Source organism: Phodopus roborovskii, unplaced genomic scaffold (genome assembly GCF_943737965.1).
Source record: "Phodopus roborovskii unplaced genomic scaffold, PHOROB, whole genome shotgun sequence".
Taxonomy (NCBI): domain Eukaryota; kingdom Metazoa; phylum Chordata; class Mammalia; order Rodentia; family Cricetidae; genus Phodopus; species Phodopus roborovskii.
This window is the reverse complement of record NW_026126516.1, coordinates 6,286,108-6,430,286: the sequence shown is the minus strand read 5'-3', so window position 1 is coordinate 6,430,286 and position 144,179 is coordinate 6,286,108. Positions and strand designations below refer to the sequence as shown.

General features: G+C 45.5%; 1 protein-coding gene and 1 non-coding gene across 9 annotated transcripts; one reads left to right on the top strand and one right to left on the bottom strand.

Annotated features, from left to right (window-relative positions):
* Positions 1-70,565: 70,565 nt before the first annotated feature.
* On the bottom strand, positions 70,566-139,208 carry Vrk1 (VRK serine/threonine kinase 1). Of its 8 annotated transcripts, none has more exons than XM_051196564.1 (15): positions 139,105-139,208; positions 112,137-112,301; positions 107,093-107,148; positions 100,591-100,660; positions 99,671-99,758; positions 95,831-95,939; positions 95,623-95,715; positions 93,468-93,600; positions 92,741-92,861; positions 92,348-92,406; positions 88,549-88,727; positions 83,243-83,296; positions 75,163-75,253; positions 74,253-74,324; positions 70,566-70,724 (listed from the first exon to the last, which is right to left on the bottom strand). In XM_051196564.1, the coding sequence occupies exons 2-15, from the start codon at positions 112,294-112,296 to the stop codon at positions 70,693-70,695; spliced, it is 1,317 nt and encodes a 438-aa protein (XP_051052521.1). In that variant the 5' UTR covers positions 112,297-112,301; positions 139,105-139,208; the 3' UTR covers positions 70,566-70,692. The 8 variants fall into 8 exon arrangements, with proteins under 8 accessions (XP_051052521.1, XP_051052522.1, XP_051052526.1 ...); XM_051196565.1 differs by having other exon boundaries at positions 75,163-75,250; XM_051196569.1 differs by lacking the exon at positions 74,253-74,324.
* LOC127231209 (U6 spliceosomal RNA) lies at positions 117,082-117,185 on the top strand. Its single transcript, XR_007835256.1, has one exon. It is a non-coding gene; the product is annotated as a U6 spliceosomal RNA (small nuclear RNA).
* Positions 139,209-144,179: the final 4,971 nt, after the last annotated feature.

Genomic DNA, 144,179 nt, shown 5'->3' with positions numbered 1-144,179 from the left:
AAGCCACCAGGAGCGTCTGCACCTGTCTACGCCCTCAGATGCATATAGATTCATACCTACACAGCACACAATGCACTTATATAGCTTGCAAAAATAATCTACTTCTTCTATGCTATACTGGAGGAAAGAAAACATCAAATCTAAGCACGGAGGAAGCGCAAAAAGCCCATGTATCATTCACCTGATTTCAATTGTGCCTCCCTTTGAACCTCAGCCAAATCATTTTGTACATTAAAAATTGGTCAGGGATGATAAGATTCCATTTTCATGGTTGGCAATGCAGAACCGGGGAAAGAATACAATTACAGACCCCTGAGTAAACTCTGCGAATGTCAACTTGATGTAAGTGATCAAGTGTCGACAAAGGGGCCTGGGGATGGAGGGGGCTGGGAGAGGGGCAGAGAGCCGAACTCCAAAGGAGAGAAAAGAGACAGACAGACAGACAGACAGACAGACAGACAGACAGACAGACAGACAGACAGACAGACAGACAGAGGGAAAAGGACAAGAGGTAGGAAATGAGCATCCCCGTAAGACCATTGCTGGGTGAGATGAAAGCATGTTGCTCCAGGGGACCAGGGATGGATGTTTAAAGTCCCTGTTCACGGCCCATTCTCAGAAGGTTTTGCAGCTAAATGTTCATTCCCCAGGCATTTGCAAAGAACCCACTTGAGCCAGTCAATGCCCAGCAACGGGAGGGAAACAGGATGGCTCCTTGCCGCTCTGGTGAGTTCCACTGCTGCTCCACAAGGACGTGTGCAGCCAAGGCTCAGAGAGGGACTGTGCTGCCAGCCAGCAGGCGTGAGCTGCCTAGACAAAGGTCCTTCCCCAGAGTAGAAACCCAGCAGGCCCAGGCAACTCCTCCTACCTTCACCCAGGCCATCCGGTACCCATGCCACTCTGAGGGTTCCTCTGGTAGGATATCAAGATTCAGGGTAAATGGGAGGTGGTCCTGAGGTGAAACACTCCTAGATCACAATACATCCCAAAATGGGATGGAAGACTACTGCCTGGGCTGCTAAAGCACTAGCCTCACAAACGTGAGGACCTGAGTTTGGATCCCCAGCACCCATGCTGTGGTGATTTGAATAAGACTGGCTCCCATAGGCTCATATATTTGATTGCTTAGTCACTGGAGAGTGTGACTGTTTGAAAGACTTAAAAGGATTAGGTCTTGTTGGGGGAGGTGTGGTCTTGTTGGAGGAGGTGTGGTCTTGTTGGAGGAAGTGTGTCACCAGGGTGGGCTCTGAGGCTTCAAACGCCTATGCCAGACCCAGTCTCTCTCTCTCTCTCTCTCTCTCTCTCTCTCTCTCTCTCTCTCTCTCTGCAGATCAGGATCTAGCTCTCAGGATGTAGAACTCAATTACTTTTCCAGCACCACGCCTGCCACCATCCACCAGCCTCCCTCCATGATGATAATGAAATAAACCTCTGAAACTGTGAGCAAGCCCCAGTTAAATGCTTTCTTTTACAAGAGTTGCCATGTTCACGGTGTCTCTTCACAGCAATAGAACAGTGACTAAGACTCATGGGAGAAGGAAGAGGAGGACAACAACAATAATAACCAAAAAAAAAAAAAAAAAAAAAAAAAAACAACCAGAAACAAGAAGAAGCTGGGATAGGATGTGCACTCATGGCAGACAGGTAGAGTCCCAGAACTTGTTGACCAGCTATCTAACCAAATAGGTGAACTCAGATTCAGCGAAGGACCCTGTCTTAGCAAACAAAATGGAGAGTGAGTGGGGAAGACACTGGAGAAAGAACTGGAGTGTTTTGAGACACAAAAACTATCAGGAATGACGCTGTCATCAGAAACGTAAAAGGCCATTGAGAGCTGAGAGTTGGCTGAGGCACACTGAGCTCCTTGAGGGATTTGCAGGTCAGACTCCAGGCCAGGTGACAGAAGTAGCTGGAGCTACTCCTGGGCCTCCCACAGAGGTGTAGCTAATGCCAGACCCAGCTGCTTTGGGAGGCAATGAGCTCCCTGCCACAGCAGGCATGGCAGAGGCCAGCTGTGGCTCACAGACCATGGGATGGTGAACCCTGCAATGGCTGAGAGCATTTGCTAGAATCCAGGTGAGTACAGCTTTGGGGACAGAGGAGACAGACAGGAGTATGGTCCCAGAGCCACCTTTGGGCTGCTGAGATGGCTCCACCTGTAAGTTGCCAGCTGCATAATCATGAGGACTTGAACAGTGTCCCAGAACCCAGGTGAAGGCCAGGCATGGTGACATATGCCTGCCTGGAAGGCAGAGACAGGAGAATCCCTGGATCTGGCTAGCCAGCCTAGCCTCCTCTGTGAGCTCCCAGCCTGTGAGAGACCCTGTCACAAAAACACAAAGTGGATGCTATAGATCAACCTCTGGACTCCACGCGCACACAGACATGCATGCACACCTGCACAGACATGCGTGCACACCTGCACAGACATGTGCACACCTACACAGACATGCATGCACACCTACACAGACATGCATGCACACCTACACAGACATGCACACAACACCTACCATCCTACTTCACAGGGCCACACAGAGAAGCCAGAGGAGCCTCCCTAGTCTTGGATGGTCCCGCCCTTCCCGTTGTTGGTACCGGCATGCATTCTCCCCAGTACGGGCAGCATGTACTGGGCACTTCTCTAGGCTCTGAAGCTGCACAGCTGCAAAGGACACGAGGCATCTCTGGGATGGATCTCATCCATGATGGCTGGACACCTGGGGACCACTCACTGTGACACAAGTGAGGTCATGACACAAGAAGACCCCCCCCACCCGCGACACCCGGAAGTCAACAGTGCTCCTCCCGCAGGATGCTCGGAGCGCGTGACCTCTGGAAATGAGCTCCACCAAAGCGAGGCAAAGGCAGTGTCTTCTTCCCTCAGGCCCTCCTGCTGTGGATGCTGGTTGTTATGGTGATGGGGTAGCAGAATGAAGTCCCTGGCAACAGGCCAATGAGGCTTCACCTTCGGGAAGGCCTCGCCTGCATTTGTTCTTTGGAGGCAGGCTTGGAAGTGTTGCTGCCCCTGGGACATCAGACTGTCAATCTCGGGTGCTGAGCTTCCAGATGCCATGCTGGTCAGTTACTCACCGTTGATGTGGGAGAGGCAAGGGAGCCAGAGAGATCTGGAGGTGGGACTCTCTCTCTCCCTCTCTCTCTGTGTGTGTGCACGCGCGCGCGTGTGTGTGCGTGCGTGTGTGTGTGTGTGTGTGTGCGTGAGCGCGTGTGTGCGCGTGCGTGTGTGCGTGTGTGTGTGGGGGGGTCAGGTCCTGTTCCTACTCCTAATGGCCCACTCCTCTCTCCGCCTTGTCTCCTCCTACTTGGATATCGCTACGGCGTGTGCAGGCCTCGTGTCACAGCCGCAGTGTGGTCATGGCTGCAACAGTCACGGCCCACCAGAGGACAGCTTTCCATTGGCATTCCACCCCAGCTGCCTGCTTTTCACATCTCTTGTGTCTCTCTTCCACCATGTACCCTGGGCCCTTGGCCTCTTCTAAAAGGAGTCAGTGGGCTCCCTTGATGCCAGGAGGATCCCTAGGCAGAATGGGCTGGGGAATAAGGGAGAGCAAGCGGCACTCCCAGAAAAGGACCAAAGGGACTGCCTGGAGACTGCAGTGTGCTGAAAAAGTCACTTGGAGATCCCACCTTATGAAAGGGACCTGATGTGACATCCAGCGCGCTCCTCAAGGGCAAGATCCAGCTCTTATCTTCTGCTTTCTTGACCCCTAGTGAGGTTGGCTTGCATGGGGAAGAATCTGCAGAACCAAATTGTGTAGCCTTTCGTGTTCCCATTGAGACTTCTGGTCCATCTCACAGTACTGACCTGGGAGGTGAGAGCCTGCTGAAGGAGAGAGACCTGTAGGCTCGTGCATCGGGTTGAGTTAGTGATAACTCAGGACAACTCCAACCGCAGGTTGGAGATTGAGTAGGCAAAGAGCGCCTGGGGTTGGGAGGAAGGCAACTGACCAGAGATGGGATCCAGTGCGGGCCAACAGCTAACAGTGTCCTTGGGGGGAGCCAGCCAGAACAAACATCTTCCAAGAGAAAGAATCCTCATCCCATCACCACTCAAACTCTGAAAGCAAGACTGGTTTTTCCAATTTATTTCAGAATTATCCTCGGCACTGATTAAGGCAGCCGCCAGCCTCGGTTGCTCTCCGAGTGCCCTCCTCACTCCACATTTCCAGTCGCTTCACATTTCCAGTGGGGGCTTTTCCGCATGCATAAATTATTGAAACATTATTTTATTTCTCCATCCCCCTGTGACAGAAATAGGTTTTCTGAAAGCAGATCTTTCCCTAATCAGTTTTGTTTTTCTTGATTTCGCGTCCAAATAGCTCCCGTGAATGTGGGGCTGACAGATGTGCAGCACTGGCTTGCTCCCTTAGAGTGAACCGAGTCACCGTGGGGAGATAAAGAGAGACTCTACTATCAAGGGTCCCTGGAAATGTGTTATTGGTGCCTGGGAAATAAGAGACTTCCAGCATGGGTCTCTAGGTACAAGGCAGAGAAAGGTGGCACCGTGAAGTCCTGTGCTCCGAACAATAGCCCCGCCTACTCAGGCTTCTCTATAAGAGCCCTGGGAGCAGGGTCTGTGCCTTCCTTTCGGTAAGGACCTCCACTTCAAGACAGCTGCTCTTGCTGGTGAGAGTCCAGGAAGCTGGGTAAGTGTCGCACCACACTAAGTCCCCTAAGAAGGACCACTCTGATGGTGACACACACTTGAGGTGTAAAGGCCATTTGACTGGTGCAGTAAGTGCTCCTAGCACGCAAGTGTGAGGCCCTGCGTTCAGATCCGCAGGACTCGTGTTTAGATGCAGGATCGCACACTTTGGTAACGCAGGAGTTCCTCTGAAGAGATGAGCGTTCGAAGGCAGTAGAATCCCAGGAAGTCCTCTGGCCAGCTAGCCTGGCATGAGCTGTGACAACCAACAAGAGACCTGACTCAACAGTGGAAGGTGAGGACCAAGCCCCCGAAGCTGTCCTTAGACCTCTGCAATGCTGTCTGCCTACACTCACATATAGATGCCCCACCACCACCACCACACGTGCATCACATACTCATACACTAAGATAAGAATTAAATAGAAAGAAATTCCAGCTGGGTGGCGATGGTGGTGCACACCTTTAATCCCAGCACTAGGGAGGCAGAGGCAGGCGGATCTCTATGAGAGAGAGAGAAAGAGAGAGAGAGAGAGCCCTTCACAGGCATGCAAGCATGCCCAGAGCCTTGCCTTGTGACTTTGGATGCTGTCAAGTTGATAGTCAGAATGAACCAGCACAAGGGCCTGGTTCTAAGTGAGAAAGTAGTGACACTATGTACATGATGTACATGGGGGGGGTCTATGGTGGGAGAGAACAAATCATTCACATTTTAAAGCAAGGCTGATGCTGGGGAATGGAGCCATGAGGCAGTGTGCATGCCAGCTGCAGATCTGGAGGGGGCTAGAATTCCAGAGTCTTACAGATCATCTTAAAGAATGGGGCCTTGGATTATACATTCGTTCATTTGTTCGTTCGTTCGTTCGTTCGTTCGTTTGCTTGTGAGGCACGGTCTCACTATACATCCCTGGCTGGCCTAGAACTACGTAAAGCAGCTGGCCTCAAACTCACAGAGATCCTCCTGCCTCTGCCTCTCAAGTGTTGCTTTTGGAGTCAGTCTTCAGATCTCTCTTCGCTAACAGTCTTGTAACTCAGGTAGGTCACGGGACTTCTCTCAGCCTAACGCAATACAGTACTAAGCGGTTTTATCATCTCCCAGGGCCCCCCTTTTTTGGCATGATCTTAGTCTATAGACCAAGGTAATTTCCATGATGATACAAAGCAGTGGGATCTACTGGAGAGACAGTGGTCATCGCCATCCATTACCATCTGACACCATTTCCCAACTCCACCAACTAATACAAAAATCAATTTAGTTCATCCTCGTCAAACCAAAGGAGAAAAGGAAATCTCTTAATCGGAAGCTGGATCTATTGGCTCAGACCAACCAAAGCATGCATGAAATGGGTTTTGTGTCTCGCAACTCATTTCTATAATTATTTTTAATTTGGAGCCCACAGAATTGCAATTTTTTAAGACACACCCTTGCATGACTCGTGAGAGCTGAACAGAGCTCAGCACCTGAGGTTTGCCACACCTGATGGAGTACAAGCATCCCCAGTTCAAAGCCGGGGATTATTTTGTTTTGACTTATTCGTATGTGTTTGCCACTGCATCTTATTTACCCCTGTTCCACAATGCCGTGGGCCACTCAGTTGCACTGCAGCGTCCTTCAGTGACTTCAGAATTTCAAGAGCCACCTGAGGCCACTTGCCACACACAAAAGGATCATCATTCACAAAGAGGCACTCAGTTCTTTCAGAGCTAAGTGCATAAAAGGCCATCATCACTCTCTCAAAGCCCAGAGCTTTGTCTCTGGGTTCTGGTTATAGGAGGGCTGAAGGCAGGGTGGGACTGGGGTAACAGGACACCTAGGCACATGTGTGGCACTGGGAGGCATGTGGCTTTTCCTCTTAGGTCACGACACAACATTCAGGACTTTACCTGAAACCTGTCCCAAGCCATCCATGCCCCTGGTCACTGTCATCTACACAGCAATAGATTAATGCTAGAACTCGACGATCAAACTCACAAACCAAACTTTGTGAATGAGGCCAGAGTCCTCGGGGGCTGTGATGAAGCCACAGCCTGTGCAGAGCCTGGTGACATTCACAGCCTTCACTCAGCATGCACAGACAGCCTGCAGAGCACAGGCAGGGCTCATCATCACACTGCCTCTGTCTATCTGGTCCTCGGTTTCTCCACAGGGGCATTCGGGAAAATGGAATGGAGTACAGAATTGTTGAATGGCCCCATAGGAATGAGCAGTGACAGTCAAGGCACGAGGCTTAGCATGTAGAAGCATCAGCATCAAAAGATCTGTTTTCAAACAACAGCAAAAGGAATCCCAGGCTCTTGGCTCTTGCTTCTAATTTACAAATAACCGATAGCCATTTTTTCAGCTAAGAAGTCCTGAGGGTGAAGGGGTATCGGAAACAGTAAAAATCTCAGGGTTGCTACACTAAGACTTATGGTCAAACTCCCCAGAATAGAAAGTGCCCTCCGAATCCCTAGAGTCCTTCATCTCAAATGAAAAGGGAACACACAGAGGAACAAGGTGGGTCATTAGCATTGACACACCTTCTGCAGCCAGAACGAGATGTGCAAGAACTTTGGAGGTGGAGGAAGTTCCCAAAAACCAATGTATGTGGGTGACTTTGGAAGTCAGGAAAGCAAGGGAATACATTCTTTCCTAGGTCAAACACATAAAATAACTATTGCTTTAACAAAGGCTTCTACTTTGTCACTCTACAGCACATCCAATTCAAAAATATGATTTTTGTTTTTTTTTTTTTGTTTTGTTTTGTTTTTTTTTTAAGACAGGCTGTCATATACCCCAGGCTGGTCTTGAACTCCTTATGTAGAGGGAGATGGCCCTTGAACCCGATTCTCCTGCCTCAACCTCCACCTCCCAATCACAGGATTGGGTGTGCCCCAGAATGCTCAGTTAAAAACTGTGATTTCTTATGAAGAAAAGAAAAGAATAATCTTCCTTTTCTTGTTTTCACCACACATCAAGGTAGAAGACATTATTGCATTCTGCCTAAAATATGCTAAAATGTAGTGAGTCTGACTTACTAGGAACAAAAATAACGAATAGTTACATGGAAAGTTCAGCCAGAGCACTTCAGGGAATTTATAAGTGGTGTTCTCTTGACACAATGGCTGTGGTCACAGGGAACCCAGAGTAAATAAGTGAACAAATGGGGAAACCAAAGCGCATGCGGTATGTTCTTGCAGAAATAAAGAAACAACACAGAACAGATGAGAGCAGCCTATGAGCAGTCTTTCTTACAAGCACCAGACCGAAAACCTTCCAGGGAGATAGGAAGGAGGCAGGACCCTATCTGTTTACTTACTCATCCATCCATTCATCCACCCACCCACCCACTCATCCACCCATCCATCCACCCATCCACCCATCCACCCATTCATCCACACACCCATACACCCATCCATACACCCATCCATCCATCCATACATACACCCATCCACACACCCATCCACCCATCAATCCATACATACATACATACACCCATCCATCCACACACCCACACACCCATCCATCAATACATACATACATACACACACCCATCCATCCACACACCCATCCATCCACACACCCATCCACATACCCATCCACACACCCATACACCCATCCATACACCCATCCATCCATCCACACACCCATCCATCCACACACCCATCTATCCACACACCCATCCATCCATCAATACATACATACATCCACACACCCATCCATCCACACACCCATCCACATACCCATCCACACACCCATACACCCATCCACACACCATCCACCCATCCATCCACACACCCACACACCCATCCATCCATCAATACATACATACATACATACACACATACATACACACACCCATCCATCCATCCACACACCCATCCACATACCCATCCACACACATCCATACACCCATCCATCCATCCATCCATCCATCCACACACCCTCCATTTAGAAAAGTCCCCAGTTTCCATATTGTGATGTGAGAGGTATCCCGTTGACAGGGCTTTCCCAAGACTTTTTCTTTTCCTGAATGTTCTAGAATGAGCTTCCTTGGGCTCCAAGTGAAAAGGGCATTTGATAAGAACAATCAAAGTGAGGCTTGAATGGCTATTTTATTCTGTATCACTGGGAGAAAGAGAAAAAAGAGAGGAGAGAGGGAGGGAGAGAGGGGGATCATAGAGGCCCAGGCCAGAGATTGCTAATAAATATTCTAAATCAGTTTCAAAACTATCTTTCCTTTCCTCCTCAGTTGAAAGATCTCTGCATTTTGGCAAGTGACAATTTGTCAATTAAACAAAAAAGGTTCCAATTTCCCATTGGAAATTGATTGGTTGGAGCAGTATACAACATAACAGTGACAAGTGTTGAAATGGGTTTTCTGGAAAGTTCTCTAAAGGAAACTGGCTTAGCTGGAGAGGTATAGTGTGCTCTTTAAGCCTTGTGTCTAATAACAGATCTCAAAGCTTGGTATGGAGCAGCCACATTGGCAACATGAGGTAGAATTACAGAACACAGTTATCCCAGCATCCTTCAGCGACTGAGCCCATGCTCCTAACTCCCTCCCTCTAAAAGTTCTTGTAATATAAAAGTAAATAAAACCTTACTTGTTTAAACCACAGTGGTCTGGCTTCTGTTGCCTGGAACTCCTAAGTGGCTCAAGATTCTTAGTTTTCTGGTTTTTTCTCCATGGAGAGTGGTGAGTTGCCTGATAAACCTAATCCAGGGTAATCATAAAGCTCCGGCACACAGGTTTCTCAGTCTCAGCATGGGACCCATGTCATTTAGTCACATTCAAAGACCTTGATGGGAGGATCACCTCCCACGTGCATAGTGCAAAGGGGCTCTCAGAGCTCTAGAATATCCACAAAACAACACAGAGCAAAGTGATCACCAAGAGCCTGGGGACACCGTGAAATGCCAGCGCTGAGAAGGCCAGCCAGGCAGATCACAGGTTCAAAGCCAACCTGACAGCCTGCCTCAAGCAAACCAGACAGTTAGCATCATGACTTAGGCTTCATCCATGTCTTTCCTTCCATTCATCATTCTTTTACCCTACTCTAAAGTTACCTTTTGTCTACACTGAGTGTTCGTCATTTCTTCTCAGTTTATACCCTCCAAGCACATACAATATCTTATTTTTTTTTCAAGCTCTGGCTACAACTTCATAAGTTCAAATCCTGGCTCTAACACGCAGGAGCTGAATGCCCTTAAAAAGTTACTTAACCTCTCTGTGCTCAGTTTCCTGGTTGTAAAATGAGGGTGACACCATATTACGTGGCTTGCAAAGCTATAGGAAGGATTAGACAGATTTACGTATCTAAGATCTGCCATGAGAATGGAAGCTGGATATACAGTTGTGGTGACCCACAGGATGCCATATTCCCAGTTGTGTGTGAGTGGCAGTAACAGATGGGTTTATGGTAAGAGCAAGAGGCCATGAACATTCCCCCTAGAAGGTACTGACCTGAGATCAAGCTCCCTCTACCCCAGCTGTACGTGGAGGAGTATACAAAGGGAAGAAAGCTAACAGGGGTGGGGCTCTGGGGCACAGCTTTCGTGAATCGTCACCCACACTGGCCTGGACACTTCAGTGATCTGGCTGTTTGTGAGTCATCCATGCTCCCGTAAGAGACCCTAATACACTCATTGGTTCACTGGGCTGGACTTGGAAGAACACTTTTCTTTGGTCTGTAATTTGTGAAAAGTCACATGGCTTTTGCTATCATTTCTGGAAATGGCTTCATGAAGTTTTTATAGTAGCAAAACAAAGAAACTCAGAAATGGCTGGGCGTTGATGGTGCACTCCTTAAATCCCAGCATTGGGAGGCAGAAGCAAGAGGATCTCTGTGAGTTCAAAGCCAGCTTGGTCTATAGATCAAATTCCTGAACAGGTTCAGAAGCTACAGAGAAACCCTGTCTTGAAAAACAAAAACAAAAACAAACAAGTCATAAATGAGAGAACTTTTCAAATAACTTGGTAGTAACCTCAGTAAGCAAGTTATATCAAAGCTGGGAAGTCCTTGCTTCAGAAGTCATCTGAGGCCCTCTTGGCTCTTGGGTTAGTGGAAGCCAAGGTCTTCTAAATTAATACATTTCAAAGGTTTACCTGACAGTCGAAGGGATGTTGAGCCAGACACAGGAAATGGCTATGAAGGACTAAAGACAGTATGGGATAAAGTAACTCTGAGCTGTAACATTCTAACTCTGAGATCACAAAGTTCTTGCCCATCAATCCAACTTCTGGAATCTTTAACATGGATGTGGCTTTGTTTATGGAAATATTAGCTCACAGTCTGCATACAAAGTTTAGTTAGCAGTCTGCCCCAACCCAACTGTGGTTTTGCTTTCAAAGATTTTGTTTACCTATGCCCAACAGAGGTCTGAAGTAATAAATGGATACTTAGAGAAACAAACAATAAGTTATAATAATGTTGCTTCTAGCACTCTGTGATTGTTTGGTTTTATTATCTGGTGTTGTTACTCTTACTTTGCCTGATTTATAAATTAAATTGGGTCACAGTTATGTGTACATAGAAACATGTGCATGGAGTCCGGTAACTTCCTCTATCTCGGACATCCGTGAGGATCCGTGGGTATGGGATCACCATCTAACACAAAGCTTACTGCATTTACAATGAACTAGGATGCATGCGTTCACACCTGACATCACATAGGATAATACAGATTTTCACAAGTAGTGCTTCCCTTAACTGCACCTGTCTCCAACCTCAGTGGGTGACACCATGTCCACTCAGGTGCCAGAACCCCAAATCCATGACACCTGCATGCACCTTATTTTCCCCTCAGAATCCCTCTCTCAGAATGTCCTTTGATCAGGTGTACTAGCAGCTCAGCATCATCTCCTGCCTGAGACATCAAGTAGCCTGGTCCCCAGATTGACTCCTCCCCTATTTCTAATCCAGTCTCCACCATGCAACTACAATGTTCCTTCCATGGAAAATAAGCTGTGGGATGGTGTCCCTGCAGGCAGCCTTCCTAATCTCCCAGCTGCCCAATGGGACGGAGAGATTTCAGGTTCCTTCCTACCCCCACCACCCCACACTTTCTCAGGCTTCACTGGTCCAAAACATCCATTCCAGCCTCCCTGGGCATCCTCCATCCTTCCGTGTGTCCCATCACCCTTCCTCATCTCGGCCATCTGGCTTGCACCTTGTTCCTTTGATTACCACTGAGCTGTACCCAGGGGGACCTGGAGCCAGCCCCTCACTGTTTACTCCAGTCTGGCCACATGGTCCTGACTGTTTCTGTGACACCCCTGGAATGCATGTATGTGTGAAGTGGGGGAACCAACAGACAAAAGCCCAGGCTGTGGGATGACTGAGGCACGGCAGTTCCTCCCCTGCAGCCTGGGGTCACATTTGTTTCCTTGTTTTTGTTCCAGAAGCTCCATGGATCTTCTGAGCTCTTTACCTGACAGACCTTCTCCCTCAGAGTGATGAGAAAGACACCGAGAGGTGGAGGAATCCCGTTACAGATGAGAGGAGCATGTGCTCTCGGAGAGCGTTAGCGCAGCTCCTAACTACAGCTTTGGAGGAATGTAAATGAAATCATATCCCACCAAACTGCACACTTGAGAACACCTTGACCCCCAGACTCAGCTCCCTCCTTAGTCCTCAAGCGTCATTTGGAGTTGAGCCTGACCACATCCAAACAGGAACACTGCACAGTCAGGCTAGAAGGAGCCACGGCTGCCAAAGGTGAGTCATAGTTGCTCACTCAGTGACCCCAGCTCATAGGGTGTCTGGTGCTAGCTGTATTAGAGCCATCTGGAGAGCGGCAACCAGCAGAGGCCACACACACACACACACACACACACACACACACACACACACACACACACAGTTCAACAGATCGATCACTGGGCTTTCCAAGTCAGAAGCCCAACTATCTGGGCTTACCATCAGGAGGCCCCAGATTTAACTGTTTTCCTTCATGTGAGGGTATTTCCCTCCAGAGGGACCAAGGTGTGGCTTTATGTGGCTTCAAACACATTCAGACTGATTTACCGTTCTCTTGAAACCCTGGTCATATCCAACAGGAAGTCTCTGCTGTTTGCTAGTTAACTCCATCTCCTTCGCATTCTCTCTATGAGCAGGATTGTGCACCATATTTCTGTGGGGGAACTTTGGACCTTCTAATTGGGGGCTGAAATGATGCCTGAACATTTAAGAACCTATTCAGCAACCTGGAACTCCAGTTCCAGGAGATCCGATGCCCTCTTCAGGCTTCTCTTGGCACTGCATACACATGGCGCCCTTACAAACATGCAGGCAAACACTTGTACACATAAAACACAATTAAAAGATCTTTAGACCCTCCATTTGTGACATAGGGATCTCAATTTGGCATTTATAATGATTTCTTCTAAAATAAATAATACTAAGTTTTAAATTAAGCAAAAGTATTGACTAAAAGCACAGACCAGTGCATAACCTTGGTGAAAACTAGCCATGCTATGATAAACACAAAAAGTCCACAAAACAGCTAAATTAAGCAAAAGGAAAGAAAGTAGCAAGAAGGAGGGTAAGGGCGTTCGTGGTGTACCCACCATGTGCTTGGGCATCAAGTTAGAACTTGTTCACACCACGTTTGGCCCATCAAACTCACACTTGCTGTCTCTCCTAGAGGAGGTAGTGACGGCCATGGTTTTTACTTTCATTTCCAGGGGACTGTGATGGGCACATTTTTTCACAGACCTGGTGGCATCTTGACACCCTTCTTAGAGAACTCTCTATTTTGGCCATTCACCCCCCCACCCCCCCCCCCCCCCCCCGGTTTTACGACCTATTGCTCTTTGTTTCCTTTTCCTCCTGTCAAGCTGTTGGTGCCCTTTGTTTTGGTGTTGCTGAGTTCTGTCAAGTACCTGGCTTCTCTGTCTGTGGCAGCCTTCCGGCCCTTCATTGTGCCGTTCCTTTACTGTAACTCCACTCCTTTGCTTTTGCTTTTCAGCTGAATTTTTAGTTTAATATTTAAATTTTAAAAACCACAGTCCACACTAAAGGCAAGGGGCCTCTGGCTCCTACGTTTCCTTCTGGAAGTTTTATAGCTTTGGGTCTTATCCTGAGACCTTTTGTTTTGGTTTTGACTTGATTTCTGTGTGTGTAAATAAGAAGCAAAATGAGATACTCATGACCCAATTTGGACTAAACCCGGAAGACTTTGCACGCAGGAGCGTGTGCAACTGTTAGGACCAATACGTAAAATCAGAAAGCTGCAGGACACAGACAGACATACTTAAATCAGTTGTGTTGTGCATAAAAACGGTGGCTACTTAAAAAGAGTATAAAGCAATCCCATTTACACTATCATTAAAAGTACAAAGTGTAGGCCAGAGAGAGAGCTCGTGAGTAAAAGGTGCTTGCAGCCAAGCCTGAATCCCTGAGTTCAAGTCCCAGAACTCACAGGTGAAAAGAGAAAACCAATGCCTGCAAGTTGTCTATTGTCCTCTGACCTCCACAAGCACACACACATCACAAACAAACACACACGTCATCATCATCATAATAAATGAAATTCGAAATAATTAAAAATACTAATTTCATTTTAAACTATATGCAATTATATAGTGTATGAAATCCACATTACAACACAAATTTTAAATTAAAATTTTAAAAATTAAAAAATATAAGACGAACTTAACCAGAGAGATAGACGATAAGTACATTTATCGGAAGCAGCTGAAGATGACACAATGAACGAAGAGACACTCAACCTGTGCTCTAGAGTGGAAGGGTTAGCAAGGTAAATTCCAAGTTGCAAGGCACCCTTCATAGAAATAGAAAAGATATTCTGAGATTCTGGGACCATGAAGACCCCACTAACCAAAGCAATTCTGAGAAAACAAGCGAGCTGGAGGAACCCTCCTTTAACTAATATCACAAGGCCAAGGCGCACAGCCCAGTGGCTAAGGTCACACTTGACATGTGTGTGGCTCTGGATTCCATCTTGAGTCCTGTGAAAACCATGTGGTGTGGGCATAAAAACAGAGACATTTACCCAATGGAATAGGCTACAAGAAAAGCCCTGGCACGTGCCATTAACTAATTTTTGACAAGGGACCCAAAAAACACAACAGAGAAAGGACAATGTCTTTTTGAAAAATGTAGGGGATAGTTTCCTCCCCACTTGGGGCTGCCTGGGCCCCCAAAGAAGCGAAGAGTCTGGCCCAAACCCACACTCACAGACGGCTTTACACCAGAGTCGGAACACGTCTGCCCAATGCGTTCATATTTCTTTTAATTTTTTTTTTTTTTTTTTTTTTTTCACCATTATAAGACACTGTCTGGAAAGGCAGGAAGGCACACAGCCTGCTGCCTGTCTCTACACAGCTTAGCAGGCCTGGCTTGGAAAAGGAGCCATCAGTCCTCACCAGCCATACTGGAACCTCCTAACTACCCTCTGGGACTGGATTCTACCTGGACCTGGGCCACCAGCCAAGCACCTCATATTCCTCTTAGGCTTATGGCTCCCATGCCTGGAGAGAGGCTGCCTGGGTATGTCTCAGACAGACAGGCCTTTTATGATGCCTGTGATGTGTTTTGAAATTAGAAGCAGAAAGAGATTGGATAATTAACTGACCAGGAGGAGAAACAGACTCGAACCATCTTCCCTTGGACATGTGAGCCTGCACCCTTCTACTCCTGCCTGCTCCAACACCAAGCACATCTCCATCACCCAAACTTCCAGAGACTTGACCAGTGTACTGAACCCTCTAGATGGCCAGGCAGGGTGAGGAGGGCCAGCCCAAGGCCTGAATCTCTTGTCAACTTTGATGCATGGAGAGCCACACATCCTGCAAATGCAAACGGAGGCTTTTTTACTCCAAAGAGAAAACACATGGAAAACACACACACACACACACACACACACACACACACACACACACACACACCTTGTTTATAAACAACAAAGAAAAGAACATAAAATACCTGGAAAGTATATATTTACGTCCACCACCCCCCAAATCCAACCATCCTGGTGATTCTCTTTAATTGGGTTGGAAGGGGTTACTTCATTATGCAGCAAATTAGAAAATTCATAATTTATCATTGCACCCAGTCGAAATGCCACCCAACTGCGTCGCACCCCTGTGAAAACCATCACATGGTAGCAAACTGTCAAGCCTGCTGCAGCCGACGGGCAAAATTAATATGCAAATGTATGCAAGAAATTAAAAAGCAGAATTACCCAGGCAAATGAGGTAGCTATACTTGAATTGTTAGAATTATGAATAATTACTGCGAATTTTCTGCTCCTAATATAACTTGTTTTTTGATAAACAAAGACTTAATTATCGAGATGCGCTGGAGAATTTCCGTGGCGCTCATTAATCTTGCAAAAAAAACAAGTCCCCGGTGCCCAAGCCGTAATGAAGAGCACGTGCCCTGAATCTTCAGAAAGATCACAGGCACCAGGGTGCCAGGGCTGGAGAAAAAAATGACAGTGCCAATGTCCCCTCCTGTACCCTGGGGTATCATAACGTCTTCCACTAACTATCAAAGGGACTTATTTATGCCAGCAGCTGAGCTATAAGCCCAATTTACGAGGCCTTGAGCAGTGGTGGGATGATGTGTAGATGTGCTCTGGAAAATGCCATCTTGCAGTGGCACATTGGTCCCGATGATACCAACACTACAAGGACCCTGCGCTCCTGCACTAATGGATGCCGAATGACAGACCATAATCCGCAAGAGGGACCATCTTTTAGGACCGGTCTCCACGGTTCTCCATTAATCTTGGTTGTGTGGCTCACTGGTGTCCATGGGAACAATGACATTAGCACAAACGTTGCCTTCAATTTTTCCAGTAAGAGTGGCAACTCAGAGGAACAGGGTGGGCCCCTAACTATCAAGGGCAGAAGAAGCCAGGCCAGCATTCACTGTCTCTGATGTTGTGTCCAGCCCGATGGGTTGACCGGGGAAGTGGACCAGTAGACAGAGAGGAGTTGGGCAGTGTCTCTGGGGCAGCCAGAGGGGCTGTTTGCACAACCCCAGGAGCTGCAGCCTGGTGGGAGCTGGGCTCATTTACCAGCTCCATGGAGGGGCAGGCCTTCCAGGTCCTGCTGAGAGTGAGTTATTACTTAAAACCTGGCATCTGAATGGGGATGACAAAGAGCCCATCGTCATTAGGTCGATTAGCGCCATGATAAACCCGTACAGATCATAAGGCAAAATTACAAACCATCACTTCTGGAGCTCCAGCAAATGAAGGCGCTCGTGGCTGCTCACATTTCCAGGCTTCTGCTTTCTGAATCCAAGTCTCCGAGTACCCTGACACCTTGACAGAACCATTGCACTGTGTAGGCAAATTGTCACCTTTTACAGCAGGGCGCTTGTCATTTTAATACTCAGAGCTGCCTCTCCCTCCTGCCTCCTCGGCCCCTCCTCTCTCCCTTTCCCCTCTCCCTTTCTCCCCTCCCCCTTGAGCCCACACCCCTGAGGAGCCCAGCACCCTATCTAGGACCAGGCTCCTCCAGCTCCCTCATCACACTTCCACAAAAGGAAGACCAGTCTGAAGAGCGAGGGACCTCGCCCATCCCCAGGCTGTATCTTTCGCGCAGAACTCAGAGCTTGGCTGTCACATCAGTTCTCACCATGGCCTGTGACAGGATGCAAGGCAAGGGGTAGGAAGTGGGGGAGAAAGGACACAGCCCAGACGCCTCCGCTTCTACCTCTCAGAGGGTTCCAGAACAGCCTCTTGTTCAGGCGGAACGAAAAGACCCCGAGGGAGCAGCACACGGGACCCATGTCCCTCCTTCCTTGGCGGGGCATTCCCCTACGAAACTGAAACAGAGCAGCAAAGTGCCTGGCACAGGAGGGACACCAGGGGAGGAAGGTCACCGGAGAGACGGCCCCACCCATTTTCATATCACATCTGACCAGGGATGGGTGAGTTTGGGCAGTCGCTTAGCATCCCTTGGTCTGGGGAGACCGGCAATGGAGTCATAGCAAGAAGGACCCTGCACCTGCCAGGCGAAGGATGGTGCCAGGCAAACACTGGTGATCCTACTACGGAGGCTTGAGAGGCCTGAGGCCTGACGGGCTGCTTCACACAGTCTGCCCATGCTAGACGAAGAAGCAGGCCAGGAATCTGACTCTGCTCTGACACACAAGCCCTCCCCTTGCGAGCTCAACCCCCCGGAGGGGGGGTTCCTGTTTGTCTGGGAGCTTGGGCAGAACTCCAGAGTAGCCCAGGACAACCAGAAGCATGGAGAGGAACCGAAGGTGAGGGCTGGGAAGTTTCCTGTGACGGTGGCTGTGGGGACATATGGAAGCAGACCTGGTAACTGGGAGAGACAGAGAGCCCAGAGCTAGGCATGCAGGCCTGCCAAAAGTCCTGAGCCAGGCAGGCACTTTCGGGTTATTTTCTGTCCCTATTCATTATTTATTTAGGAATGTGTTTTTCCCCAGGCTCCTTCAGTGAGGAAGGCAGACAGCATCATGGGGTGAACCAGAGGAAGCAGGAGCCACAGCCTTGGACCAGCTTTGGGGACTGCAATGGACAGAGGGCTCCATGGTGGCTCGCAAGCCAGTCCTCTTCCCCAGCGCTGAGGCCAACCATCATCTGGCCACGCCCCCTCCCCACCCCAGTCAGCTTCTATCCCTACACAGCCACAGCATCAGGTTCTGTGCTGCACACACTTGGAAGATGAGGAAACTGAGGCACAAAGATTAGGCAATGCATGACTCTCGAAAGCAGGCGGTAAAGCTGGGTTGAAAACCCATGCCAGCTACCTTCCTTTGTCCGAGGTCACGGAAGTTGAAATCTCCCTAGATGCCCTCCCTCCCCAGGGAGAGTCCTTCAAGGAGCAAGGTCTGTACAGTGGGCTGAGCACTGAAGCCAGCCCTCCCCCACCCAGGCAAGTCCAGACTCTTGCTCTCATCTTCTGGGAGCAACACAGGCCTCAGCTTACCCATTAAAGCAGAGGCCACACCTGGCGCAAGCTGTACACAGCTCTAGGCTTGGGGACAAACAGTTTCAGGGACTACAGAAGACATTTGGAGCAGTACCCACTAAGAGTGACCCTACAGATGAGCGACTACAGCATTTATCAGCTTTTGTCATTGTCAAACACACACTTACATCCATACCCCCACCTCTAGGGAGTAGAAACATCAGCAGTGGGAGATGGGTAGAGTCCAGAGGGCCTGGTACTCACATACATGCTTTCACACCCAGATGCTGGCTCAGGACAGGTGCTTGACCTCTGTGTGAGCCATCCCCTCTCCATATCTTCACACCTAACTAGTAGGAGCAAGAAGTGCTCCCCACCCACCCACAGTGCTGAAGGCATTAAATGAGATAGTACCTGCCCAATCAACGAAAGTGCTTGCTGAACAAGCAGGATGACCCGTGCCTCCAGCACCCCTGTAAAGGTCTGGGTGTGATGGCACACATCTGGAGTACAGGAAAACTGGAGACAGGAGGATCCCTGAGGTTTGCTGGCCACCAAGCCCAGTCTAAGCATTAGGCTGCAGGTGCCATAGACCCTGTCTCAAAAGACAAGGTAAGGGTGACAGGTATAACTTGAGTTTGTCGGACCTATACACACACACATACATGTGCACACATATTTGCACACACACATGCATGCACCCACACATGCACGTGGGCACACACATGCACATGCAGATACACACACACACACACACACACACACACACACACTCCATGTGTTCAGATCAATCAGCCCAGGGAATGGTCCTACACATGCTTCCTAGCCATTCATGTCCCCTATTTCTGGATCCCACAATTTATTACAAGGATCAATTTAGGTCAAACCTCCATTTCTGGTGGCTGCATTTGGCCCCAAGCCAAGCACATGGAACCACAGCATTATCCGCAATTCCAGAACCTTGGGGGTCCATGGGGACAAACTTAACCCCATCCGGGTCTTCTGCAAGGCTATGAACTGAGCTACAGCTGCCAGATGCCAGGATGTCTCAGCACCAATCAACACACAGAGAAAGGGCTTGAAGTAGGATGTCAGAGGACAGACAGCAGAGAGGGATACTATGAGTAGGGGGTTGTTTAGACACAGTCTGGACACTGGATACTCACAGATCACTTCTATACTTGCAAGGTGCCTCAGCAAAGGGCGTGGCCTGGTGAGTGAACACTGGGAAGGGCCACATGCCCACTCAACCCTGGCCTGGGGCTCTTGCACAGCGCACAGCTACCCTACCATATGCAGCAACCCCAACTGTCCAAGGAAAGGAAAAGTCATTCATCTGCTCCGATGTGAGTCTGTAGGGAGCTGGACACGGTGAGACATCAAGTCTGTATGGACAGGCAGGCTGCCTCCTAGGGCAGGGGAGAGAATTGGCAGACATGGAAAACCATCTCTACTCTGGCAGGACTGTCTACTATGGTAGGGATAGAGCACAGGGAAGACTGTCACAGAGATTCCTTGAAAGAGAGCTGGGATCGATTATTAATGTCTGCCAGGGGCACAAGAGGGGAGGGTGCTCTTCTCTCTCCCTCCCTTCACAGGGCTCCAGGCCCCCAAGGATGTGCAAGATGGAGTAATTCTGAAAACTAATTTTATCCCTGCCATGCCACAGGAAGTAGCAAAGTATCAGAAGGGGCTGGTAGAAAAAGGTTCCAGATCTACCTGAATTCCTCAAACCCACCCATTCCCAACCCCATTGGTTAATACCCACTCAACCTGCAGTGTCAAATAGCAATGACAGACAAGTAAGGCCTACCCGAATTAATGGAGCTATTACTCATTCATTCATTTACCAGTAAAGTCAGAGGTCAACTTTTCAAAGGTGAGTTCTCACCTTCCCCCGTGTCAAGCCAGGCCCCCACCCCCATTGTTTATGAAACCATACATCTTACTCCAGCCTCACTGGCCTGTGAGCTCCCAGTGACCTCCCTGTCCCCACCCCCCATTTCCCTAAAGGAATTCTGGGATTACAGACACCTGCCAACCCATTCAGCTCTTTACATGGTTTTCAGAGTAAATGAGTGGATTTAAATACCAGGTTTGGGGCCTTGGAGAAATGGCACTTACTGCTCCTGCAGAGGACTCTAGGGCTGTCTCTAGCATCCTGTGACAACTCATAGCTGTGTAACTAATGCTTGCGACTCCAGCTCCAGGGGATCTGGTGCCCTCTTCTGAGCACTACAGACAACTCATGCATGTGCATACACCCATACACAGACACATAGAAAAATAAAATAAATAAATAACTTGGTTTTGGAAATGAAAACATGGTGTGAACAAAAGAATACAAAATATCTTTTCCATGTGAATTACATGTTGAAAGGCCCTTGCTTTGGATAACTGAGGTGCACAGCATACATAGTTAAAATGTACCTGTTTCTGCTTGCTTTAATGCACTGCTAGATGAATGATGGCACTCCAGGCTCCCTTTTCCCAGGGCACATTGCTTTTATGCGCCGAACACCGTCCTTCCCAATGCTGGGCAGGGGCTGGGGGTACAGCCGGGCCACAAACATGTAATGGCAGGTGATGACCTAGCCCACAATAGGGCTCTTCATGAATGTAGTCAGAACCCACAGGTGAAGAGGGCCTAGGCTTTCCAAATGGAATTGCTACCACCATTTAGCTGAACAATTATGGTGCCAAAATGGCTTATTAATATTTATATGTAAGCCCACAGACAAATGCTACCCTCAGCCTTAATCAGAAGTACGTCTTTTGGCAATGAATAGCAATGGATGCAGGGACACGTGGGTGCTCAAGACCCTGAGAGTAAAGGATGGTTGAGAGCTTAGCCCTAAGCAACACATTTATACCACCCCTCTTAGGCTCAGGGCTCACCTAAGAAGGGTGAACGGGAGGAATGCAAGAGTTGGAAGACAGGGAGGAGCGTTATGAAGTGTTGGCAGGTGGGCGTGGCAGACAGGGCAGCCATGACGTCAGAGCAGCTGGAGCTACCTGCAGAGGGCCTCCAGGAGACTGGGTCTATCAATAGCAAATCGTGAATCAAAGAGGTGCTCGGGGCCTCACCCTCCATGCTGAGCTATAGGCCACTGATGACTGGGAGGAAGGGAAATCGTTGTCCTAGTTGTTGTATGCCCACTGAGGAGTCCACCAGGCACCAATGGACAGTTCCAAACCCGGACTAACTCAGTGGGTCTCAAAAACAGAAACGCAACAAAAAGATACAACTGGGAGGAAGAGGCTTGTAGGGAGTAAGGTGAGATCAGAGGGTTGGGAGGGATTAGAGGAGGGGGGAGATTAGGAAGGGAGGGGGGCAGGGGGGAGATGTGGGAGGGAGGAGGAGGTTTCAGGGGGAGGGGTTGAGGGGGGAGTTGCAGTAGTCAAAATGCACTTTATACTTGTATGAAACGATCAAAGAACAAACGTGATAAAAGTTTTAAACATAGTTATATTAGCTGGGTGGTGGTAGGTGCACACCTCTAATCCCAGCACTCTGGAAGTAGAGGCAGGTGAATCTCTGTGTGTTTGAGGCCAGCCTGGTCTACAAAGCGAGTTCCAGGGCCCTGTCTCGAATATGTTTGTGTGTGTGTGTGTGTGTGTGTGTACAACAAAATTGAAAAGATCTTAAAAATCCAAAACAAAAGCCCATATAGATGACGTCCTAAAGGAATGACATTGGGAACGACCTCTGACCTCCACATTTGCACACCCGCACCCACACTTGCCCCTGCGCTCTGGCACAGAACCAGGACTCTCACTCAGGTGTGTGATCCGCCCATGTCAGGCATCACTCTTCCCTTTCCTGTCCCCTCCGCACCCTCCCATCCTTCTCTGAACACAGCAGAGTGACCCCTGGCACACTCCACAGACACACTCACTGCTCAGCCAATTACTAACTGCTCTCCTGCGTCTCTCTTCCCCGCCCCCCCCGCCCCAGTTCTGTGCACCCACTGGACGAGGTGCACCCGGTGAGATTCAGATCCATATTCATAAATGCACCAGGCTCCGAGCGTTGGTGACGGAGAACTCCAGGCACCTCAAGCCTGGCAGCTGGAGGTTCAGCAACGGATGAGAACGCGTTGTCCTCGAGGCAGAGTATTTACAAAACTCCTTTAAGAGAATTGTGTGCCATTAATCACGAGTTCTTACAAAGTGGTCTTCTCTTATTTTCCCTAATCTAGCTAAATGGCCCTGGAAATACAACTCTCGGTTTGCTCGATAAATCCAAGCAGAAAATCACAACGTCGTCATTCAATTTTCAACTCATACATCGCGTTATGGATTTTTTTCCCCCTGTGCTAGCGTTTCTCCAGTCCACTAAATATTCCAGACATACCAGAGTCTTCATCTGATTCATTCTAATAACTTTTTTCATCAATATGACTTTTGAGATTGCACGGCTATAGCAAATTAAATATTATTTATGACTTTAATTTGTGTCCTATTTGGGTTTTCCATTCTCGGGGCCAACTTGGCTATCATCATAATCATATTGTTTTAGACTACTCCTAAAATTAAAACCCACTCCCGGTTTTTCATTGCTTTATTGTGCTTGTCGCTCTTGTTTTGTGCCCCGCCGCCCGTGATTAATTCTGTTAGCCCAGTGCATATGGCCTCCCTGGCCACCGTCCATTACCCTCATGGCGGCTGCCTGCAAATGAGCACTTTATTATCACGTTTTTCATCTTTTCAATTACCAGATGTGCCTCCCTGTTCTCGGGCCTTCTGCACTGTCCATATCGGGCCTCAGCTGTGACTTCAGAGGTCAGTGTGCTCTGGCCCCTGTAGCTTCCTCGGGCTGTGTCTCTGTTCTCCACATGCCGGCTGCCCAGTGGCTTCTGGATCACACCGAGCCCTTCCCTAGGCATCCCTATGGGCCTGCCCCTCTACCTACAATGTTCTTTCCTTACATATCCCCAAGACCACCTCTTCTCATCCTTCAACGGTCCCCCTCCATCAGCACCTCCCACCTTTCTGTCTCCTGCTCCTGCCTTAGCCCTCAGCCCCATTTTTGCATGGACCTACTCATCACTTGGGTGTTGGTGTATCGCTCTGCAGCAGAACAAAAGCTGTGTTTGGCCTCATTCACTGCTAAGTACCAGTGGCCCCAACAATCCAGACACTTCGGGTGGAAAGGTAGATGGAGGAAGGGAGGGAATGGGTCATTGTCAGCCAACTATCCCAAGGCAGGGGATGTCAGGGCCTCCTATCAGCTGGACATTCTTAGGAACCCTCTCCATTCCCTCCCCTTCTGGAATGTCTAGGATCCCACAGGGCAGAGAATATGGGATCTCTACCCAACCACCTGGCAAGCTTTTACTGTGGGAGGTGTCAAGAGGCTTAAGAGGGAGATTCACCCCACCATGGTAGAATCAAATTAACGTTGCACAGACGGTTGTCAGGACCAGTAAGGACAGAGCCTCTTCTTCCCATGCTGGGCTCAGAAATGGGCAGAGAGCCTGGGCATCTGGCATGTGTACCCCAGGGTTCAGCTTCCCCTCACCCATCACCCAATCTGGGCTGGCCAGGGGCAGCACAAAGAGCAAGTGCAGGAGGGTAGTGGTGAGCCTGCAGTTCTCCCTAATCAAGGACATGCTCAGGGGAACACAGGCAGACAGGAGAAAAATCACGGCGTCGGCTTAGGAAGACGCTTGTCAATCAGGAAAGGTAAGTGGGCGTGTACAGAGCAGATCGATGCTTGGAGAAGGAGAGGGCCGCCATCTTCCCAACTGAGAAATGGAATGGCAAGCCACCTAGTCTCTGTGTGGTCCCTTCTGCTCTCTCTCTCTCTCTCTCTCTCTCTCTCTCTCTCTCTCTCTCTCTCGTGTGAGTGTGTGTGTGTGTGTGTGTGTGTGTGTGTGTTCTCAGTTGATAGCCTACAGTTCCCATTAGAGACCGGCATGCCATTCCTCTCTGTTCTCTCGTGTCTGGAACATCTCCTCCTCCATGGAAGGGTAAGAAAAGAACTCTGGAAGCTAAGAGCCACCAGGGCCACTGTCTCACACCAGCCCCTGTGCTGCACCCATAGCTCTGACTGAGAGCCCTGGGTATGGAAGGTCCCCCTTCAGTCTCCGCTGATGAGCACAGCAGGTGGTGTTTCCATACAGATCTGCGGCTCTGAATGTTTGTGCCAAGATCACATGCTGAAAGCAGGTGACAATTACAGGGCACAGAACTTTTGGGGGTGAGATGTGTCTTCCTCAATCGCCCTCCATGTGATTTTTTTTTTTTTGAGACAGGGTCTCTCACTGATCCTAACCATCACCTGAGGCAAGCCTCAGGGACCCTCTCATCTCTGCATCCCTGACATTGGGATAATGGACACTCCGCAGAACCTGATCTCTTTACATGGTGTTGAGGACCAAACTCGGATTCCCACACTTACATGGCGACCACTTTCCCAGCTGTGCCGTCTCCCCAGCCCACTTCGATGACTTGATCCTTCAACATACCCATTGTGTCACTGCCCAGACCCTTCTGACAGCTGCTGGTCCCCAAGGCCACACTCAAGTGTGCTGAGCGCAGCTGTTGGAATACTGGCTTTGAAGTCTCCACAGCCAGACCCCAGCCTGCCACTTCCTGTGCTTCAAGAAGAGGGGAAGTGGACTGAAGAGAAAAGAACACGCTGGGCTCCTCTCAAGCTTGCAGCCAGGTGATGGTCCACTCCAAACTCAGTAACAGCCACCGCAAAGCACCACGGGAACGCCACTCAAATACACCTCAGCAGACGACCCATTTGATTATTTGTTTGTTTGCTTTGCTTTTAATACAGAGTCTTTTTATGTAGCCCTGGCTGGCCCAAAGCCCTCTATATAGACCAGGCTGGCCTGGAAACTTGCAATGATCCTTGTCTCTACCTCCTGAGTGCCAGGGTTATAGGCATGTATCAACCACACCAACTAAGGAAAATTACTTAGAAACAAATATATTTACTTTTGTAAGAACGTTTTTTTCTTTTCTTTTTAAGGCTTCCCCCATGAAACATGCTCTGAGCAGGCACGTGGACCCTAGGCCTTCATGCTTTGCACAGAAAGGGTTAGGGAGCAAGCTGTGGGAGCAGATGTATGACTCAGAGCCATCCTTTACATGACAAGTTCTCCAGGGGACAGAGGACGCCTGGGTGTCTTCCCCTGCCTCAGAGCTTCTGAAAGGCTAGGGGACAAGGTAAAATGGAGGAAATCCATGGCTGGGATGGCCCTCCTGGAGACCTAGCCAGTGAATGCCACAAACACGCCAAGTCAGAGAAGCCGGTCAAGGTCACACCATATACAGACTGCAGCTCTTGAGAGCAAGCCAACGAGCTACGGGAAGCTCTGGGAGAGCCTGAGACAGAGCCTCTCACGGTCCTCAGGGCAAGCATGGCCTGGCACACCTGGCTCTCAGACCTGGGGACCCTCAAAGCCACACACAGCTGTCTCAGACTCTCTGTAGTACTGCTAGCCTAGTGCACTTACACAATAAGAGATGTTCTTTGTCTTCCTTTCACATATATGTAAACAGAGGCAGAAAGAAAAAGAGTCCCTCAGGGTCTCACTGGAGGCTGGGAAGACATGGTGGAGCTTGAATTCCCTCGGGCTGGCCTAAGGCCCAGGATCTGGGTAGTTGGAACAGCTTGTTTGTGTTGTGTTGTGTTGTGTTTTTTCTGAACTTCACAAAGGGCTTTCCAGGCAAGAGCCAAAGATTCCCTGCAGGTAGCTCACACGGGGGGGGGGGGGGGGGGGGACCAGGCCTGGGTGTGTGCAGTTAGCTGATAATTACATCCCCTCATGGTTATTGACCTTCCCCACACCGTGCTCAGTGTTATGATCTGTCTTCAACTTCCTACTGAAAGCATAACCCAAGTCAGGGAAATTCTCACCTTGGCAGAGCGGTTTTCTGGTCACCAACCAGCCAGTCCCTGCAGTCCCACAAGAGAGTAGCAAGACCCAAGGGTGTTCTGATTGGAGATGTTTCTCCCTGTGGGCCTGCAGCTCAGGCCTTGTGGGACCATGGACCTCAATCCAGGAGAGAGGGAGACAGGAGAGCCTACTCCACCCGCCAATATCCTCTTTGGACACCAGCCCCTGCCTGTCTTTACAAGAGCCATCCTTCCTGTCACCATCCACCTTAACTGTGTGAGAGACAGGCAAATGTCCCAGCGCCCCCTGTCCCTCATAGATCAACACTGCCACCCACCCATACGTCAAATACCTCTTTCTCCACAGCAGCTCCAAGCTAGGCCAAGTCACGAGACAAGAAAGGACAGCCTCGGCCTCCTCAGAAGGATGATGCTCTTTGGTGGGACAGAGCAACGCTGGGAGCCAAGACTGGATGCATTCTGTCCCCACGCCTATAGACAGTTTCAACCTGACCGTGCCCCTGTACAGCACTGCTAAAACAATGCCATCAGTCGAAACTGGACTTCACAGACTGGTGACCTGTGGGCAATCCTCTCGGTGGGTGCTAGGCCCTGCAGCACCTCTCTACCTCCTCCCCCAGCCAGGAGGAGACTACCTGACCCTCTATCATGTACTTCATGGTGTGTAGTGTGGTAGCTTTCCCGAGTGTTGTGACAGAAATACCCTAAAGGCCAGCTCAAGGAAGAAAGACTTTGTCAAGGCAGGAAAAGTCATGACAGAAGAAACTAGAGGCTTCTGGTCACACTCAAGAAGTAGAAGTAAGTGCTGGTGCCCAGTCTGGGACCCCCTAGCAAATCGGACTGTGTTGTTCACAGCTAGGGTGGGTCTTCGCCCTAATCAAGAAGGCTCCTTCACAAGGCTTGTCTCCTGGGTGAGTCTAGATCCCAGCAAGCTGACAGTGGACATGATTCTTCCCACATAGTGTAAGTATGTTAAACACATTTCCACCATCTTCACCTCACAAAGGGGCCTCTCAGAGCCCCATCTCAAGAGTGCAAGCGTCTGAGTTGGTTCTGTAAGCCTTGTCACCCTAACCTCTTCTTCTGACCAAAACCTAACCCTCCTTTATGATTTATCCCTGATGTCATTGTCCTTCCAAAGCCCTCACTACCATGCACAGCCGTGAAGCACCATCTGCTCACTTACCCTTGGATTGTAATGAGTGGTTAGTACAGTTTGTTGACCAGACTCGGGGTTGCTGAGCTGAATATGTCAGGAATGGCCTCCGTGTGCTGGCCCCATTAGAAAGGCCTGCAGATGAGCAGCAGACCTGCATGGCAGTCTGAACCGGTCTCTAGTCCCTTGGTCCCCATATGGAGAGGGTCTTCTCAGCTTCTGTTTAATGACCATATGGAATCTTGAACGTGCCGTTCAAATTCTGTGCCTCAGTTTCCTCATCCATAACATGACTTCTGCCAACATTACACGGCTGAAATTCACATGAAGACCAAACAAGGCCTTGCATAGAACAAGGCAAGGCAGTGACGCTCGCCCCTTCCCAGGCCTCTCTATCCCCCACTTCCTACCCTCTCTTTGCTACTCCCTTGCTCCAGATGCCACCACTGTGTCACTTATGGCATATGGTTTTACTCTGCAAACAAGCCTGCTTACTATAGGATGAGGGGATTCAGTAAACAGCCCCCAGGATCTTTCTCCCATTGCACATCTCCCAATGCCACAGTGTATTTCAGAGTGCACTCAAAATTCTTTCTCCTCACAGGACTGTCCCAAGTCTCTTTGTTCCATGGTTATTTTTCTCCAGATTGAAACATCCCCACTTAGAGGGAGGAGGAAGGCGCATAGACAAGGAAGTAAGCATACAAGGCTCATTAAGTAAATGAAATTCACAAGGCCCAGAAAGCTCCTAAAATTTACAACATTCACAAAGCCTCCCATACCACCCCCAAAGATCATATAAGTCACAACAATTGCAGAAGAGGGGAGACTCGGATCTGCTGAACGGTCTGCAAGGCCAACAGGAAGCTTCCAGGTACACATTTTATGAGTATAGCCCATGGAGGGGTGGGCTTTCCAGTCACACAGAAACCCATGTTCCTGTAAAGTAACTCCACTAAGCTAAGCTACAAGTAGGTGATTATGTCTTTGGTAGGCCGAGAATATCCTACCTGGGAAAAGTAGACTCTAATGGGCAAATCACACAAATCATTTCCAGTGCCAAGTAACAAACACATCAGCATGCAGAAACCCAGGAAGCCACAGTAAGACAAAGATGCCTCTCTCAGTGGGCAAGCAGAGTGGTTTGTACAAATTTGCAGCTCTTCTTAGAATGCTCTGGCTGGGCTGTTTTTGGGGGGTTTTGTTTTGTTTTTTACCACATCCAGGAAAATATTTTTGCACAGAAAGCTGAGGATGGCGATTAGGATCCAGCTGTAATGATGCCCTCTCCAACGGGTTGTGTCCCACACTCCCTGCTCGTCAGGGTGAAAACTCTTGCTTTGCAAGTTGGGGCAGAAAATCAACGGGATCAGGTACATGGTGCCTGTATGTGTCTATAGTTCACTTCTTCCTTAGGCAGCCAGCTCCTCCCTTCCACCTCGCTCACACTAGGATTAGTCTCTTCCCTGGGCAGGTGAGGCAAACGCTTATCCACTGTCTAATTGTTGAAAGGGATAATATGCTGGATTTCAAAATAATTAGGCTGCCGGTAATGAGGGTTTGATGGCTTCTGTGCAATTAGATGGATGGACACAAACACTTTGTTTTTAACCTATGCCGGGGCTAATGACCTCAGGAGGGAATATGACAACACTGCCTTCTGAAAAAAAGGGAAAAAAATATCCTGGGAACGGTAGAGAAAATAAATCACAGGGTGGGCTCCCTCCCGCAGGCCTGTTGCTCTGGATACCCGGCCAGATGTTCCCTAGACATCAATAATGAAGGATCTCAGGCGCCAGAGGAGCCGGCTCACTGCGGGCTGGAATCATCTTTGCTGCATTGTATGGACTCCAGGCTGGAGCATGCCACTTGCCTCGCTGGACCCCAGATGTCTAACTGTAAAATGGGGATGGTGGTATTTCCCTCACAGGGCTGCTAGGATTTCCTGGCACCCGGGGCGCGTGGAATAAAGATGTGGTGAGGCCAAGAAGGCTGTGTGGATGAATCAAGAAGCCAGGGTATAGAAGAAAGAACGGGGCAGGGGCGTGGGCATAGTGTCTCGTGTTTTTCATCCCAGCGCTCAGGAGGCACAGCTGGGTTCTCTTTGAGCTCAAGGCGGATGTGAGTTTCAGGCCAGCCAGGGCTACGCAGCAGGATCTTTTCTCAAGAATAAAGTAGAAAGTCCTCTCCAATGAGCAAGAGAGAACCTCAAAGTCCAGCTATGGTGGCCACTTAGAAAATCCCCCACAGTGGAAGAGAAAGTTGTCACTACAGGGCCATAAGCCCTAACTCATGCCCCCCTCTTTCATGAGCCTCGGTTTCCCCATGGTATCTGGAAAAACACGGCTTGTTCTCCACATCTGACAGCATTTAGGAAACAAGATGCACGAGGTCAGACTTGGTGACTGGAACCCTGAAAGCAGAGGAATTGGCAGGGGACAGGTGGTGTGGTGGCTGCTGGGAATCCTCTCAGAGACTCCTACTGTCCTCAAGAATGGTGCCAGAGCAGGTTGGCAAGTGACGAGCCAGGGTCTGCACAGGGGGACAGCACTGGGGAGGAGTTACCTATCAAGTGCTTGTCTTCTGAGTCATTGCTCTCTCAGAGCCCAGGGCTTGGGGCCAAAAAGGAAGAATTGGCACCCAGCCCCTGCCATGAGCTGTCACCACACAGACAGGCATTGTACATAGCACATGAAGCAGACAAGGGGAAGAACGATGAGCTCGGGGTAAAGTCGGGCTAGCCCTTGAAGTATGAATCTGTGTGACTGGGGGTGGGAGGTGAAGGAGAGGAGGAAGAAGAGGAAGAGGAAAGAGACGGAGATGAAAAGATTCTCTTGGCGATGGGAGAAAACCGATTTTCTGTCTCCTAATCCTTTATGAATCTGACAGCCCCTACACAGTTGTTTATTTAACATCATTTATCACTGCCTCGCCACCAATAGGCTAAAAACTCCTGGGAAAGTTGGGCCTGGACTCACCAAGGAGGAGGGCATGAGAGGGTAAGGGGTGAACACACAATGGATTCAAATGTTTTTTAATTCAGCCGAGAAGTGGTGGGACTGGACAGCATGAAGGCTGTGGCCAGGCAGTCCCGTGTGATAGAAATCACCCAGAATTCTGTAGCTGACACAACAGAGCTGAAGCAAAGACTCCAGGCAGTGGCCAGTCAGCACCATGGACAGAGCCAGGGCGCTCTGTCCCTGGCCTTGGTGCTTGTCTTCCTGCCCAAGTTCTGGTTCATTTCCTTAGTACATTCTCTCTCACGGCAGTGAACCTGTTTTGCTGGGGCCCATTCACATTCACAGGACCACACTGGGAAAACTTTCCTGGCTACCATCTGATCCTAATTGCAGAGTCTCTAATTAGATGGAAGGGTATCCCAACACCCTCTGTGAGTGGTAGGGGTGGAGGCCAGAGCCCACCAGGATTGAGTGTGAGGCCAAGGGGAGGTACAGAGCAGACCTCTAATTGATGACAAGGATCCCATGGCTCTCCTGGGGCCTAGTGAATCCCTGTCTGGCGCTGCCTATAATCCCCCCATTATACAACAGAAGCCCATGGGGCCTTGCACTGGTGGGCTCTGGCTCTTTCTAGCCTTGGGGAACTGTGTCCCCCAAAGGAAGACTGGGGTGGCTTTAGAGGAACTCTTGAGAAGGAGCCATGCCCCAGTTAACTAATGAAAAAACAGAAGTTAAGGAGCCTAGAAGGAGGAGGAGGAGGAGGAGACAGGCAGTGGTGGCACATGCCTTTAATCCCAACACCTGGGAAGCACAGGAAGGCAGATCTCTGTAAGTCTGAGGCCATCCGGATCTACAGAGTTAATTTGAGGACAGCCAGGATCACACAGAGAAACCCTGTCTCTGGAAAAATAAAACTAAGAAAGAGCCTAGGATGCCCCACCCATCCACACACCTCCATCAATGCCTGAGGCAGGTAAGAACTGGCCCTGAGGGCATAAGAGCCCCTCATCAGCTGCAGCACTTGGGAGAGTGGTCCCTACACCTTGCCTGGGCAACACAGTAGAGCTGGCCCTGAAGGTGTAGATGTGGGAGAGCTGACCCTGAGGAAAGCAAGAGAACTGGCCCCGCCCCTTGCCCATCACTGCAAGAGGTGAACTAGCCAGGGAGCGCTGGAGAGCTCACCCTGGTGGCAAAGACAGGAGAGAGCTGGCAGCTGACCAATCTCACGACTACCTTTGTTTTAACTTGGGGTGTGCAACTACTTAGGAAATCTTCACAGCTGTCATTTTAGTCAGAGCACTGTCATGTACTAAGCACAGAATCCCACATGGTCAGCTGTCCATGTAACCAGAGACCTTTCCATCCCCACCCAGGGTCAGTGGCTCTCCATGTTGACTCCACAGCATACCAGATGGCTAACACGCAACAGGACAGGAGCTTCATCGGGGACATTAACTTGAGAATTGAAACTGTTTTAGCACCACTGAATTCCCATGATGCCTTTCCAAGGTGCAGAAGCTAGAAGAGACAAGCTAAAGATGGAGGCTGGCTTCAGCAAGGGAAAACAGAGTCTTACCTCCCTGAGCCGTAGAGAGCTGTAGGCACTGGAGGAGAAAGGGTGTTTGCAGCTGGGGTTGGGGGTTCACAGAGGAAAGGGTCTACCAGCCTGGAGATGGTGAGATTGGTAGAAAGTTGTAGCCTAGGAAGGAAGGAATGAACCATAAAGAACTCTTGGGTTTGGCCAGATTGCCATGTCAGGTCACACTACCTCTGCAGCGGAGTGTCTCAGGCTCACCCAGGACCAGCATCTATAAAGGAGCTCAGGGATCTCCCTTTGGATGCAGAAGCAAACCTCTAATGGACCCACAAGTCCATGAAAGGGTGTGGGTGGGAGTCACGACAGAGGGAGCCACCGAACACTCCAGAGGCAATGCTGTGCTCATGGGGGAAATCCGAATCTGGGGAGAGGAGAAGTTGGAGTTCAGAAGTCAGTAGCTACTGCAATAGTCCTGGCATACAGTAACAGTGGTCCAAACCACAGCAAAGGCAGGATGGAAGCAAGGGGCAGACTTTACAGAATGGAATCATCAGGACTCAACAATCGAGGGAAGGAACAAGGGCGGCCAGAGACATCTTATTCAAGATGCCTTTAGCTGTTTTTAATTTAGAAGGTAAATATAAACACACGATTCTATTCCTTGGGACTTCTCTGAGTTGAAGAGACAGTCTCCTATCTCTTGGTGCCCAAAGACTCTCAATGGCTAAAGACGACATTAATAATGATGTTCTTTACAGTATCTGAACTTGGCCTTCAGTGGTGCAGGCATCCAAAAGTCGATGTGAGTAAATTGGCAAGCTTGTCAATGAATGAAATTAATTTTCCTTTTCTGCTGCATCACTAAACAACATTTCGGGATGCCATGGTAATATTCACTGGCCATTATCATGGCCATGTGGGAGAGAAAGTTGAGACACAAAGAGGAACAACTATCTTCTCCCAGTAAACACTCTGCTTAACAGGCATTAGTTCCAGTGGGCATGCACACAGCCCCCAGGATCTTGTCTCTGAATTTGTCACATTTGTAGCCGAGAAACCTTTGTCCCTTGAACGTGAGGAAATAGATTTTAACACATCTCCCAGTTTTAACCTAGACCCGAGTTCTATCTAATAGAACAGATGGTCTGGCCTGCAGCAAGACCTTAGGGTTCAGAGAGCTCTGTCTCCTTGTCTGAAAACCAGAAAGAGGCTGGAGGATGCCACATAGTGGGGACCAGATCCGAAACCTGCAGCTTTCTCAAGCAAATCCGGCCAGGATGAGTGTGTCCTGCTGGCCGATGGGATGAGAGATGCAGGTGGCCATTGTAGGGTGGGAAGAAACAGTGCACTCCTGGCATGTGTGTGGGTGCACACATGCATGTGCAAGCACTGAGCACCTATGCTATGCAAGAGTTTAACAGTGTCACTGTCCTTTTCTGTAGATGGGCGCAGAGCTCCTCAGAACAGTTGACCTAGCTATCCATGCACGTGAGAGTCAAAGTCAGAAACCAGCCTGGGGTTGTGGGTACACTCTGCAGCTCAGACAGAGTCACCTCTGCCCTCACCAGACACACCCCAAGCCCTCTGTCAGGTCTCTAGCTACTCCCGGTGGGCAGAAGCTGTAGGTTCCTGGGTGCCTGGGTGCTGGGGGCAAGGGGGTCCTGAGGTTCTGGGGCAATGAAGAGCAAGGGTATGGCGAAGCCCTCATTCCAAAACCAGCTCTTGACTACACCTAACCTTTTTCTTTCCTTGTCTACTGAAAACACTGCCTTGTTTTTCTCTTCAATGTTTTTCTCTCTAGGATTCTTTAGTTTTCTGGTTGATAATGTAGAGGACAAAGTTGGACTTGCAAGGAAGTGTTTGTGTGCTTGGACGCAGGGCTATGCAGCAGGAAGCAGGCAGCTGGATAATGGGGCCCCTGTGGGAGAAAAGCCAGGGTCTTGTTTTTCTGCACCTTGGTCCTTTTGGGCCATACCACTAATTGGAACTTGCAGTCCCATTAATGAGCATTCTCTCCAGAGATCCCTATGACCATTTTGCTTCTAAGTCCCCTGCCTAATGGACTATTGAACAACAGAGAACCTCATGACTTTTGTCCCTATTGGACACGCAACAGTCCCCAATTAGCCCAGGGCTTAAAATCAAGGCAGTACAGCCACCCCAGGCCAGCCCTGGGGAAAGGGATGCTGTCATTCCTTTCCATCCTGGGAAAAGGCCAGTGTGGCTACCATCTGAGCAGTGGACACCAGGCTCCTTGGTGACCAAGAACCAATTCCCACCCGCACAATGCTGTAGCTCCATTTGAAGTCATTAGGAGTATGGCCCTGACCCTAGTGGGTTAGGCCCTTGGGACCCACTCTTCCCCTTGACTGACTGAAAAAATGCGGTCCATCATAAAAGTCCAATCCACAGAAAAGGTCAGCCCTTGAGGAGACGAAGGGAAAGGCAAGAAAGGATGGTTCCTATCTGGATTATAGCCACCAAGATTTGGAACTTGTGGCAGTCTAATCAAAGGCAGATAAAATGACAGGTCACCCCTGCTCGTAATCCTTCAATATTGCCCTGGAGTAAAATATAAGCTCCTGGAGTGGAATATAAGGTCTCGGTGTACATCTGGGTCCCTCTCCGCACACATCTTCTCAAATGATAGCTCTGAAAATCCCATCACTTACGGTGTCCAGACACTCTTGTCTTTTCATACACAGGGCCTTGTCTCCCACTGAGTCTACTCCCTTGCACCTTGATCAGCCCTGTCTTTCTTCCAAGTCTCACTGCAGGGGTTCTGGAGGAAGCTTCACTCCACCCTCCCTCCCCCATCTCTCTCCAAACCCTGCTATGCCTCAGAAAGCCTGCCCCTTGATGACCCCGCCCCCCCCCCAGAGATGCTCAAGACCACTCTCACAAGGAATTTAAACTGACTCCCCAGAAGACAGAGACCAGTTTTCTGGTCTCTGCTTCCTGTCTCCTCTCTGGGGGGGGGGGGGACTGGAAGGCCAAATGGGAGTGTTGTATCTATTAAACATGGGCTTTTTCTAATTTGGTCTGATTTGGATTGCTGCATCGGCAGAGAGGCTTATTGGGGTGCAGAAACTTTTCCGCAGGTTTGTTCCCTTGAGGAAAATGCCAGTTGAGGCCTCCCTCACCCAACTCACACTCCTTAGCTCTGTCTCTCACTTTCTGTTCCCACCAAACTACAGGCACCAGATTCACTGCTGACTCCCAAACCTAGGGCTGTAGTGTTCCTCTCTGACTAAACCAGCTCTCCCCAAATCAGTTCTAGTGACATCTGGGGGCCTGTGAACTACTGTGCCTCATCACAATGACGGACATCTCCAGGTATCACCAAGTCACATCTGGGACAGACCAGAAGCTTTAGGGATACAGAGAGTGACAGGTATGGAGGGAAGTGTCCCCTCCCCCTGGGTGGGGACAAGGACACTCAGCTTGGAGGCTACAGAGATGAAGTGCACCCCACCACGAGGGTGGATGCAGGCAAGTAACACACGTGTCTCCCTCTTGCTTGTCTTCAAGCACAGAAAGAAGTCGGGGCAGCCTGAGAGTTGCCTGACCATACTGTTTGCCAATCAGAAAGACACCCTCACACATGCCACCCGCTGTGGTCCCACCTTGACTACCATTTAGGGTGGTCTTACCCAAGATCTGAGCCTTTACCTTGCTGATGTACCATTGGAGCCGCCCTCTGCCTCTGGGTCAGCTGGTAGTTCTTTCTAGATGTCCTCCCACTACGTCCTGTCCTCAATGCCCAGTTCATGCCAGTGTCTTGGCACCCATGTTTCCCATTATTGGCTCCATCCCACAACCGCAGTGAGCTAGAAACTCCAGGAGGGCCGAGAGGAACAAAAAGGGTAACCTCTTTCTCCAGTGCCTGGCTTAGCACTGACATTCATCCTGTGGTGGAAGGCAGGGTGAATAGATGGATAGATGGACGGACAGACGGATGGATGTACAGATGGATGGATGAATGGATGGACGGATGGACGGAAGGATGGATGACGGGATGGATGGATGGATGGATGGACAGACGGATGGACTGATGAATGGATGGATGGACGGATGGATGTATAGGATGAACGAATGAATGGACGGAGGGACAGACGGATGGACGGACCAATGGATGGATGAATGGATGGATGCATGGACAGATGGATGAATGGATGGATGGACAGATGGATGGACAGATGACAGAGGTGTGCTAGGTGCTCAGTATGTGTAGGAAGAAAAAGGAAGGAACACCCTTTGCAGCAGGGCTTGTGTTGAAATGTCCTGACACTGAGTCTGAGAACCGGCTACTGACTTTTTCTAAGTCCCCATGTGTGGCTCTATAGTCATCCAGCAGCCTCTGAGTATAGCTCAGCATCTCTCCTGAGTTCCCCCAGAGAGAGGACTACCCCCAGGAATTCTGAGCAGCTTGTGCAGGTGCAATCCTCTCTGCCAAGTCAACACAGATTCCAGCTCCAATCACACCCAGCACCTGCAGGGCACTCCCTGGCAGAGGTGGGTGCCCCAAACCATCCTTTCTCCCAGGACAAATGCAGGACCAGTTATCCCCTTGTCTCCTCCCATCCCCAGGAGAGGCAGGGAGGAGGGAAGAGTGAGTGGGCCCAAGGGAACCTTGGACCTTGCATTGCGGGCTCATCTTTACAAAAGAAACTGTGTTTGCTGGGAAATATTTATACAGAAGGATGCCTTTCCACAGGCAGAAAAAAAATGTGATCATCTCTTTAATGGGGAAAAAAATGCAGTTCCTTAAAAACACAGCCATCGCCTGCATATGGCCTGTTTAAATGCATTTTATTAAGATTTATACCACTTAATGGTGGCTCAAACAACGGCTACATAAACAATATCATTTCGGTGTGGGAGGGCTGGAAATAACTCCTCAATGGAGCCAGTAAAACTCAGAACTTGAGCATGTTGGTGTGGTAGTGTTCAATTAATGTCAGGCCTTATGGGTTTCAATCTGGCTGGAAATATATTTAAACAAATGAATAGATACAAATGTTGGCTCTTCGGCCAGCCAGAGCTTTAAAAAAAAAATCCATTTTCCATTCCATTTATAATAAGAACTAATTTGAATGTAATTTATCTAAAGCACGACATTCCCTAATTTTTACACACAACCATTACTTACAGCTTAAGTAATAGTTATATCCGTGGATCTCAGTGCACTTAATTGAAAATAGATGCTATTAAAATGCAAGACTTAATCCGTCAAAAATAAAAAGCATTATCCTAAAGAATAATTGAATACTTAGGCTCAGACCAAGATGGAAGAGGGGGGAAAGGGGCTTTTTTTTTTTAAGAGAAAAAAATACCTCCCCTTTAAATACAGTACTTCTCTCTCTTTACATGGTATTAGAATTATGTCAGAGCGAAATTAGCCACTCTCGACCCGCTATTTCAATTCTGATTACCGTTGCCTCTCATCCGAGTGTCAGACTTGGCACAGGAGTCAAATCCGTCTGCCGAGGAGTGACATGTCAAGGGTGACAGTGACAAATTGTCACTAAGTGAGGAATAACACATGACAGGGCATGTGTCCGTAATGAGGCATATGCATGCCAGCCAGCCTCAGGACGCGCGAGGCTGAGGGCGGAATGCTGGAAGCACTCCGGGTGCCGCGGGTTCTCATTAGGGCTCTGTGCCTCCCTGGATGGGGGGCTTCCGTCGTTAAAATAAATAAATAATAAATGTGCGCCTAAATGAACAACACACAGACAAAAGCCCAACTCTGCATTGTTAGTGAATTTTGTTTTGGAGGGAAAAGCTGATGTGTAAAATGAAGGCGTTCTTGGAGACCTCTCCCTCCAGCCTCATGATGGGTTTCTTCATTCCCCTCTTCCGCATCACCAAGATCAAGGAAATGGGAATGGCGGGAAGACGTGCCCCTTCCTGCGTTCACAATATCCCTGTGTGCACATTGAGGGATATCCAGTTTGCCACAAGGATCTGTTTCACAGAGGCAAAAGGGGGGTTTCTGACTGTCCTCTGGTGTAAATAACTTTGTTTCCACCCCAAGCAATATGCAAACAGGGAAGGAACAGCAAAGGCAGGTACAAAATGTCATCATAAAAAATTAACTCGAGACTACAGAATTAGGAAAAATTAAGAATGGTTGCTGGGTCCCTGCTGCTTTGTTTCATTTCATTCTGTTGTCTTTAATTTCCCACAGGAGCTCTCTGAGTCTGTGGGCTCTTCCCGTAAACAGCATTTTTATATCCTAGCCACTTGGACGTATAAAGTTCTGCTAGATTTTTATTGGATGGATGGATGAATGGATGGATGGATGGATGGGTAGATGAAGGATGGATGAGTAGATGATGGATGGGTGATAGTTAGATGCCTGGAGAGATAGAAAGGGAATAGGCAGTTGGGTGAAAGAAGGAAATGAGGATGGATACAGAATGGATGGCTTGTTGGATGGGTAATGGACAGGCAGATGGTCAAGGAATGGATAAAGGATAGATGGGTGGATGATGGATGTATAGATGGAAGGGTGGGAGATGGATAGGTGTTTAGATAAGGGATGAACATGTTGATGGCTAAGAGGTAGCTGGATGGAAAGGAGATGGACAGGTGGATGGCTGGGGAAGGGTAAGTGGGTAGGTAAGGGATGGATAGGTAGGTGGATGGACGATGAATTGATAAAGGATGGGTAAGTAGATGGATGAAGATAAGTGGTGAATGGAAGATGGATAGGTGCGTGGATGGGAGAAAGGTAAGCATGAAATGGATAGGGTGGATGAGTGCAGAGTAGATAGGGGGCAGATGAAGGATGGATAGTTGGATGGAAAGGATATGGATAAGTGGATGGGTGGGGAATATATTAGAAGGTAGATGGTAGTTTAAGGCTTGTTTGGAAAGATGAATAAACTTGGGGATATGTCAAGAAATGACTCACATGTATGGCTGAGGCAGATCCTTAGGGAACAAACTATCACATCCAGAGCTTAGACTTAGGGGTTTGAAGTCAAAAGTGGTATAATCCAACCTGTGTGCAGAAAGATGGCCTAGCTTCGGTGTGGTTGAGTGGACAGATGAGGTAGAATCTGGGTGGCCAGAAGGAACTCTGCGGCCAGTGTTACACATAAAATAACCAGGCTTGAGACAAAGTGCTGAGGGGTGCAGATGTAGGGTGACAGGGCAACCAGTGGCAGCTGGTTAGCTGGCTATCAAGGGCGAAGGCTCTGCTTTGTCTCAGGTCTCTTGGCCAACAGTTAGGGCAGCAGAGCAGATAGACTCGAGTAACATGGAACAATACACTGACCACGGGACAGTGTTGAAGTCCTAGGGGGACTCCTCTGGATTTGGGAGTGCTTGTGTAGAATTGAACCCAAAGGGCAGAAGTAGACTCTGAAGAGCATGACTGTAGTGGATTCAAGGGTATATGTCTGTCCATCACACAGTACCCAGGTCCTGTCTGTCCACCTCTGGTGTGTGTGTGGGGGGGGGGGCTCATGCTTTAAGCATCACTTTATATAGCTTAATAAAAATATCATGGGCTTTCTTTTGCCCTTTCCCCCCCCATGGTATCATTTTAACAGCTATTCTAAATTCTAAAGATTGGAGACACCCTCAATTTCCACTGATGGGAACTTAATAATACCATGCCCACCAATAGGGCACATTTTAATCAAGAAATGATACTGAATATTAAGAGGACCCAGCTTCATATTCTGGTGCCCCCTGACATGCTTACCTAGCCAAAACCTTTGGACTGATGAAGATGGCTCAGTGGATCAGGCACCAAGCCTGATCCTAAAGGGTAGAGGGAGGAAAATGCCTCCCAAAAGTTGTCTTCTGACTCATTCATACATGCTGTGGAGCACACCACATCACTCACACATACACACACACACACACACACACACACACACACACACACACACACCAATACTCCGGAAGCACACCCCAGCGTGTCTACCGGGTACCATGTTAAAACACCATCACTCCTGGTGCCACCAGGAGCCTGAAAAGGTCCCTGCAAGGAGTTTTTCTAAAGATGTCCCCTGCTCACACTGCTTGCCACTGCTTGGGTTCCAGTGTGAAAAGCAAAAGAGTGGCTTTAGGATAATGTGCTATGCTTCAGCAAGGTTCCAGTATAACGCAGTGCTTAGCCAACTCCTGCCAGACTCTGGAATCCTGGAAGCCATGGATCCTACAGAAGACTACCTGAACCTCTCACCCCAGACCACATAGTCCCAGCTGGGGAAGCATATCCAAGGCCAAGCCCACTGTCCTGGGAGCCCAGAGAGCTGTGAAGTTAATGGGAGAGGAGGCTTCCCTGACAGGACTTCCTGCCTTCCTGCAGTATGGTGTGGGCAGAGGCACTTACTGCCCACCCCCTCACTGTAACCTTGCCCTCCGGTCCCAGAAAGTCAGGAGCTCCAGAATGGCTGCTTCAGCGTTGGACCATGCTGGGTGTGCAAGGTCATAAAAATGTCTAGTGTGCCAGCAAACTCCATGAAAGGGCCAGGGTGGGAGGGAGATCCCGTGCCAAGCTCAGTGTTGGCAGGGGTGGGCCTCCAGCAGAGAGGGAGGCGCAGGAAGGCTTCGGTCCACCTAATTAATTTCAAGTGTTTGGGGAAATCAGAGAAAATTTGCTGAAGACAAATCCCAGGCCTGCAATTGGACTATGGCTCCCCTTGCTCATTCCCCCCTCAAGTCTAGTTCTCATGCAAATGTGTCCCTAGTCAACCCCTCTTCTCCTGTCATGGCCCCTCCCTACCAGCAGACTACATGGGGGATTGCCCCTCCCTCACCGGGGTCCTCAGACTTCAAAATCCTGGCAATCATCTAGGCTGTGGCAACCTAGGCCGCCAGTCTTCCTCCAGGCAACAAGTGAGACCCTTGTGCTTACAGATTTGGGTCTGTGTCTGGTCACTGGCTGTAGGGGTCCCCCACCTGAGGATGCCCACTCCAGGGATGCAGGCAAACACTCACTCCACCCTATATGTTGTTCTGGATGGTCTGTGTCTTGGAACTACAGAAGACACACCTTATGAAGCAGACAAACTCACACATGACACAAAGCACCAGAGGGAGGCTTTTGGAGCTGGGTGAGAGGAGTGGGAACACTCTCCTGAGACAATGGTGGAGAGCAGAGAGCAGGAGGGGAGGATGAGTGCCGAGGGGGGTGGTAACATCTGGGCCAAGACAGCAGCGTGGTTTACATGAGCCACACAGCAAAGGAAGCTAGCCGCGTTCCAGAAACCGGAAAAAGGTAGACTGCCAGCAAAAGAGAGGAATCCACAAAGGAAGGGGGCTGACCCAAAGCCCAGTGGCGGTCGGGGAAACCATGGGAGGGGTCTCTCAGGGTGGAGAGAAGGGGCACAGGGGCATTTAGATCTGCTGCTGCCCATCCTCAAACAGAAGGGACAAACCGCAGGGCTCAGCAGGTCTCCCCACCTGCAGGCTCCAGGTGGGTGGGTTCACTTTGCTGAGGGTGGGAAACACTGCACAAAACCCGGTTTTCTTCTATCATGATCCCTTAGACGATGCAAGACTTTTAGTCAACGTTGACCTCGTAGTTACTATAGCTCTGGAGGTGACTTAGGGTGCAGACAGATGTGAATAGGTGACATGCAAACACATACACCCTTTTACTAAGGTCCTGGGACCAGCATTCACTGGACAGTGTGGGGTGGCTACATGCTTCTTTTTAAGAGAGAGAGAGTTTATTTAATTTGTATGAATGTTTTGCTTGGATACATACATGCATACACATACACACACACACACACACACTCACACACACATATATATATTCCGTGTGCCTGCAGTTTCAACAGCCAACGTTGCTGCTGAAAGAATGACCCACTGTCCTCTTATTTCAGTCTCTAGGCCTTCGACTGATTAGTGGAACAGATCTGTAGCTCGGGTGCTACAGGGATGTGCATAGGAGTGCAAGTGTCCGTGGAGGGTGGGGGCATCAGATTCCTCCAGAGACGGAGGTTAAGGCAGCTGTGAGCTGAGAAACCAAACTCAGGTCCTCTGAAGGAGCAGTGTATGCTCTTAACCATAGAGTCGTCTCTTCAGCCCCCACAGTAGCCCCGTATGTAACTGTTGCAAAGGAAAACCAGTACACAGGAAAGCATCATGAAGCAATGAGTAGGAGACAAGAGGCAGTCAGCAGGGCAGACAGGAAAGACGTCCATTAGGCTTTTAGCAGAAGAAACACCAATAAGCCCGCAAGTACAAAAAGATATCATGAGAAAATGATCGGGAAGGCTGGAGATACAGCTCAGTGGTAAAATGCATGCTTAGCATGTGCAAAGCCTTTGGTAAACCCCTAACACACATATACGCGCGCGCGCGCACACACACACACACACACACACACACACACACACACACACACATACACACACTGGGAGATACAAATTTGTGTCTTGTGGGTTTTAGACAGTGTAGAGGCTCAATAGTGGCCCTCATTCCACTAGGAACCCATTGTGGCTACTGGGAATAAAATGAAATCGGTAGACACTATTCTAGAGAGAATTGTCATGCAAGGCCCTGCTGGATTGAGCATAGGCCTGGCCCATGACCGTGGGCTTTCTGGAAAGGTGGGAAGTGGAGATTTGAGAATAGGACCAAGGAAAAGACTTTGAGGAGAAGACAGGAACACAGAGTTGCTACTGTCAGCAGGGACTGGACCCTGTCAGAATTCGGTATACAGCTGCCCCTGCTGGGCGCTGAAAGCCAAACAAAGTGACTTTTGCCACCAGCTGGGACCTCGAGATAACAGCATCCTGATGAGAGATCAGCAACTTCTCCAAGACTAGAGGTTCATCTGAGGGAAGAAACAGACATGCGTGACCTTTAGTGGGGAAGGACAAAGAGACAGGAGAGACAGCTGGCTCTGGCTCCTCTGCTTTAACTATGTGGTTTAGGGTCTGTCGTTTCCCTCTCCGAGAAGCCAGGGCGCATGAGCCAGTGGCCTTGTTGAAAAATGTATTAGCAGTTGGACCTTAGGAGCCATCAGTGTAGGGCCCTGTAGTGAGTGTGTCTGCTGGCCGGAGATGGCCAGAGCCAGTTAGCACAGTGCTGTCATTTCCTCCTTGTTGGGGGCTTGTGGCTTCCAGGATGCACTGGGAAGATTGGATGTGGTAACAAATAGTGCAGTAAAAACAACTCAAATTCATGCTTTCCCAGCTCTGGAGCTGGCGGAATGAAACCAAGATTTCAGATGGGCGGGTTTCTTTTGGAGGTTGGTGTTATGATAAAGCTCGAGGGGGTCCTTGCGTGGGGGACCCTGGAGGATTCCTTAGCAGGTGAGATTGACCTAGGCGGAGGACAAACATGCCAGGCAGCAGAGCTTAAGTGAGAGGTTTTATTAGAAAGAGAAGTGGGGGTGGGGGAGGTAAAGAGGCAGAGAGGACAGAAGAGGGACACGGGAAAAGTCATGTCTGCCCCAGGGGAACAGCAGGAAAGAGAGAGTGGGAAGGAAAGAACGGAAAAGAGCAAGTGAGTGGAAAGAGGTCTTACGTGGGCGGGGTCTTTCTTTTAAAGGGCCCTTGGCACCTGCGTGCAGACTGTGCATTCATGGAACCCTGGGCTGACCAGGGTGCTGCCTGAGTGCATTCCGCCAGGCGGCAGGGGCAGGCCAGCATAATGCCTGAATCCTTACAGATGGAGGCCCCCTGTGGGCCCCCATCTCTCCATGCCTCCACATCACACCCCTTCTGATCACCCACTTCCTCTAAGGACTGCAGTCCTGTTAGATGAGCCCCTCTTTGTGTCCTCATTTTATCACCGTACCCCCATGAAGACCCATCTCTAAACCAAAGTCATGTTCCCAGGAATTGGGGGATCTGACCGTATCTTCGGGGGGGAGGGTGCCTGTAATGTAACACATAAAACTGGGACCCCAAACACGTGACCATCAGCTTTCGTTATACCTTACCCAGTGGAGTGCCTAAACCTTTCTAGAACTCCGATTTACTGGGGAGGCGAGTAAAAAGACAAGGGAGACCTCCGTGGAGACAGCACAGTGGGGGGGGGGGCAGGGCCCAGGACAATGCTGTGCAGTTCAGATCCCAGCTTTGTACTTCAGTGGGTTGTTCTGGTTTTGTTTTTAAACCAAATAAGCCTCGGTTTTCTTTTCTGGAGACGGAGAGTAAAATACTGTACTGTCCCTGATGTCATGAGGGTTCCATGTGAGCATGCCTGAGATGGCCAGGCCAGTACCAGCACTCGGTGATCTTCAATAAACTGATCGCCAGTGCCTGGCACACTGCATGCTCCACTCACACGTGGTGAGTGAGAGGAGAGGGTGTGGAAGGCAGACGTAGAAGCCCGTGAGAGGACATACCATTCACAAGCTCCAAAAGACACCTTGTCCAGGTTTGAATGTAAAATGCCCCCGCTCATTTGTTTTAACACTTGATTCCTGGTTGGTGGTGCTGTTCTAGAAAGTCATGGAAGTAGGGAACTGATGAAAGAGACGGGCCCTGGGGTGGGTCACGAGGACCATTCCATGGCCTGGTCCCACTCGCAGTCATCTCCCTGCTTCCTGGCTGCAGGGGCAGGGCTCCTACTGGCATGCCTTCTCCTCCAGGGTGGATGCTGTCCCCTGGACCTGTGACCCAGGATAAAGCCTCCTTCCCTTAACTGACTCGTCAGGCCTCTGGTCACCGCCATGAGCAATGGCTACCACACCTTCACTGCAGTTGATCCTAGGAAACAGATGCCCCTGGTGATTTGGAAAGTCTGCCAGTGCTGTAGTTGGTTCCCATCAGCAAATCCTCCATGGAAAAAGGTGGGTTCTCGGCTGCCCCCGCTGCCGACTGGCAAACGTTTTATACTTATTTACAAGGCAGCGCAATTATGTTTAATTATTCCATAATGCAAACACATTACGAATACTTACAGCACCATTTCCCCCTCCTCCTAAGGAATCTGGCTGAACTCGGGGTTAAAGATATTTTGTGTAATTGAAATTTGGAGCAGGTGTGAGAAGGGAAAGAACCTTCCTGACTGGGGTTAAGGAAATTGCAGTGAGTGTTCTTCAAACCGGAAAGCTATTCCAAAAGAAAACTCTTCACGGATAAACACAGTACACGGATAAACCAGGAACTCTACCAGTGACCCCTCCCTCCAGCGTCACTCCTTTCCATTTTTATAAGTGTGTGTGCGTGCGCGTGTGCGTGCGTGTGCGTGTGTGTGTGTGTCTCGCATGAGGGAGTCACAGGATAACTGGTGGGAGTAGATTTTCTCCTTCCACCGTGTGGGTGCCAGCCATGGAACTCAGGGCTCCAGCCCTGGTGGCAAGCACCTTTAGCTGGTTAGTAGGTTCTCTCGCTCGCATCACCACTAACCCCACCACATCCCTGGTGCCTACTGCTCCTGACGTTTTTAGTGCCCGGCCTCCCTGACTCAAGGAGAGACACACCAGTTCATTTCATCAACTGGCCTCACCTCCGAGGACACAGTGGGCACGCGATGAATGCCCATTAATAAGCAAGTGTGGGCCAGAGGGACAGCACAGTGGGTGGAAGCATTTGCTGGGCAAGCTTGGCGATCTGAGTTCAATCCCCCAGACCCATGTTTAGAAAGTCAGATATGGCACCTTTCATTTTGCTCCTACTGGGAGACGAGAGGACACGGGCTCAGCGGAAGTTCATACATGCAGCACAGCATAAGGGACTAGAAGAGAGACCCTGCCTCAAAAACAACGTAGACACAGAAAACACATGGAGGGTTATCCTCTGACCTTACAATGCCTGCTGTGTCATACACACATATACTGTGTTACATGTGTGCCCATGTGTGTGCACACGCATAAATAAGCTTTAAAAATAAGCAAGTATATAAATGTTGGAGTCATTCCCTGAGAAGGGGGGGGGGTAAAGGATCAGCAGTGTGTGAGCCCTTGCTGATCTAGGCAAGTCACACAATTTTGTGTCATCCTTGAACACTCTCCCGGGGTGTGCAGTCTCATCCCTTTGCACGGGCGAGGAACTGGAGGTTCAGAAATGTTATGTTACTTGCCCAAGATCACAGAGGCCCAAAACTACAGTGGTAAGTGTTTCCCCTGAGCCCGAGCCCTCTCACCCTACAAACATTCTGTACCCAACCTGAAGTGCCCTCAAAGCATGGCTTTGTTCCTGCATCCTGTCATGGTCCTCATTAATCACACAGCTGAGCCGTCACCAAGAGCCATCAGGCACCAGCGGTGTTTGCAAGGAGGATGGAGTGGCAGAGAGAGGCTATTGTTGGGGAACTCGTTTTCCCCGGCATCTGGATGGAAACTTCAACGACAGTCTCCCAGTCTGAACTTGCCCTTGGCCCGATTCCATATCAAGTCACAGCAGACAGACAGCCATCTGCCCTGGGCCAAGCCCTCTGAGGGCCCCCAAGATCCGATCTCCCCGGCTTGGCCTCAGCACATGCCTTACTGCTCTTCTTACTTGAGGAACAGTAACTCCCTGTGTTCTGCTGCCCTTACAGACAGCTGGACAGTGACCTTCCCTCACTGTCACTCTGCCTGAGGAAGGCAGGGGCTGGGTGACACCGGACGCTCAAGATAAAGCTGACAGGTCTTCATAGGTAGAATACTTTCCTCGGGGTGGGACAGTTGACACCTAATTGTCTATGCCCTCAGTGATCACCTGCTGGGACACAAGACTTGGGGGGACCCAGGCTGTAGTTAGAGCCTGGCTACATATTTTTACTAAACCAGCTTCCTAGAATACATCCAGAAGGTTCCACACAGAGGCTGAGAGACCTAAAAAATGAAAGGGAAGAGGAGGCCAAAACCAAAGTGGAGCCCCAAACCCTGAGGCTTTCCTCCTGAGTTCCCCATTGTTAAACATGCTGTATCAGTTACTACCACTGCTTAACAAATTCAACTCCGATGAGCAATGGCTTGAGACCTGGGGAGATAGCTTAGCTGGTAAAGTGCTTGCCTTGCAAGCATGAGAACTTAATTCACTACCCAGAACCCACATAAAAAAAGCCAAGCATGTTAGCGCATGCTTGCAATCCCCACCACCCCAGCCCTGCCCTGCCCACCACCCCTGCCCTGCCCACCACCCCTGCCCTGCTTACCTTCCTGTCTCACTATGTGATCTCTAACCACTACTGTGACACCATCCACAGTAGGCCTTATAGAAGTCCTTCAATGGGACTCCCACTCACTTAATACTCAACTTCCAAAACTGAACAAAATAAACTTCTTCTCTGTAAGTTATCCAGCCTCATGTACTTCTTTGTAGTAGTAGAAAATGGATATATCCTCACCTCTTAGTCCACTCCACAAAGATGGAAGCTGCCAGTGGTAAAGGAGACACTATCGGTGCAGAATCAGGGACAGGGACAATGTCTTACTGACTGCTGACCTTAGGAACCCCAGTGAGCTTTGGGGTGCCTCAATGAGCCTATGACTTCCCTCCTACCTGCAAAGTTCTGCCCCTGCTGTCTTCTTCAAGAAGCCCTGTGCCTCGAGTGGCTCTCTGTTGCTTCCTCACAAGAAGCATGTGTTGGTCACCAGTGTGTGGCTCTGTGTGCTTTTGCCATGCGTGGGCTCCCCCCATTTACTCAAAGCTTAATGTCTCTTCCGAGCTTAGAGGCTACTAACCAGCATGACGGAGGCCCCAGACAACAGCACAACTCCAAGTTAAACAGCTCTGACCTCCAGGTCAGCAACTGTGAGTTAAAATCAGGTCCCTGTACAGCGTGAGCCTCCTCCATACACATCTCTGCAAAGGACTTTAAAGGAAGGTGAGGGATGCTGTGGGGCCAGGCCATGGCACACAGACTGCCAGGCAATGCTAAACTCTGCCATGTCTCTGTCACACCGAGACATTAAATTAACAAGCTAAGAGGCATGTGGCAAGCACACAGCCAGGGGACAGGACTCCAGAGGACAGGAAACAGAGTTGAAACATCTATAGCCCTGTGATAGTCTAGTCAGTAAATGCTTGCCATGAAATCCAGAGGACCCAAGTTCAATGCCCACGGAAGAGAGCCAGGTGTGACAGGGCATGCTTGTGACCCCAGCACCAGAAGGCAGAGACAAGGAGATCCCTGGAGCTTGTTGGCTAACCAGCTGAGCCTAACTGATGAGTTCTAAAAAAGTGACGGCCCAGCCTCAAGAAAAGGAACTGGATGGCGCCTGATACCTGAATGCAAGCTCATCCTCTAACCGACATTCACTCTCTCTGTCTCTCTGAGCCAGCAACAGATTACTATCTAGAATGTTCAAGAAACTACCACAAGTAGACAAGAAAAAGAGACCAGACCTAATAGGAAAAAAAAAGTACAGATAACTTTCAGAATGAAAACAGAAGAACTAAGAGCCACAATTGTCACTAATGGTGGAGGAGGGGGGGCATCATGAAGCAATGACTGGCAAAAATAAGCAGAGTATCAGAACCACCTGAGAAGGGTGTCTCAGCGAAGGACTGTCTACACTGGTTCAGACTGTAGTCATGTTTGTACCAGATTGTCTTAGTTGGTGTGAGAAGACCCAGCCCACTGTGGGTGGCACCATTCCCTAGGCAGGGGCTCTGAACGATATAGGAGTGGAGAAACCAAGCTAAGCACAAGCAAGTTAAGGCCACATGCATTCATTTCTCTCTGCTCTTGACTGTGGGTGTCATGTGACCAGCTACTTGACATCGCTGCCTCAGCTTCCCCACAATGATGCAGTGTAACCTGGAATCGCAAGCCAAATAAACCCTTTCTCTCCTAAGATGCTTTTAGTCGGGGTGTTTGATCACAGGAGTGTCAATGAAACTAAAACATAGCACTAGAACAACGCTGTGCTGGCGACCACTTGGTGGTCACTGTAGAACCTTCTGCTATGAGCATGTTCACGAGTGGATTCATAGCCAAAAGAATTCTCACACCTGCCCAGAAGGAAGATGTGTGTACATACTATACATATAATGCTATAGAATATAGCATTACTATATTCTATTGACACCGCAGCTCACTCCACAGTAAGTCCTGCCTGTATTTTATAATTTACTAAGAAAGGAGGGGATACGTCTAATTAAGGGCCCAAAGCATCACATCACTTTGAGTTTCTATCTTCATTAAAAGGCTCTCTCATCCTGGTTTAATCTTTAGATCTACCCTTGAGCAGATATAAAGGCAGACACTAGTACTAGACATCCCCCCCCCCAATCATCACCACCTCAGAGTTTTCTGAGCCAACTTCTTACTCACAGAGTTGTGTTTTGAACACTTAAAGTCACAGAGCAGCAGATAATCTGGTGTCCCCTTTTTAATGCATGGCTTATTGTTCACACAGCACACTTCCGGGGAAGGGAAACACAGCAAATGGGTCTAACAACTTAAAAAGGTAGCTCTAAGCGATGCCACTGATATCTGGAGGCAGGCTCCACTCATGGACAGTGGGCAGGGCTGGCACAAGGCGCACAGCAAGCCATCGTGTCCACATTCACTGTTGGGGGTGGGGGCAGTGAAAAGAAAGATTGCCCTCTCCGCAGCAATTGCTGCTTGGGAGGGAGGGATGCTCCTTGTGGGTGACAGACGCTAGCTGGCCATGGTCTCAGCTGTACTTAGCCAGGTCACCAAAGTCAGAGCCAGGCAGAGACAGGGGATTGGGGCTAGAGATGTGGTCACTGGAAAGGTATGTGGCTCCCATGTTTGAGGAATGTTGGAGACCAGCCTGGGATTGTATGACCCTTCAGAGTCCTTCAAAGGTTTATCTTGGTCTCGAAGACTTTTTGATTCCTGCTCTTCATGGATGCAGGGGGCCGACTCCCAGGGCTTTCCTGGTTACACCCACGGGCTCACTTCTGATGTCAGCACGTTCTGGTGTAAAAGCATTGAGCAGGACTACCTCCATCTTTGTTCTTGCTTTCAATTCTGTGTTCTAAGTGTTCACCTACAAGTTGTCAATGCCATCTTGTTCCACACAGCTGTGTTATAAGCATGAATCATGAAGAGTGTGGGGAAACACCTAGCAATCCCAGCTCCTTAGGTGGACATATGGGTACATGTGTCTCATCAGGAGCTGGGCAGATGGCTCAGTGGGTGAGAAAACTGACTACTCAAGCATAAGAACCTGAGTTCAAGTCCCCAGCACTCAGTTAAAAGCTGGGAATGGCTGTGTGTGCCTAGGATTCCATCCCTGAGGGACAGAGACAGGAGGGTTTTTGGAGTCTCTGGCTAGCCAGCCTAAGAGAAATTGTAGCACAATAAATAAAAGCAGAAAAGCAAAGCAGCTAGTCACTAGCTTCTTATCTCTACCTCAGGCTGAAAGGGCTGAACTTGTCCTCATGAGCTCTTACCAAGCCTGACTGCTACCTCTCCTCAGCGTGGCTGAAGACTCCTAAGCTTGAATGCCAGCTCTGAGACTTTGTTCCTGTCTTCTCTACCTCTCTATTGCTGGGATTAAAGGCGTGTGATCCCAGGGGCTGGGATCTGTCACTCTTCACTCTTTTGTAGGCCATGGTAGCCTTGAACTAACAGAAATCCATCTACCTCTTAACTCTGAGTCCTGGCTTTAAAGATGTGTGCCACCACTGCCTGATCTCTATAATTTGATAAATCCTTGGGCAAGCTTTAAAAAGAAATCATAAATAATATATCACCACAGGAAATGGTGAGCTTTAGGTTTGGTGACTGAAGGTCAAGAGAATAAGGCAGAGATAAAGGAAAACAACCAGCACGTACGTCATACAAACACACAAACAAATCAACAAAAACAAACAAACAAAAGGGGAGGCTGATCCTTAGCTACTTGGTATAGTCAACTCTGGAGAGAATGACAAAGTATTCTCTATCAAAAATACTCCCAGAATCATTTCTAACAGGGAAACACAATTTGGGAACCAGACAGGTGACAGCGACTAAGAGTCCATTTCTAAGCCAGCTAGTCATGGGCTTCTCATTCCATGCATGAGGCCCCTGTCCTGGTGAATAAGGGAACCAGGCACCCTGCCACCCCCACCTGCCCAGAGGCATCACCCAAGGAGGAAACTAGTTCTCAGAATTACATGCTGTGAACTATTGAGAGGAAAGCCATGGAGCCACCCAGGGCATCCGAGAGGCGCCCTGGCATTTCTGGGCTGGGAACCGAAGATTGAGTTGCCTTGGTGAGGTCCAGGGCCCCTGCTCCCAAGGGCACCTGGGGCAGCAGGAGCTGGCGAACAGTGTGACACTGTCACTCACTGGGAAAAGTCACTTCCCAAAATACCACATGCTGCAGGTAAAGGGAAAAAAGGTCAGAGCGGTGTGGGTGTGCATGTTGTCAGCCATCTCGTACATAAGAATTGCCTAATTACTGGAAAGATAGTGAAAAGCATAGAATACTCCTCTGAGTGGCTCACCTTCAAGGCTGGCTACACCAGAGCAAATCTCCGAGCACGCTAAGCTCCTCAGGGCCCAGGCTGCCCCCAGCCTTGCCCACGCTTACATATAAACCAGTCTTAAGAATCAGCAGGAACAGGCCATAAGTATCTAAACCTTTGTGTTCATTTCAGACTTAACTGATGGAACTAATCATGGGTTTTTGTTTCCCTTGCCCTTGAATTTTCATGACGGAAACTTAAAAGGTATAAATTCTAAACCCATTAGGTTCGGAGGCATATATCATGAACTATTTGGGTAATTAAATTTTTTGACTTCTCATTCGTCAGTCAGATTTTGAAATATGATGGAATAGTACTGTGTCCTCCATCCATACTTAAAAGATTAAACCCATTTTGAAGCAATACAATTCTTTTAAAAATCATTTGGAAATTTCTTTATCCAGTTCTATTGTGTTCTAGGCATTGGCCATCAAGGATGAAGTTGGAATACCATGCTTTCCAGTTTTTCTATGGACTTGTTGAAAAGGCAGATGCATCATTCCAAAAAGGAGCTGTTTGTACAAGCAAAGCAGGAAATACTGGATTGGCGAGATCGGGTAAGGCTTCTCAGAAGAATGAGGCCTTACAGAACAGGAGAAACCTGGTGGGAATCGAAGAAAGGCTCTGGGGTCATAAGGAGGCATCTCCAGGACAGGGCAATTTGTTGGGGTGCCTAAGAGTGGCAAGCCCTCTGTTTCTCACTGGGTGTTTCTGCAAAGAGGAAGGAGCTCCTTCAATCATCCTTTTCCAGAACCTTCAGGGATACAATTGTGAATGAGGCCATTGAGTGTCCCCACCTACCCTAGGAACAGGCAATAGTGGGGGGAAATGCAGCCAAGGTGACAAGTTTCTAAACTTAAAACTCCTGAGGGAGTGGGGAGGCTCTTGGATAAAGAGGAGGATTCCCTCTAGAGGATAGAGGTCACAGGGAGCAACTCTGATCATCACAAGAAAAGGTTGTGCTGGTTTCCAGCTCAGGCAGCATCTTCAATGTGTCAACAGAGTTTTACCTTTGAGATCCCAGACATGGGATGCTTGGGCTCAAGCACAAACTCACGGTCCCGCTGAGGAATGGAGAATGCACAGAAAAAGAAATGTACAACACAAATGGCCAGGATGCTGAGGGACACATGCTGGTGATCCAGGGATTACCAGGCGTCCCTAGGTAGCAGGACAATAGGCACACCAGAGAGAGATAAGAGCAAAGGATTTGTTGTGGATGAAGAGGGGGCAGTGGGGTGACTGTGAAGGACCAGAGCTCCCTGGAGTTTCAGAGAATGGGGACTAGAAGAAGATGACCGCCATGTGGGCTTCAGGGAGTGGATCCTTCCATCCAGATCAAGAGGGACACAGAGGAACTGCACATACCCCCAGGTCTCAGGGACAAATCCAGGAATCGCACCAGGCCCCCATCTAGACACCAGAGACCTCCCTGGCAGACAAGGCACACCTGTGTGTTACGAGCAGTTTTCCCGACAGCCTGGTCCCAGAGCCCTGTCAGCCCCAAATAGCACACAGAGACGCTGTATTAGATATAAAGCTGTTGGCCTGTTACTAGTGTTTCTTATTGGCTAGCTCTGTCTTAAATATTAAGCCATCTCTATTAATCTAAGTGTTACCACGTGGTCTTGGCTTACCAGAGAGAGGGTCTGGACTGCTGCTCTCTCAAGTCTCTACATCTTGAATCTTCTCCCTCTCCCAGAATCCTCCTTGTCTCCTAGTCCCGCCTATCTTGCTTTCCTATTTGCCAACAGTGCTTTATTCAGTAAATAAAAAAGCAAATTTACAGAATGACATATCCCATCATCTCCTCTTTTCTGTCTAAAATAAGAAGGGTTTTGACTTTAATATAGTAAAATATGTAACAAAACAGTTATCAAATAAGAACTATAGTTAACAATATTTAGTCCGTTAACATTTAGCAAGATTTAAAGAAAATATTTTATCATCTATTCAATCATTGTGAGTCTAAAGTCTTATATGTAACTTATCTTTAATCCTAACTAAGGAAAACTATAACCATAACTATCTGTCTTCAACTCCATCAAAGACCACAGAAGGATAGGATATAAACTCTAGAAATGACAGAGACATCTTGCTACCTGGTCAGTCACCCGAAGTTCTTCTGTAATGTTCCATTTTCAGCTTATAGGCCATAGTGTGTCTGGCAGACTCCTCAGCAAAGCAGGAAACTTTAAACTATCCACCTGTATCGGCAGTTTGTCAGTCACCTTTCTCTGTGTTCTGTAGACTGTCTGGCAGACTCTTCCATGAAGCAGGAACCCTGTAGCACTGTCCATCTTGAATCAGCAATCGCTTTTCTGTGGGTCCTGCATGTCCAGTTTATACAGCATAAAGTCAAACAGTCCAGACAAGAGCAGTTTCTTGCCCAAATGGCTAGTCTTACCATATTGGAAGTAAACTCCATAACAAGTTTCTTCGATGTCCATCTTCCTTTCTAACACAGGTGGTGTTTCCAGGAGCACTTATGTCTCACTGTCAAGAAAAACACTAAACCATTTTAAATGCCATATTCTGTAGGTCTTTGAAAGGTTTGATGAATATTTATCCATCTCAAATATATCTCTGTATATCTAGAAAACCTAACTTAACTGTAAGTTTTGACTATTATAGGTAACTATTTATATCTGTACTTAATTATATATTACATTTTTAAATGAGCTATATAAACATAATTCCTAAACAAGAGGAGAAATGTACATATCACAAAATTGACCTTAAATTTGTATCAATAAATGAAAATCTATTCCAAAACAAAGTATTTCTATACCACAATCCCCTTTTTACCTTTAAAAAGAGATTGGTTGTGATCATTAACCATTTATAAACAACCACATTTAAGTGAAAACAAGCATTTATAAACAATATTTGGGCGTTGTTCTTTCCAAACTACTTCCTGCTGGTAGGGAGTGCTGTCATGGGGGATCCTAAGAAGATGCAGAAATCCTGGCTGTAGTCTGCAAGGCTGCCTTGTCCCAACTGTTTTGAATGTTGGATAGCCTGGGACACTGTTTTAGGGGGTCTTTCTTGATCAAACCATGTTAGTCTGGAAGGAATCCACGGCTTTTTATTTTCTGTGGAAACAAAAATAGAAATCCTTTTCCCTACTGACCTGTCCTTAGACTTCAATTTTGAAGTCAAAGCATTTTTAAAATATATAAATTGGATTAATCCAGCAGCATTTCTTTTAACCGTTGTTGCTATTTCCTCAGCAGTCAAACAATCACCTCAGCCACACCTGTGAACCTACAGATGCTGCCTGTGGTAAGGACAGCCCTGGGCTGGCTGAAGTGTCAGGACCCAGACGATGCGAACCTTCCGGAAGCTCCGGCTGTTGGGTGTCTAGGCACCCATTGCAGAGTGGCTCTCTGAGATCTTCCCTGAGGGAAGAGAGCTGACTAACCTGGGACAGGACCACAAGAGTTCCCCATATGCCTCAGTTTAGGACTAAGCTGAAGAGCCATCTCCACCCCTGTGACTCAGGGATTGGCTGAGGCCTCCGTTGTGATACAGCAGAGTGGAACTTGCCTTGTGGCCCTACTGGCTGGTGGGAGTGACCGTGTATGCAGACTGACATAGAGGTCATGATGGGGTACTGCATCAGAGCAAAGGAAAAACTCTACACACCAAGACCCCACACCTACCCCGCGGAGTCGCTAAGCACTGGCCAGCACACTCATCTGCAGCAGTCCATCCAAGGGCCTCACCAGCCACTTCCTGACTGCAAGACACCGTTTCAAGTCAGGGGCAGGGAGAATCCCAGGGACCTATCTGAAAAGTGCAGGTGACATTAGGTGGTCCTTTTGCAAACAACATCCACTGTGACCCTGGTCATTTCACTTCCACTCGTCCCATTTCCTCATGTCAAAGTGTGAGTGATCTGGTATGGATGGGCTGTTACATGGGGTGATGGAGGGCATGGGGTGCCCTTAACATCATGAGAATGCCCAATACCCCAGTGCCCTAAGATCAAAGAACTAGAGGCCTTATTTATAAGATGGGGAGGGTCTCTCAAGTGATAAAATTAAAAATCCAACATACAAAGAACTCCTATGCTAGTACTCAACCTAAGAAAGCCTCTGCAAATCCATGTAGGCCAGCCAACAGCGGGATCCTGGTGAGTGGTTCAAGGAAGACAGGACTCATTGCTCTTCTGGGGGCTCAGACTCCTATCAAATGGTGACCAGGACCATAACAATACAGCAACCCGGACAGCAACCATCAGCAACCCATTCATGCACAAGATGCTTGCTCCTGACCAGGGAGATAGCAGTGTGGAAGGTGCTTGTCCAAGCGCGAGGACCCAGACTGGAATAAAGCTGGCTGAGGCAGCACATGCCGGGGATTACAGAACTCTCATGGAGAGATGGGAGGTCTTGGAAGCTCATGGACCAGCTAGCCTAGTATACGAAGTTCGAACAACAAAGGCCACATCTCAAACAATATGGAAAATGAGTAAAGGTAGTCTTCTGACCTCTGCAAGAGTGTTGTGGCATGTGTCTATATCCCTACCCCCACCACCACGCTACACATACAAAAATAAAAATTTTAAAAATGTTCACACCCTTATCTTGTTCACTGACAGCACACACAGGAGAGAACGGGAAACATCCATGGCAAGTTGCTGCCCACCAGTAGGCTATCAGGGCCTGCCTTGGGTTCGGGCATCACTTTTGCTTCACGGAGTACTTCTGGCCCCGCCTCCCTTTGTCCAGCCCCAGCTGGGCTAATGGATACCATGGAGTGTGTGCTGCTCAGTGGAGGGCAGGGAGAGGATCTGAGACCAAAGGCCATGCCTTCCCTGAAGTTGATGAGAGCATATTAGCATTCTGCCATGCGCCTTAATGACTCCCCAAGTATGTGTTTGGGGTTACAATCTGAGAAAGCAGTGTGGCGTCGTGTTTGGTACTGCGCTTTTCCAAGCCCAGTGCTACAGGACGTGAAAATCAGTAGCTGTCATGTGTGAGGTAGGAGAGTAACTCTAAACACAGCTGACTCTAGCTTTCATCGGAAGTAACAGGCTTCAGAAGAAGCAGGTCCTCACAAGTCAGGCCATGTTTGTGACTGAAAAAGAAACTATCTGATGTTTTTCAGCAATTGGGATTTAACTGGACATAAACTTCACTTCTAATGCTGTAAGAATGCAGACATTGGGCCTTTGGGGAAACAAAGTCCCAAGGGCTCCACTCTTGGGGTGGGACTAAATGCTAATCGAACTGGTCTTTCTGCCACATGAGGACACCGTTATCCCTTCTGTCACCTGAAGAAGCAGTGAGCATGGGTATAGAACACTGACTTTCCCGGCTTCCTGATCTTGTTCATAGTGCCAGCTTCTAGAACTATTGAGAAATGCATTTCTACGGTGTTTTGTTACAGAAGAAAGGGACTAGGGCTACATACTGCCATTTTATCTCACAACACTGCCCAAAGTGTGAGAGAACTTTGTGAGAGTGATAGCACTGGCCAGTCCTATTTGACATTTGGGGATGTACACCCTTATAAGTCATCTCACTGTGTCAAACCCAGCCCTTCCCATGGAGTGCCTAGTGAAGGCTCAGCTACTATTAGACAGTTCATTAACTCTGTGGCATTGGGGAAAGGACTCAAGAGTCCTGGGAAATCACCGCACTCTTGTTCAGGAATCTATTATGTCTGAATGAGACCCACTACATGAATTGCTAGAAAGAAGATGGAGAGGTGGCCATTTAAAAAACTGGAGAGTTATTTGCACCCTATATACCCAGCTAAGCTTCTACATGTAAAGACAGATTAAAAACATTTTCAAACAATATATAAATATCTTGCTGTGTATCTTTTAAAAGAAGCTCTTGAGAACATGTTAGTGAAGAGCAGGAGAGAGAGACTGATTTAGTGACTGAGATAGAAAACAGAAGATACGCAGATGCAGCAGAGCTGGAAACAAGTCCAGAAGCACCCAAGGAGAAGTACCAGGTGGGACACTGGGGCCCTTGACATGAAAAACAGGCCTCCAGTTAAGGGAGCAGAGGGAATGCTGAAAGACCCTGGTGTTATAATAGACACAGTGAAGAAGCCATAAGCAACCAGACATGCAGAGAACTTATTATAATAAAAATTAGTAAGTCAACTTTTAGTTCAGGAAGGGGAAAGGGGGTCATTTTATTTTTAAAATGGGAAACAGTATCAGTTCACCAAAGTAGCAGTGGTACCTGGTGGAAACACAGAATCCATTCATGTAAAGACACACTGTTGCCTGAGAAATGGAAAGTGCAAGTGAAAATATCACTGATCACAAGAACTCAACATCTAAGTTTACAAAGCAACAGACACCATCAGTATCATAGGATGCAAGATTAACACAGGGACACATACATACACACACACATTAACACACAGAGACACACACATATAGACACAAACACATACAAGCATACATTTAGACACAACATACACACACCTCAGGTTTTGGGGTTTTTTTTTGGGGGGGGAGGGTCCAGACAGAATTTCTCTGTATTGTTTTGGAGGCTGTCCAGGAACTCGCTCTGTAGACCAGGTTGGCCTCAAACTCACAGAGATCTGCCTGCTTCTGCCTCCAGAGTGCTGGGATTAAAGGTATGCACCACCAACACCCAGCTAACCCCTCAGGTTTTATTTTGATTCATAGAAATGTATAGTATTGCCAGGCTGGCCTTGACCTCATGATCTTCCTGCCTCAGCCTCCAGAATGCTAGGCCTACAGGCATGAGCCACCACACTCAGCTGCAATTATACATATATATTATTTATACTTTATACTGACGGCAATCTGTGGAAGTTGAATTTTTTAAAATACTACTTATAGTAATTAAGAAAATGAAATAGATAAGTGTATACTTAATAAAGTAAATACAAGATTGGTTACTTAAATTAAAAGAAAAATACAAATGAGAGTCAACATGTAGAGACTTGAGAGAACAGAGGTCTCTCTGAAAATGAAAAGCTGTGGATTCCTTCCAGACTAACATGGTTTGATCAAGCAAGGCCCCCTGAAGCAGTGTCCCTTGGACAAGACACCCTTGCAGACCACTACAGCCAAGATTTCTGCATCTTCTTAGGATCCCCCATGACAGCATCCCCTACCAGCAGGAAGCAGTTTGGAAAGAACGACAACCAAATTCCCAAATATTGATCACAACCAATCTCTTTTCAAAGGTAAAAAGGGGATTATGGTATAGAAATAAATACTTTGTTTTGGAATACATTTTCATTTATTGATACAATTTAAGGTCAATTTTTTGATATGTATATTTCTCCTCTTGTTTAGGTATTATGTTTATATAGCTCATTTAGAAATGTAATGTATAATTAAGTACAGATTAAGAGTTAAGTTAGTTAGGTTTTTCAGGATGTATTTGAGATGGATAGGCATTCTTCAAACCTTTCAAAGACCTACAGAATATGGCATTTAAAATGGTTTAGGGTTTTTCTTGACAGACATAACTGCACCTGGCTATAATGCCTACATCAAAGGAAGATGGACATAGAAGAAACTCATTATGGAGTTTGCTTTCAATATGGCAAGTCTAGCCATTTGGGTAAGATACTGCTCTTGTCTGAACTGTTTGACTTTATGCTGTATAATGCAGGGCCCACAGGAAAGTGATTGCTGATAGAAATGGACATTGCATTATATCAAAAAAAAAACCAATGAAAGAAAGCAAAGAAACTATAAATAAATGGACAGATTATTATGTGGTCAGTCATTTATGAGAAGATCAACCCCTCCTTAATGGGTCAGTTAATTTTTATGTCATTCCTATCACAATCCCTGGGGCTTTGTAGACACAATCAAACTTACTCTAAAATATGAAAACCAAAGGAGAGAACGGTAGGACTGGGGAGGCGTGCTGCTTAGGAAATGTGTGCAGGCTATGTGGGGGCATGTGTGTACACAAGAGAGGGTCAGAGGTCAACCTCAGAAAGCTGCCCACTTATTACTATTATTATTATTATTATTAGAGACAGGATCTCTCACTGGACCTGGGGCTCACCCGGTACGCTGGACTGGCTAGCCAGAAAGCTCCACGATTCTGCCTGTCCACCTTCCCGGTGCTGGGATCCATAGTGTACACCTCCACGCCTGGACTTTTACAGTTGTTGAGGATCAAATGCAGGTCCTAGTGCTTGAACAGCAAATCATTTACTGACTGGCCTACCACTCCAGCCCCCAGATGAAGTGATTTGTAAATGACAAGTGGCGGAGGGAAGGACACAGCATTCAGAATAGGCTCATTCATGTCTAAATGGTTCTGAGTCAGTGACAGAAGTTCCTTGCAAACACTGCTCTGCAGTGACCTCCCACCTACAAGCAGAGAGCTGAACTTCTGCCGGAAAACCAGGAAGTCTCCAGGTAATGACTGAGCCTACTGTTCCAGGAGACGAGAAAGGGAGGGGAGGCAGCACTTCAAATCTTCCCATCCCTGATGTCCTAAGTCTGGCTGCCAGCCTTCCCTTCCTTCTCTAGGGGTGGCTGGCGCACCTGGCAGGAGCTGTGTACTTCCCCTGGTGCAGCTCAGAAGTGGAGGGATGCCGGTCCCCAAGGCCAGCTTGTGAGATGCACTCTGGAGAATGGCAAGTGCCAGGTGCTCTCAGCTGTGGTCTGCTGAAGGCCTGGCCTTTCCCCCATCCTCACAGTAGCCCCTCTCTTCTCACTGAGACCACATGCAGAAGCCATCTGCACTGCATGGAAACCTCCGTGTTAGGCTCGGCTTCCTGGGGACCGCAGGTAGATGAAATTCTAAAGCCCACCAGCCAGGCTGAAGAATATGACAGGTCCAAACACGTCCCCTCACAGAGACTCCAAATCCCAGGTACCTGACCTGCTGAAAGCTCATTCCTGCATAGCCACAGAGTACCTGAGAAAGCCATCCCAGAGAGACAACCAAGACAAATGACATCCCTTGAAGAAATACATTCAGGACTAGAGGGATGGCTCAGTGGGTAAAAGCATTTGTCACCAAGGCCTGAAGACTAGAGTCCCATCTACATATTGGAGGGAAAGAACTGATACCTGCACACACACACACACACACACACACACACACAAAGAACTGATACCTGCACACACACACACACACACAATAATAATAATAATAATAAAAGAACTATGTGGAGAGGCTAGAGAGAGGGCTCAGGGGTTAAGAGCACTGACTGCTCCTTCAGGATCAGGTTCAGTTCCCAGCACCCACATGGCAGCTCACAACTGTCTGTAACAGTTGACAGGGGATCTGACACCCATGGCAAACACATATGCACATAAAATAAAAATTAAAAAAAAAAGAACTATGTGAAGACAGGAAGCACTGATGTACTATAATTAAAAACTTTGCAGATGTAAAAGCCTGCAGCTACAAACCAAGACCAGGATCACATTTTTAAAATTAAATAAAAAACCAGAGAAGAACTCCTGGAAATTAAGAACATAATAGATTTTTTTTTTCATTCTGAAGATTTGGAAAAGAACATTAAGAAACTCTCCCTTGCAATATAGCAACTGAGAGGAGACAATGAATGTTCTGGAACTTCATGAGAGAACAGAGGAAATAGAAAGGGAAAACTGTCAAAAGATATTTCAACAAAAGTTCCAGGACACACCCAGGAAACAGACCCACACCAACTCATTTTATGAAAATGAAGACAATTAGGGAAAGAAAGCAGGGGGGGGGATGTCACACACTCAGAACAAATCAGAGCAATTTTGAGTTTGCTAAACAACAGTAATGGAGCCAGCAAAGTTCTTAAGAAAAATTAATTCCTATCTATAATCCAATATGAGTCAAACTATCAGTCAAGAGGCAAGGTAGAACAAAGGCATTTTACATCAGCAAGACTTCAAAATAGTGCACCTCCCACATATCCACTCATCAGGCAACTGGTGACATGCCCCACGGGATGATAGGTAAACTGAGTAATATCATGCCGGCTCAGGGAACGTGACCCAACACTGGAGGCAAGGGCAGGGTCAGGTTGAGACCAGCAGCCTGGGGCACTGTGACAACTGAGTGTACTCCAGAAAACCACTGCCCCAAGCTTCCTGTGGTGAGAGTGGGTGACGTGGCAGTGACCACCACCGGGCTACTTAGCGTGCAGTCCACTGAAACGCTCTGTCCGGCTCATGCTGCCACAGTACAGGCACGGCTACATTTTATATTGGCCAGGAATCCTCTTCCTTTCTTAGGGCAATAAGCAGCATTTTTCTCTCTCTAGGTTCCTACGGGTTTGGAATTCCCGATGCTCACCTTAATGCCCCCATCTACTCCCGGATCTTCCCATCATGCACGTGTGTCACCCATGGGAGGAAAAGGTATAGCGTGCAGAGCCCACCAGGGGCCAGTCAACACAGGAGTCACCCTACCTAACCTCTCAGGAGAGTGTGGCCTGGTTCTTTTTCTTCAAGACAGGATGTAGCACAAGTTCTAATAGATCTTAATAACCAAAACTCAGAGTTAGACAAAGGTTGAAAGGTCAGAGAAATAAAGGAACCACCTTGAACCCCTACTGAATCCTCAGACCAAAGGGGCAATCCTGTCCCTACAAATCCTCAGACTGAATGCCATGAGCTCCTGTGTCCTCCCTCCTTACATTCCCCTCGCCACCCAGCCATATCACTCCTGTCTCGCCTCCCTAGTACTGGGATTAAAGGTGTGAGCCATCACTGCCTGACTGTTTATCTTTTAGACTGGATCAATCTCAACTAGCTCAGGGTGGACTTGAACTCACAGAGATCCACCTGCCTCTGCTGGGATTAAAGATGTGCATCACCACTGCCTGGCTTCTATGGCTAGCTAGTGTGGCTAGCTCTGCACTCTGATCTTCTGGCAAGTTTATTTGTTAGATCACAACCAAATTATTTCAGGATAGCTCTGGCTATCCTGAAACCTACCATGCAGATCAGGCTAGCCTTGAACTCATAGGGATCCACCTGCCTATGACTCCTAAATGCAAGGACTAAAGGTGTGCACCACCATGTCTGGCTAAAAAACAAACAAACAAAAACTCATATTCTTGTTTTTATCCAGGGTACTTTCAAAACGAAAAGAGTTTGTTTTGTAACCATGGCTCCATGGGGGCTAGAACCCAGGACCTTCTGCACACAGAGCAGATGGAATAACTGGATAACTACTACGCTCTGCGACCTTCGCTGGCCTGACTTTCAAAGCCAGTTCTACTCTACTCAAGGCCGATTCATGTTTCACACACATTCTCGTTGTGTTGCTTCCGCTGTATGATCTGTATGAATAAAATAGCCCCCTTTGCCTTTTCTATCAGAGTCTGGTACAGTGCAAAGGTGAGCGGAGAGCCCTGCAGCACTGGCCGTCCTGCACAGACTTACTCACTTGTCTCAGCCCTCAGGCAAAGGCTGTGAAAGGGATGGAAACACAAGGATCCCAGCACCACATTGGGGGGGGGGGGCACAAGGCTTCACTGGTGTCTGTCAAGTGTTCGACACCTGAAGCAGAGTCAGTGCTGGGACAACAGCGCTAACTTTAGAGCGCGTGCAGAGACATATAAGCACTCTGAGCAAACCTGTCTGCTTCAGAAGCAGTGTGGCGCAACCCCCAGAACCTTCTGCGTGGAGGAAAATGCTACCGCTCAGAGGTGGGTTTCTAATTTGTCTACTTCTGAGGCAGAAAACATGGCAGTGACGAGATGGGGCAGCTCGAGACAGGACAACTGCTTCAGACGTTCGGCAGAGTCAAGGAGGCAGGGTGCATCTGACTCCTGGCTTCTCCTTGAATCCTCATTCCCAGGGTCACTGTGATTAAGAAATGCAAACCCAACAGGCCCCTGGTACATTTAATTCCTTTTGACAGTCTGTAGCACAAATTATAAAGATCTGTGAGACTGAGTGTCTTTGAGAAGGGACACAGCATTGGAGGAAGGACTCAACACAGACACTTGGCACTGGGTGGGGGCTGCTCGCCTGGGCTGCTGGGGCTGCTCAGGCCAGCCCTCTCACTCTAACCAGAGCAACAATGGGCCTGTCAATTAGGCAATGGGCGCTCTGTGCCTATGTGCTGGCTCCACTATAGGGCTTTTTCCCCTCCAGTATCTGCCAGAATGTTTCACAAAGAGAACCCAGCAAGACTGCACTCTTACCAGAAGGTGCCTCAGATGGTTTTGTTAATAATTTTGATCAGCTGAAAGGAGAAAAAAAAAAAAAAAAAAAAAAAAAAAAACCTCATTTCAATTATTCACTTTTCAAAAACTGTCAATCTCAATTCAGCGGATTCAGTCTTTCTTTCTCCCTCCACCACCACCAACCAAGCAAGGCAACCTGGACAGCAGTCTCTCACAGGAGGGAAAAAGGACTAGGCAGGGTATGCCCACAGGATAACCATCTTGCTGGCCATCTTCTCCCCTGGGGAGGCGGAGCCCAGCTCACACAGAACTTGTTGGAAGGGAGCACATTCCTTTAGGCTGTAACTGCTACTATGAAGGTACAAGCAGGACCCACCATACATTGGCTTCGGGTTTAATAGCCTTTTAACCAACTCTGTTAATGGACTGAATGCAATTTAGATATGGAACTTGGCTAAAACACAGCTTCAATTGGCTATTAAATTTTAAGAGCCAACTAAGATAGCTAATTACAAAATAAAAAAAAAAAAGCCTCAGTGATGATGCTAAGCAGAATTAGGAACAGCAAATGACAGTCTGTCTAGTCTTATTCCCATAGGGAAAGAGACTCTTAAGTGAGAAGTCAACCAGACACTGCACAGAAAACCTAATTGCATTCCTGGTATTACGGCATACAAATCTGGCAGCTCGCTGCCACCAGACAGGGAGGAAGGCTGTGGCACTGCAGTCTGAAGGCAGCTGACCTCTTTGCACAGAGGTTACAGCCCATTTCTGGAAAGCTTTCCTTTGTGGAACAAATGCTGTGACTGAGGAACAGTCCTGCAAAACTCAAGGGGATGAAGGAATGAGGTCAGAATGAAACGGACCTTCCAAAAGCATGGTGCAAAGGGAGGAATCCTTTCACCTCTGCAGAATCCACCCCCCTTTAACATGTAGGCCTACATGAAGGCCACAATAAATACTCGACTGCTCAGAAGCCTAGCTGAAGGGATGCCATGCTCCTTTGCTTCATTACAGAACCCCTCACCACGGCATCGGCTGAGCGCCGCCCAGCTCTCATGTGAAGATTTATCGTTGTGTGTGGTGGCCACTTTGAATGGAGGTACTGGAGTCTTTAACATTCCCTAGTCAAGTGTCCCCCTGCTGTGCCTGTAAATGTCAGTCCAGTTTTTTCACGGCTGTGCGCACAGATTAGAAACAGCGGGAGAGCCGGGTAGTATGACTACAGTGCCAGGAAGGACACTTGTCTTGTGGCACAGCTCAAGTGATTCTTGGGATGCAGGACCCTGCTGTTTTCTAATATTTACACACAACTGGAATCATCAAGAGCAGTAAATGCAGCCCAAAGACAGCTCGCTTCTTTTGTGCTCAGAACTTTACATTCAAATAGGGCTATCGACAATAACACCAAAAGAGACACCCATCTTAAAGTTCCTTATTTCCCCCTCAATTTTGCTACACTAACAGACAACTGGGTGTTTACTGCGGCTGCTCACTTAGCCTGACCCCTCCAACACTGTGTGTGCATCCCACCATTCCCAGGGAAGAGCAGGTGTTAGGATTCTTGACCTCAAATTGGGTTTCTGCAGACTGTAGTTTCTCTGACCTCTACAGGGGCAGGGCCCTGGACGCCATTTTGATGTAATTTCAGCCAGTATGCATAGCATACTTAAGACACATCTTGGGGACTGCAGCTCCTGGGGTACATGAGTTTTTCAAAACCCTGGTTTGGGGATTTAGAGAAATAGAAAGCAGGGATTCTGAACCAAAACTATGTACATCTTAACAGACAGCTGAACAGCTCTTCAAATTATGTTGGATGGAAACCATATTTTCATAAGCTTTTATCTATCTGCCAGAGATATCTGTATTAATTGTGTGTGTGTGTGTGTGTGTGTGTGTGTTGGGAGACACACAGAAGCCAGACCATACACCTTGGAACTATAATACCCACCAGCCTAGGATAAGCACCTCTCCAGCTGAACAGGATCCATATTCTGTAGTCACTGAATGAAGACAGAATGTCAGGGTATTTTCTCTTACTCTTTTGGTAGGGAAGGATGCTGCAAAGTGCTCAGGACACATCAAGTATTTTTTTTAAAAAGCTTTATTGTTGGTGTGCACTATGAGGGCACATTCGCATGGGGTGCATGCGTGAGAGTGGGTGTGCGTGCACATTTGTGTGCAAGTCAAAGGGCAACTTTAAAGTTCAGCTCTCTTTTTACCAGGAGCTCTGGTACAAATTTGCGTTGTCAGGCATCCATGGCCAAGTGCCATTCACCTGCCTAGCCATCTTGCTTGCCCAGCCGTGGGGACAGCAAAGACACATCTCTTGCATGTTAATTCACCTCTCAGGCAGCTTGCTACCTTGCAGACACGGTCCTCAGGCACGTACTGGAGGCAGCAGGCAGACAGCTCTCTGGAGCTGTGGAGCACCGGTGCTGGGATGGCACTCCTTCCAGGCACGGCCCCCCTCTCTTCCCAGGCAGCTATCAGAACCCCTGCCTTTCCCAGCTGGAACTTGTCCTGCCAACAGACTGCCCCAGGACCTTCCTGCCAGGTGCCCTGTGCCTTAGGAACTTTAAAGGCTCCAGGTCTTCCATTCAGTGGCCACCACACACATGACAAATCTCCACAGGAGAGCCGGGCAGCACTCTGCTGATGCCGTAATGAGGGGATCTGGTCCCTGATGGGGAAAGTAAGGGGACAGCATCTATCTCAGATTTGAGAATTATGTGACGGACCATACTGAATTCTGTACCAATTTTCATCAAGGTCAGAAAGTTAAACTGAGTAAATTTCTATTTTGTAAGTTCTTGTTTTTATATGTATGAATGTTTTGCCTGTATGCATGTGTACTATGCGTGTGTTGGGTACCCACGAAGACCAGAAGAGGGCATCAGATCCTCTGGAACTGGAGTTAAAGCACAAGACAGAGTTAATCTGTCAAAAGGTCTTCATGTACACACCTGGTACAGGCTCTGGGTGGCTGCACATAAGGCATACCCCTGACTGCTTGTGGGTTTCCACAGATGAAGTGCTGGCCACCCCCACTCTGCTAAGGCTGCACTTACAGGAGCACAGGCACAGCGCTATGGCGTCTTTACTGCGGCTGCAGCAGTTTGTGGCTTTTGAGATTCCTAAATCTGTAGTGCAGCTTGGGCGGTGGTAGCATTTCTGCACTGTGCAAACTCAGCTATTAGCAACCACTGAAAATAACCACAGAAAACTCTTCCTTCCATGCCTCTGTGTGTGTGTATCTGCACGCGCACAAGCACTTATGGAGGGTAGAGGTCCTCCCTCAACTAATGGCACACATGCATTACAACAAATTCCACTTCAACTGCAAATTCACATCAAAAGTCATGTTAAATATTTCTGATTAGAAGATATTTTAATATAATGGCAGAAATTACAATGGAAAGCAACAGAAGCCATAAAAATAAATCCTTATGAAAATTTGAAAGTAGAAACAAACAAAAAACATGGCAATGGTCATTATTCTATACGCAATATATACAAGCACACAATCTACAAATAAAGAACTGTTTAGCTAGCAACAACAAATTCACCTGACCAAGAAAAACAATCATGTCTTGGCTGAGTCTGCTGGCTTAAACAATGGGCATCAATCAGGTCCAAGGCCAAGGTGTAGATACTACTCCTGGTGAAACCATACATAGGAAAGAGACCATAGTTCCTGCAGCACATCCTACCCTGGTGAGCCTATTACATACCAACCCCCCCCCTTCCAATCCTCACACCCGAGTATGGTAGGGGACAGACTGGCTCAGGCAGAAGGCAGATGGGACACAAACATCCCGCCCACAGCATTAGGTCATCAAGATGGAGACCGGGCAAACCAGAGCAAAGTGCTGACACATATACTTTGATACGACAACATGGCAACACAAACCAATTCAGAAATGTTCATAGTCTTCGGCCTAATGTTCACTTTTTTAAATCTCGGGACGTCAACAATGGTATCTGCACAATTTTGTTCAAGAACTTTGTTTATAATGTGAAACACTGGTAAAAATTTAAAGTCCAATATTAAAGTTATAAAAAGATTGAAAATCCAGAAGAAAGACACATAACAGTCATGTCCATGAAATAACTACAACATTAAAAGGAGACCATGGAGTAGTAGATTAAGTATTTAAAATAAAGTATAAAAAAATTAAAATAGCCAGGCGTTTGGTAGAGTGCACGCCTTTAATCCTGGCACTTGGGAGGCAGAGACGGGCAGATCTCTGTGAGTTTGAAGCCAGCCTGATCTACAGAGTGAGTTCCAGGACAGGCTCCTGTAAACCCTGTCTCAAAAAACCAAAAAAAAAAAAAAAAGAAAAAAAATTAAAATAAAGTGTGACTATAAACAGTTAGTGTCTGAGAGTGGTAGTTAAGATATTTTCCTATATATTTTAAATCTTCTACAATGATTGTGTATTATTAAAACTCTCCAATTGTCGTAACACACAAAATATTCTACAGCACACATCCAGACACACACAAAGGCACCCTGATACTGAGGCAGTGCCGTGTGACTGGGCCTGTATGGACACAGCTAATTCAGCAATTCAAGGCAATGAGCTCCTGCTTACGGTTCTGGTCTAAGCACTCTGCCTTAGAAAATCACCACTGAAGAACACAGGAAGCTATTTTTCTTAGGGCTTAACCGGTTGGTTACCATTGCTGAATCCTTCTGTGCTTAACACAAGAGCCTGCCACAGGTGAAGGATGATCCCCAAGGGCCAGAAAACAACACATTGCTGAGGACAGGACAAAGTGTAACTAATACAGCACAAAACTAAGTGCACACGGTTAGAGTATGGATGCTGGGCTGCGAGAGGAGAACAGAGACTGCAAACCCACTCCTCAGGAACTGGAAAGAAGATAAAAACTCAAGGACCTAAAGTGGGCAGATAACAGCAACAACTGTAGGGGCTGACATGGCTCAAGCTGGAAGAACTGTACGTGAAGACGCTGATGGTAACCAATCGGGCTACTTCTGGCTAGTAGTTCTTCACTAATTTATGTAACCCTGCCAATATAGTAACATTTGAGAAAATGTCAGCACTTGTTTAAAACAATATGTGAGGAAATATTTGTTTTCTTAATATTTAACCAACAGGTTGTGCTGTTTTGTGTTTTAAAAAATAAAAAAGGCTACGGCACACAGACAAACACATCACACACATTTTATCCTATTTTAAGCATCAATGTGTTTAAAACAGAACTTGGGAGTCGATTTAGGTGTTACAAATAGACTCAGGACTGACACACTGCTCAGCATTACAATCCTACGTTCTAAGGAGAAGCAGCAGTCGCTGTCCCACATGGACACCTTTCTCCTAGACCCCCGCTGTAACTTTGGAGCCCTGACTTACTAGCCCCTGGGGACTGCAGCCCTGCTTCATACTCCCGATTGCACCCTGACCCAATGATGACCAAGTTGTGACAACTCGCCGTTCACAGAGCGAGAGTCACAGCTCTGTACTGCTGTTCATCCACACAACTTAGGCTTGTCCCAGCTTGTGCCGGTTATATTGTGCATATATGACCGCTGCCACACTGCCCAACTCTATACATGGTACTTATTCATCCATTGCAACATACATATGTCCAATCCTGATTCCTCTGACTGTAATTTGAGGAATGTTTCTTGAAATTGTTCATAAATCTGATAAAATTTCTGAGTTTTATTCCTCAAACAACTCGGAAAACTACATCTTAAATTTTCCAAAAACAAGAATCTTGGGAGTACACAGCTCTAGTCCCTGCAGATAGTGTGGGGTACACAGCTATTACTCCTGCAGCTAACACAGGATGCATAATTATACTACCCATAGCTGTAACCCTGCAGCTGGTGTGGGGTACATGACTGTAAACCCCATAGCTACTGTGGCATGTACAGGTGTAATCCCTACAGACAGTGTAAGGTGCAACTACTGCAGGGCGGGTTCATGCCAGTAATCCTATTCTGGGAGGTAAAGGTAGGCAGCTCAGGAGTTTGAGGGCAAATGGGCTATGTAAACCAGACTCAGAAAACCAGAAAAACAAATCCAAAAAACCTCTAGAGAACTTGGGTCTGCTATACAAATTATCATTTCTACAAAAATGAAATTTCAAGAAAAATGATCTAAGTGGGGAAATGTTTCAGTCAGTGTTCTATTGCTGTGAAGAGACACCATGACCACAGCAACTCTTCCAAAGAAAAACATTTAATTGGGGCTGGCTTACAGTTTCAGAGGTTTGATCCATCATTTTCATGGCAGCACGCAGGTAGACATGGTGCTAAGAGTTCTACATCTTGATCCGCAGGCAGCACCTGGAATCTGTGCCCCACAATGGGCATCTGAGCATCTGAGACCTCAAAGCCCATCTCCACAGTGACACACTTCCTCCAACAAGGCTACACCTGCTCCAACAGGGCCACACCTCCTAATAGTGCCACTCCCTATGGGCCGGGCATTCAAAGTCCTGAGTCTATGGGGACCACTCCTACTCAAACCACCACAGGGATGTTCTGTACACTCTGCTCACAGGACCTCCTTGAAGGGCACCACTGCTTATCATCTTTGGTCCTGTCACCACAGAGTGACTGACCATTGTCCACTGTCCTCCCATCATTTATCTTCCATACTATTCTTATATAATCTGATTTTAAAATATGTGTTTCTTGCAAATACATTGTATTCACTGCACTCTTTCTTTGTGCATACAGCAGGTATCCAATTAATGCTTGTGAGAAAGAACAGAATCTGTGAAGACCAAACTTTATTGTCATAACAAATTGTATACTTACATCAAGCAGAAGAGACCTTTAAATTCTGCACTTTCCAAAAGCAAGGAGCCTGCCAAGCACTCTAACCACTCTGCAGAGAGCAGCCAGAAAGAACAGACACACACTCCCAAGCCCCAAGACCACGTAGTTGTAACAATTAAGGATTCGGGTATTTTATAAACCACCCTTCAATAAAGTACACAAAATAATCATTTTACTAGACTTTTTTCAAAAAACATAGCATTTAATTATTACTACAACCCCACAAGACTCACGTGAAAATAAAACATAAAATAGAAAAGGAGAAAAAAAGGCAATGAATAGGCAGAAAAGTCGGTTCCTGGCATCTTTTACTTCTGGGCTTTCTTTCTGGTTCTTGAACCTTGAAGAAGAATCAGAGAAAGTCACATCAGTAATCATAGCCTCACAAAAGCAAGGAGTCAACAGTGACCGCCATCTGTGGAGATGAACTCCACACAGGGCCTCACTGTAGCTAGAGAACCTATGAAATGTCAGGTTACTTTCTAGGATTAGCCCACCAGTATAAACATAACTCAGGACTTCTCCCCAAGATTTGTACTATAGAATTTGAAACATTAACCTCCAGTGCAAGAGGGTTTGCTTCATGAGTTGTCTTTTACAACCTATTCCCCATGCTCACAGGCAGGAGGGCACTGAGCTGTGCTAAGGGGACAGTCTTCCTGTTGGCACTCACAGCTAACCCTGATCTAAGGTCCTCAGGGACAGCTCCTGTCACCTCACAAAGGGATCCTCTCCACAGCCTGACCACACTGCCCAGCACTGGCCTCATGCTCTTCCCCAGCCTCAAGCTCTCTGAGACAGAATGACCCACAGCACTGGAATGAAGCATCCTGGTGGTTGATAGTTTGACTTCTTTTTGGAAAAGAACAGAACTTTCTTTGAATCTGAGACAAAATTTCTAATCCCACACAAGTAATTATAGTTTCTAAAGGTATTATGATTATGGGCGGTTTTAGTTACTTAGCTGGAAAATCAGTTTTAAAATTAATTTTTTTTTAGTTAGTTTCTGTTCAATTGTCGTCCAGTTCAGTCACAGCAAACCTTAAGACTTTTGTGAGGGCCCATCCCGGCACTCACACAGCCAGTACACTATGGCTATGGCTGACTAACAATCTGGGGTTTTTCTTAACTGTAATATAGCGGTAGCTAGAGGGACTCCTAAAGCCCGGCCCTCTCTGAGTGTGCACAGGCAGTAACGGTTGCTGGGGTGGCGGTGAGGAGCCCTGCTTCTGTAAGTAACCCTCACCTAGGACCCTGTAAGAGCCCTGATGGAACTGCCTGGGCAGGTAAGTAACAAGGAAGACATGGTGAGGTGGGAAGAGAAGGGCATCTGTGGGAGCATGGCTGGAACAAACACATTCTGTGGCATGAATACCACAACAAAACCATTATCATGTATAGTTAACCTACACTAATAAAAATAAAAATAAGCCAAAAACACTGAACAAGAATGGGATTACAATCTTTGATGTTGTTAAAAAAAAAAAAAAAAAAAAAAAAAAAACCAAACCATGGTATATTTCTAGAATATACATTCTAGAATTTTAAAGTTAAATCTGCAAAGCAAATGACAAATGCTATGTACGTACGGCTGTCCTAACAGCCATCTCAGAATCAACACCACCAAACAGCTCCCCTCTGGTGAGCTGTGAGTCCCAACACAGCGGACAATGAGGTACTGCCACAATGCATTCAAGCAATGCTCTCTTACAAATGTCCTAACTTGACAATTCTCTCTTAAGATACATATGGCTGCTCACCCTGTGGTATAGACTTGGCACTGCTTACCCCTGTGGCCTAAACTTAGCATTGCTTGCTGCAATGCAGAATGCTGCTGCCTTCTGGAATCTAAAGACCAGATCAGAACCGACCCTCACCTGGGAGTCTCTGCTGCAAAAGGCAGTTTAGTGTCTCACCTAATGATCAGTTCCGCTATACTCATGTCTCTTTAAAATACAATCATGTTCACAACACAGTACTGCTGGCAACAGATCTCACCATAAAACTAACATGTAAAATCTGATAGCTGAAAAACAAAATAGATGAGTTTGGGGAAACCCTCCCACCATTTTATAAATAGGTGAACGTGGGGAACATCCCAGCAGGGTTTTCTTGGGAAATATCTGCTCCCTGACTGCATGGTATTTTCCCAGCCCTCAGTGCTTCGCAACTAAGTAATCTCCAGAGGAGTAGTCCCCACTGTCCAACAGGGACAAGCACACAAGCTGTAAGTGTCATGGCCACATCAACTAATTTTTAGTCAATTCTGAAATATTGGCACAGTTTTAAAATACCAGAATATACATGGTTTTTAAGGGTTATCATTTTGTAAGGGGGAAAAATTACTTGCAGCAAATAACCAAATTTAGCAAATAACCAAATTTTCTCAATTGGTAAAAATTACGCCTTGCATAAAAATAAAAGGATTAGAAGCCCCTGTTCTTGGTGGGCACCTCGTCCCCTCTTTCTCTCACAGCCTGCACAATGACACACAGAAAGCTTTCAGAGTGTGTTCCCACACAATAGACCCCCAACTATTCCAAATGAGTTTAGGTGTATCAAGAAAATTACACGCGGTTTTAAAATGGTCTAAATAGATATTAAAGGAAAGTTGCTCCCATTTTGTGAGGCACAGCATTCTAAAAGATCACACGGTGAGAAAAGTCTCTCACCACATTGTAAACCATAAATTGTGTTTGAAAATAAAATTGTTAATGAAGAAAGTGACATTTCTAAAGCTGCCGTTAAAGGCAGCCATTCTTAAAACACATTTATAACAGAAAATCCTAAAGCTCTAACCACAAAATTCATGAAATTTATCATATTTCTCAAAATATTAAAAAACTCAAAGGCAACAATGTGTCCTTTCCATCAAGTGACTTAAACTGATAAGTATAAATGAATATACATTTACATGACACTTGGCCTGTTTATTATTTTTTTTTCCTTCTTCCTAGAATCAGTAACTTTTACTAACCACCTCAGGCATTACTTTTCCCCTATGAATAATCTGATAGTAAAATAACTACCCTTGTACTTGGGAATGTCTACAACAAGAAAACAAACAAAATAACATTTAAGCAAATATTGGGCATAGTGATGAATCCCTTTAATCCCAACTGGGAAGGGGGCAGAGACAAGAGGATCTCTGAGTTCAAGGTCAGCCAAGGCTACCTAGAAAGTTAGAGGTCTGCCAGGAATGCACTCACTGTAAGACCATCTCAAAGGGAAAAGCCAAAAAAATAAAATAAAATAAAATAAAAAAACTAAGCAAAGTCATTCTGAATTTGCATGAATATAGAAGAATCTGATCATTCTTAGGAAGTTACAGCAGCCAGGCATGGTTGCTTACACTTTTAATCAGGAGGCAGAGGTAGGCAGATCTCTGAGTTCGAGGCCAGCCTGGGCTAGGGCTGTGACACGGAGAACCCCTGTCTTGAAAAGAAAAAGGGGGGAAAAAAAGTTACAGCAAAGCAATCTGAGCAGTCCTTAATCAGGAGTCTCATCCATGCTAGGTGACACTTCCTCGTAAGAACTGCCAGCTATATATAGTTACTAAAGTCTTATACCAAAACTGCCAGCCCTAAGAAGGGTTCATAGTTAGATGGAGAATTTCAAGTCACACACTCTCAAAGCGAAGACCTGTGTTCTCAAGCAGCACACAGGTTGCCAATGGCCCACAGGCAGCTAAGAGAGCTTGTCTGACTGAAGCGCAACTGGCACCTGCCTGGACCTATTCCTGGTCTGGCCTACTACAACACGGGACTGGAATCCAGTGCAGTGACAAGGCTGCTTTGGAGCTTGCCGGTGTGTTGAAAGGTAAGCATGGGATGTCTTCATCAGTGCTACTTAGTGCGCTCCCACTCACTGTCGGAGCTGCTGCAGCTCGCCTCTGGCTGAGACATGCTTCCATGTATTGCTCCTTGGGACTCCTCACTTCCTAGTGACAAAATGAACAAGACAGGGAAGGAGGCAGTAAAAAACAAACAGTAGCAAATGGGAGACGGCAGCGTTAGAAGGAAATGAACAACTACTGCAGAGCGTTTGGCCTCCTAGAATCCCAGTGACTCTGGGTAAATGCAGATGAGCCCAACCATGTTGGATCCATAACATATAAGGAGAAAATGCTAATAAAAATCAGAAAAAAAGGTGGCTGTCATTCAAAAGTTGCTTTCCAACATGTACCAGAGCCACTGTCAAAATACAGTGGCCAACAGGCCATTTATGCTGTCATGGCATTTTTGCCCAAAAGAAGACTTACTCATCAAAATTTAAGAAATGCCCAAGGACCAACAAACTAGTACAGAAAATCTGAGAAAGAGGAATGAATTCTTCAAAAAGCACTCAGTCCAGGAAAGCACTGCATGGGTTACCAACACACCAGACAAGTCCAGTCTTAGCTGGCTGTGCAGATGCTGCCTTTGCATCAAGTACTTCAAACAGTGAAGTTTCTGAGCTTGAACCCCTCACCTCCTAACGGGCTGGGATGGGCTGCAGAGAAGTGCACTGTGGCACTAGCACACCAGGAGCTATCAGGCTCAGGAAGAGGGAATGGAAAGCTGTGGGCGTGGCAGGACATTCTGGTCTCTGCCTCCCAAGGTCCAGTCATGACTGCTGTGAAGAGGGAGCGCCATAATGTGTGTATGAAAGACAATCCAATACAAACCATGCAATACAAAACCTGTCCACAATATACTTTGTAGTCACATGGAAATATTATGACTCACGTGGCTAGTCTGTCATGTATAAGAAAGGAGTGAGCAAGGCTCCTCACTTACGAGTCATTATGACGTCTTCCACCAGTGCATCTGAGCATTCCATATCTTCCACACTGCACACCGTGCTTTCTTCTACTTCCTTCTTCCTCTTCTTACATATGAAAGAAAGTTTAAAAGACAAGAGAGAAAGATGTAGTCTGGGGGCCACATAAGCAAATATATATAAATTAACATATCTAAGTGCGAGTCTCAAAACCTACAGAAGACCCTAAGGGAAGGAACAGGTGCTCAGGCCTCCAGCTCCAGTCAGCCTGGGCGGGGTCTTTTCTCCCAGCACCGCCACCTTCCCAGGCTTCAGTCTACCACTAAGTCATACTTGATCAAGAACAAACTGTTTCAGGACATAAAATGTTTACCAGCTTGCTGTCACCTTCACAGGCCAGTGACACTCATTCTACGTAACATGGATGAAGGAAGATACAGAGGCTGTGAGGCTGAGAAACGGAAAGATGCACACCTGTGCTCACCTCACACCTGAATCTAAATTCGATGGCAAATTCTGTTCACGAACCAGTGTTTCTTTAGAATGCTTCTTAGCAAAGACTTGAGAGCCCTAAACATGGCTGTGAGTGACCTTCTAAGCACAAAGTTCTGATCATCTGGAAGCCAATTCAGACTATCCACACAGGTCCGGAAATCTTCCATGTTCTTGGCTGTGGCATCTGGAGAATGTGTTTGTACTCCTTTGCTCTCCACTCTTCACAAACACTCTATAAGACTGAGCTAATCCAATTCTGTTCTGAGTCATTTAATTAGCTAACATCTCTCTATAGGTGTTTTTATAGAGGGATGTTGGCAATAATATGAAACATTTAATTTTTCATGTAGCCTTATCCTATGTAGTTTGTCCAAAGTTAAATGTGTAGCAGTCCGATTTCCAATTCAGAGCCTCTCTAAGTTCCCTGAAGTAATTCTGGATCATTTAGGAATGCATTTGACACGTCCCAGACTCCACAGCGCGATGCAACAGGACATCCTTGTCTAGCAATTAAGTTCAACTTCATCTCAGAGTGTTCCTTGCTGCAGGCCATTTTGTGTACACTGCAGAAGTTAATATTCTCTGACAGCAGAGCATTCTTTCCCTAATGGCAACCACAGGTTCTGCCCTAGATAAGGAAGCCGACCTGTGCAAGCCACCGTGTTTCATAGCCAGTGCTTAGAACCACTGTAGGTATATCATGATAAGGCCCTGTTTTAAGGCATGTATAAAGTGGCTGTAGGTCAGAACTGAGGAACCGATGACAGGGGTTCTCTCTCTCTCTCTCTCTCTCTCTCTCTCTCTCTCTCTCTCTCTCTCTCTCTCACACACACACACACACACACACACACACACACACACAAACACCGTTTAAAACTTAAGGAACTGTCGATGGCATTTACTTAGGAGATCTGTATAAGAAGGCATTGCTTCTCAGACATAGCCATAAGAATGGCTCTAACTTCACATGGCTGATGAAAGAAGGGGGGAATGCCTTACATCTTTCTTTTCTGAAGTGTTGCTTCATGATTACCATCTAAACCCTGCTGGGTTGAACAGATTGGCTCGATAATTACATACAATAACTGCAGTGGGCAGGTAACCCTCAGCTGGCACGGGCAGCTCCCCTGTGAGAGCTTCCATATGCAAGTGCACTGATGGAGTGCGTTAGGTACGTCTTTCCTGCCGGTTCACAGGCCTGATTAACGGCAGCCAAGACTCCAAGGTTATCGTGTCAGCAGACTTGTGATGCATTAGGCAGGGATAAACACAGACACTTTCGTACATTCAGAACAAAATTAAGGAGGAATATTTCAGCACTGTTCTGTGTTCCACATAGAACAGAAAGCAGTTTCCAGATTATAGAGGGTAGTTTTTAAATGTTCATTATAAATGAGCTAGCCAACATTTCCTACCAAAGAGCCTAGCACATTCATTCTGTTTTGAAGCTTATTTAATAAAAAATGAGCTTTCTTAATCCCCATACAGGTGAATTACAAGGAATGAAAATCAGACAGCATTCAGCCAAGGAAAGGAACAGCTGTGCATTAGGGAAAGCAGTGGGTCACATTCATCCACACACCAACCGGGTAGCTCCTACCAACTTTCCTGATAGCACATGCTGTCTGGGAAGAAAGGGCCCGTGGTCTAAAGATCACCAGTTAGCAAAATAAAATGAGACCAGTCTAGCTTAACAATAAGGATGACACAGGGTTCATACGGCAACACCCAACATCCCAACCAAGAAGCTGCTGGGCTCTGTTCTGAACATTTGTTGGCATCCTTGGGCTTTGGGTGTGCAGGTGTGAGTCCCCCTCAAAAACAAAAGGCGTCCCAAGCGGCTGTGTCACTCTCTGATTCTGAGAGAGCCTATGCCATGTCTCACAGGTACCTTTATTTGCATTTATAAATGAAACCAAGATACTGTATGACACACAGGGGCAACTTACAAAATACACATGGGATAGAGTTTGCTTTTAATTCAACACAGAAAATATAGGTTTATTTCAAAGGACATTAGTATATTACACATTATGTTTTTAAAGTGTTCAGATATACTAGGTTAAAATTAAGTTAATTAGCTGCTTCTCACTTCCAATTTAGAAACAGGAAGACAAATCAGCTGGATGTATTGGACTGATAATTTACTAACAGTCCAAACATTGACTGGAGACCAAGCAAGCTCTTTCAACAGAAAAGACAACAACAATCTTCAGAGGCAAAACCACAGACCGATTCTCTGCTCAACTCAAGCCCTAGAAGATCATGTCCAAGAGCATCTGACAGCCTCTAGGAAACACCATGACCCATGACCACCGCCAAAGAAGCAAGAGATGCTCTCGGAGTGCCTCCCTCTCACTACAGGCATCATTTTTGTTTTAAGAACAAATAACAGCCTAAAATTCCCAGCCAAAGATCTTCAGGCATTTACAAAAATGTACAGACCAATTCATCTTAGTTGTCAGAGCCCAGTAAAGTCACCAGGCAAATGCACACAATTCAGACTGCTCTAGGAGTAACCACAACGGGACATTAGTTACTAAAAGTAACTGGGGGGAGGATGACGTGAGGGACAGCAAACACGGTGTGCCATAGAACCTGCCATAGAGCCTGCAGCCTACAGCTAAAAAGTGTAGATGAAAAAAATGAAGAGAGGGACACAAGAAAGCCAAAGAGAATGTGCACCTTGTTTCCCAGGTCAGGGTGACAAGGAGACCAGAACCCAGGGGTTCTTATTCCCAATGTAGTCCTCTGGCAGAAAGAAATAAGTCACAACGTATGAGTATGGAGTAGCCATCGTTAAGCATTTTGCTTTCCTCGGATGCACCTTTCTAAGAAGGAAGATTGAACAGGCCCATGCTCTTGTCAGAGTGACTTTCACATATCTACTTCCTTACATGTGCTCTTCTAGGGTAGGCTTCCTAACCCTAGCTGAGCTTTAGCACAGTGCCATACATGGACCTGCACATATGGCAGCTATCCAACTACTGTAACCATGGCAGAGATTAGGTCAGTCTTACCTAGGTCTGCCAAACGCTGTACTATTTGAGTGGAAACTAAATAATTAAAATGCACTTAAAGAAAACACCAGCAAAGGTCATCTACAAGTGGAAGGAGAAATTCAAATATGGCAAACGGGCTAGAAAATGAACAAATGACTCTTAAGAAAGGCAGATGATTTGAAAATACACCAATAGGATGAGTGAAATGCTCATTGTTTGAGGCGGGACAGTGACAAAGACTGTTTCGAAAGCAACAATACTGTAACGTCTCTTCTCAGAGCGCCAGCCTCTACCCAAGTGAAGACACTGTCTACCGCGTGCTGGCATGGTGACTAGCTTCTTCTGAACATTATACAAATAAAATAGATCAAAAGAGCCTGACGTGGCAGCGCACACCTTTAATCCACCTTTAATCCCAGCACTCAAGGAGGGTAAAGCAGGTAGATCTCTGTGAGTGGGAGGCCAGCCGGGTCTACACAACACATTCCAGGCCAGTGGGGGCTATAGCCTCACAAAAAAGGGGAGAGGGGACTAAAGGAGAGAAGTACTGCAGCTTCTATGAAAGCATTAAACACACTTGTTCGGTGTCTACGCCCATCTGCCTTTTCATACACTGTTTGAAAACCCTTTCTGTGTTCTACAAGTGGATGCCCCATGGAGTCCTGAGTACATGGGATTTCATTCTATAAAGCAGATATAACATTAACATGCCTTCATGGTCAACTCATGATTTTCTAGTTATTTGTCTAAATGTAATTCTCCTACTAACAATTTTAATCTGCTCTAAGGATAAGAAGAAATACAATTACAATTCAAGTAATTTTGCCAACTATTAATAAGTCTGGGGAGGAGAGTTTAAAAAAGGAAAAATGTCTAAACACACAGCATAGTTCCTAGGTCAAATGCCAAAGTGTTTACCATGAGTGCCGGAAAGGATACACCAGAAATCACCAACAACCATTTAACTGTGCAAAGACCACCATTGCCTGCCCTGTGCTGGGCATCACAGAGCAAGCATCCTCCTCCTCATCCACCTGCTTATTGTGGAGCACATCTGTGTTGTGCTGGCCTCCTGAGGATCCAGACAAAGAGCTGTTTAGGAAACCCTCCTGATATTCATCTTATTAGGAAAAAGGGTGAGCACAAACACCTATAGGCATACTGTGTGCAGAAATGTCCTAGTGAAGCAGCAACTTGGGCCTGGAAGGCGCAGCCACACATCTGAGGACATGTGTGGTCTCTGCAGCAAGAGCTCCCCTGGACGGACTTCAGCACAAGCAACCCGAGAGTCACTCAGACTAAAGTTTCTGGAGTCAGTAAACTGAAATCCAGAAACTGACACCTGTGTATTCTCTACCATGCTGGAACTAATGTGATTTTTTTTCACTAATGCTTTCCTCTGAAGGCCCCATCATTTGTACCATTAATGTCAGAAACCTAAGATGTTTTAAGGACGCAATTCATGGGAAAAGGCAAAAATTGGCAGCTAGTTATGCCTTAATTATCTATAATATTTTATGACTAAAATCACTAGGAGGTTTGGAAATGCCTTGAGCGTCTCTGAGGTAAACTATACTACAGCTGTGTAGTGCCAGCTGCATGACCCTAGGCAACACAGTTGACCGGTTTTCAGACAACACCCCTCCCCGACACACACACAGGGGTTGGGGGTCAGGGGAGAAAGACAGAGACAGAGAGACACAGAGAGAGACAGGGACTGAGAGACAGAGAGTTTCATGATTGCAGGGTTGGGTGGGTGGATATGCGTATGTGTAGCCAGAGAACAACTCTGTGGAGCTAATGGCCTCCTTGGGCAGTTCCATGGATTCTGGAGATCAAGCTCAGGTCATTGGACTTGCAAGGCCAGCATGGAAGGGACGTTTACCTCAGAGCTGCCAGCCCCTCTCGTAAGTTGTAACATGGTGTCTCATGTGGATGCTACCAAGTTCATGTGAAGGTAGGTGGAAGGTGGCTCTGAAGCAGCCAGTCCACAGCCTGAAGCTTGAAGGGTTGCTTACTGCAGCATCAGGTCCTCTGCAGATTCTCATGCTGGAAGAAAACCCTAAAGCTCCCACTGCAGATGTGAGACACAGTCACACTGTGATCTCCATAATGATCACCAAAAACCAGACCCCAGCTGGGCAGCACACAGGCTGACCCTGTTGCTAGAGTCAAAGGTGAGCCAGTCCTGAGGGTGTGAGAGCAGAAGAGCTGGCCACCACACACCCCATGTGCTCCTACAACAATCAGGAGAGGGGGCCCTGCACCTGAGGACCCAAGAGCAGGACACCTGGGTCTGTACCTTACTGTAGGCTTCACTGGGCAAGCTAGCGTAGGCAGTGCTGGAGAGCTCATCTGGTGACTAGAAAGCTAGCCAGCTAACTAACCCAGCTACCATCCAGGTCTAGAGCCAGAGCTACGTGTTGTTGCACGCCAACATCCACCTCGCCTATGAATTGCTGGAGCGTGTGAAGGGGATGAACCTACAGATCCACAACATAGGACAACAGGGCATCTATCCAAGAGGAGCCCGTTATTGGGGTAGTGCAGCAGAAACCACAGGCCTTGAGCCACACCGATGATTCGTGACAATGAACACTTGCAAGTAAAGATGGACAGACTGAAGGCTAAACTGTGTGTCTCAATGGGCCACACTACAGCTTCACAGCAAGATTCTTCTTCTCTTCTTTTTTGTTTATTTTTTGGTTTTCTTTTAAATATGGTTTTGCTTGGGTGGAGGGAGGTTACAAGGGCAGAAGGCAGATGCAAGGGCACAGGGAAATAAGTAGGATCGGAATGCATGATGTGAAACCCACAAAGAATCAATAGAAGTTCAAAAGCCCACAGCACCAATACTCCAGCTCTTATCCACTAGTGCTGGCATGTGCTGGCCACGGCTCTGAGCATGCGTGCTTCACTTCCACCGCCTTGTGCAGAACTTCATAAGCAAGAAAGAATGCAGCATTATTTCCACAGAGAACTCATCTTTAAACCCATCCCTTATTAAAAGTGCAAGAGTATGCATGCTTGGCATTCTCTAACACTTGACTGTGATTAGAGAAAACTCAATCACCTAGCCTGGAGGAGGACATCTCACAAGATGCCTGCTTGTTGCTTCAACAGGTCAACTCTTTCAAGAGCTCAAGGCACTGACGCTGTACCAAACGGCCCTCCTGTACCTCACAGGAGGTGCGCGTGTGCACAAAGACCAAAACAGGGTTGTATGACCATTGCCGTACATAAAAACTGGCTGTGGAGCTGGAACCCCATTTAAGCCCCAGGTGCCTGGTGTCAGATAAGCCTACTTACAAAGAGGCTGTTTAAACAGGCTTAGAGTTCATATTTGATTTGTGGTTGTTCTCAACTGCACTTGCATGATGGGAACATCTAAGAAGCCTTTAAGCATTCCTGAGGTCTGGGTCCCATCCCCACAGTTTACTGATGTGGATAGTACAGTCCAGGGTTGGAAAGTGCCAGCGCTTCCAGGTGATCCGACATGCACACCAGAACCTGCAGTGCATGGCCTGAGGTGTTCCTTTTAAAGGGACCTCTAGACCAGACAGAGGAAGTGGAGAAGCCAGGAGTCTTGACTCCAGAAACCCCCATATGGCCACCAATCTCTCTCATTCTCTCATACCTCTGGCAGTAGACACTGTAAGAAAAACATTAACAGGTAAATGGGCAACTGGGGAGAGGAACAAAACCTAAGGAAAATCACTCATCCAAAAAAAAGGCCACTAAGCCCAAAGAGCACACAGATTTTCTATGCTCAGAGTCATTAAAAAATAGCAATTCTCATCCATAAAGAGACTTAGGAGGCTATCACACTTAGTAAAACAGTCCGTCATGAGTGGGAGAGACAATCTTGGGGCCCTACTCACCCCTGCTCATCTACTGGCCACCAACAACAACCAAAAAAAAAAAAAAGAAAGAAAGAAAGAGAGAAAGAGAGAGAGAAAGAAAGGAAGAAAGAAAGAAAGAAAGAAAGAAAGAAAGAAAGAAAGAAAGAAAGAAAGAAAGAAAGAAAGAAAAAAAGGGTGAGTCATTGTCCTCAGCTCTGCACCAAGGGTGACCCCACACACACACACCAGGCTCTAACAAAGAGCTCCAAAACCTATGGTCACAGGGACTGCCCTAGTTAAACTCAGTGAGAGATTTATGTAAAGGAAGGGAGAAGATAGGACGGGTGGGATGAGAGCTCAGCATGCTTGATGTACATGTGTGAAGGTGTTAAAACAAATTCAATTCATGAAACAGAATAATAAAGTGGCACAAAGAAAATCACAGTTCCCCTAAAATATGGCTGAAAAGTAGAACAAGATGAATGAGCTGGAAGCACACAGATAGTTTCACAAACAGAAGAAAATATACAAGAGTTAAATGTGAAATAGAAAAGCTAGATCCCAGCTCTCCCAGATATCAGCGAAGATCCTGAAGGGGAGATGAAAGAGGAAACACCTTCGTGCTCACAGAGATTAGTTTCTCAAGTTCCAAGGGGGGTGGTATATCTTTACCCAAAGGTTCACCAAGTACCAAGTATGCATGAGCTTTAAACTAACAAAACACACACACGCGCGCACACACACACACACACACTTACACTCTGTGATGAAAAGCAGGACGATGGAGTAGAATGAAAAGCAAGAGGCTTCATCTGTAGGGAAAAAACAGAAATCTAGTAACAGACATGATTAATCAAACTGGAAGCTGAGGGCTAACACAGCAGTGTCTTTGGACACATTACTTTCTGTGAACAAACAGCACCATTTTTTTGGAAATTATGGATTCAGTAAGTTTACTATATATAGCTCTCTTAAAAAAAAAATACTTTCTTGAACATGTACTCTTAAAAAATTAACCCAAGAAAAAGAACACAGTAACCCTAAAAACTAGTGACAAAAATACAAAACTTGGACTCCACAGCACCAAGGACACAGATATAGATAGATAAGCAACAGGAGACTTGCATCCTCAACATGGGACATGGGCTACAAAAGGGAGACATGCCTCATGGGGCAAATGGATACAGATTCTAATTAAGTCTAAACGTTCACATGCAAACAAGTTAAAAATGTTAGAAAATAAGAATGGGGACATTTGGGAGACAAGAACCTACAGCTTCTTCCTGTCTAAAATCTGAAGATGACCCCAAAACAGCTACTGCAACAAGCACCGGGGCACGGAGGCCCCTATTCCCAAACAGCTGCTGGAAGCAGTGACCGAGGAGGAGGCATAGTCCTATCCACCTCTGACCCAGTAATCCCGGATCAGAAAGCACAGCAGGTGGTGGTGGCACTCACGAAAGGCAGTGGAGACAGAGGCCAGCAGATCTCTAAATTTGAGACCAGCCTGGTCTACAGAGTTAGTTCCAGAGCAGCCAGGGATCTAGAGAAACCCAGCCTTGACAAACCAAAATAAGAAATATAAAAGAAAGTACTGGCTAGGTAGTGGGAAGCTGCACATTTAAAACACCTCTGAAAAGGAAACACAACACCCTCTACAATGGCCCACCAAGAGCAAGGCCTGATGGTACAAGTATCAAAATCATTAATCATTCATGAGTTACCAGAGTAGATGCCAAAGATAAAATAAGAGACACGCAAAGCAAAAGCCAGGGACCAGTGGAGTCTTGCGTTCATGCTGGATTTACTGATATCCAAGCAATGACTCAAGAGCTCCGCCCCTTTAACTAGAGAGAGAGCTGAGGCACCTGGTGAAGAAAAACAGGTTAGAGGGCCCCAAGGCCACAAGTTCTCCAACAGGTAAAGTGATTAATGATACTGAGCTCAAATCCCACTGTTAGGAAAAGAAAAACAGCTTTGTAAGATGTAAAAGTCAGATTCACAGACACAACAATCCAGCAAACCCAGGCAGAGCTCTGTCCACTCAATATAAATGCAATCAAGAGGAAAGTCACACCAGCAAGTTAAACACCAAAGACAAAAAGAAAAAATAAAAGGTTGGAGACATGACTTAATGGTTAAAAACATATACACAAACTTGTAAATCTATCCAAAGCTTAAAAAGGGATTTTAAAAGCCAATGGAAAGTTTTTACTGATTTATTTTTATTAGTTTTGTGTGTGTGTGTGTGTGTGTGTGTGTGTGTGTGTGTGTGTGTAAGTGCACATACATGCACACAGACACACAAGCAGGCCCACAGAGGCTGGAGGCCTTGGGTGCTGCTGGAGCTGGAGTTATATTCAGTTGTAAGCTGACAAGTATAAGTTCTGAGAGACAAACTTGGGTCCTCTGCTTAAGCACTGAGTCATCTCTCTAACCCCAATGAAACTGTTTCTAAAAGCAAAAGCAGTTTGATTGTGGTAGTACATGCTTGTAATCTCAGGATGTAGGGGGCTGAAGCAGGAAGAGCCAAAGTTTGAACCCAACCTGGGCTATATAGGTGGGATGAATCAAAAGTGTGGAGAGAAAAAGAAAAAAAGAAAAAAAAAAAAAAAACTATCCAGCTAAACAATAATCATCATGACATTTACCTATTAAAAACAGGAAAGACCACAGGACAACTGAATAGCATGAAGGAAAGGTTTAGCACAGACAACAAAGGACACAAAGAAATAACTGAGCCACTGAAACAAACTATACCTGTAAGATGTGTATGGAGGGGAACCAGTGAGCTGGCTCAAGGGTAAAGGTACTTGCCACCAAACCTGATGATCCGTGTCCAATTCCTTAAATATGGTAGGAGTGAACAAAACTCTCCTACAAGCTGCCCTTTGACCCGCTCAGGGTACGCACACATATACACACACTTATCCATTTATGCACTCACTCTGCCTTCCCCGCTGTGATGGCCGTGGAGGGGTGTGTGTGTGCATGCGTGCGTGCGTGCTAAAAATAAAAAATAACTACTGAGACACAGCTAAGGCAGGTGAAAGAACACAGAAGGAAAGCTGGGGTGAGCCCCATTCATGGAATAAAATGCTATATTTAAAATAGCCTTTCTTCCAGAACTGACCCTTCACATCCATGCAATCTCAATCAAAAGCTTACAATTATTTTTGTGAAAATAATCTGACTCTAACATTTACACGCAAGATAAAAGGGGCCCCAATCAGCAAAGCCAACTCTACAGAGTGAATTTAGAGATGGCTACAGATGGAACCATGAAGCCAGCATTAGCAAGGGAACCAGTAGGCAGGCAGTCACTGGAGAGCAGGTGTCCAGAATGGACAAGACATGGTGACCTGAGAGCCACTGTAACACTGTGGGGACTGAAAGGCTTTCCAGTAAGTGCAGATCAACCAGTGGTCCACCAGGGGAGACCCCATCTACAATTATAACACTTGGGAGGTCAAGGCAAGGGGACTCCAAGTTTAAAGCCAACCTGGACTGCACAATGAGTTCTGGCCAGCCTAAGCAGTTAGTGAAAGCCTCTATGGAAAACAAACAGTAAAGAGGGGCCTGGGGGTACAGTAGGAGAATGTACATAGTGTGCATGAAACCCTAGGTTCACTCTCTAGGGACGGGTGACTGGGGTGGGGTAACAAAGCAAATGTTCATTTTACAAACAAAAAACCGAAAATCCACCCAAAGCAGGGACTTATTTCAGTTGTATGACTGCCAAGCAGATTCATAATCTTGCCACAGGCCAATCTTGGTGTTTCATAGTTTCCTTTTACTACAAAGAATAGCCATGTGTCAGTGAGTATAGGAAAGTCCCCCAGCAGATGAAACAAAACTCCCAATAATTCACTATTCAGATGGCCTCTTTCCTGCCTTCAGTGAAGCTCTCTACATGTAAGTTATGCAATAGCAAGTCCCCAGCCTTGAGGACACAAGGAAACTGTAAGGTCAGTTACTCTCTGCAGCAAACAAACCCACTCAGGCGTGATGTCAGTGACCTAAGAAACCAAGCTCTCCACTAGGTAGGTTCAAACCACAGACATCTACAAAGGAAGGGGATGTTGAACAGAGTACCCCTCATTGCAGGTGATCACTTTTCATTGGGCAGGGTTCAGAGAAAACCACTGTGGGAACTAGCTGTCAATACTAATGCAAAGAAATCTGTGAGCAGAGAGACACACGCCAACGTAGCGAGTGCTTCTACTTCACCCTCATTTCAAGCCTGGGCCCCGCAGTAAGCACAAGTAAGCACAAAGAAGAGCTGACACAGTTAAGGCAGACCTTGTAAAGAAAGATACATTATCTGCAGATGTATTGTGTAGTCCGGGTTCTACAGCAAAACTATCCAGAGAAAGTAAACCCACCATCCATCCACCTTTGAGACGTCTACCTCCTCTGTCGGTTAAAGACATAGAAGGAACTCTCCATGGGCAAATCTCTGCAAGTTCCAGGCCAGCCTGGTCTACAGAGTGACTTCCAGGCCAGCCTTGTCTACAGAGTGAGTTCCAGGACAGGCTCCAAAGCTACACTGAGAAACCATGTCTTGAAAACCCTGTAGTCAGTTATATGACTACAAAGCAGCCTCTTAATCTTAGAGCTGTAAAAGTATGTCAGCATGTGCTCTCTGCTCACGGATTTCTTTGCCTCAGTATTTATGGCTAGCTTCCACAGTGGTTTTGTCTAAACTCTGCTGAGGGAAAAGTGACCATCTGCAATAGAGGTGTCCAAGTCATCTCCCTGCTTCCCTCACAGATCCCCGTGGTTCAGACCTACTTGGAGGAGGAGGCACAGTTTGACTGGGGAGAAACATTGTTCTAAACCATTTCTCTCCCCATAGCTTATTAAATTTCAGACACTGAAGCTGGGCATTGTGACTGATGTCTTTAATCCCAGCACTTGGGAGGCAGAGGCAGGCAGATTTCTGTGTTTGAGGCCAGCCTGGTCTACAGAGTAAGTTTAAGACAGCCAGGGCTATTCAGAGAAACCCTTGCCCCCTCAAACAAAGAAACAAACGAGCAAACGAACAAATAAGTAAGTGAGTAAATAAATAAATGGTGGGTTGATTAATAATCAATTAATTAATAAATTTCAGGCTTTAGAACAGCAAGTTCCTGGTGGGAGATGGCATTCTGTAAATATGTTTCTCTTATTGGTTAATGAATAAAGCGCTGTTGGCCAACAGGAAAGCAAGATAGGCGGGACTAGGACACAAGGGGGATTCCGGAAGTAGTAGGGAGGAGTCAGCATGGAGAGACTGGAGAGAGAGCAGAACGCCGGCCCCTCTCTCCGGTAAGATGAGGCCACGTGGAAATACTTAGATTAATAGAAATGGGTTAATATTTAAGACAGAGCCAGCCAATAAGAAATGCTAGTTAACAGGCTAACAGAATTTATATCTAATACAGAGTCTCTGTGTATTTGTGGCTGGTGCGGCTATGGGCCCAGGTCAACAGGAAAAAACCTTACTCCTAACAAGTTCCTCAACAATTATCAATAGTAACTAGTAATGCCTAACAATGCACAGCTATAAAATGTAACATCTAAAGGCATCAGGGGCTCTATACACATGTATGGAAAGAACTGGCCTTACTTCCTAGTATTTCTCTGCTAACAACTGAGTCCCTTAAATGCAGATAAACCAACATTCCTTTAGAGATCCTGTTCATGTTGGATGACATGCCAAGTCAAGCCATATGCCAACTTTTAAACAGAGATATTTTCACCATATCCATAAACAAGGTGAAACCAAGGCAAGACTAAAGGTCACCTAGCAGAAAAGAACTCCTAATTTAAAATTTCAGTGCCCCATCAACACCTGATCTCAGATGACAAATGAGGTCATTTCAGACATTTAGTAACCTGCTCCTGATGTAAGAACTCCAACTACTCACGTTCTTAGTCCTCTACACCTGCTCTCCTATCAGTATGCCCTCCACGTGGCAGTAAATTCTTAACCACCAACCCACCTACACTTCCCCTGCCTTCAATGCCTGTCAAGTTGAATCAAAAGAAGCCCAAAGGGTCATTCAGTACCCAGACTCACCTTTGAGGCTGGTTCTGTCTTCACACTTCCATTCTCCACAGCACTAAAATCCAGTTTGCCATCATCTCTACTTCCTATGGCTTTTAGTCCTTGTGAAAGAATGTCACGTAAATTTTGATAAAGAGGTTTCTCAGTGTAGTCCAGTAATTTCACAGTTTCCATGTACTTAGCAATTTCACCTAAAACAATAACACAACCACTTTATTACTCCTAGTCAGCAACCCAGTATGTCTATATCATTCCTAAGAAAACAATCCATGGCCAATGTAAAATTATAATACATGTGGGCAACATGTTAAAATAGAAACCTTGTTCTCAATCAGAGCTCAATAGAAAGTATGCTTTCAAGTCCAAAAATTACCAGGTAAGTAAAACAACATATTTTGAGACATAATGTAAAAGACATTTCTGCAACCATAAGAGACAGTAAGAGAATATATTCAAACGCGCATAAAATGTAAATGTAAAAGGAACTCAGGGAGCAGTTTGTCCTGAGCTGCAGTGACCCTAGAAGCTATCAGTCCTGAAACAGAAAGCTGTGTGCTCTGAGGCAAGAAACAGAACCCAGAGGGCAGACTCCAGCAGCGGCAAGTCAGGTCCAGAGAGGCCAGGACCTGCTGGCCACTGAGGCAGTGCCCTGCATGAGAAGAGCCCTCACCTGAGAGGATCGGCCCCTCACAGAGAATTTTCCTTGACACAGGCATCCACTGCTTCCTCAGCATCAAGTCCTTGGTTACACAACCATCACCACCAACCCCAAATCCTGACCTGGCCCCTCCATGAATTTGCCTGCCTGTCACTGGAAATTCTACCCTCCCAGCTCAAGTCAACATCTCCCCAGTCTTTCCTCTACCCCACATCAATACATGATGTTCTTCAGCCAGAACAGTGTCCATCCACTGGCACTCATATAACTGCTAGTTTAACTACTTCAGTCCCACTGTGTCCAGGCTCACAGCAAGGGCATAGGAGTGGTCTCAAACCTTCACTATCTCAACCAGAAAAAAGAGGAAACTGAAACACCTAAGACAGTATGATCAAAACTCACTGTATGAAGACATGAAGTATCCAAAAAGTAATTAAAATATATTTTTAAAAACTCCTGAAGCAATGGGGTTAGAGAGATGACTCTGTAGTTAAAAGTAGTGGCTGTTCTTCTAGCAGCCCTGAGTTCAATTCCCAGCAACCTCATGGTGGCTCACAACCATCTATAATGTGATCTGGTGCCATCCATGCAGGCAGAATACTGTATATGTAATAAATACATAAATCTAAAAGAAGATTAAAAAAACTCCAGAAACAAACATCCAGTGTGTCTGGCAAAATAACAGAAAGCTTCTGTTCTAGAGAAGACGCAGCAGGACTACACCTTCACCACCATCGATGCTGAACAGAGCAGTTAAGTTTACTTTAGCTGGCATGGAAAGGTAGGGCAGTGAGTCAAAGGGCACCAGAGCGTCTTCAGAAGCAAACAGCATGGCTGGGCTTGCATCAAGGTCTATGACAAAATGGTCTTGGTATACAAATGTGTAATCCTAGTTTTCAGAAAGTTGAGGCAGGAGGAGGACAAGTTCAAGGCCAGCCAGGGCTATAAAGAGAAACCAAGTACTGGCACAAAGGGGTGGAAGGAAAGGGAAAACGAACAACAAAGCAAAATTCCTACAGCATCTACAAAGCTGCTAAAACCAATAGGTAGATATAGCACAGTACAGAACACAGGGTAAAAATACATAAAAATCTGCTCTATTTTTATATACTGTTAAAACTTGGAAATGAAATGTTCAAAACAAAACTCTTAACATAGAATGAAAAAGTATCAGTTATCCAATGTGACTGTGATGACAGCAAGATTTCTGCAGAGACCAAAATACAACCAGAATTTAAGGAGGGATCTAATGGAAGAGCTGCCACATTGGGTTAGAAGACTCAGGGTTACAGAGGCAGTGGCTCTTGAAACTAGACTCACTGCAGCCTCAGAGCGAGCAAACATGAGGGGACTGTTTGTGTGAAACTGACCGGGGTGCCAGACTGAAGCTGAGATGCTTCAGGAAAAAGTAAGGAGGCGGGGAGATGGCTCAGCGGCTAAGAGCACTGGCTGCTAATCCAAGGGTGGGTTCCATTCCCAACACCCACATGGGGACTCACAACCATCTGTAACTCCAGTTCCAGGAGACCCAGTGTCCTCTACCGCCTCTGCAGGGACTAAGCAGGCATGTTATGGTATTTAGATGGGGGAAGGAAGGACCCAAACACATAATTTTGCTGTTGTTGTTTGGTGTTTTGTTTTGTTTTGTTTTGTTTTGTTTTGTGAGACAGGGTTTCTCTTTGTAGCCCTGGCTGTCCTGGAACTCACTCTGTATACCAGGCTGGTCTTGAACTCAGAGATATGTCTGCCTCTGCCTCTGCCTCTCAAATGTTGAGAATAAAGGCATGCACCACTATCGCCCCAGTAAAAAATTCTTTATTAAAAACAAAAAAAGAAGAATAAAGGTTAAAAAAAGAAAAACAACAACACTTGAGTACTTAAACCACCAGATCATGCCAGCCAGCAAGAAAAAGTTCCAATATCTAAGACAGTATGGATCAGGAGTAGGCAAAAAGAACAATTTAAAGAACAGAGTCCATAGCCGAGTTCTGATAGAAGAAACACCAGAAGATAAAGGAAGTCTTTAAGATAGGACGCTAAGTCAACTGAATATGACCACTTCTTACACATCATCAAAGTTAACCACAGGCAATCTGTATGGGAAAGTGCCTATGAGCACCAGACAAGATCTAAAAATGCAACAGAATACATAAATAATGGAATGTAGATAATAACAGAGCACCACACAGACACGAGCACAACGGACGTCTTAGTGTGCTCAGCCCAGGACTGGAGACAGAAACAGATGGGAACAGAAGAGCACCCTGCTGGTCCTCCCCAACCCTACCTTCCATGGTCTTCCCTTAACCAGGAACTACAATTGTGGTTCTCAACCACGTCTGGGGTTGTGGGGGTATCAAGTGACCCTTTCATAGGATCGCTTAAGACCATCCTGCATAGCAGATGTTTACATCACAATTTAAATTAGTAGCCAAATTAGTTATGGAGTAGCAATGAAAATAATTATGGTTGGGATCATCACAACATGAGGAAGTGTAATAAAGGGTCACAGCATCAGGAAGGGTGAGAACTGCTGCTCTACAAAGTAAGGCCATTGGCATCCCTTCTATTTCAAGCTGTAGACTCTTGATGATAGGAAAAGTCATTGACCTCATGATGGCCAAAGAGGACACAGTTCTCCCATCCTCTAGAACAGTCTTCCCAACCTCCACACAGCTACCCTTTCACCTCCTGTCTAAAAATGCTACAGTGTCCCTTCAGCAAGGCTATCCTTTAATTTAAACTCTCTTCCCTACCCTTTGTGCAATCTCTACATTCCCAATTCCATTTCCTGTCTTCTTATTCTCCAGAGGACTAACAACATAACATGTTAACAAAAACCACTGTTGGGTACTTATCCGCAGCTGCCAACAGGAGTGCCAGCATCCTGAGGGCAGGGGGAAGATGCAGCCCGCATTGACAGCAGTTTCTGGCACACGATACAACCTCCACAAACACTGGCTAAGTGAACAAAGCATGGTTCTCCTACTGAAAGCAAAGGGGAGCTGTACGAGGGTCTAAAGGTCACAGCGCAAAGCTGCTTTTGGGAAGAAGATATCCCCAACAATGGTAACATTGCCCAGGCTCACAGGCTGAGGGCTTTTTCCTCCTAGGAAACAAAGCTCTATGAAGGTCTATAGAAGCCTTCCCTACCTGGCTTGTTTTTCCCTGGAAAGCATTTCTCCATCAAAGCTGCAACATTGTCCCTGTATCTGTAGAAGAAGGAAGGAATCCTTAGTTACAAGTACAGTTCTAACTGCAGCACAGCAGGCGGTGCTTCTAAGGAAAACAGCAAAGTTCAAAGAGCCCTGCTGTCTAACCCACACCTTCTAACTTAAATATCACTGAGCCAGGCATGGTGACTGTGACATGCCTATCACAGCAACACTCGAGAGGCTGAGGCAGGAAGGCTCAGCAAAGCACTGCCTATAAAAGCTAAAATAAATAACCTAGAAAACAAATCCTCATAGATCCTGTCAAAAAATTGTGACTAAAATACTTTTGCCCATCACCACCCAACCCAAAATAATGTAAGTTGTCCCTTACCTAATTTTAGAATCTCTAACGTAGTTAGGATCTTTCAAGTTATCCTCCCAAGGAAGACAACCACTGAGCCACTGGATCATGCAATAACCAAGTATTTCCAAATCGCCACGTCGCGATGGGGCTACAAACACAACAGAAGATTAAGCAAAGCACAGCAGCCTTCCAGAGGCAGAGCAGCCCACTCAAGTCTACCTCGAGGCAGAGACATCTCTCAGATTGTAATGAAAGCATTGAACATTGGGCTGTATAAAAGAAATCCTTATCTCCAACTAATAACTTACTTAAAACCCAAACTGAGAAACCTAAGGGTTTCAAACTGCTACTACTGCTCTAGGAAATAAAAGTCTGAAAACACCTCGTTTTCCCTGTTACCTTTGGGAGACTTGAAGATACTAAAATGTAGATACTCTCAACACTGTCAGCCCACCACAGCAAAGGGCACAGAGAACAAGACATAAGCTACTCATCATGAAGGAGTGGTCCATGAGAACCAGGATGTAGAAAACCAAGCTGCACAGAGGCAAGCTGTGGGGCCCCAACGGTCTAGACATCCCTCCCTGAAGGGCAGGCAAGCCTGAGGGTCTTACTGCTTCCTCCAATATTCTTTTCAGTCTACTTATAAGTGTAGAAATTCAGACGGAAACATCAGCACAGGCCACCATGTACACACCAGGCCACTGTAGACACAATAAGCTACTGCAGACATAACAGCCCTCTGCGGACATACCCACGCCATTGTGCGCATCAATGCTGGTGAACTCCAGAGTACCATCATGGCACCTTCTGGGATCTTCTTTGTACTCTTTATGAACTCCATCTGGGCAGTAGCGATAAGCAAGTCCATAGTCTACCAAGTATACCTATAAATTTGCAAGCACCAAATTAAAGACAACAATCAACCCACACGTTATTACTCAAAAGTACAGAAATAAAATACAATCACTACAAGGGCAAACAGCAGCTCTCCAAACAAGTCAAAGCTATTTGAACACGAGCAGGTACTGGACCCCCCACACACACACACACCTCATCTGGAATGCTGGGAATTGCTCATAAAACTTCATAAATGCTGAACAAGAGCTTTGCCACTAAACTAAACTGTATCTTGATTAATTCTCACTTTTAAGAAATCCTATTTTGTTTGCAGTACTGAATCTAACTTAGGATCTTCCTCAACCACTAAACTACCCAACCCTCTCATCCAAGAATTTTTACTTTTAATAAGTATTAAATGGCCATAAAGCTACAGTCCTTACAATACTATTTCACTTGGCACCTTTTCTTAGAAAAGTAGGTGTTCAACTTCTAACTAATCCTCTCTCCATGGGCAAGGCTTATAGGTATCAAGTTTTTCTTACAAGAGTCTAGATCAAAGCTATCACACAAAGTAAACTTCCAAGACTCTTTCCACAAAGAAAAGCAAGATGAACACTGTTAGCACACAATACAACAGTTGCCTGGTTGCCTTCTACTCTGGATTCTTTACTTACAGGCCTATGTACTTCATAAAAATGCTTCAAGGACTATAATATTCAAAACTGTGAGATGAAGCCTTTACCTACCTCTTAAAAACTATATATTAGAGCTGAGTCTTCCAGATTCAAGCTAATTTGGAATACACATAGAGGAATCCCAGGGGCATAGTCTGTTGCTCTGACTAGCATACAACATTAGCACGTGTGGCTTCCAACAGCCACAGGTTATTCCTGATTCTGTGGTAAATGCATGCGCCCACATGCATGGGACACAAAGGTGAACTCAGTACTGGGAGAGCAAGCCCATAGACACTTCTGAAAGGTAGGAGAGCAGCACATGGCTGCCTTGTGAACAAAAGCTGTTTATGCTAATCAAGTGCAAACTAACAGGAGTTGAATTTCAGTAGTACTATGCCAGTCCTTCCTACTCCAGCTAGAGGGACCTTCACTGTTCAATTCTCAGCTGTGATCAAGGAAGCAGCTCAAACGAGATGGCTGGGGAGAAGTGAGGTGAGCCTTGTGATGCCACACAGCACACCCAGCACAGCGGCTCTTTCTCTTGGTGCCTCCACAGATCCCTTATGCTCTCTCCATAGCTTAGGGAGGGGAAGCAAACACACTGTGGTAGAAAGGGAGGCAGTCAAAAGAAAAAGGGAAGTCTAAGCGGTAGGTGGTTGCAGACAGGTAGGTTTATGAAAAAGAGCCAAGTGCACAGAATGTGGGTGGACCACTGCACCAAACCAAGCACTCAGACCTTCCTTCTCATACAAGACCAAGAAGGGCCACGTTAGCAGTGTCAACTACACCTTCTTTGCACAAATCGTGGTATGAGCATACCATATTGTCACTGACAACTGAGCTGACCCCAACACAGGTATGAATGCAGCCTTCTCCTCTTAAACATAAAATTACAAAGGGGATGAAGCAGATTGGCAATGCACACCTGCCCTGCAAGCATGAAGAATGGACGAATTCAACCTGCTCTGGCAGTCCGTACACCAAATGGCTTGAACAATCCACATTAAAGACCAAACTATCCAAGTAACAGACACTTACAGCTGATGGATTTCCTGAACAAAGGAAATTAAAAATAGGTGACAGAGCGGACAGACAAACCTAATTCATTGGTGCACTATATAATTTTAAGCTTCCACCCCCAGATAGCTATTTGAAATTCATTTTGTATCAGGCACTTCTGAATATTATTTAGGGCAATTCAGCCAACTTGATAAAGTGCCAGAAAACTGCAACAAAAATGCAGAATGGCAACTATATAAACGTGTCTGAAAAAGCAGTATTGTTAGCCTATCTACTTCAAAACAAGCAGAGCTGTGGGGGTTCAGTCCAGAGGTCCCTTCTCACTCACACAGAATGTTTTATAACGGTAAAAATTCAAGTTGTAAGGACCTGGTCAGGGTTCTTGTAGCTCAGAAGAAGGTTGGAGGCCTTGATGTCCCCATGCACATACTCATGCTCGTGGATATATTCCAGGATATCCAGCTATGAAGAATACACACAGTAAATTAATGCAGTACCTAACATAGCCAGCAGAGGACTGAGCTGCAACAGAAACCAGCCCTTACTGTATTCACAACAAGGAGCATAGCTCACGTACAATTCTTAAGCTTAGCTGCAAAACAGTTTTCCTAGAAAACCTTTTGGCATTTGCTTCATATATTTTCTGAAGGTCACTCCCAAAGCGGTCCATTATCATAAACCTGTAACTGAAGACAAACAAGAAAAGTCAGTGAGGGAAATAACTGGGAACAAGTACTTACAATGAATATTCTCCCTTCAGATTATGTCAAGTTAATGCTTAATAAGGCAATATTATAAAAGAGGATGAAAGGGGTGTGAACACACACCATGAAGAATTTCTCCCAACTAGATAGAAATCTCAAGAGTGCAGAATGCTGTTCTGCACTGTCTCCAGAACCTCTTCCTGGTCTCAGCTATTTTGACAGGAGACATTGTTCAACTTTAAGACAATGCCTACACAGACTCGAGCAGACTCATCTACAGTAAAACGCACCCATTTGGCTTTGAGTAAGGGTACTTGGAGTAACTGTGCTGTTTCTAGACAGGAGCATCCACCTGTGACTATGTCTCCATTTTTTAAGGCACATTTCAACAATAAATGTTCTGTTAAATCTAGGTTATCAAGAGACGGCTTAAAGACTACATTCAGTAAAACTGTCCAAACTGTATAAAATGATTAGATTATGTATTAAACACTCAGTGGTCAAGATATGGAAAAGAAACATCTGGCAGAAATGACGAATTTTGGGTTTACCATCCACCTGCCATGTCACTTTTGACCGTGTGATATTACTTCCTTAGGCCATAACTTCTGGAGAGGTGAAGTGAGGAGGCAGGACCCGTCCTCCCAAGGGAGTCGAACTCTAAGGCTGCACACTGAGAAACACTAGAGATCTGAGATGGCACTGCCCAATCCTTTAAACGTCACTCTCACCTCCAACAGCTGTCCAAAATCTAATGTGTCTATTTAAACTGTGAAAACAGACAAACAAGACCAAACTCCTCCCACGGGACGAGCTCAGTCACAGAAGTCAGCCGGGGCACCTCACCCCATGATGCACCTCACCCAGGACACTCACTAGGCAGGGGCTCTAACAACCTATTTTATGCAAGAAAACTGTTAGTAACCTCCCCTCAAATGAGATGGATCTATGGTTTGAACCACTATCCCCCACACACTAAAATAATAAATACTGTACAACACAAAAGTCACACTTGCATAATATAGGTTTTATGACATCAGAGTGAGTAACAAGGGAAGGAACAGGCAGCTAATACTAAAAGACAGTATAATAATATAAAATATAGAGTCCTACCCATTTCTGAATCACAAGAGAACTAGAGATTCTGTCTATAGATCTAGATAGTAATGTTTTAGGAGGTAAAGTTTATGTCAAAGTCATACTATCAAGTAGGGGCAAAATATATCCGTTTGTGCTAAGATTCCTGCCACTCTGACTGCTAACATAATAGAGAACAGTCATGTGACTTCCCAATATTCCAGGCATGGTAGCTTTTGCAAAGCTGAGGGAAAAGAGCAGGCTATACATGCTTGTCTTTACCAAAGAGTTAACCTGTGTGATCATTACAAAACTGGATTAACCAAGTGTAACCTCTGCGACAGTCTTGTGTCTCAGGGTCACTACTGCTGTGATGAAACCCCATGACCAAAGCACCTTAGGGAGGAAAGGGTTCACTTGACCTCACTTCCATATCACTGTTCATCATCAAAGGAAGCCTGGACAGGAACTCACACAGGGCAGGAACCTGGAGCTGATGCAGAGGCCATGGAGGATGCTGCTTACTGGATTACTCCCCATGGCTTGCTCAGCCTGCTTTCTTAGAAAACCCAGGACCACCAGCCCAGGCAGGGGTGGAACCACCCATAATGAGCTGGGCCCTCTCCCATCCCTACAGCAGGATTTTATGGAGGCATTTCTCAATCATGATTCCCTCCTTTGAGACAACTCTAGCTTGTGTCAAGTTGATGTAAAACTATCCAGCAGTCTGGAAGAGGGTAAACACTGTAATTTAACGAGTCCACTAGTAAAGCAGACTAATCAGGTCGTGTTTTTACGCACAAATCACCCTGCCACTAACTCTGAACAACCCCTAAAATCTCACCATTTCTAAATTATAAACAGATGACACACAGAGACTGTTAGCACATTCTCCTGCGGGGAGGGGGAGGGCTGCTCTAATATTGAATACTGAGAGTAAGCTACTGCTGAACACGTCAGGTATGGCCTCTGGTGTTCCCTTTTAGAGACTTGGTTAAATGAGAAAATATCTATCAGAACAAACAATTCCCAATGGCAATGGAAGTATTTTTACAATCCTCATACTGTCCTAATCCTTCTCCATCACCCCCAAACAAGTTAGAGGAAATAAGAATGTCTGGCAGGGGAGGCAGCTGGAACAAGAACCCTATCTTCTATTTCTTTACCTCTGAAAGACTTGTGTGATTATTTCCAGTGCTTCAACCTAACTGTCAACACTTCATCCATGACCAGCCTGAGTCTGGTGCTCCATGAGGAAGGTCTACCAACCTCAGTCTCAAGAGGGAATACTCATCACTAACAATAAATTGAGACACAGGCTGGAGATTTGATCAGCTGTGGTCCACGCTGACTCCTCGGAAGCTCCTGCCAGGTATACAGCCATTACCCATTACCTCTCTGGCTCTGGTCAGCTCTAAGCACTGTTCCTAGTAAAAGCAAACATAATAAAATGGCACTAGATATCCAGGAAGCCACAGACAACCTGAGAGAGGCATGGTTCCCTAGTAAATAAAACTGCCAGGCTTACACCACAGCTACCCCATTGTCAAGTCTTTGCTAACATGGCACCAATTTGGCTTGGCCATTCCCTCCCCTTCTGTGTAACAGTGTCTCTCACCAAGAAACTTGTGTGAGCTGTGTGACCACCAGTGGCAAGGTTAAACGTAAGAATTACAAAACTATGACCAAGAAAATGTACAAGGAAGCCTCACAGAACTCCAAGACAGGTCCCTTGGTAGGAAGGGGAAGCTCACAAGACACTGACACTGAGTCTGCATGTGAGGTCCAGAAGTGGAGCAGCCTTGCCACTAACACAAAGGAACGCTAACAGAGAGCAAGGCACAATGAGAGTAATGGCGCAAGACAAGCAAGAATGGACCCGTAATCCCAGCATTCAGGGGGATGGAGACAGAGGACAGAAAGGCCATTGCCAGTCCAGGCTCTGCAGTGAGTTGAGGCACAGTCTAGAAAGCAAGATCCTAGCTCAAAAATGTCAAGGCATGGAATCAGGCCTTTGGTGACTGCTTAAGAGAGTGGCATGCCAGCTGTTCTTCACTAACTACAAACACCATTCTAACCAGCAGGCTCCAGTTCCTAACTAGGCCTGGCCTTCACAGTCTCCTACAAGCTGTGCAAAGAGCAGACTGCACAAAGGCATCAGGGGTTTTCTCCAACTCCTAAGACATCTAAGAGGAAACGGTTGCACAAGTCAGCATGTCAGCATCCCATGGTGCACAAATGTTGTTCTAAGTGTTTGTCACCTCTAGCCAGCTAGTCTAAAGCCCTCATAAAGAACAAGACTCTAGTCTCCATGGATGATTAGGCAGTCAATATGAGATGTCAAATGGGATCCTGAGGGCTCTTTTGCATAAAGAATGGGAGAGGCGGGGTGCACTCTTTTGGCTTTGTTCCTGTCAGTGGGTTCTAGTCACATGACACTGCTCCATAGACGTCTACAAGTTAGACCGGCACCCCCACACCACACTACAGTGTACAAGGAGGGGCAGAGATAAAATCTTGCTCTCCCCTCTGCTGCCCCACAGTCCAGATACACACCTGCAGTTACTGTTGGTGCTCGGCAAATAACTCCCGACTAAACCAACTCAATAGGAAATGCTCAAAATGTAGATTTTTACCTTTTTCCATTTTTATCATGTAGACCAGATCCCCAATACTTAGGAACACCAAGGTACTTCAATTTATGTGTATGAATCCATTTCTGAACTAGAAATCAAAAAAAGAGGCCTGTGATTTCAACTGTTGTATGTAAATTGTCATTTCAAAACAAGTTCCTAAGAGTAGAGCATACTTCTATGTGCAACAAGACCACCTCTACTCATAACAGGATGAAAAAGAGCATAGCGTAACACAGCGTATAATAAGAATTTTGCCAGCCTACAAAAACAGTGCCCTGCAGTTACCTTGTCTTGAAACCGTCCACCTGTGAAACCATTTCTGAAGCGCAAAGCAACAGCACTGCCTCTTTAGTCACCGCCTAATTGTGGGGTTTGCTTGCTTCACAGGAACATTGACTTTCACCCCAATCTCTAGAAACAAGGGGTTGTCTCCTTCAATATTTACAACTCTTCCTCACTTTGCAAATCAAGATGTAAGAGACGCGGAGGTGCCACTCCTGCTCCTGACTGTAAGAGGTCAGCCAGGGCCTCAGAGGAACACAAACGAGAGAGCAGCCTGGAGGCTCGGCTAGCTGCACTGGGGCCCAGCAACCCCAGAGCCCAGCCCAGCTCATGAGCTTCAGGGTTTAGCAAAACGCTCAGAAGTTACAGACTGTGTACTCACACTTGTCAGTTAGGGCAATCCATATATTTCCTAGACCACATACCATTGATTATTTCACATGCTACAAACCATACAGCAAATGCATCAATCCATAGAATGACTTCATATAAATATCACTTGAATGGGACTTGTGTATAATAAAGCAAATGAAAACACTTTAACCTCAGATTAGGCAAAATCAAGCCAGGTAAACTGCTTATTTTAAAATGTTTAAACTTTTAACAAAACAATTTTAAACATGTTCATTGTTCCTTACTTTGCTCTGGTTTAGCAGCCCGCTGGTAGAACTTTAATTCAGTGAAAAGAGGTCCATTGTCACTGGGTTCCTTAGAATACAAGAGTCGATTAAAATTATTGAATTATTTTCCCTGTGCCTTCAAAAACAGAGAATATCTACTTTTTCCTTCAACACAATGTAACTTTGATATTCAAATTTATAAACTATTAAAAGTTAAATTTAAACTCCTCAGAAATATTTTACATGTTCTCACAATAATCTTTCTCTTAAGCTCAACTTTCATAAGTAATAAATTATACACAATCAGAAATACATAGTTCAGTCTTTGCAGAAGTTTAAGGCAAATGTTTAAACTAATTTTCATCTTTATTAAGCAAAGGACAGCGACCATGCTAAATGTATCACCACCAAGGGGCTATAAGACATTTCTGCGATTTAATAAAATTCCAACACCTTACTTAACCAATTAAAGGTAGAATCCCATTCCCTTCCCTCATCCTAGCACAGTTCTACCTTTAGATATCAGAACTGGCGGGAATGTATCTGGATCTCCAGAACAAGACAGCACTGTGCCTCTTTCTTTCTGATACTGATTCTCACATTTCTCAAACCAAAGAAACCTACAACTTCTTTAAAATCAAAAAGAAACTGGAACTAAATAACTGTTTTCCCCAACTTTACTAGACAGTATCTATTTCCTATTTCAAGGGATATTAACCATCTGAACTAGCTGTAAAGAGATAAGCATTTACAAAACACAAGAGATAACAGCTCATAATGAATTTCATGTTGTTTAATAAATATGGATAAGAAATAGCATAATTTTGGTGACTTTTTAAATAGTGAGTTTTGTCTGGCTAATTGATATAAAGTAGTACTTACTTAATGTTTGATATATTGTACTGATTTTAAAGGAATGACAACTTCAAATATGAAAGCAAACATTTCAAAGCTGGAGTTAAGATTCAGAGCTCATTACAACCGGCAAAGACCTGAGCTTCGACAACAGTGTGCTCTTCCCCACCTAAGAGACATCTGCTCCAAACAGTGAAAATCACTACAGCCACTCTTTCTCCATTGAGGGAACCCTCAATTACTGCAGAAGTTAACTTGGGTCCTTGAGGTATCAATGAAAACCTTTACTACATGGACAGTTCTGTCAGCTCACAAGTCTCCAGGTAACGTGTTTACAGGACTCTGCTCATCTGCAATCAAGCCGTGCCTAGCACAGAGAGCATGTAAGCCATAAATGGGCAACACTCGGATCAGAAAGAACCTAGAGCCTGCCATAGCTGCCTCAGAAGCACAAGTCACCAAGCCCTGACACAGGATGAGGGCCACATATTCAAGTGTGAATGTCAAGACCCTGATTGTGGCCATTTCCTAGCAGCAAGAGGAGTCAAAAACATGAGCAAATGTTTTAAGCCAATGACTGTACAAGTCACGAAGTGAGCATAAAAAGTGAAGAAAGTGAAATTAAAGAAAAGGAATTTTGGTTAACTTTCAGGATGACTCATTAATAAAACTCAGGCGTAAAGGACGCTTTCCCAAGACCTCTCCTGGCTTATTACCAACAGTGTAAGATCTTTGATTTATTCAGTTTCAACTTACATCATATCAACTTTAATTTTCAAGTTTCCTTCAAGCAATAATTTATGAAACTTATAATGTGAATCAAGCGTATAAATCAGGACACTGTAACACAGGCTTTCTGAGCACTTTCATACATTAGCTATCCAATAGACTTCCATTATGACAAAGTAAAGGAAGCACTTCTTGGCACTGTGCTCCAGCTGAAGCAAGCTATCTGTGGAGAAAATACCTTATCTCAGAACTAAAATTGTATTAACATATTTCAAATCTAAAATACTTTGCCAACTCTATAATAGCCAAGATTTAGAAAAGAAATTGGGACTGACATTTTAACTAGAATATCACTAAACGTTTCCTTAAGACTTCTAAGTGTCAAAATGACGATGACAACAGGAAAAAAAAATTTAAAATGTGATATATTTCAATGGCACCATCCAAAAGCAACTGGCTGCCATTTAAAAATGAAGCTGTACAAAGTTTCTCCTTCTTACCAAAAAAATTAAGATATCTGAATTGAAAATTCAGAACACTCATCACAACATCAGGCAAAGTCCTTCCCAGGTGGCTGTGAGATAGAGACCCCAGTTCTCCGCAAAAGGACCACCATGTACCAGCTCTTAGGTGGCACAAACTGGAAGGCTATCTTCAGGCCCCCAACCCTGCTCCTGTAAAGGTGAGAATGACTCAAAGAACTAGTTCCTAACTAAGTCTTAGGTTTGTTGGGGGAGGCAGGAATCAGGAAAAAATTCTACTTGTATTATCCAACTTACTTACTACTTCTTCCTAATCATCTAATTTCCTACAGCACTCATGTGCACATGTGCGCGTGCGCACACACGCACAGAGCCTCTGAAAGCAAATATAAACTAACCATTCTGGTGACATAGAAGCACTGTCCTATAGCTGCTTGCATCAGTCATGGATGAAAAAGGCCCTAAACAGAAACAGAGCAACCCTGGGAAGGAAAGGGTGTATAGGAGATGCTGAGACTACTAACTTTCATGTGTATCTTATTTCCACGCCAATGCCAATGCAAGAGATGTGTGTAGCTGTAGAGCTCATTCACAAAGCAGGCATGTCAGAAGTAACCAAGTTTTCAAAGTGGAGACTCAGAGCAGAAACATTGGAAAGGATCCAAGTGAAGGAGCGGGTCTGCAGACGTGGTCCCAGACAAGGTTACAGTGTGCAATGTGGCAGATTCTACTCTGGGTCTCTATCTGGACACAAAGGAGCACCTGACAGGCTTATGACAGACACCAATGACCAGGCCCTTTGCAGCCTCATGACATTGTACAAAGCCTGGAAAGCAGTGTTTGGCATGTGATTACATAACTTTACAGTGAAAACCAACTTACTATATTTCTTAAATAACGTGCCCATTTTTGCTCCAAAAATAAAGACATGCTCATTTTTATAATGAACAAGTACTTCTTCACAGAGCCATCCTATAGAGAACCTGGACGTACTAAGCTTCACATCTCGCTGTTCTGGTATCACGCCCAGTCAGTCATTTAATGCTCTCTGAAAACACAATCCTAAGCTAGTGTTGCAGCAGTGATAGAAACCTCCCCAGCAGCCAGCAGGCTTTGCAACCATCTCCAGCACCACACACACAAGCACCTGTCACAACCCTCATGTTTATGTTCGAACAGCAACTGTCCTGATTTTAATGCAGGAAAGGTGTACTAATCATTCTACATATTTGTATTTGCTGTCTGCTTCCACTTTGAAGACTACAAAGCTGTAAGAAAGGAAATAATGATCCAGCCTATTCCCAATTGAGAAAGGTGAATGGCCTCAAAATGATAAAAGTAAATGAATAGAAAAACAGGTAAAAGGGCACAGAAAATTATACCTTAAAAAACATTTTAAAAAATAAATAAAACAGGCATGTAAGATCCGCAAAAGTAAAGGATAATTAAAACAAGGTCATTATCAAGTAACTTAAAATCTACTTGGATTTTAGAGAAATAAACACATTTTTTTTAGCTGGCATAATGATAAGGATATTAGAAGTGAAATTGTAAAATAAATGACAATACAGTGATTGACACAGGAATTTAAAGAACCCACTGGCTTGAGTCATCAAGGAAGCAGCAGCCAGCTGTGGCTGGAGTCCCCCCTATGAGGGCCAAGCAGCTGTTCTTTCTTCCAGGACAAACCACAACGCTCGAAGAGCTATTAAAATATGAACTACAGGAAACTGAGCACTAGTCACCATCTCTTTTATAAAGAACGAAGGACACCAAAAGATGCAGAGTACTAGACTAAGTCTGAAAACAGAAACCCTTAAAACTTAGAAATTCAGTGTGTTTAAATAACTGGAAATTCCTATCCTACCCATTTCCCCTCAACTAGATGAGTCAAAACGGCAGAAAGGGGAGGTTCATTCCACTTACAATGAAGATCAAAATTCTAAGATCACATCACCTGCCAGAAGTTCAGCTTATACAGAACATAACAGTTACTTAGAGGAGTATGCAAATGAGCCAGCTGCAGACGGGTCTGAAAGCCTGGACCATCATAGGAGGCTTACTTTCTTCTCCAAGGAATCCTTTAAGACACTTAGAAACTAATCTTAGCCTACAGGTGTCATGTTTCTATGTGTACAGAAGATAGGTACAGATGACTTCCCACAACTCCACGCACATGACTAGTGCTACTGTAAGAACTCTAGTTCCTCTGACTGGCACCAAACCCAGTGGTTCAAAAAGAATGCCGTTCCACAATGAGAACGAAAACTCCAAACTGGAAGGGCAGGAGACATGGGGACGAATGGCAGGAGACACGGACAGGCATTAACTCAGCATGCCATTCGGGAAGGGCAGAGGCTGACTAAGGCTCCCCGCTATAAGTAAAGGCTGTGAAAACACTCATCTCACAAACCCCACACAGACTAAGGCCTGCTGCACTCTGGGAGATGAGACATGAAGTGTGCCGAGGTCCTTGCGGTAAGGAGCCAGAGGAGCCAGGGAACCAAACGGCCAGTCCTGCTGACACCAAAGCCAGTCAGACTTCAAGAGCCTGATACAAAACTACTTCTGGAAGAATTAAGACCACAATGCCTTATGAATAAAGACACAAAAGGCCTGAGAAAAGCAGTTCCAGAACTACATTAGAAGCCTACCTCACTCAGCCAGTGCAAAAGGGGTGTGTGCTACAGGTTTAGTTCAGTATCAGAAGCCATATTAACCGAATAAAGAAGAAAACTCTAATGAGCCAGCTAAAAAGATATATGAAAGCATTTAAACTAGAAGGAAATAGTCATAACACACGTATCTGAAAATAAGATTTATCCAGAATAGCTCATCCTACTCTACTATAAAAAGCAACACAACAACCCAGTTATTAAAAATAATTTTCTTAAGGAGAAAAGAAGCAAGAGACCGAAGAAGCACTTATCACACAAAACCACAGGAATGGGGGTGCAATGGTGCTTGTGCAGTAAATGCAAACAAAAACTGCAGCAGGACACCGCCACCTGCCTCCCATGAAGGCTGGGAAATACGCAAGCTCACACAGCCAGCACACTCACTGTAGGCAAGCACTGGGCCAGGCAGAGCTGTCAGCAACCACTGGCAATGTGAAACCAGCAAGCCACTTTGGAAATATGTCCACAACTGTTTCAAAATGTAAATGTGTATCTTCCCTATAGAGAAGGGATCCAGCTCCCAGAAGAAACCAAAGCCTATCCCGTTAAAACACCACTCCAACAATGTACATGGAAGGTCTGTCTGTCCATGGTGGCCCAAACTGTAAAGAGCCCAGATGCCTTCAGCATGTCAATAAAATGCAGTCAGTGACTGATATGCTAAACATACAGGTGACCCTTTAAAATACCATGCTGAACACACACCATTTGTCTGGTAGCGCCCACAGGTAATGCTCTAGACAGGAAATAACTGAGAAGGGGCAGGCTCAGACACAGGACAGAGCCCTCCAGGGGCTGCAGAGATACGAAGAGTGCTCTCCAAAGAGCAAGAATGGCGCACGGACAGAGGCCCGTCACATGCCTTCAGACACTGACTCATTAGCTACGAAATTTACTGAAAAATTGCACTTCTTCCAACTCCAGGACACCAGGCATGCACACATGCATAGAAAACACACATCAAATAAATAAATTAGAGAGAAAAGGAAAAAACAAACTCAATTCTGGTCTAAGATACTTGGCTCCTAGGGAGTCAAATATACTTCTGTTTGAATACAATAAAGTGAACTGACAAATTCTGAGGCACTTCTAACTCCTTTCCAGCTTCTACAACCTTTGCAAAGAGGACAGGGGACCGGCACGAACAACTCACTCTGCTGGCTCCTCTACTTAACAAGGGTCTACACATTGATCAAATAGGGGGTGGGCACAGCTCCAAGCACTGCTGAGCAAAACAATGCAGAAGTGCAGAGAAAACAAAAATGTCCACTAAACACGATCTCCAGTCTGAAACTGGACTAGTTACTCGGTGAGCTTCTGTCCCACGGGGTGCTGCTAATCCCTGTACATTAGGAACTAACTGCATCATGAGTACAGCACCGATAGCTCTATAATCACAGAGAGAGAATCACAACTTCTTAATATGAACAGGGAAGTGCAAAGTAAAAATCAGCTTAGCATGATGTTCCAGGGTATAAATATAAAACACAGCTGTCTGGTGTGAAGAGCTCAAACAGATATTCCTACCCCTGCAGACCTCTGTGGTTTCCCAGATAGCCTCAAGTTGTGCCACTCTAGTTCAGGGGAGCAGGAGACTGAATTCAAGTTACTTAAAACTATAAAGCTACTTATGTGACTCATTAAATATTTATGGAATGTGATTAACAATGCAATACCTTATGGTTTAACTAAATCTAATCATCAAAAAAGATGCTTTACAAAATAAATACCAACCTACATTTTTCTACAAAGAAAAAATGAGCAGTATTTTCTTACCACTTTCACAACACAGGGTGCGTCATTGCCAACCGGTTTGGAAGAATTTGTGTCCGCTGTTTAAAGAGTGAGACAGTCACATCAGAATAAGCAGTGTTACCGCAGATAGCATAAGACAGACACTCAGTCCTACAGCCCTGCAGCCCTCTGAAGGGGCATCATTACAGCACTGGACCTAGTCTAAGACTTGTTTCATGTGTGGAATATATCTAGCAATTTTTGTTTTCTTCTATTTGATCAACTGTTACAGGAACTCGCTGTACAAAGACTGTTTCTTTCATCCAGAGGCTGATGTACTGTGAATTCCTGGAGGATGGGGACTACTGAAATCCCAGGATGTAATAAGCTGTAAAGCCCCTTAGGACAGAACCACCAGAAGCTGTGGAGCTGACCCAGACACTGGTCAGTGCAGAGCAACACTTGAGGCACTGGCATGCAGAACAGGAAGTCTTCCCAAATTCATCAACAAGTACCTACATTATGCCATTTTCTAAGAAATGGGAATTTGAAGCTGGGGCAGTGGTGGCACACACATTTAATCCCAGCACTCAGGAGACAGAGGCAGATCTCTGTAAATTCTAGGCCAGCCTGGTCTACACCATGAGTGCTAGGAAAGCCAGAGGTACACAGAGAAACCCTGTCTCAGTGGACAGGAAAAGACAATAACAAAAACAAACTTCTAAGTACCATTTGAGCAGTAAAATACAGGCATCACGTAAAATATATAGTCTGTTTGATGTGATAGGAGAAATGATGGGAAAATTTAAACAGTGAGGGAGGTAAGCAATGTTGCAGCATGTTAAGAAGATCCTGGAGTATCACTGAAACCACGAAACAGTTTAAGCCATGGGAATTCACAGGAACAGCATTCCACATGGACTAACACAAGGCCCCAATACGGGAGTATTACACACATTTGCAAAGCCAGGGGACCAATGCACAGAGAGAAATCGTGATATGGAAAGAAGACCCATTAGAAAAGCAGCAGGGAATAAACAAGAAGACCTTAACAGACAACATCAAGGCTAGGACTGCTGCTATAAGAAAGGCAGGAGACCTCCAAGGTTTTGCTAAAAGGACTAAGTAGCATGATCCAACTTTGATGGGGCAGCTTGGGAGAACTGTGTACAGGCTGACGACAGAAGCAGCAGAGCAGTAAGGGGATCTTGCTAGTATAACTGGTGGGGCAGAGTGTGGCCAACAGCTGCATGGGCCCACCAAGATAGTGTTAGCAGGCCATGGTCATAGACTCAAAGAGTGCTAACAGGACTCTGATGGACTGGATGCAGAAGATGAGGGTTTGGACAGAAAACTGCACAAAAGCTGCAAATTAGAAATGTAGGAGATAGTGCTTTGGGGCATTTTGTTTGAAATGCTTGCTAAATTTATACCTAAGTTCAGATGTTATTATAGTTTGAATCTAAAATGTCCACCCCTAGTTCTGACGAACACTCTTCTGCATCCTGGTCTGCTGCACCATGGATAGCTTCTCTGCCACATGCTCACGCCAACACCGGGTTTCCCTCATGTGTATGTATGAGCTGCAACTCTAGACTCAATGTCTGTGAGCCAAAGTAAATCCTCCCCCTTAGGGTGTCTGGCCATAGCAACACATGGCCACTGATGCATATCCTAGCCACCACTGCATACACAAGTTTCAAACTTATAAGTGACTAGCTGGAAAATGCTACCGATCAGGTTGAGGATCTAGTTTGATGAAATAGCATATGCAAGTTCTGCACAGGTAACGTCTAGGTTCAGTCCCCAGAACAGTTTACATGAAAAGACTGGAAGAAATCTCCTCAGGAACGAACAGAGAGTGAGAAAAGAAATGCACCCCACCTCAGAACAGAAGACAGGCAGACCGAGAGAACAGGCAATGGAAACCAAAGAAGAGCTGCAGCCAAAGCACTTCAGACACAGGACAAGTTTCTTGAAACACTCAGCAAAGGAGGAGCTCTGAGCTTCCTAGGAAGAGCCCCAGAGAGCAGCACTTAGATATTGAATTAGTAATGAGGCAGTTCAGAAGCTTTAACAAAACAGGAAAATGAAGGTAGCATCCCAGTAATACTGCACACTCAAATGAGAAGAGGGAAAGGAAACACAATGACTTCTCCACAACACAATCACACACTATTCCAGACACAAGAAGAAAGCTATGCCTTGTTAACAAGTACATGTTTACCCTGGAACTGAGAAAAGTATTCAAGTGTAGAAAGTATCATGAAGGAGAATAAAGGTAATAAGCATATACATGAAACTCATCTTTGGAAAAGAAAAGCAACAAGCACTATGTAAAATCAAAACAGAGAGAGATTCAGACATTACACTCAATTGCTGCTGCTGATCTCATACAGGGCAGCTTCTGCGTTAGTACACACAGGAGTGAAGGCACCAATCTGGAAGCAAATCCTCCTTCTCCACACAGAAAGCAAAATCCTAACTCATACACTGTTCATTAGGTATTAAAAATAGTTACTAGTCAACTACACCTTCTAATGACAGAAATAAAACATCCAGCACACACACAAAAGGTCACAAAAGCAAGAACATTGAAATAAAAACAATTCTATGCAATAACTGAGCAGAGGGTAGCATGGTGGCTCAAGCAGAGACTTTGGGGAGATAAAATGAACAAGCTACTTAGTAACAAGCTCCTGTTAATGAACTAAGTCCTACAGTGACCGCAGTACCTCCTCTAAATCACAAACTTGAAATACACATCCTGCTGGCATGACTAACGTAATGGGATGGAGACAAAGTGCCCCATAAAAGGATGCAGCATATGCAGCTGATAGTACTATTAGGGTAAGTTCTAGAAACTTTAGGAGGTAGGACCTAGCTGGGGAAGATCACTGAGTGGTGGAAGCCAGCAGGGGCATCTTGCCTGGAGCCTTCCTCTACTTCCTGCACACGGGAGGTGACAGTCATGTCACATGTACCTGCCATCATGAGACACTGCTCAAACACAAGGGGTGTGGGCCCAAACAGCACGGACTGAACCCTCTAAACTCAGGAACCACAATGACTGTCTGTTGCCCCCATCCCCTTGTGGGTTATTTTATCACAAAAATGTGAACATTTCATGTACAGCTACTTTTTCATGGTTTATGAAGACTTCTGCCGTACACAAATACAGCCTACTTCATCAGGACAGCTCTGGTTCTAAACAAAACCAGAGAAGCAGCACATACTTTCCCCAAGGCAAATACGGTCTCTGACAGAAGGCTTGTGTACAAGATACAGTGCAAAGCGCTGTTTGGAAGCTGTGTTTCAGGAGCACAAGTGCAGAACAGAGCTCCCTCCCGGTCTTGGAAGTGAAGCAAGGCCAACCCCGGGAGACGGCTGCCCCTCTGTTAGGACTCTCAAACCCCAGCATGCACCCGGTCACCTAAAGAGCTTGTTCAAACAGCACTGAAGGCCTTCCCCACGGTTTCTGAATCATGGGTAGGGTGGGGTACACGAATGGCAGTTATAACAAGTTTCCAGATGATGTTAACCTTCACTGTAATATTAACATTCCCAGTCAGATGTGGCTTGAAAGGGGAAAAAATTATGTTTTCATTTTATAGTAATTAATTGAAAGAAAAATGTTAAATAGTTTCACTTTAAAGATCTTTACAACTGTGACTTTTTTTTAAAAAGGTCCATACATTTTATTTTATGTAAACTGTTTAGCATAAACTTTGAAACTTTCAGGGCCTGAGTGATGGTTACAAGTCCTGGCTGCTACTCCAGAGGACTGGACCTCGATTCCTACCATCCACGGGGTAGCTCATAATCATCTGTAACTCCAACCCCTTCTTCTAGCCTGTGCCAGAAATAATTTTTTAAAAACTGTAACAGGCTTAGTGGCATATGCATTTATTCCAGCACTTGGGACACAGAGGCAGGATAATCTCTGTGAGCCTCACAGACAAACAGTGAAACCATGCATGCCTCAAAAAAAAAAAAAAAAAAAATACAATCAGCTGTATGAAGCATTAAAAACCAGTATTTACCAAAAAAAAGAAAAAAAAAGGAAAAAAAATAGAGTAGGGCAAAAACCATAAAATGCAAACAGTCAAGGCCTACCTCAGCCATATGAAGCATTAAAAACCAATATTTACCAAATAGAAAAAAAAAAAAAAAAAAAAACAGAGTAGGGCAAAAACACAAAATGCAAAGACAGAGAGAAATGCCCTAAGAAAACAGGGTCTGCAATATATTCTCACAGGTATTCTTGGGGAAATCAACAGTTGTACATGCAATCGAGGTTGTTGTTTTTCATTTTGTTCTGTTGTTTTGGTACAAGGTCTCAATATGTGGCCTTAGCTAGTCTGGAAATCACAGAGATCTGCCTGCCTCAGTCAGTGCTGGGATTAAAAACCTGCACCACCACAGCCAGCTACCTAAACCCTTTATTATTGCTGTTGTTTAATGCAGAATTTTCTGTGTAGCCCCAGCTGTCCTGGAATTTGCTCTATAGACCAGGCTGGCCTCAAACTCAGAGATCTGCCTGCCTCTGCCTCCCAAGTGCTGGGATTAAAGGTATGCACCATTACCACCCAGCAAGTAAACCATTTTTAATGTTGGTAATTCAGTAAACTCAAAGAAGTTCAGGGTTCTAACTTGGTTTCCAATTATCCCAAGATAAACATGTTAACTAATATAACTAACATAGGTCAAGCCTAATACAAAGTACAAGCATTTTTTTTTAAAAGCCCACAGCTATAAAGGTCTATAAAATGAGCTAAACAGAAGTGGAGTAAATTGTACCTAGCTAAGTTGGAGGAAAAAGGATGGGTATACCTTTCTTTTAGTCTCAAGAGAGTTTAATTAGACTGTGTAGAAATCTTAAGACTCTAAGGATATTGAGCTTACCAGTGACATCATAGCATTTTTTATTAATAAAATGAGTCATCTTCTTAAATATCAAAGATAAACTTATGATCAACCACGCAATCTTAACACAGATTATCAACAGCGCCTTACTTAAATGAGAAAATACTTCATAAGAAGTATTCAAGTCTTTACAATGATGACTAGAAACCACCATACTTACCAAGATATATGCAGCCAAAACCTCCTTGGCCAATAGGCAGCCCTAATTTCCATTGCTTTTTAGACATATCGGTTATGACTTCCCCAGCGGCAAACTGCTCTGCAAGGCGCCTCTTTGCAGGACCCTGTCTCCCAGCCTGAGCTGCTTTTACACGTGGCATTTTCTCTGCAATTCAAGAAGAAAAAGCAACTTTGCTGACAATTGAAACCTTGGAGGTGTTCACACCACCCACCACCCCACACACAACACACACACCGAAGGCATCTCCTCAGCAAGGGCTGTTCAAGACAAAGAGAAGGATATCTACTAATTCTGATATGTAACAGCTAGGATCCTGTTTGGCTGTTGCTAAGCTTTGAGGAGACCAGAAATACAACGATCTATGCTATGATAGAAAGCATTTTAAGTCCCAGTGACATATCATCTATGACTAAAATACTAGTTAGTTACAAACAACAAAACAAGAACTGATTTGAGCAACTGAGGAAAGGCAAGCAATTAGAATGCGCACCACCTAGTAATGCAGCCAAGAGTCCAAGCACAGACACTACAATCCCAATTAAGTATGGATAAGGTGGGAGGACAGGACATTTGGGCACAAGGGTAGGTATCAAGTAGGAAGGCTGCACCAACACCATTTACAGGCTCCGCAGAAAAGTGATACACAACACCAGCTAGTCTTGACCAACCAATGTGTCCCTTCTTCCTGAGCACAAGTGCAATAGAATGAATGCTCTGGGGAAACCGTTTTCCTGGGGAAGAGCATGACTAGAATCAAGAACTTTGGACCCCAAGTATGTAAGTGGCTAGCTGGGAAATTTGGTCAAAGCACATCTCTCTAAGCTTCAAATGCACTCAGGTGTAACTCACTGCACCAAGTACAATTTTATGCGCATACATAGAAGTTAGCTGCATGACTTCAAATTCTTCCTTCTATAAATACTAACTCAAAAGATTTCCTTAAGATTCTATGGTTCCGCCAGTTGTGCTGGCGCACACTGGTAGAATTTGCTAAAGGAGATAGAGGCAGGAGGATCATGTGTTCCCTAAAAACAGAAGAAGACATAAAGCAGAGAGAAGGGAGCAACTCAACAGTCTGGCCTGCAACACTTAGAATGCTATTTCAAATAGGAGTCTGTTAAGTAACATACTGAACCCAGATATACTAAACACACTATATTAAAAGACTTGTTTTCTTGGGATTAGAAAGATGGTTCAATTGTCAAGAGCACTGGCTGTTCTTTGGAGGTCCCAGGTTCAATTATCAGTACCCACAAGGTGGCTCACAACCATCTGTAACTCTAGTTCCAGGGGATCCCGTTCCCTCTTCTGGCTTCCTCAGGCACCAGGCACACGAATTGTATAGACATGTGGGCAAAACACTTATATACATAAGAAAAATAAACATTAAAAAAAATAGTGATTTATTTTCTTGTTTTTTTTTTTTTTTTTTTAAATCATGTGTAGAATGTCTGTGTTGGTATCTGAGGAGGCCAGGAGAATGGGATCTCTCAAGCTGGAGTTACAGTTGGTTAAAAGTCACCTGACATGGGGGCTAGAAACCAAACTCAGGTCCTTTGCAAGAGCAGTATACACTCTTAACTGCTAGACTAACTCTCTAACCCTAACCCCCACCCTCACCACACACACACACACACACACACACACACACACACACACACACACACATAATTATTTTTATTTGCATCGGTGTTTCTCAGGTATGTATGCCTGTGTGAGGATGTCAGACTTGTAGTTTCAGACAGTTGTTAGCTGCCATGTGGGTGCTGGGAATTGAACCCAGGTCCTCTGGAAGGGCAGTCAGTGCTCTTAACGACCGAGCCATCTCTCCAGCCCCAGGAAGGACTTTTCTTGATTGAGTTATTTGAGTTGGGAAGACCTACTCTAAACCTGAGGCACACCTCCTGGTGGCAGCCCGTGTAAAAGGGCATGTAAGAAGGAAGCATTTGCTTTTTGCCTTCTTGTTTTCAGTCTCACTGGCAAGTATACCTATCCTGTTGCTGAGACATTCCTTTGCTGGTATTAGAACTTACATCTTCAGGATTCCAACATATACTAAAGACCAGCAGCTCTCTAGGACTTCCCTGGAACTCCAGCACCAGCCGGGAGGAGATGTTGAGACATCCAGTCTTCTCTTTCCATCAGGAGACAGTCACTGTGGGACTACTCAAACCACACCTGCAAGCCATACTAACAGTCTCTTTTAATATACACATTCATTCTACCAGTCCTGTTTCTTTAGAGAACCCTAAAGCTGATACTTTATTAACTGATGGGGAAACTTCTAAATCTAACTTTTCCCCTAAAAATCACTTTGTGCATTTTCCCAATTCCAAACTTCTCTGAGTTGAAAATCATCTTCAAAGCAAAGGAACTCGGTGCTGGCATTTCCTCAGATCAGTTCTCTTAAGGTGCTTTTAGTCTGTGCTGAAACCTTGCCCAGCAGACTGTTAGTGACAACCATGGCAACCAGGACTCAAAACACCAAGAAAAGATTAACTTCTGCATCTCAGAGGCAACGCCACTAGAAGAATTAACTCGAACACACAGCAGTCCCCAGCACTAACATGGTTTTTTTCTAAACTTCATCCAGCTTCATCAAATCACAGCAATTTCCTATTTGATTATTTCCTTATACTTGTCAGAATCGTTTTCAATGACTTTAAAACTCTTCTTTCTATAACTCAAGCATCTGGACAAATGTTTTTTTTCTAGAATTCCTTTCCACAAGCAATAAAAATACCATACTGTAAATTAAATCTGCCTCAGCATTATTTCATACAGATTTATGGTAAATAAAGTGTTGTGTATTTTTTTTTCTCCAAATACAACTACTAGCTCTTATTTTTAATTTCACTTAGAGCCAGCTATTTGGAGCTTACTGTGATAATTAAGATCAGGAATGCCACACCTAGAACTAGCCATGGGGGCTGTGAAGCAATCTCTCCCCTCTACACCCTCAAACCACACAGGAAACTCAGAGCCCGAGGATAACATCCACAGCAAAACTGGGAAATGCTTTCCTGTCTCCACAACATAAAGTAGGTGGTACCGACAAGACTATACATACAACTCTCAAGACCTCAGCTCAAGAAGATGCTGCAGCTACAGTCAAAGTGAGCTTCATAAGGAAGGCTGCGTGTGTGAGAACACAAAACTGAACACAGAGAACAGCGCTCAACCATGTGCAACTGAGAAGCCTTGTCCCACTCAAGTGATGGGAGGGGGCGCTTTAAGGGACTATGGGATGGACACAATATAGACACCTATGACTATTTCAAAATAAAATAGAAGTGGCAGCTGGGTGTGGTGGTTCTGTTACCTAGAATACTGTGTATAAATGTGGAATGGCACACAGGAGACCAGTAATCTCTCACTGATCCTTCCACAGATTATCCATGTTATTCATGGTCAAACAAGGTCCAAAAAAATCTAAATGCAAATTTTCAGAAAAAAAACAATTCATAAAGTTTAATATTGTGTGCCATTCTAAGTGCTGGATGCATCCAGAGACATCACTCTGCCTAGCCCTTTGCGTGGGCACCCCCCCTTTGTCTAGTGCATCCCCACTATGTATGATGCCCTTGCACAGTTATAGAAGCCATCTCAGTTACCAGAGTAGCTGTACTATCGCAGTGCTCGTGTTTAAGTGGTACAGTCGACAGCTCTCCACTACCTGACAATACTTGGTCTCATTAAAGGGGCAACATTCCCATCCCACGAGAACAGTGAGTATAGGAGATAGATGTCTGAGAAAGGGAAACCACAGGCACCTCACTTATCAGACACTCTGCTGACTGCCATTACTCTTACTCCACTCAGCTTATAAAGTAAAGCAGGATCTATATTATATACAATGGTCAGCAGTGTGTAGGATCCACTCCCAACCATGGTTTCCAGGATCCACTGGGATCTTAGAGTGACTCCCCTAGAGTAACAGAGGACTGCTATAATTAGGTGACATCTTTAATCGATTATTCCTTTGTTCCTTAAATCACAAATGTGAAAAGGAGACAGAAATGAGACGTACATTTTAAAATGCTGTACTTGAACTTAACACAGGTATATAACTGAAGCCTAGTGCTCCTGAGTCAAAAGCAGAAGGATCAAGAGATCAGAGCCTACCTAGGCCACAAAGACAAATCCATATTACAAAAAAAAAAAAACTTTACTTGAAATTACCTTTTATGAAAAGTATACACATACATATACATACACAAGCCTTCATATTTAGCAACCCCACCCACAAAAAAGTATAGAAACAATAACCAATCCAGTAACTTAATTATACGCATTCCCCAGCATATGAACTTTATTCTTGAAATACTATTTCCATTAAAAGAAACCAGCCTCAGGCTAAGAGCTCAGTAACATATTTGCCATGCAAGCATGAGGACCTAAATCTTAACTCCCAGGACACAGGTGAAAAGGCTGGCTGCTGTGGCATGCACTGGTCACCCAGACACAGAGGAGGCAGAGACAAGCCAGCCAACCTAGCTTAATCCCAATGAGACCCTGTCTCAAAGAAGGGGAATGGCTCCTGAGAAATATCACCAGCCATGGACCTCTGACCTCAGACACATGAGCCCACAGAGCCTCTTCCTACTATCACAAATGTCCCTTTCCTGGTATGTACTTCAGGAACCTTTGGTGAATTCTATTGTGCCAGCTCTGTCTGAGCTCTAGACCCTCCACCACACCTCCACGTCTCTGTCTGACCATCACTGCCCTGGAAAACCTTCTTCCTTTCCAGTTAAGAGTAATAGCAAGTCTCCTAGTTTCTGAGAACAGGGAAACTGGGTATCAGTCTACTGTTGCTTTAAGGGCAATTTCTGAAAAATACAATTTCTTTAGGCAAAAACCCCTGCTCACTAACATAACATAACCAAAAGTAATTGTCTTAGCACACTGGCGAGTGTTCAAAGAACTGCAGACACTGTGCTCACACACTAAAACTGGAGCCATACAGAGATTAGCATGGCCCTGTGCAAGGGTACCATGCAAATTCATGAATCATTCCATATTTTTTTCTGAGGAGTGGAGGACGGGTGGTTGGGGGAGGAGTGGGGGAGCGGGAAGAGGGGAGGGGGGCTGTGGTTGATGTAAAATGACTAAAGAATTTAAAATAAAAAAAGAACTGCAGACACTAATTTAATTGAACAGCTACGTAAGTACATTAGAGGTGTCTTCTAATAATGAAACCAATCCCAGCACAGAGGTTTCCACTAAGGAATACACAGAACTTGTAAGAAAGTTTCAATCTGTGTAATTTCAGTACACTCAGCTCAAGCCTACAGAAATAACAGCCGATGAAATAGAGAGAAGAAAGTCGGTTCATCATGGCATGATTGTTACATAATCTGACCATTTCTTTTCCCTTTGATTCTAAAGGAAATGCAGATGTAACTGAAAAGCACATCAAAATGCAAATCCACACTGCCCTTTGCTGAAATCACCCACTGTTACATTCTATATTAGCATATTCACCAAAATTTAATTGTAAACAGAGTGATTATAGTACTAAAGTTATTAAATATACAAAGCAAGCTTGGAACCATACATATTCAAAGAGAGTTTCAGCGGCAGATCAACTTTTATTTCTGAAACAATACCCTAATTAATAGTCAGTTCTGATGATAAAATGGCCCTCAGTTTTTTCAGATAACAGTCCAAAAAAGTTCCCTATGAATATTAAAAAAGTTTTATGAATAGATCTAAAATCTCAATGGCTATATTTATCACAATACGATACTGTACTTAGGTAACTGGCATTTTTTCAAGTCCTGGATTCAAATTTGGTGAGGTTTTTTGGTTTTTTTTTTTGTTTTGTTTTGTTTTGTTTTGTTTTTTGTTTGTTTTTTTTGTTGTTGTTGTTTATGCTAGAGAATGGGTAAAAAAGCTTGAATGAATCACAATGACACTTACACTCACTAAGCTCTACAAATTCACAGCCACACTGGGAAGTCACAGTATAGTGTGATGTTCACTACAGACTGCATGACTACTCGTAAATTTTCCCTAAAATAGGTATGAATAAGCTCCTTTAGAGGGTTATATATTTTCATGAAATTTCCTTTAAAGCCATAAACTTCCGTGATGTGTACAGAGATCCAGGAGAACTTACAGCCTGTCTTTCCATCACCATGGTACCAAGACCTCTGCACTAGCCTTTCTCCCACACACTCTTCCTGTACACATTTACTGAAACTGTCCCCTTTCCCAAAGTGACTACCTCTCACAGCACATGGTAAATCCCCCCTATGTATATAATAAGCTCCCTGGATGCAGGAACAAATTTCTACAGAAAGCAAAATGTCCCTGCTTTCACACGCAAGTACCTGATCTGATGCCCAGGTTCAAGCTCACGCACACAGCAGACTGCAGTAGGCACCAGCAATCCTTTCAAAGGCTCAGCAACTGCTCTCTAAATAAAATGATGATGTCAAACCCTTTGTTTTTGCTTAAAAATCCCAATTCCCCTTTCCAAACTGTAATTCTCAGCAAATGATGCAACAGCCTACTTTACGAAAAGAACACAAGTTTCAAAATGAAACATCCTTATCATTCTAAGACGCAAGCATACTTGCACTCACTTCACATCCAACTTACTGTCCAGACCTGGCCTCCTCTCCTGTCACAGCAGATGAAGCCCTCCCATTCCCTGCAGCTCACCTTCCACCCTGTAACCTGTAACACACATTTAGAAGAGTCCCATGTGTGGTTTTACTGGAACAATGTGCTGTGAGATGACCAGAGCCAGAGACAGGCAGTGGGTAGAAGGGAAGCCTGGCTGGGTTCAAAGGGTGCCTGGCAGAAGTGCTGAGGGCTTAGGAGCACATCATGGGAGATGATGGGAAGGCACATTTGCATCTTGGGCTGTGGAGGAACTTAGCAAGCGTGGAGCAGTTCTCTCAGTGCCCGGGTTAGAAGGAGCCTTCTCGCTGGCCTAGTCTTTGCACATTTTTCAATGTTTTACTGTCTTCTTGCTAATATATACAAATTCATTTTCAACATACACTCTATCTATAAAAATGAATATAGACAATCTTGAACCCAGAGTCATAAATGCTCTATAGTGCCACTGTCGCAAGGCACACTGAGGTGGGAATCAGGATATAGGGGGGCAAATTCCACTCATAAGAGGCAGAAGGCAGGACTAGGCCCTGTCTCCTTTAACAAAGTCAACGGCTGTAACTGAACAGCATTACTACAGGGACGAACTTTTTACAGTGTACACCCATCTGCCTGAAGTCATAATGAAGACTGCTGCTGCTGTCCTGTCCCTTGTCTGTGCAGTCTTTGGTCGCCACTGTCCTTGCTGCCGCACTGACAGCACACTGTGCCAGGAAACAAACCATGATTTTTAAAATTTAAGTGCTGGGCTTGCTAATCTATGTTCACTACTGCTCTATTCATGAAACCCAGAAACTAGAAATAGCCTAGATGTGTCAGTAGATGGATGGATAAAGAAAATGTGGTACATTTGCACAATGGAATCTTATTTAGCTGTTAAATATAAATAATATATATACATATATGCGTATATATTATATTATTATTATTATTATTATTATTATTATTATTATCATCATGAAATTAACAGGTAATTGGATAGAGCTAGAAAAAAATCATCCTGAGTGAGGTAACCCAGACCCAAAAAAGCAAACATGGTATGTATTACCATATATGTGTCATATGTGAATGTTAGCTTTTAAGTGTTCAATAAGCAAATAACCATAAAAAGTTAGATATAGAGTAAGGGACTAGGGTGGGGTTGGGAGGTGTCTCCCAAGTAAGGAGAAATCGATTGTGGAGGGATGGATGGGTAAGGAGGGACTAGAACCGGAGAATTAAACAGAAAGGGGAAGAGAAGAGGGAAGGGATGGAAGGAATATGGGGAGGGACAGCTAATACTAAGGATCATTTGAGGGAAACCTACTACAGTAGAAGCTTCTTAAAGTACACAGATGAAAGAAATCCAAATGGAATCACCACATAAGCAACCAAGGAGAGAAAGCCCCAATTAAGCATCTCTCACCAGCAAGTGAAACTTCCGATGCCAGGAATGGGTTACATCTAATTGAGTTGCTGGCCAGGAGAGAGGTTGAGGGCAGGCACAAAGGAGCACAGTAGAGAGCAAGTCTCAGGTATGGGCTATGGTAAGGACTTTAGCTATGAGTGATGACATGGGATTGAAGGGTCCTGAATGGACAAGCCTTTCTAGCTTGCATGCCAACAGGATCACTCAGCTGCAGCAATGTCTGTGAGGGGGCAAGACAGGAACAGCCACCAGTTGCTACAAGGGCATTGCTAATGGAGTAATCAATGAGCACCATTCATCTTTACTGAATAATGAGAATGTCAATTCAAACAAGTAACTGCACCAACTTTTATCAGCTAAACAGGAACACAGAATAACTTGATTTTCTTAACAGAGTAACTTGGGGTTTTTTGTTTTTGTTTTAACTCTATACAAGCTACCCTGCCCTTAAAAAACAAGTCTGCAGCACCAAGCAGGAGCAGTTGATATCAGTAACGAGCAGCTGAGGGCTTGCCTGTCACCTCTTACTCTGGGTGTCTAAGCTCTATGAGGAAAGCAAATCAGTTAGCAAAGAAACACCAAATGAGCCCATGGATTCCAAAGCATGGCAAAGTGAAAAAGGCCAGGAAGCCAAAACTCAACAGAACACAACCTCTGGCCTCAGTAAGCTATGGCTAGCTTCATGCAAACATCAGTTAGGACTCAGCGCTACTCCATCAGCTTCAGGGAAGAGTCAAGAATCTTCCAGGTAAGGAGCATTTCTAACCCTTTGACAGACAGTTTATTAAAGACAAGGGGCAGCCATAGGCAGCAATGAGATCAAATCTTGCATGGAAGAGAGTGGTGCATCTTCCCGGGATGCATGCCTCAGAGGTCACAGCTGTGAGACTGTCTGCTGTTCCTCACTTTGTTCAGAGTTGTTCATTTCCAGTGCACTGCTCTGGTACCCACAAGTGACTGTACCAGAGGTTTTAGTAAAAGCCCCTTTGGGGCTGGAGAGATGACTCAATGGTTAAGAGCTGCTCTCATAGAGTAACCGGGTTCAATTCCCAGTCCCTATATGGCAGCTTCCTATTGTCTCTAACTCCAGTTCCAGCGGATCTGATGCCTTCACATAGACACACATGTAAGCAAAACATTAATGCACGTAAAACAAAAATAAATTTTAAAAAAATATAATAAAAGTTCCCTCTGTAGCATCTTAGATATTGAGTTTAAAATATATATAATTTACTAAATGAATGACTCAGGTAAAACCAAAGCCAGGCTTTTCCCCATCTCCTCATATCCACAGCCCCAACTGGCTCATATGTACTTTATACTCATTGGGGATTAAGTAATTACTTGTTTCAGTAGAAACAGCTTCCTGCCAAACTATAGTTAAGTCAGCAAAGAACTCCATCACTCCTTTTGCTAAACTTCATTGGGAACAATGTGAAAGCAATATAACTAGGCATGATTCCCTCACAAATAAGCAAGATAATCAGAAGCTGGTAGAACCCTGTGAGCAGTGCTGAGGAAGCTGTGGAAGTCACATGCCACCAACGGGTTCTACCCACTGTCCCCACAAATGTACAACCAAGACAAGCTTGTAAGAATCATCAGCAAGCTGATGTGGTGGCCCACACCTTTAGTCCCAGCACTCGGGAGGCAGAAACAGGCAGATCTCTGAGTTCAAGAGAATTACACAGAAAAACCCTGCCTTGAAAACCCCTGCCACTCCTGCTAAAAAGAAGAAATTGTCAGTAATAATTAAAAAAAAAAAAAGGAAGAAAAGAAAAATACTGATTACAATACTATCTGACATAAAAAACCCACAGTACAGGAAAACCCTGGGATCCTGTTAGGGGCAGCCAACATCCTAGTTTCAAGGAAGACCCATTCATATCAACCAAAGCACAGCAAATATCCATGGCTAGATGGTCCCTTTTGTAACATGAACCCAGTGAGTATCAAACTGAGAGTACAGAAGGTAGCTCTGGAGCTGACAACCCCAGAGCTTCACAGAGTTCTTCCTGAAAGCACTAAGCTGAGCAAACTGTGATGGGTCTTCAACGACTGTCACACCTAAGGCACTTCACACCTAAGCTGGAAAGAGCGAGGTGACGACTCACACTGCAAAGTCTGGGAAAGCGAAGTGGGTAGCTGAAGAAGAAAAAATGTTTTCTAGTCCCATTTTTCACTTGTATTAGAAAATTAGCATCAGACTATAAAGATTTTGTAGGACAAAATATTTAAAATACAGAGTGTGTACTTCTTCAGCTCATATTTCTTTAACTCATTTCTGAATGGGACGCATTAACAGCAGAACTCTGTTGAGCTAAGAGTGCACGCATGTAATTCAAGCCACCTCTTTGCAAGCACTTTCCCCTCAGAGGGAAGGGTTCCAGGCCTCTACATGTACTCTCCTTCTACCTTGAGGTGTACAGAATATAATCCACCCTGAGATTCCTACAGGCTACTGCAGAAGCACAAAACTATCCAATACACTCTATTCTATTCTTCACAGGGTCAGAGTGGGAGAGGGCAAGCTTGAGATGCTGCCTCCAGGGAGGAGCCCCGACCCTCACCTTAACCCAAGGAAAATGCTAATATGTTTCTTTGGAAAAGGTAAATGCTAAAACCTTCTTAACAATTAGCAACTCAAGTATATTACTAATACTTCACAGAGCATTTACTTTTTTAAAAAGAATTTAGACATGCTGCGCTTTCCTGAACCCACCTGTAAACTCTGTCCACAGTTATTCTTCTGGGGAACCCTGGTTAAATCTATCCCAGAACAGCTACTGAGCATCTGTCCTGATATACTTATTCTTGGGGCCCAGCCCTAAGCAGGATATCCTCAACTATGCTAGAAAAATGGTAAAGACTACATAATGACAATGCATCAGTAGTAGCTATAGGCATTTAAAACATTCATGAAAACATGAGAGAACTCTTCAGTCTCGGAAGAAAAGCTTTTTATAAGAAACCCACAAAAACACTTAAGCCATAAAGGAAAGTGGTAAATTGACAAAATAAAAATGGAAACTCTACCACAGGTTATAAAAAAGAAAGAAAGAAAAAGCACCATGAACTCAGAAGACAAATGAAAACTATCTGCAAAACATGACAAAAGGTTTGTTTCACATTACTGAAAGAACCCTTTAAATTATAAGGAAAACTAGACAAAAGCCAGCAAAAAAAGAAGCGACAAGGACAGCCGGACCCACAGAAGCAGCACACCTGGCTTTAACAACAGCTTCCTACAGGAGTTTCAGAACTGATGAGCAGCAAAGTGACACCATACACAGCCACGAGACACTCACCCCCCCCCCAACAGCTGTCAACCCAGGGTCTACTCCACCAGCCCCTCCTAAAATCATCTCAAAGCAGATTGCAGACTATGATCATAGCACTTCATATGTAAACGCCCTCCATCTATCCTTACCTTATAGAATTAACCATTTCTCAATAACGTCTAATGACTCCAGTCTCCCCACTGTCTCCAAAGGAATCTTTTTACATGGTGATTCTGCTCTTTAGAACCCAAAAGCTAAACCTGATCTGAGTGCCACCTCCCTATGTCTCCTTCACCCTCTCTATCTGTCCTGCAAAATGTCATGACTTTGGATTTGTTGAATGTGGCCCTATAATGTTCCTATAGTTCTTTGTTATGGATGCTGTGCCTAAACTGTGCTTCCTCTGGTGCGGCCATTCACTGCCCAAAGGCTGCCATGGACATACTACAGTTAAAGTAAATTACTGCTCCTTGCAGGGAGGGGCACAGTGAGCACAAACAGAAAGTACTGGAGTCTCAGGACTTGGCATCTTTTTATTAACTGGGGACAGAAGATTCTCGGCACTGGCTGCTGTCAGCAAAGCGCATCAGCCCCACCACTCTGTGTCTGCACTGTGTAAAGCAGCAGCCACGCCCTTGGCTGGGGATTAGGTAGGCAGCAGCAACCTTGGCTTTGTCTCTGCTCTGACTCCCATTCCATTGCCTGGCCAGCTGCAGGTTCAGGAATGTTCTTTCCTTTTTGACCATATTCAACCTGTCCCTGCAACTCACCTGTGACCCAAAACAGAATCCCAAACTTCCTTAAAACATGAGATTTCTTTGAACTTTTTTTGTAACTCAACTAAGTGGTTCTCAAGCATGAACTCTGAAGACAACAGTGTCTCAATACAAAGAGTGACACATCTGCCAATCTGTAAAAGCCCTTTAAGTTGGCCACCGTGCCCTTTTGAGACAAGGCTCAGAAGTCTTGGAGAAAGATGCTCTAGGTCCCCTTCCCCACTCCTGTTGCAAACCTTAGCCACACTTCTACAGAGAACCTTGTTTCTTTTTAGCTGAAAATGACTATTTGGAGGTCCAAGCATCCTAAGACTACCACTGCCCTTGATGTCAGACATAATGTCATCACAATAATGTCATGCGACTATCATAACACTCCATAACACAATCGCTTGCAGGTCTTTTGAGCAGAGAGCTACACATTGATTTTACAGGAAAAGCACATCCTCAGACTGGACATGACATCACTTTCCTCTTCCACTATAATCCTGGTTCCTACCTATTTTTACGTAACTACAAAGTGTATGTTTTCCTCTTTGAATTTTCAAAATTCTATACAATGCTCATGAGGTCAAGGACATAGGTGAAACAAGGCAGCAAAGTGGGTTCAGGAGGACATTAACCCTCTCGTTCTCGCTCCTCACAAATAGCCGCTTCCCTTGGATTCCGAGTCAGTCTCCATGTTTGCCAGTAACAAAGGCATGGTTCAGTGTCACTGTTGTGTAACAGGTAGAGTGTATCACGTACCTGCTGCTCCACTGACTTCTTTCATTACCAATACTTCCCCAACGCCTGCACCAAACAGGCGCAATACAAACACAAAATTATTGTCAAGTTGATGGTTTTAGCTACAAATTACTCAAATTCCAAGTCAGAAAATACATTGGGTTGCTAAGAGTATGAGGAAGAAGGTACATCGATTTGGCATTATCTATCAAATCTGTCAAAGATAACATCTTTGGTACCTCAAGTTCACTTCTAGCAATCATCCTACCCATACAACTGCAGCATCCTGTAGCATAACAAAAGACCAGAGACACGCTCAGCTTTCATCACAGGGAACTTAGCAATGGAACACATTTTGTTTTGTTTTGTTTTTAATTTTTGAGACAGGATCTCACTGTGGCCTCAAACTGACAGAGGGCTGCCCACTTACCTGTTTCCACAATGCTGGGATTAAAATAGGCACGCACCAACCCACCACTCCTAGCCAGAAAACAATTTTGGCTCTATTTACACAGCTGTAGAATGACCTATAGAAAAGCTGTAAATGAAAAGTACCAATGTATTTTTGAGCATCCTATTCACATAAAACAGACAGCCATGAGTGCTGTGGGTAGTGGGATGTGTGACTGGCACCTCCAGGAGCTTTGAATCACTGTGTCAATGTGTGCACATGTAATGAACTAATAACAGGATACCTTAGAGGTAGGAAGTTTATTATCCATTCTTTAAACAGTTATAACTGACTTCATTGTGTACCTGTATTAATTTTTTAAAGAATGGTAACTTTAAAGAATTTTTCATGAACAGTAAAGCGTATTAATGTCAACTGCAGCTTTTCAGCTCTTAATCTGGAACTTAGCAATGCTTCTGTACAGCAGGACTGCATCAATCAGCCCTACATACAGCCTCAAGTCACACCACAACCAATGCATCAACTGTGGAAAACAAATCTCAGCACCTCCCCCAAACAGTCAAACCTTATGCTTTGATAATAAAGCCTAAGTCACTCTTTACACAACAATACTGACTCTAGCTTGAAAACAGTAATATATCTCTTTAAGACCAGCAACTGAAAATGAATATTGACATAATGTTCCTACATTAGTATCATCAGTTATTTTTGCTCAATTAATCCTAAATGAGTAAAAAAATATGAATGAATGAATCTATACTGGGAAGACTCAATTAACCATTAATTACAACACACAGCTCTTACATACCAATGAATGTAACTAAAGCCATCAGTGTTAAATGACTACACAGCAGACTCTATGTTGAGTGACTTAAAACATATTATCTCTGATTTTGTAACAGAGTGTAGTACGTAACAAAATGTACGTACTACAATAATAAGTATACATACAGGGAAACTGCTTGTGTGAAATTAAATAATCTGTCCGTGGCCCCACAACTAAACCTCCTATACAAAGTGTTAATTTTTGTAAAAGCTACCTTAAAAAGTTATACTACAGAACAAGTCCTTTGCAAAAATATAGTAGAAAGTTGATAAAAAAAAAATTCTCTTTATTGACTAACAATACACCCATACACATAAGTGCCATAAAACAACTTGGGCAAAACAAGAGCCTGCACCACACTGCCATGAATTCACTCCTTTGAACCGGCTGCAGCGTGAATGGTGGTGACCTGGGAGAGGCGGAATAAACAGCAAAAGCAGAGGACAGAATCGCTGCTCGAGGGCTCCAGAAAGATGTTACTGTAAAATGACTCCGTTACCATGCACAGGCGGGGCTGGCGCCTGTGCTACCAGCTAATTGTTAAGCTAAAACAGAGGAGTCACGGGAGTCAGGAAGTGTGAAGGCAACCTCAGCAACAAGAAAATATGTCAGTGTGTGCGCCCATGTGTCCGTGTGTGTTCATGTCCATGTGTTCATGAATATACTGAGTTTTGTTGGCATGATAAAACTATTACAAGATATAAAGTAAACAGTTCACCAATCAACAGGTGTCCTGAGACTGTATTCTAGAGTCAGATTCTTCAGCAACCCACCGTGGAAATGGCATCATTTTTGTTTTAACATCTAAAAGCCCTAACAAACAGTCATATCAGCTTACCTACTGAAAAAAAGCAGTGTTGCAAGGCATGGTGCATGCCTTTACACTAAACACTCCAGAGGCAGAGGCAGGAGGGCCTCTGTGAGTTCAAGATTGGTCTACATAGCAAGTTCTAGGTCAGCTAGAGCTACACAGTGAGACCCTATCTGAAAAGAGAGAGAAAGAGTGAGGGCAAGAGAAAGAACCAGACTGTTCACAAGTATGTGAGCACAGTGCATGTGTCAGTCTCAAAGCTGGGAAGCCATCCTACTAAGGAATCCCTTAAGTTTAGTAAATGGACCTACTGACAAGAAACCAACAGATACTTCCTAAAAGAGTGCTGGTGCACCCCAGGTCCTCCTCCACCACCCCATGGGCTCAGTCTCACTTCTCCAGTTCTTGTTTCTTTCTCATAAAATGAGAAACTTGAAGTAAATCCTAGCCAGGCGTTCTACCTCCTGTCTGAAGAAGGAGGAATGGCAATGTGTTCTAGAAGCAGTTGTGAACCGCAGAGGTGCTATGGAGCTGACCGGCAGATGTGTGTTTTTAATCCGAGATAGCCAGGGGTGGTCCCAGCCAATTGCTGGTCTAATCTGAGGGACCACATTAAAGACTGACAAAAGCATGGCCACAGCCTAAGAATTCTCTTAACTGCCTGCTACCATCGAGTGAGCACTCCCTGAACAGAATAGAAGAAAAACAAGAAGAAAGTGGTTTTGGATTAAAAATAAATCAATGTGCCAAGCAGTGGCAGTGTACTCCGTTAATCCCAGCTCTCAGGAACCAGAGGCAGGAGAGTCTCTGTGAGTTCAAGGACAGCCTGGTCTACAGAGAGAGCTCCAGGACAGCCTGGGCTGTTACACAGAGAAACCCTGTCTCAAAAAAAAAAAAAAAAGAGGGGTGGGGAGGAATGAGCAATATGAACACCAAAACACTAATAAATTCAATAAAAAATTAAAAGTGGGCAAAGGATTTCAATGAACATTCCTTGATCACAGACATGCAGGTAGCTAACAAGCGCAAGCACACACACACACACACACACACACACAGTATGTAGCAGATCACCAGGGAATGAAAACAATGACTACAACCTACTCTACTCTCCCGGAGCTGCCGCCCACTGGTGAGTGCACACCACTGGACTGACTGCCTTTTACAGACTGAGCTGTGCTCAGCAGAGACACTCTCGTGGTTTTCCATCAGCACTGGCAAGCTCCATTCCTATTGTACAACACACAAAAATACGTCTGAGGCACCCAGGTCCACATGTCAAAGGAACTGGGGAGGCTTCTAATCTAGACACAGGAGAGTTGTCTCCAGAGTACCTTTGTGACCACAAGGTAGCAAAAACAAAGAAAGAGAACACAGAGCAAAGCACTGACTGGCAAATAGGAAGTGACTAGAGCTTCAGTTCACCCAAAACTGCTCCACGACTGAAGAGGCAAGTCACACTGAGAATGTATAAACCTGCAGAGTTTCAGTGAGAAACATTAGAGACGATTCATGAAAATGGGAGAAAGACCATTTCTTTATTCACTTGCTTAGTGTTTAGCTGCTTGGGCGCAGTGGCTGAGCTAGGAGGGTTGCTGCAAGTTTCAGGCCAGCTTAGGCTGTAATGTGAGGGCCTTGTCTCAAACAATCAAGACAGTACTTAGCCAACTGCAGCATGTGGAGGCAGAAATGACTGGTGAGTGGAACCCTCACATGCTAGAAGGAATGTTCGCTGGCACAACCACTTTGGAAAACTGGCGGTATGCTAGAATCTACTAAAGGTATCAGACATTATAACCAGCTATTCTAGATATATGCCCAAATAAAATACATATGTGTGGCAAAACATAAAAGCATGTGTCATAAATGGCTGTTAGAGTATAAAAGACAATCACTGAGCTAAGAAAGATATACAGAGTTACAGTTTTGCCTTTGTTGTTGGAAGCTCAGCAAGTTTGGATGTGGGATTAACTAAGAGTTGTTTTGTGCAACAACATTATCACTCCTGCAAGAAATACTCTATAAAGGAAAACTGTACACAGCCAAGGCTTCTTGGTCTTCCAGAGATCTTTTAAGAAAACCTGACTTAGAACTTCTTTTAAAGATTCCTCCTTTGGTTCTAAAGAGCTCCTTCTGGTCCAAAGAACTGTTAAGTTATCACACTAGGGCTAGGGATGTAGCTCTGTTGTAGGGGACTTGCTTCCCATGCACCTATGCACCTTCCCCCATGTTAGACCCCAGCACCACAGGGGGAAAGGGGATCGATACTCTAGCAGACTGTCATTTTACAACAAATGTAATCACACTGAACCCGTTTCTGTTTAAGAATGGTAATATGTCAGATGGCAAATCTTTGGTAGAAGTCTGAGAAAGCACTTCTAACAACCACTTGAGTCCCCTTACCATCTCTCTCTCACTACCCAGCCAAGAAAGATCCCAACTTACCAGGGCTTTCCCTTTAATGACCAGACACCTTCACCTACTTCCAGAAGAACTTACAATCTTGAAGAAGTCTATACTTCCCAGGCTCATTAGGCCTTAATGGTCTGTCTGTCTCTGTAAAGCAACTATTATAAAGCCACTTGACCACAGTCATGCATTCTATATCTTAATGGTAGTTAAAGCAGAAAGGCAGACAGAAACCATGCCCACTCTTCTATACTCAAGAAGCCACTATTGTACTGAGCACAGCCTGGCAATTTACAAGATTATTTCCATCTGATCCTCCCCCCATCACTGTCCTTCCTGGTCTCCTGGGCTACTTCTCTGCCCGGCTGCCTGTTCATATCAGGGCTCTCAGGCTTCTCTTCTCAGTACTCCTTGCAACTGTAGACATGTATGTGCATATGCTTTTTTTCTTAGATTTCCAGTCCCTGCTGACAGCATTATCACATACTTAAGAATGAAACATCTAATCTGACCAAGAGTTGGGATTCTAAAATATCTAAAAATGTCAAAGTTAGCTAAGTTCAATAAAAGTAAATTTAACAGAATAAAACATAAGCTCCCACACTTGTAGCCCAAAACTAATTCAGAACCACATCGAAGAGCCAGTTGGGTACAAAGGAGATTTATTCAGCTCAAGGCTGTGTACACACTGGGGTGAGGAGGCAGCAAATATTACCACACTGTGGTATGTGGGGAAAGCTAACACCCACTCCTGACACAATTAAGGGGCTACATCTACAACACATGCAACTCCAGGTCCTTTGCATCAAGCCATTCCTGGAGAGTTGATTGCATTTTAGACACTACAGCTTAAAAAATAGAATTTAGAAAAAGGAAGGCCACTGCTAAACAGACATGGAGCCAGGTCATATAACAAAGAGCTTACACTGTAGGTGTTTCCATTTAGAAAGACTGAAAATACCCAATCCTGTTTAAAGAGGTATTCTGCTGGTTCTGCATGGCTCTGAAAGACAGAACGGGTGATAAGAGTTTTCTGACCATTCAAATTTAAAGTACTTTAGGCTGTCTCTAGAGTGGGGGTTCTTAACTGAGGCTGACTTTGTCCCTCTGGCTGCCACACATCCTAAAATGCAGACAGCCCCCAACCAAAGAATGAACCATCTAAATGGTCAATAATTCAGGGCTGAGAAGCGTTGCACTAGATGTAACAAGTTTGCTGTTACTGGAGTTCCCCACCATGTATACCAGAAAAGGTCTATGTTAGGTCAAAGATAGAAAAAAAACTGAATTTAAAATATATATATATATGTGTGTGTGTGTGTGTGTGTGTGTGTGTGTGTGTATAAGTGTGTACATGTATGTATTTATATACATATACATATATATGTGTGTGTATATATACATATATGTGTGTGTATATATACATACATATATACTGTTTCCGTAACTTTAATTAAAAAAAAGAAAACCTATTCCCTTCCAGGGTATCAAATGAGATAGAGTCAGACTCGTGTATACATTTCATAGGTAAATCTCATATCCAACAAGCTCAGAACTACTGTATCTTGCTATGATATTAAATTAGGTTATACTAATGTCATAATCGAGATCAACACCAGATCTCAGATCTGACTCCAATCTTATAGATGTAGATAAGTACACACATATATCTCTGCACTGAGCATGAGTGAATAGATGTAGGTATGTACACACATATATCAACGCACAGAGCATGAACAAACAGACGTAGGTATGTATACACATACATCGCTGCAGAGCATGAATGAATAGATGTAGGTATGTACACACATATATTGATGCACAGAGCATGAACAAACACACATAGGTATGTACACACATGCATCGCTGCAGAGCATGAATGAACAGACATAGGTATGTACACACAGACATCAATGCACAGAGCATGAATGGACATAGGTATATATATACATATATCGATGCACAGAGCATGAACAAATTACTCTGGAAGCTTTCATGCTCCAGAAAACAAAGCCACATTCATTCTAGAAGTTTCAGGACAGTTCTACACAGGTCTCCCCTCATTACAAACCTCTCTGGCTGGAAGAAAGAGGAAGGGATTATTTGAAGAATTCCTGTGATGAAGGAGACAACATTATCCTGATTGTCCCCAATCGCCTACTTCTCTGTAAGAGCCAAGAAACTCTTACAAACCCATGCAATCTCAATCAGAGCTCGGATTAATGGTGACATCCCTTTATCCACAGGCGTGAAAGCTCAGGATGGACAGACGTTTGAACATCCCAACTGGGAATCCTGCCCTTAACAAATACACTAGATGCAGATACATGGTTTCTTGGCTGCCTGTACTCACACCCATCTGTCAGGATGGCAGTGTGCCTGCTCACATGTTGGTCAAACTGTCACTAGGGCATAGGTGCCAAGCAATGATAGTTTTAAATGGGCAGCTTGCACAGCACTGTAAGAGCCTGCTCTTCTGGAGAGGAAAATTCTGTGAGAGTGCTCGGAAGAGTCGCAATCAGGAATGAAACACTCTGATCAGCCTCAGCACACAGGCAGACAGGATCTGGACAGCAGAAGGGAACAGACTAAGTCAGTCAGCAGAGAGGGACTGTGGACACAGGTGAGCAGATGCAGAGCTCTGCGTGCCCACCTTGTATCTGCACACACCATCCTGTCTCTCATGCAGCAAAAGCCTTTACTCAACAAGTCATCAGTTTTTAAAACAATGGAATGCTGTTTCCCACTCTAAATAAAGCAAAAACCGCACTGTTCTCTAGTAGTCTAGCACTACGTAAGTTGTTTGTTATCTGGTTACCTCTGAAGTGAGACTGATGTGTATGTTCAACATGACCTTTTAAATGCAGGAAACAAATGAGATTCCCACTGGTGAGCAGGAGGGGACAAGGTAAAATTTGTAAGAGGAAAGAAATCAAGAACATTAGTGGGTGACAAACAGAAGGCAACTAGTTTAAGTCAGGAATTTAAAGCTTAGGAGTACTCCCTCCCTATTACACCCAACCAGGAGCAAAATGCCCTACCCAGTTACCATCCTACTGGTAAAGAATTTCCAGATGACAGCATCTCCCTAAGACTAAGCCACATCACATCACTAGGAGCCAGTGTTTTTCATTTGGTCCTCAAGATCTGAAGAGCAGCTGAGCATCCCACCCTCTGACCAGATCAGGACACACCAACGGACGGAACACCTGAGGCCCTTCTCTGTCACACAAATAAATCTGGTTCCACCAACTCTTCTCAATAGAGCTATTTATCAACTCTTTTATCTCCTCAGTGATTCAACCCTTGGACCCTTTTCAGATTTAGTTCAAAAGTCATCTACAATAACAAGCCAATGGAATCTATTCTCTTTCCATTTGCTAAAGGTAACACTGAGGAGTCTGAAAATCCAGATTTGTCCATATCCAAACTGAAGACAACAAGAATCTAAAAGTTACCATTAGCCTTTGTTGTATTCTGGATAACACCCTCAAAAGCTCTGTAGTGCTGGCTTGAGCGCCAGGCCCTGGCAGTACTGAGAGGTGGGTAAGACCGTCAGGAAGTGGGATCTAAAGGAAGGTCACTGAAGATATGCCCTTAAAAGTGATGCTGCTCCCTTTCCTATCTTTCTCTGCTCCCTGGACCACGATGGTCTTCCCTGCCATGACCCCAAATTAACAGGCCAACCAACAATGAGCCAGCACCTCTGTGAGCCAAAGTAATCTTTCCTCTTCATAAGCTGATCATTCTGTCCCAGAGACAGAAAGTTGACACATGCTCCCAGAAGTATTTGAGATTAACCACATTACAAAATATCTCTCTTGCTTTCTAGTGGACCTTTGTCACACAGTGGTAAATCCCTGGTCTCCCTTCACAGTTCCTTAATGTCATTTCCTGATCAAACCTCCAAGTCAGCTGTTTCTACTCAGCAACTAACTATCCAGCCTTACACTGCACCCTCCTTCATTGTTCCCTCCAAAACACCCAGTTCCTCCCAGACACAACTTTGCTCTACACATGTTCCCATTTTTGCCAAGACTCGGCCTTTCTACCTACAAGTACCTGCACTTACTTAACTGCTCATTTGTTTCCTCCCATCGTCATTTTGATATTCAGTTTATGATCTAGAGCCAACTGACTGTTTTGCAAAGATTTTTAAAAGCCAGTCTATGGAGAAAGAGCAGCCTTCAACAAACGGCTTGGGAGTAAGCAGACATCCACAGACGAAACAAAACCCCACATTGTGTGCAAAACACTAGCCCAAAATAGATGGCAGAAATGAGAAACAGGAACATAAAATTGTGGAACACCTAGAAGAAAAAATACGAGCATCCCCCTGCTCAAGCACAGAATTCCAACACCAAAGGCACAATCCAACAAGTGATGAACTATACATCTCCAAAGGGATGTGTGTGCTGAGAAAGACACTGTAGGAGAACGCAAAGACAAGCCAGGGACTGAAAGAATATACTCACTAGTCCCGAATTTGGCAAAGATGGATCTAGAACATATTTTAAAAGCTCTAAGAAAACAAACAACCCAATAATAAAGTGGGCAAAAGACCTGAAGAGTCAAGTCACCAAAGGCGATGTGAGAGGCAAATAAGCAGAGAAGATTAGCCCTAAGGGAAGTAAGTGCAAATGAAAGTGAGAGCTGGATCTCAGAGTGACAGTGGGACTATGAGGCAGCGCCGCTACACTGGCGAAGTTTGGCAGTTCCTTACACTGAGCACACACACACCACACAACCCGACAGTTACTCCTGGGCATTTATCCTAGAAGAAAGTGGAAGCTTACACTCACACAAAAACCTGAAAATGAACATTCATAGCAGCTTTATTTATAATTGCCACACCCTTCAATGGCTACATAAAATGATAGACAGCCATATAATGGATAAACTATTACCAAAACTAGCAAAATGACAGGCAACGCAGCACTAGTAACTAACTCCTTATTCAAAATTTCAGTGTTTTCACACGTCATCATGTTCAAACATCCATAACCACCGCCACAATCGGAACACAGGAAACAGCCCTAACGTAAGCAAATCCTTGCCTGCCTTCCATGTCTACACTGTTGTCATGGAGAATGCTACAAAAACCAGCACTGGCTGGCCACTTTCTAAGTCAGAGCTCCTCTATATTTGGGGGAAGGAGGCTGCTGCTCCTCAAACTGAGCATGTTCATTAATGTATCGCCTTCACACATGATGAGGCATCTTCCCTGTGTGGCCATGTGCAAGCTTTTCTCACAGAAAAGCCCCTTGCGTTCTTTGGAGAGAATGCAGGGCTCTGCTCCTTGCACAGAAATCCCTTTCCAGCCCTTTAGGATCTCCTAGCTGTGTGATCCCAGCCTTCAGTTAGCTGCTGACACTCAGCACAAAGCCTGTGAGCACCAACAGCTACTCCTGTTGTTGGTGCCTATTGCTCCACTGTATGGCCATGCCACATTTTTCTTCTCTGTCATCCTGAGGATAGGGAGTTCTCTCTGGTTTGGGGCTATTATAAAGTGTCCAAGTATTAATGAAAAATTTTTTGTACAAATATACGTTTTTATTTACCTAGGATAGATGTGGGGTCTTATGTTAAGCCTATGTTTAAATTTTTGAAAAACTGCCAAATTAATTTCAGAGTGTCTGTATCTATACATTAAACAAACCCACTAGCAAGTTCTAAGAAGATAAATTCCCAAGTCATGATTTCTGGAATATATTCTGAAGAAAAAAAATGCTAAATCTCCTAAGCATTATAACCCAAATTCAGTTTTTACAAAACACAATTTAAAAACTTTTCTGCTGTCTAAAAAGACTTTTTCTCATTACCTCTAGCAGAGAACTTACAACTATACAGAATCTACATGTTGATGGCCACTGCCATATGAAACAAACTGTGAGGATGGGGACACTGATGTCTAAAGGGTTAGCCACACTTTCTAAGTACTCAGTACCCTGGGCCCACAATGCAGCAAGACAGCATAAGGCCAAAAGATGGTACTTGTTCAACACATACTTAGTAAAGTAACTTGAGAAAAGTAAAGCTGTCATTACCCTGGCTATAAGACTTCAAACTCTGGATTTTTTAATCTTATGTAAAATCAACAGTTACATAATGTGTTCTCTCTGGTGTTCTTAAAACAGGTTGCTAAGTCTAAAGTTGTAGCTGCTCACACACCAACAGCAGCCAGCCAGCTGATTCAGAGAAATCTGGTGCACAGACAGCAATCATAAGGCCCTCACTTTTAGTCCCATGCAACCATTCTGTTCCTGACACTGAGCTACGCAGGGCGTGCCTCCGTCCAGTGTTGGTGGGATAGCTACTTTAAAAGTACATGGCAAAACATTCGGAAATTTCAAACTAATTACTTTGCCATTTAATTATGATTTCCATTTAGTGTCTCTTTCTACTTGATGCATGTGGCTTACTGATATATTGATTTTCAAATGCATGTTTAGTTCTACTCTAAATATATGTCCACCTTAATTTTTAAATCCTAGAGCACAGGTTCCCATCCTTTGGACCAGACACCCATAGAAAGACAGGAGTTGATGCACTCATCAAAATGCAGTCACCAGCCACCTAACAGCCTATCAGTCAATGACTGAGTGCAGAGGAGTCCCATAAAATGATGTCACCCAGTGACACTGGTGGCAGTCAATCTGTATAAATGTACTATGATGTCTGAAGTTAATTCATAGACACATACTCTGTGATGTCTGCAGTCAGTTTGTATAGGCATGCCTTTGTAGCTCTAGCTGGTCTGGAACTATGTAGACCAGGTTGGCTCACACCCACAGAGATCAATATGCCTCTGCCACATAGTCCATCCATATAAGCATACTGAGACAGTCACACAATCCCTGACAATCTGAGATGTCCTAACAAACACAAGACTACCTTACCTGAAGACTAAATATGATTCATATCAGTTTTCCCAAGTTAACAAACATGTTATACCTGAAGAAATTAAGGTTATTAAAGAATGGCAGTAAAATGTCCTTGACATTAGTCAGTACTTGCTGATAAATGTAATGCCTACTCTGGGGTCAGGACACACCTCTTACCTGCCTAGGCTCTACAGAGCTTCTTTTAAAGCACTGCCTAACTAGGTGAGGCATTCATACTGCCCCCACCACCACACACAAAGAAACTGGACACTAGGAAAAAACCAAGACGATTGCTGTGAGCTCCAGCCAACCTGGAACACACAGTGAGTTGTTGGGGCAGCCTAGACTACACAGTAAGATCCTTCTCAAAAATCTAAAATGAAGTTAATAAAAGTCAAGCACTATATATACAATCCCCAAAAGAAGGATGTACTTGAGTTTGAGCACAAAGATTTCAGGCAACATTCAGAAATGCGGCAAGACTGTATCATACCAGGAAAGGGTACCAAATTACTTCAACACAGCAACCTCAGCAGCATGGGGCGTGGATTCCATTCTCAGAGGCCATCCTTACAGCTTTACAGAACAACTGCAAACACAGTCAAAGAAATATGGGCCCAAAGTTTCACCACTGACCTAAAGGCTTGATTACTGAAGACACCAGCCTTCTAAACTCATCTCACATCCTATTGCTTTAACAAAACCATTTGGTAGGCTAGGTCTGTGCTTAGCAGTAACCACGTGATCTCAGGGGAATGAATCAGTCTGTGTCCTCTCACACCCAAACAGACCTTGACAAGCATTCAAAATACCCTACCTGTCTGAAACACACGCTCTAAGCCCATGCAGTTACAATCCACTGATGACGTCCAGACCAACGCCCCCACAGCCTCATTTCACTCTCACAAGGCAGCAGAACTCACAGCCTGATACTTGGAGACAAGAGCCTCCCTTCTACATTTGATATTAGGTAAACTCCACTTCCAAACCTGTTTCTTTTTCAAATCGAAAATATTTTAAGGTTTTATTTTTTGAAATCAAATCCTATTCACAACAGATCTATAAGGTCTTTAAGGTGAAAAAGTCAAAATTCAAACCTTTGTCTTTTCTAGACTTCTGGGACAGTCATTTATTATTATTTCACATTAGGTTCTCAACATTAAAAAAAAAAAAAAAAGCTGGCCTATTTCCTGTAGGAAATTTAATTTTAGGGCCTGTCAACATTTAAATGCACTGCTGTTATTTTTAAAATATACACATGCATTCTTGAATAAGACTCAGCATAAGCTTTCCACATAACCATTCCCTGGGCACTCGATAACTTATTAGATGCCAGGCTCCCTGCTTAACACATCAACTCCATGATCTCATTTGTTTAACAAATAAGACTCTCATCGTTTCTGCAATGCCAAGCACAAGCAGCAGCCATTAGTTATCAAAGTGATATCTGCACTGGATACTAGCGCTGTACCGAATCACTAATGCCTAACACATATTCGTTACCCAACTCAACCCATGCTCCTGTGTTAGCACAGACACCATCAGCAAAGCTGAGTTGCTGTGACTACCTTCTATGGAGGCACAACAGGGAAAGCCATTATTAAGTGAGGTCAACTTACATTCCTTTCTACAGGTAGGTGAGCATTATCTTAACTGACCAGAAATTTAATTCCCATCATAATTGTAAATTAAATTCCTCAAACATTATGATCAGCATGTCACAAAAAAGCTGAGATGATGCCTTTCTCCTGAACTTTTTGTTTGTTTGTTTGTTTGTTTTTCCCCTGAGACAGGGTTTCTCTGTATTGCTTTGGAGTCTGTCCTGGAACTCACTATGTAAACCAGGCTGGCCTCGAACTCACAGAGATCCACCTGCCTCTGCTTCCGGAGTGCTGGGATTAAAGGCGTGTGCCATCAACGGCCAGCTTCATGAACTCTTGAAAATAAATTCTGTTCTACGTTAGTTTTCACTGTTTTGAATTCCAGACTCAACTCAACAGATGGGCAATTCCAGTTTAAAACTGAGAGAGAGAGAGGGGGGGGGGAGGGGAGGGGGAGGGGAAGGGGGAGGGGAGAGGGGGAGAGGGAGAGGGAGAGGGAGGGAGGGAGGGAGAGCAAGAAAGAGAGAGGGGGAGGGAGAGGGAGAGAGAGAATTAATGAAGTCCTTCAACGATCCCCTAGGTTTAACCACCACCTTCTCCATCGTCTTTCCAAATTGTTCCAAGAGCAATGGGGGAGGGAAAAGGAGACTGGTTGACTTTAAAGATGAGACAATAGAAAGAAACGGGTAACCTCGTCAGGACTCTGGCGTCTCGGTCTCTCTCCCCATCTCTCGGAAGAGTCTGGCGCGGTTTTACACCTAGGGCTACTTGGATTGGAAACGGTCTAAAACAAACTTTGGCACTGGAGGAAGCCTGAGCTCGCCTCTGAAGACGCTGCACGGGAAAGCAGGGCGCCTGCGGTGGGGACCAGAGGAGCAAAGCCAGGAAGAAAGCGAGAAGCAGGCGGCCCGCGGGATGCGCCCGGAGGCGTCCCCACCGCGCCGCTGCTGAGGAAGAGGCGGGCTCAGCCCGGGTCCAGGTCCCTGTCACCCCTTGTTCGCCACCCCGGCCCGAGCCCCGTTTCGGGCTCCGGGCAGCTCCGCGAGCAGGCTAAGAAGCGAGGGTTCCCGGGCAGGCCCGACCCAGCCGCGGCGCCGCCGGAGGCCCGGACGAGCAGGCGCCGCTCTGAAGCGACGCGGTGCCCACCGTCCCGCCACCACCACCACCCTCAGCTCCCTACCCCGAGTTGTCAACCGCTGTCCACAGCGCAGTACGAACTTCCCGCCGCTTTCCTCGCCTCGCAACTTGTCCACAGCGCTGTCCCCCGCCACACAGTGCAGTACTGAGCCTGCTCATTGGCTGAGAGCGGTGGGAGAGGCGGGGCGAAGGGAAAGCCGCGCTTCCCGGATGCCTCCGCGGGCACGCCGGGAGTTGTGGTCCTTACGCTCACTTCATACTGGGAATTGTAGTATTTGAGCCACAGAGACGGTCCGGGGTCCTGGAAGCTCGAGGGCTTCTGGGAAGTGTGGTTTACAGGCCGATGGCTGTCTTAACCCCATACTGGGGCTCTCAAAGCCTTAAGAACCGAAATAAATATTACCAGAGCTCAGTGAAGCTTGGTTTATTAAACGTGTAGACAAAAAGACTTACTTCAAATTTCGAAGCCCATCTAGGTGTCAGTTTGCGTAGGCTTTAAGCCTCAATTTAGATCCGAGTCTTCTGAAACCCTGGGAAAGCCTTTGGGTTTGGGCAATGTTCTTGTTACTGCTAGTTTACCAATTTAAGATTTGGGGGTGGGGGTGTTATTTGTTTTCTTTCTTTTTTTTTTTTTTCTTTGAGACAGGGTCTCACTATGTAACTAGCTATTCTGGAATTACTACGTAGACCAGTTTGGCCTGAAACTCATAGAGATCCACCTGTCTCAGTATCCGAAGCGTTGAGTTAAAAGTATATGCCACCACACCTGGCCTATGTTGTTTTCTTAAAGTGGATCCAAAAGAAAAGGAAAAAAAATATATATATATATATATATATATATATATATATATATATATGAGCTTTAGCCCCACAAAATCAGAGTTGCTGCCCAGTGTGCAGTCCATGTCTTGAACTCCACGCCCCAGATTCCTCCACCTACTCCAGCTTCTTCCCTATTTTGCCTTCTGCCCGGTGTAGCTGACCCATAAAAGAATTGCATTGCATGTCCCACTACTCCCAGGCTTCTGTTGAGTGTGATCTGTGGGGGACTCTGAGAACTGAAAGGAATGGCGGGGGGAGGGGGAAGTCAGCTAAAGGAGGTGATGCTTCTCCCCAAGGACACACAGAGGCAGAGAAACCCCTTAGCTGAAGGTCACTGCTCTCTGGGCCTCCCACAAGTCTTCAATGAAAGCAGGCCTCTGCGGTCGTGTCAGGGCTGGGACTGTATGAGGGCTGCCTCTGAGCCTCAAGTTACTCCTCCACCCTATGTGACTACGACCCCACACCTTTCTCAACAGCCAAATATAGAACGGCCTCCACAACTCCCCTCCTGGCATCTGCTTCCTGTGTGCACACTGATGGAAAGGCAGGCCCAAGGTGAGCTCTTGATGAATGTTTGTCAGCAAGGAGGTCTCGGGATTCACACATCTCGTGAGTGTGAAGTCCCACAGCAAGACTCCATGGTCAGAATGCTTTGCACCAAAGACATTCTGCACGTACAAAGACGAACACACATCTGAGCTTGGAATGGGATTTGCTTGTTACAGTGTGACCGTGTTCCCCTAACCTCATCACAGACATGCAGAGAGGAAAAAAAAAGGCTTGACAATTGGCTGACCTTAAAGTACAGCTAAGTCAGCAAGAACAGTGTGCAGTCTGTTCCGAGGTGGTAGTAGAACGTATTCCAGAGCTCGTGGCTCTGACACTCTCAGTCAGATGACTCTGTTAGGTGCTGCTTTGCTGCGGCTATGCTCCAAGGCTGTTGCCAACACCTCCAACACCACCCACACGTGCTGAGAAGTCCTAGCGGTGCAGAGCGTGGCAGAAGACCAGTCCAAGCTGCCGTCATGGTGACAGCATGTCTGAAATACCACCAGTTAGGAGGGGACTCCTGGGACACAGGAGACCTTCAGCACATTCTGGGAGTTGATAGGTTGCTGTGAAGGCCAGGAAGGAACAGACCAGGGATCAGTCACAACCTGCTAAGCTTTTGAAATTAAGAGTTGAGCTGAGGAAAGGCTTGAGAGTACAATCCAGCCACATATTCCGAAATACCACTACAGCCGGGCCTGGTAGCCAACACCTTTAATCCCAGCACTCCTGAGACAGAGGGAGATGAATCTCTGTGAGTTCAAGGTCAGTGTGGTCTACATAGTGAATTCCAAGACAGCCGGAGCCACATAGTGAGACCCTATCTCAAAAAGCGAAAACAAAACAAAACTCCAACCGCTACAATCCTAACAAATATTTCAGAACATTTACTATGAACCAGGAGTTAGAGTATCCAGTGAAGATGCTCAGGTAATTAATACTTAAGGAAGCCCTATTCTCTGTTAGGCAGGAATTGTGCTTTTCCGTACTTTTGATTTAAGGGATTCATCTTCCCTGCATCTGCCTTTGGATGCTCTTCTCTTGGCCACTTTGCCCACAGCCTCGGAGCATAGAGGAAAATCCTATGAAGAAATCCTTGCACCATGGTGATAGAAAAGTGAACAGAACAGAGTCATGGCTAAGTCATAGGACTCCTGGTCCAGGGGCCATCAAGGATCAAGCAGTTGAATCATACAAGGGTTAGGAGGTGTAAAAAACAATTTCCAGGGAGGAAGACTAACTACGATTTGGTATGTAGACTCTGCACAGGCTTGCACAGAGCCAGGCCCCAGGCTGCCCTTTTTTCAGCTCTAAGAGCCTGTAGTCCTGGTAACCCTATAGAGAGACACGAAGTCAACAGTAGGAAACACTCTGGGAAAAAAGAGTAGAGGTCGGTGCTGCTTTCCTTCATGGTGGAAATTCCATCTGGGAAACCCAAGCAACCAAGAGAGTCATTAGGAAGCAACACCTCTCTGGCAGGCTGCAACCAGGTGCTGGCCCCACCCAAGAGTTAGTTCTTGAGTCCTTGTCCTGCTTTTCATCTGTGGAGTGGGCACAGTCACCCCCGGCTAACTAGCAATTTGTCTCTCCCAGACCAATGGGAGAAAATGAGGTTACACTTGAGAAGGGCTTTGATCCCTCTGGAACAAAGCTGCTGGGTGTGTTCTTATTAATTATAGTGATGCAGGGAGATACTGCCTCTGGTAAGGAGGGGAATAAGAGGAGGGAGGAGCAGAATATGTAGGAGTCTCCATCCCTGCTTTGTACTCCCAGGCCCTTGACTTTTGAGCATCTCCTGTTGGTCAGGCACAGTGGCCCAGTACTTTTAAGATCTAGTGGGAGAGCCAGGTACATGCACAAATTCCAATAGATGGGATATTATAAAAATCTATTACTTTCTGAGAAAGTGATCTCATACAATCAATCCTACAAGGCAGATGATATAGAACCCCAGCATCTAGATGAATAGACCAAGCTCCAAAGCCACCATGATATTTAGTTTCGGTTGTCTACTTGATAAGATCTAGAATCTGGGAGGGAGGCAACTTAGGGAATCACCTTGATCATCTTAACTGAGGTGGGCAGACCCATTCCCTAGCTGGAACCCAGGGCTGTGTGAATGGGGAAAGGAGCTAAGCAGTAGCAGGCACCCATCGCTCTCTGACTGTGGATCTGATGTGAGCAGCTGCTTCAAGCTTTAAGGCCTCCTTTCCCACCTTGAGGGACTTCACTGTGAACTCTGAGCCAGATAAACCTGTCCGGCCTCAAGTTTCTTTTGTCAGGGTATTTTATCACAACAACAGAAGTAACTAACTAAGGTCATCGTGAACTGACCTTAATTCGTTCAAGGCTACTGTGAGGGCTAAAGTTATGTTTTACATTTAAGTTGCCATGCTTAAGCGATCTATAAAACAAAAATGCCTCTAACCTGTAAATCCCACTTGCTCAAGGACAGATGACTTCCAGGAATGCTGGGGGCTGTTTTTCTTGCAAGGAAACAAACCACATGTTTTCATGTCTGTAAACAAGCTTAGTGGCCCCAACAGTCATAGGTAGGCAGGAGGTGCCCAGGCAGGATGTATACTTGCCCCTGATTGGATGAAAGCAGGCAAGTATGTAGCCTTGTAGGTTTTGCTTTATAAGCCTCTAAATAATATAATTCGGTGCCATGCTCTGGGAATCCCTGGTATGAACCTGGCCCGTGTCCCTCATCTTAACTAGTATTTAATTGTCTTAGGGTTTCTGTTGCTGTGAAGAGACACCGTGACCACAGCAACTCTTATAAAGGAAAACATTTAATTGAGGTGGCAGCTTACAGTTTCAGAGGTTCAGTCCATTATCACCATGGTGGGGAACATGGCGGCATGCAGGCAGACACGGTGCTGGCTACATCTCGATCAGAAGGCAACAGGAAGTGTCTGTGACTGAGTGATCTCAAAGCCTGCCCCCATAGTGACACATCGCCTTCAACAAGGCCACACCTCCCAATATGCCGCTCCCCATGAACCTATGCAGGCCAATTACATGCAAGCTACCACATTTATAAAACTTGCTTCGAATTTGATTCAAAAATTGCAGTAATGTGTGGTAGAATGTCTTTTTAAGGTGTGTGGATTTTGTTTATGCTGCATTTGTTTAACTCTGTGAAGCTGTGTTACTGTGCCTGTCTAAAACACCTGGCGGTCCTGACAGCTGAACATCCAATAGCAAGACAGGAGCAAGGATAGGCGGGGCTGGCAGGCAGAGAGGATAAACAGATGGAGGAAGGAGGGATCAAAAAGAGAACAAGGAAAGGAAGACATCAGGGGTCAGTCACCCTGGCACCCAGCCATGGAATAAGAAGTAAGAAATACAGAAATAAGAAAGATAAAACCCCAGAGGGGAAAGGTAGATGGGTTAACTTAAGTAAAGCTGGCAAGAAACAAGCCAAGCTAAGGCCAGACATTCATAACCAAGAATAAGACTCTGTGTGTGATTTATTTGGGTGCTGGGTGGTGGGCCCCTCAAAAAGGCCAAAAGAGTAAAACATGACACTACAGTAGTTGTCTTGTTCTTACCTGGTAGGATTAAGACCACCCTGCAGAGCTAATTGCTCCAAATCCTTACAATTGGGGGTTACACCTTCTGGTGTTGGAAAATGTAGTGAGGTCAGAGTTGCTATGGATCCTGTGGACATCCACAGTGCTGGCCAGCGCCTGCTAGCCTAGCCCATCAGTGATGTCAAAGTTATGTAACTCCCCATGTTAA

What these genes read in the sequence shown, in the direction of transcription:
- Vrk1 (XM_051196564.1), bottom strand. Translation starts at nt 112,296, where the DNA reads ATGCCACGTGTAAAAGCAGCTCAGGCTGGGAGACAGGGTCCTGCAAAG. An exon ending in TTTTGGCTGCATATATCTTG is followed by an intron (nt 107,149 to 112,136) that starts GTAAGTATGGTG and finishes CTCTTTAAACAG; the next exon opens with CGGACACAAATTCTTCCAAA. An exon ending in GGAAGACGTCATAATGACTC is followed by an intron (nt 74,325 to 75,162) that starts GTAAGTGAGGAG and finishes TTTTGTCACTAG; the next exon opens with GAAGTGAGGAGTCCCAAGGA.